The 144179-nt window shown below is 35.1% G+C and overlaps 1 pseudogene; it reads left to right on the top strand.

The window, feature by feature from the left end:
• The first annotated feature begins 44726 nt into the window (after positions 1–44726).
• LOC101093616 lies at positions 44727–124877 on the top strand (annotated as a pseudogene).
• Positions 124878–144179: the final 19302 nt, after the last annotated feature.

Raw genomic sequence — 144179 nt, 5'->3', positions numbered from 1 at the left:
TTTTTATATAAAGGAATTTATCTTTTCTTCTAGTTGTTAAGTTATTGGACTTAGAGATACACATAAAATAACTAATTCTATTTAACTTTTTGTAGCTGCATCATCAATGAATTCAGCCAAAATTATGCCCTTCTTTACTTGGTCTACCATCCGTAGGATCCATTCTTACACAACTTTAGATATTTGTCAATATAAATTGCCAATATCTTACAATTCTTTGGGGGCATTAACTTTTTACTCTAAGGTTTTCACAGAGTTGGCAGGAGTTACAGAAGTTTGGGGAGTGGTGCAGGATACTGGCTTCCCCTTGTAAAATAATTCCTTAAGGTAAGAAGTTTGGGAGTGATGTAAGATACTGGCTTCCCCCTATAAAATAACTGCTTAATGTAAGATTACTACAGAGCTCTCAAGTAAGGGTGGTTATTTGCTTCAGCTGATAAGACAGACTCATGAGGTTCAAAGGCTTAGGACTACCCCGAGTTATCTAAATCCTCTCTTATACCTCCCTCCTCTGAACTTTACATGTTAATATTTGTTGAATTGTGCCAAAACTCTCACATAACGATTTTGGGAGGCCTTAACTAAATTGATATTTCTACAATCAACAGAATCTATGTTTTGGTTTGGCTCTTGGCAAGTGCACAAAAGAAAAAAATAATTTAACACAGTCATAGAATGCCTCTACTTTTTGAACTGAGAATTGTGAAGTTTAAGTTGGTCATTTTCTTTCATAATGTTGCAAAGAATTGGGTTTTAGGCAGAAAATATTTGGACAAGTGAGAGAAATATAGAATTAGTTATTTGACCAAGTTAAATAAAGTGAAAATATTTTTTTGGAGATGAGATTAGAAGTGAAAATATTTATTTGGAGATGAGATTCTGCCAGCTCATGGCATGTAGTCATGAATGTTGGCCATGATATCAGTGGACACCAGTTATGAAGTGCCCATTGAAGAAAAGACTAGGAACCAAATGGCAAGTCATAGACTGTTTAAAATAAGAAAATTGCTAGCTCAAATTCCAAAAAGAATTGAGGGGTCCTGGACAAGCATAAACAATGTACAATTTTGTAAAGGCAAGTGCTCCACAGTGAGATCATGAATATTAGGAACAAAAATGTCAGAGATCAAGATTAATTCAGACAAGGGAGATTTCCCAATGTTGGGGAAAAGTGATGCTTAAACTTCCCGAATTCAGTTACAAGCTTGAATTGAACTAACTGAATTTTTCTTTGATTTTGGCAGATGATGTGTTTAAATCGGCTATGATTAGAAATAGAAAAGTAATGTGCTGTTCCTTATACCCAGTGTCATGGAAAAATGTATACGCTTTTTAATACTAAAATAAATTATCTTTTCTTCTAGCTATTAATTATTGGAGGCATACACCAAATAGCTCATTTTATTTTTGAGTTTTTGTTTTGTTCTCAAAATTTTCAGAAAAAAAATTCAGACTAGCAGAGTTAGCAGTAGCGTATTTGATTATAAATAAAATGTTTTAGACTGCTTTTACACATATCTTTTACTTTACCTGTCACAACTGCATCTTCTGGTCTCATAAAACACATACATAAAGAAGAAAACAATGTTTTCAGAGTTCTATATGATTAGCCAGGAAAAGACCTCCTCTGTCTACCCCAAACTGAGGGCCAGCTATAAAGGGGAATGGGAGAATTGAAGCAAGAGTACTACAAGGTAGCTTGTCAACTATGGCAAGTGTATACAGTTTAATAGTATTCATTAAACTTACATTTTAGGGAAATGGTATATTGAAACAGATATAAAATAGCATAGAAATATAACTAAGCCGTCCTAAAATGCATTTTAAAAGAAAATATGGCAAAATATTATTGGTGTTTATTTTGGATGGAATTATTGTTAAACTTTTAAATGTTCTCTGCTTTTGGGGCACCGTGGTGGCTCAGTCAATTGAGCGTCCAACTTAGGCTCAGGTCATGATCTCACGGTCTGTGAGTTCGAGCCCCGCGTCTGCTTTGTGCTGATACCTCGGAGCCTGGAGCCTGCTTCGGATTCTGTGACTCCCTCTCTCTCTGACCCTCCCTTGTTCATGCTCTGTCTCTCTGTGTCTCAAAAATAAATAAACATTTAAAAAATTTAAATGTCTTCTGCTTTTGGGGTGCCTGGGTGGCTCCATCGGTTAAGCATCTGACTTCATCTCAGATCATGATCTTGCAGTTTGTGAGTTTGAGCCTGCGACGGGCTCTTTGCTGACAGCTCAGAGCCTGGAGCCTGTTTCAGATTCTCTGTCTCCCTCTTTCTCTGCCCCTCCCCCACTCATGCTCCGTCTCTGTCTCTCAATAATAAATAATCATCAAAAAAATTCAAAAAAATATTCTCTGCTTTTTAAAACTTTTTGGAGTACTTTTCTAAATACTCTTACAACAGGATTTGTATTAAAAATATCAATCTGCAGGGGCACCTGGGTGGCTCAGTCGGTTGGGCGTCGGACTTCAGCTCGGGTCATGGTCTCGCAGTTCGAGTTTGAGCCCCGCATCGGGCTCTGTGCTGACAGCTCAGAGCCTGGAGCCTGCTTCAGATTCTGAATCTCTCTCTCTCTCCCCCTCCCCTGCTCATGCTCTGCCTCTCTCTGTCTCTCAAAAGTAAATAAATATTAAAACTAATAAAAAATATCAATCTGCAAATCAGAAAAATCCGTTATTGCCAAAAGAGGACAGAAGAAATAAATTTGGCACTCTGTTAAGTATAATGTAGGATCAGTAAACAAACAAAAACAATATAAGAACAGAGGCATATACTCCACTCCCTTCTGATAAAGGTAAATTAAACTCCAAAGAATTCCCAAACTTGGAAGCCATGTATTTCAAGTCAATTCTTAGTCAAATCACACTGTTAAAAAACAAAACAAAACAAAAACATGGCAAAGTTTTAATTCCCATTAAAATGCTTAAAAACAAAAACAGCCTATCAATATTAAAAGACAAATATAGTGAGAGAAAGCAAGTGTTGTTACAGAAAGGGGGAAAATGCCATTTCTTTGCTTAATGTTTCCTTAATTTAAAACAGGACTTTGGATATTCTTAGATGTAAGGTTCAAGTTGGTGAAATAAACTATCAGTTTGTTACCTATAATTAACTTCATAATAAAACACAGATATTTATGTGAACATTAAATGCTTTTTCAAAAGTCTAAATTGTGAAGATAATAAATCTTTCCATTAAATTAGTGGGAAAAGAGCTCAAAACCCAGCTGAATGATTCATTATTTTAATGACTTCCTGCTTTACTACATCACCCTCATCTTTATTTGGTGTTGGCAGTTTCAGTCCCTTTTAAAGATTTAGGCTTACAATGAAGCTTCTATAAATGTCCAGATCTTTGTCATGCCAGTATGTAGGCCATTCTCCTTTAGGAATGATTGAGGAGGCTGGAAAGCAGTTGTCCCAAGGGAAAGTTGCTTCCAGCCCAAGCTGTCCAAGCATAATTGTGAAATAGATTGGACTGCTGACTCAGGGTGTGACAGAGGCAGCCACTGTGCAGAAGCAAATTTATAAACAGGTCTGTCGCAGCAGGTGTCACTAAAAGGCAATCTTGTGGGCTCTATACCAATTGAGCGAGTTCTAGAGGAGAGGGAAAAGGGAGAAGAGACCTAAAGCTGCACTCAAAGGAAAGTGAACAATTTCTGTTTCCACCCCTATATTTCCAATAGCATATTGATTTGGATTTATTTTATCAAACCGCAATGGTTATAAACAGATTGTTATTTCTTTTCACACACAATATGTTGGCTTTATATTTATTCTCCTGGCCCAACAGTGTCTAAACATGTACTTACTTTAATTGATATAAATGCAGCTGGTCATCATCTGACTGCATGTCTACTGAGATAAAAACTTGGAGATAATTTATTTTTTAAATTTTTTTCAATATATGAAGTTTATTGTCAAATTGGTTTCCATACAACACCCAGTGCTCATCCCAAAAGGTGCCCTCCTCAATACCCATCACCCACCCTCCCCTCCCTCCCAACCCCCATCAACCCTCAGTTTGTTCTCAGTTTTTAACAGTCTCTGATGCTTTGGCTCTCTCCCACTCTACCCTCTTTTTTTTCCTTCCCCTCCCCCATGGGTTTCTGTTAAGTTTCTCAGGACCCACATAAGAGTGAAAACATATGGTATCTGTCTTTCTCTGTATGGCTTATTTCACTTAGCATCACACTCTCCAGTTCCATGCACGTTGCTACAAAGGGCCATATTTCATTCTTTCTCATTGCCACGTAGTACTCCATTGTGTATATAAACCACAATGTCTTTATCCATTCATCAGTTGAGGGACATTTAGGCTCTTTCCATAATTTGGCTACTGTTGAGAGTGCTGCTATAAACATTGGGGTACAAGTGCCCCTATGCATCAGTACTCCTGTATCCCTTGGGTAAATTCCTAGCAGTGCTATTGCTGGGTCATAGGGTAGGTCTATTTTTAATTTTTTGAGGAACCTCCACACTGTTTCCCAGAGTGGCTGCACCAGTTTGCATTCCCACCAACAGTGCAAGAGGGTTCCCATTTCTCCACATCCTCTCCAGCATCTGTAGTCTCCTGATTTGTTCATTTTGGCCACTCTGACTGGCGTGAGGTGATATCTGAGTGTGGTTTTGATTTGTATTTCCGTGATGAGGAGCGACGTTGAGCATCTTTTCATGTGCCTGTTGGCCATCCGGATGTCTTCTTTAGAGAAGTGGACAGACATGAATTTCGTGCCATTGTGTTTCTTGTAGAGTTGGTGTTTCTGATGATGTTTTCTAATCCTTTCTAGTCTTTGTTTCTTTTGGTCTTTTTTTCCCACTCAAAGACTCCTCTTAAGAATTTCTTGCAGGGCTGTTTTAGTGATAACAAATTTCTTTAGTTTTTGTTTGTCTGGGAAGGTCTTTATATCTCCCTCTGTTGGGAATGACAGCTTTGTGGATAAAAAATTCATGGCTGCACATACTTCCCATTCAGCACTTGAATATGTCCTATCAGTCCTTTCTGGCCTACCATGATTTTGTGGACAGCTCTGCTGTGAACCTGATCTGTCTTCCTTTATAGGTTAAGGACTTTTTTTCCCTTTTGGCTTTCTTTATTCTTTACTTGTCTGCATATTTTGTGAATTTGACTATGACATATCTTGGTGATGGTTGGTTTTTGTTGAATCTAATGGTAGTTCTCTGTGCTTCTTTGATTTTGATGTCTGTGTTCTTCTCAAGATTAGGGAGTTTTTCACCTACAATGTGCTCCCATAAACCCTCTGCCCCCTTTTCTCTCTCTTCATCTTTGGGGTGAAATGCCCAGAGTCTAAGGGACCCCCAAAAATGAACCACCAGAGTCCAGAGTCAAAGCTAAGCAGCAAGGGTCATTTATTGCAGGTTCGAACCTGGACCTCCGCGCACTCGTTGCCGGTGATGACGAGAGGTCCCGAGAGAAGTTTTTACACCCTTTTTATAGACAAGTACAAACAAGTCATGGGGAAATCAGGAATACACGAATGTGCCAAGCAACAATGATTGATCAGAAATACACGGATGTGCCAAGTCACAATGGTTGATCAAGAATATACGGTTGTGCCAGGCAACTATGGTTGATCAAGAATTCATGGGCGCGCCAAGCAATTGTACAGAAGCGGAACAAGCTGGTTAAGCTTGGTTAAGTTTCAGTTTTCCCTTAACTTAAGCTTTTAAGTTTTAATTTTCTCAGGCCTTTAAGTTTTAATTTTCTCAGGCCCCTCAGGGGCTCTTTTGATACAAATGTTGTTTCTCCTAATAAGTCATTGAGTTCTCTAAATCTTGTAGTGTGATCTTTTGCCTTTCCCCGCCTTTTCCTGTTTTATTATTTTCCACAGTTTTATCTCTTATATTGCTGATTCACTGTTCTGTTTCATTCATCCTTGCCATCACAACATCCATTTGAGACTGCATTTTGGTTATAAGCTTTTTTATTTCAGCCTGACTAGATTTTAGTTCTTTTATCTCTGCAGAAAGGAATTTTCTGGTGTCTTCTATGCTTTTTTCAACCCCAGCTAGTATTCTTATATTCATGGTTTTAAATTCTAATTCAGATATCTTACTTATATCTGAGTTGATTAAGTCCCTAGCCATCATATCTTCCTGTTCATTCTTTTGGGGTGAATTTTTCCATCTTGTCATTTTGTATGAAGAAAAAATAATAAACATATAAAAACTTAAAAGTAAAAAAAAAAATCAGAACAAAAGTGAAGGAAGCTGGACCCTAGGTATATTTTAGTCTGTTTGTTGAGAGAAACTTGATAGAAAAGAGAAAAGAGAAAGAAAAAAAGTTTAAACATTTTTTTAAATAATAAAATAAAATGAAGAAAGTAAAACAATGAAAAAATTTTGCTCTTTCTGTGTCCAAGAAAGGAAAAGAAATAAAGAAAAAAAAATAAAAAGGAAACGACAGAAGCGAAAACAAGCAAAGAAAATGAACAAAATGATGAACAAATTCATCCAGTTAGAAGTTAGATCCAGTTTCCCCTAGAACTGAAACTTTACAGTACACTATGGTCTGTAGACTAAACAGGTGGAAGGGATTTGTGTTGGCCTTCCGGGGGATGTGTCTGGAGGAGAAAGGTGGGTGGGGCTTGGTATAACAGCTCTGTTCTCTACTTGGTGGTGCTGCTTAGCTCACTGGAGTCAATCCACACACACATGCGTTGTACGTAAAAATGACTTCAGCCTGCTCTCTAGTTTCTGGTGTGAGAATTTCATGCCATCACAGATGTGCAATCAATCATCCCTCCTTTGTCTCAGTCTTCTGTTCACTCTCTGCCTTTACCCTGTCTGTGTCCAAGCTGTCTGCCAGCCAGGCTATGCCTCCCTCCAGAGTTTTATCCCAAATGGTGCCGGGTTTCAAAACCCCACACTTCAGAGTCCCCTGCAGCTTGGAACCACACTGATTCTCTGGAGGAGGGACTTATCATGCAATGGACTGGTACTGACTTGTCCCAGAAAATGTTAACATGATCCTGCAGCATAAGAGGCTCAGAGTTTATAGTCAATCTCAATACACAGCTGGTGCCAGGTTTTGTTGCCCTCAGCGAGTGTCTTTGTCTCAATATCGGTAAACATTGAAGCTCTCTGGGGTCCACTGAGACTGTTGCCTACAGGGAGGCCCATATTGCCTCTACGAATGCACTCCAACCAAGAGAATTTCTCCACATGTTGCACATGCGACCCCTCAGATTGTGCTGCTTGCTTCTGGGGTCTCACCCTGCTTCCTCACCAGAATACTGCCAGACACTGGGCTCTGAAACTCAGACTCTGTGTTCCACTGTTTATAGAAAATTGGCAGTATTGAAACCCTTTCCTTTTTCCCATCAATGGTTTTTGTGAACAGATTTCTTGTCCATTCCCCTGTGAGTGAATCTCCAGCTACTTTCAGGGGGAGTGTTTTTCTTGTGTGTTCCTGATATGCTTCTCTCCCTCCCACTCTGGTTTTCTCTCTGTCCCCCACAAAAATGGCTCCCTAGCCTCCATTGTTCCACAGCTGTTCTTTACTCCAATTCACCTTTCTGCACCATGTACCCGCTTAGTTCTCTGGCTCAAATTATGCAGATTATTGTGTTAATCCTCAGATCAATTTCCTAGGTATTAAAAATGGTTTGCTGCTGATCTAGCTGGGTTTCAGGGATGATATAATTTCAGGGTCCCCATATTACTCTGCCATCTTAACTCCTCCCTGACATACCTTTTTAAATTTTAAATTATATTTTTCAAAATCCATAAATCCATCATTTTCACTTGTCCTTTATCCTCAAAACTTATGACATCAATTCAAAGTTACCTAATTTGAATTTTCTCAATTATATTTTCAGTGTCATTATTATGGATTTTCATTTGGATATTACTTTTCAATTTATCTGCTATGTTTCCTTATATCAAAAAGATCCATTTTTATCCCAATCAGCATTTAGGTTTCTGGATTTGCATACCAACCTCAAATTTCCCCATTAACTCATGTTTTGTTTTGTTTTGTTTTGTTTTGTTTTGATACCTTTATGTGGTATGTAAGATTATTCTGAGCATGGGACAATTTAAAAATATATATATTTTTACCAAGAGAATCAGAAATGGCAGAGAAGTAGAGGGACTTGAAGTTCCCTTGTCCTTCAAACACAGCAGTATTGAGGCCAGAGGACTTGGAATTCCAAGAGTCCAGGCTGCAGAGTGACAGACACATTGCCAGGGGCCCACGGGGACAACCTGGAGGCCATAGGTTTACTTCAGCTAACAAATCAAAGCACACTTGGTGAAGGGTCTGAACCATCACAACAAGTAGGAAGATAAAACAACCAGAGTCACAATAGAGAACACATAACACAAATCCAAAAATACCTCCTGATGGGCAGCCCTGGACAGTGTATGACTCCTCTTTAATATAGTGGTGCTCTCAGGTTCAGGGCACATAACAAGATTTTAAAACACATAAGAGACAGAAAACTAGCCAAAATGATGAAATTAAAGAATTTTCCTCAAAAGAAATTCCAGGAAGAAATGACAGTTAAAAAATTTATCAAAACAGATATAAACAGTATAGTTGATCAAGAATTTAGAATAATAGTAATAAGATTAATCGCTGGGCTTGAAAAAAAGCATAGAATACAGTAGAGAATCTTTTGCTGCAGAGATCAAGGAACTAAAATATAGTCATGCTGAATAAGAAATGTTGTAAATGAGGTGCAAAATAAGCTAGATGTGGTCACAGTGAGGATTGAAGAGGCAGAGGGGAGATAAGTAAAATAGAAGATAAAATTATGAAAAAGATGAAAACACAGAGATGAAGAGAAAAAACAGAGATAAAAAAAATTCTAGACCATGAGGGGAGAATTAGAGAACAAAGTGACTCAATGAAACCTAATAATATCTGGATCATAGGAGTTCCAGAAGAAGAAGAGAGAGAAGGTGAAGAAGGTTTACTTGAACAAATCATAGCTGAGAACTTCCCCAATATGGAGAGGCAGACATTCAAATCCAGGAGGCACAGAGAACTCCCTTCAGACATAACAAGAATTGATCTTCTCCAGTACATATCATAGTGAAACTGGCAAACACAAAAAGAAAGAAAAAGTAGTTAGGGATAAATGGGCCTTAATCTACAAGGGTAGACACACAAGCGTAGTAGCAGAGCTGTCCACTGAAACTTGTCAGGCAAGAATGGAGTGGCAGGAAATATTCAATGTGCTGAATAGGAAAAATATGCAGCCAAGAATCGTTTACCCAGCAAGACTGTCATTCAGAATAGAAAGAGAGATAAAGGTTTTCCCAGACAAACAAAAATTGAAAGTTCATAACCACTAACCATCCCTGCAAGATATCCTAAGGGGGACTCTGTGAGTAGAAGGTTGTAAAGTCTTCAAAGGTCCAGAGACAATGCCAGAAGCAGGAAACCTACAGATAACACAATGACACTAAATCCATATCTATCAATAATAACTCTGAATGTAAATGGACTAAATGCTCCAGTCAAAAGACATAATATATCAGAATGGATTAAAAAAAAATAAGGTCCATATATATGCTGTCTACAAGAGACCCATTTTAACTGAGAACATCTTCAGATTGAAAGTGAGAGAATGGAGAACCATCTGTCATGCTACTGGAAGTCAAAAGAAAGCTGGAGTAGCCATACTTAGACAAACTAGATTTTAGACTAAAGGCTGTAACAAGAGGTAAAGAAGGGCATTATATCATAATTATGGGTCTATCCATCAAGAAAACCTAACGATTAATAATGTTTACGCACCTAATTTGATGACACCCAAATATATAAATCAATTAATCAGAAACATAAACTATCTTATTGGTAAGAATACAGTAATTGCAAGTTACTTTAATACTCCATTTACAACAATACACAGGTCATCTAGGAAGAAAATCAATCAAGAATAAATGGTCATGAGGGAGGAGCCAAGATAGCAGAACAGCATGGAAATTTTCTTTGTGTGTTGTGTCCATGAAATACAGCCAGATCAACACTAAACCATCCTGCACACCTAGAAAACTGATTGGAGGATTAACACAACAATGTACACAACTTGAACCATGGAACTTAGCAGGTACATGGCCCAGAGGGGTGAAGTGGGGGAGAGAAACTGCGGAGGGCAGGAAGCTGTTTTTGCTTTCAGAGAGAGGACAGAGAGGGTGTGTGTGTGTGTGTGTGTGTGGGGGGGGGGGGGATACGGGAAAAGCAACCCCCCATAAAAGCAGCTGGAGAGAACTGGGAAGGTGGAAACAGCCACAGGGACTGAACTAAAAAGGGAGAATGGAGAAATTAGAGGGTTTCAATTCCATTAAGACTCTATAAAGAAGAGTAGCTGGTGGGAATGGCAAATTCCCAGGAGCAGAGTGAAGTCTGGGGGTTTGCCAGCCACACAGGGAGAGGACATCTGGTAGAGGCTGTGTGGCATCCCCACAGGCAAAGGCCCCAGTGGACCCAGGAGAACAACCACATTCGTTAGTGCTGGAACAAGGTCATTGGGGGTGAGCCTGATGCCAGATGTGTGTTGGGATTTTCCATAATCTCTGAAACACTGCTGCTACACCAGCGTGTGAACTTTTTCTGGAGTAGGCTGGCACCCAGCCGCGGTCTCTGGGCATTGGCAGCACAATCCTGCGAATGTTCCTGGGTGCGACTGGCACTAGGCCATTGCTTGGTGAGACCCTCCTGCAGGGGGCAGAAAGGGTCAAAGCTACAGTCCCTCAGAAATAAGGGGTCGGAAAACACAGCTGCATCTGAGATAAAACTCAGGAGGAAGGTGCTTCCTGGGGCTTGGTCACAGACAGTGTAAAAGCGGGGAGTGGACAGAAGTCGAAGACAAAGGATAGGTATGCTATTACTGATGGGGGAGAACAGAGTTCCCATACTAGAGACTGGGTAGCTGGTTGATGCCATTTTTAGCCCTCCTGTGCATGTGCGTACACACTTACAAGTGCACAGCAATCCACCCCAGTAAGCTAAGCAGCACCATCTAGTGGAGAATGGAGCCATTACACTAAGCCCTGCCCAATTGGGCCCACATCGTTCTTCAAGAACACAAATCTCTCCTCCTGCTTAGTTTATGGACTATAAAGCACATTACAGTTTGACTCCTAGGGGAAAATGAAGTAATTTCAGTCATATTTCAGTCTGTTCACTATCCATCTATTCAATTTTCTTTTTTTTCTTCTTTTTTTCTTGAATACAGAAATAGAAAAATTTATTTTTATTTATAATTTTTATTAAAAATGTTTTTCTGTAATTTTTCTACTATTTTTACTTTTGTGTAATTTTTTCAAGTTCTATTTTACTTCAATCATTTCATTTTATTCTATTTCAGTGTATTAATTTTTTCAAATTTTCAAATGATTTACTTTTTTTCTTTCCCCTTTTTTTCTGTAATCTATCAAGCCCCTTTCAATACCCAGACCAAAACACACCTAGGCTCTAGCATCATTTACCTGATTTTTGTGTGTGTGTTGTTTTAAATTTTTAAATTTTAATAATTTTATTAATCTTTTTTAATTTATTTTTTTACCTAATTAATTCCTTTTCTCCCTTCTAAATGACAAAATGAAGAAATTCATCCCCAAAGAAAGAACAGGAAGAAACAACAGCCACGGACTTAACCAACACAGATACAAGAAAGTTATCTAAAGCAGAATTTAGAATCATGATAATAAGAATACTAGCTGGAGTCAAAAATAGATTAGAATCCTTTTCTGCAGAGATAAAAGAAGTAAAAGCTAATCAGGATGAAATTAAAAAAAATGCTATAACTGAGCTGTAATCTTGAATGGATGCCACATCCAAGGATGGATGAGGCAGAGCAGAGAATCAGTGATATAGAGGACAAACTTATGGAGGGTAATGAAGCAGAAAAAAAAAAAGAAAGAGATTAAGGCAAAAGAGCACGATTTAACAATTAGAGAAATCAGTGACTCATTAAAAAGGAACAACATCAGAATCATAGGGGTCACAGAGAGGAAGAGAGAGAAAAAAAGGTAGAAGGGTTATCTGAGGAAATCATAGCAGAAAACTCCTCACCTGGGGAAAGACCAGACATAAAAATCCAGGAAGCACAGAGGACTCCCATTAGATTCAACAAAAATAGACCATCAACAAGGCATATAATAGTCAAATTCACAAAATACTCAGGAAAAGAAAGAATCATGAAAGCAGCAAAGGGAAAAAGTCCTTAACTTACAAGGGAAGAGAGATCAGGTTCACAGCAGACCTATCCACAGAAACTTGGCAGGCCAGAAAACAGTGGCAGGATATATTCAATGTACTAAATCAGAAAAATATGCAGCCAAGGATTCTTTATCCAGCAAGGCTGTCATTCAAAATAGAAGGAGAGATAGTTTCCCAGACAAACAAAAATTAAAGGAGTTTGTGACACAAAACCAGCCCTGCAAGAAATTTTAAGGGGGACTCTCTAAGGGTAGAAAAGATGAAAAAAAAAAAAACCAAAAAAACGAATAAATAAATAAATACCAAAAGCAACAAAGACTAGAAAGGACCAGAGAAAACCACCTGAAACTCCAACTCTATAAGCAACATAATGGCAATAAATTAATATCTTTCAGTACTCACTCTAAATGTTAATAGACTAAATGATCCAATCAAAAGATATGGGTAACAGAATGGATAAGAAAACAAGGTCCATCTGTATGCTGTTTACAAGAGACCCACTTTAGACCTAAAGGCACCTTCAGATTGAAAATAAGGTGATGGAGAACCATCTATCATGCTAATTGTTGACAAAAGAAAGCCAGAGTAGTCATACTTATATCAGATAATCTAGACTTTAAAATAAAAACTGTAACAACACATGAAAAGGGCATTATATCATAATTAAGGGGTCTGTCCACCAAGAAGACCTAATAATTGTAAACATTTATGCTCCAAATGTGAGAGCTCCCAAATACATAAATCAATTAATCACAAACATAAAGAAACTCATTGATAATAACACCATAATAGTAGTGGACTTCAACACTCCATTTATAACAATGGACAGATCATCTAGTCAGAAAATCAACAAGGAAATAATGGCTTTCAATGACACACTGGGCCAGATGGACTTAACAGATATATTCAGAACATTTCGTATTCTAAAGCAGCAGAATATACATTCTTCTCCAGTGCACATGGAACGTTCTTCAGAATAGGCCACATACTGGGATATAAATCAGCTCTCAACAAGTACAAAGAGATTAAGATCATACTGTGCATATTTTAAGGCCACAACGCTATGAAACTCAAAATCAACCACAAGAAAAAAAATTGGAAATGTAACAAATAGTTGGAGACTAAAGAACATCCTACTAAAGAATGAATGGGCTAACCAAGAAGTTAAAGAGGAAATTAAAAAGTATATGGAAACCAATGAAAATGATAACACCACAGCCCAAAACCTCTGGGACGCAGCAAAGGAGGTCATAGGAAGAAAGTATATAGCAATCCAGGCCTTCCTAAAGAAGGGAGAAAGGTCTCAGATACCCAACCTAACCTTACACGTTAAAGAGCTGAAAAAAAACAGCAAATAAATCCCAAAACCAACAGAAGACAGGAAATAATAAATATTAGAGCAGAAATTAATGCTATTGAAACAAACTAACAACAACAACAACAACAACAACAACAAAAACCCCAGAAGAGATCAATGAAACCAGAAACTGGTTCTTTGAAAGATTAACAAAATTGATACACCACTAGCCAGTTTGATCAAAAAGAAAAAGGAAAGGACCCAGAAAAGTAAAATCAAGAATGAAAGAGGAGAGATCACAATCAACACAGAAGAAATAAAACCAATAATAAGAGAATATTATGAGCACTTACATGCCAATAAAATGAGAAGTCTAGAGAAAATGGACAAATTTCTAGAAACATATACACAACCATAATTGAAGCAGGAAGAAATATAAATTTGACAGGTCTGTAATCAGTAAAGAACTCAAATTAGTAATCAGAAAATTCCCAAAAAAGGAGTCCAAGGCCAGATGGCTATCTAGGAGAATTCTACCAAACATTTTTTTTTTCTCTACCAAACATTTAAGGAAGAATTAACACCTATTCTCTTGAGATTGTTCCAAAAAATAGAAATGGAAGGAAAACTTTCAAACTCTTTCTAGAAGCCAGCATTATCTTTATTCCAAAACCAGACAAAGACCTCACTAAGAACGAGAACTAGAGACCAATTTCCCTGATGAACATGGATGCAAAAATCCTCAATAAGATATTAGCCAACTGGATCCAACAATATATTAAAAAATTATTCACAGTGAACAAGTGGGATTTATAACTGGAATGCAGGGCTGGTTTAATATCTGCAAAACAAGAATTGTGATACATCACATCAATAAAAGAAATGACAATAACCATATCCTTCAATAGATGCAGAGAAAGCATTTGACAAAATACAGCATACTTTCTTGATAAAAACCCTCAAAAAAGTAGGGGTAGAAGGATCATACCTCAAGATCATAAAAGCAATATATGAAAGACCCAATGCTAATATCATCCTCAATGGGTAAAAACTGAGAGCTTTCCCCTTAAGGTCAGGAACAAGACCGGGATGTCCACTTTTGCCACTGTTATTTACATAATATTGGAAGTCTTAGCCTCATCAATCAGACAACACAAAGGAATAAAAGGCATAAAAATCAGCCAGAAGGATGTCAAACTTTCATTCTTTGTAGATGACATGATATATGGAAAACCCAAAAGATTCCACCAAAAAACTGCTAAAACATTCATGAACTCAACAAAGTGGCAGGTTATAAAATCCATGCAAAAAAATTGATTGCATTCCTATACACCAACAATGAAGCAACAGAGAAATCAAGGAATCAATCCCATTTACAATGACACCAAAAACCTAAAATACCTAGGAATAAATCTAACCAAAGAGGTGAAAACTCTATACACTGAAAAGTATAGAAAGCTTATGAAAGAAATTGAAAAGGACACAAAAAATGTAAAAATATTACATGTTCCTGCATAGAGAGAACAAATATTGTTAATATGTCAATACTACCCCAAGCAATCTACATATTCAATACAATACATATAAAATAAAACCAGCATTATTCACAGAGCTAGGACAAACAATCCTAAACCTTGTATGGAACCAGAAAAGACCCCAAATAGCCAAAGCAATCTTGAAAAAGACAACCAACCCTGGAGACATCATAATCCTGGTCTTCAAGCTGTATTACAATGCTGTAATCATCAAGACAGTATGGTACTGGCACAAAAACAGACACTCAGATCAATGGAACAGAATAGAGAACCCAGAAATGGACCCACAAACATATGGCCAACTTAACTTTGACAAAGCAGAAAGAATATGCAATAGAATAAAGACAGTATTTTCAGCAATTGGTGCTGGGAAAACTGGACAGTGACATGAAGAAAAATGAACCTGGACACTTTCTTACACCATACACAAAAATAAACTCAAAATGGATGAAAGGCCTAAATGTAAGACTGGAAGCCATCAAAATCCTTGAGGAGAAAGCAGGGAAAAACCTCTATGACTTTGGTCCCAGCAATTTCTTACTCAACACATCTCTGGACGCAAGGGAAACAAAAGCAAAAATGAACTAGTGGGACCCCATTAAAATAAAAAGCTCTGCACAGCGAAGGAAACAATCAACAAAACTAAAAGGCAACCGACAGAAGGGGAGAAGATATTTGCAAATGACATATCAGATAAAGGGTTAGTATCCAAAATCTATAAGGAACGTATTAATCTCAACACCCAAAAAACAAATAATCCAGTGAATAAATGGACATGAGTAGACACTTCTCCAAAGAAGACATCCAGATGGCCAACAAACACATGGAAAAATGCTCAACATCACTTATCATTAGGGAAATACAAATCAAAACCACAATGAGATACTACCTTACACCTGTCAGAATGGCTAACATTAACAACTCAGGCAACAACAGTTGTTGGTGAGGATGCAGAGAAAGAGGATCTCTTTTGCACTGCTGGTAGGAATGTAACATAGTGTAGCCACTCTGAAAACAATAAGGAGGCTCCTCAAAAAACTAAAAATAGAACTACTCTACAACCCAGCAATTAGCCAAGGGATACAGGTATGCTGTTTTGAAGGGACACATACACCCCAATATTTATAGCAGCACTATCAATAATAGCCAAAGTATGGAAAGAGCCCAAATGTCCATCAATGGATGAATAGATAAAGAAGACGTGATATATATATATATATATATATATATATATATATACACACACACACACAATGGAGTATCACTCTGCAATCAAAAAGAATGAAATCTTGTCATTTGCAACAATGCAGATGGAACTAGAGGGTATTATGCTAAGCGAAATTAGTCAGAGAAAGACTAATATCATATGATTTCACTCATATGAGGGCTTTAAGACATAAAGAGATGAACATGAGGGAAGGGAAGCAAAAATAACATAAAAACAGAGAAGGTGACAAAACTAAAGAGACTCATAAATATGGAGAAAAACAGAGGGTTACTGGTGGCGTTGTGGGAAGGGGGATGGGCTAAATGGGTAAGGGGCATTAAGGAATCTACTCTTGAAATCATTGTTGCACTATATGTAACTTGGATGTAAATTAAAAAAAATAAAATGAAATAAATCCAAATAAAAAGAAATAAAAACATAGAAATATTGATATATTTCCCTCTAATATTGGGTACAAGGATATTTTTTTTTTAATTTTTTTTTTCAACGTTTATTTATTTTTTTTGGGACAGAGAGACACATAGCATGAACGGGGGAGGGGCAGAGAGAGAGGGAGACACAGAATCGGAAACAGGCTCCAGGCTCTGAGCCATCAGCCCAGAGCCTGACGCAGGGTTAGAACTCATGGACCGCGAGATCGTGACCTGGCTGAAGTTGGACGCTTAACCGACTGCGCCACCCAGGCGCCCCGAGGATATTTTTTATCAGTGCTTTGAATCAGGAGTGTATTGGATATCTTTGGCAGTCTAATAAGGCAGAAAATGTCCTAGCAAGTCTTAAGATTGAAAAAAAAAAAACCCTTCGTTTATAAATGATATGGTTAGGCTTATAGAAACTTCAAAACATCAACAAATTTGAATATTGAATAAAGATTGTCTTTAAAATTTGTTTATTTTCTCTGGAATGCTACTTTTTGAGAGTATTTTATAAAATTTTACTGTTAATCTAATATTTATGAAATAATTTCAAGTTGGAAGGAATATATATTTTTTATTTCAAATATTTAATTACAATGACTTTTAATAGAACATTTAAAACCTGAAAGAAAGAAAGAAAGAAAGAAAGAAAATAAGAAAGAAAGGAAGGAAGGAAGAAAGGAAGAAAGAAAGAAAGAAAGAAAGGAAGGAAGGAAGGAAGAAAGAAAGAGTCAATGGTCATGAATGATAAGCTGGACCAGATGGATTGACAGATATATTCAGAAGTTTTCATCCAAAAGAAGCAGAATACACATTCTTTTTGAGTGCACATAGAACTTTCTCCAAGATAGATCAAATACTGGGTCACAAAACAGCCCTCAATAAATATAAAAGAATTGAGATCATACCATGCACATTTTCAGATCACAATGCTATGAAACTTGAAATCAACTAGAGGAAAAAGTTTGGAAAACCTCTAAATGCATGGAGGTTAAAGAACATCCTACTAAAGAATAAATGAGTCAGGCAATTAAAGAAGAAATTTAAAAATATATGGAAGCAAATGATAATGAAAACACAACAGTCCAAATCTTTGGGAATGTAACAAAGGCAGTCCTAAGAGGAAAATAGATTGCAATCCAGGCCTATCTCAAGAAACAAGAAAAATCCCAAATACAAAATCTAACTGCACACCTAAAGGAAATAGAAGCGGAACAGCAAAGAAAACCCAAGGCCAGGAGAAGAAGAGAAATGATAAAGATTAGAGAGAAATAAACAATATAATACAAAAAACCAGAAAACAGATCAATAAAACTAAGAGTTGGTTTTTTGGAAAAAAAAAAAAAAAGATAAACCTCTAGCCAGACTTCTCAAAAAGACAAGAAAGAAGACCCAAATAGATAAAATCACAAATGAAATTGGACATATTACAACCAACCCCTCAAAAATACAAACAAGTACCAGAGAATACTATGAAAAATTATACGGGAACCAACTGGCAACCTGGAAGAAATGGACAAATTCCTAGCACACCCACACTAACAAAACTCAAAACGGAAGAAATAGAAAATTTGAACCAACACAAAACTAGTGAAGAAATGGAATCAGTTATCAAAAATCTCCCAACAAACAAGAGATCTGGGCCAGATGGCTTTTAAGGGGAATGCTGCCAGACATTCAAAGCAGAGTTAATACCTATCCTTCTCAAGCTGCTCCAAAAAATAGAAATGAAAGGAAAGCTTCTGGACTCATTCTATGAAGCCAGCATTACCTTGATTCCCCAAACAGACAGAGATCCCACAAAAAAGGATAACACACACCAATATCCCTGATGAATATGAATGCAAAAATTCTCAATAAGATGCTAACAATTAAATTTAAACAGCATATAAAAAGAATTATTCACCATGATCAAGTGGGATTCATTCCTGGGCTGCAGGGCTTGTTCAGTATTTGCAAATCAATCAATGTGATACATCACATTAATAAAAGAAAAGAACCATATGATCCTATCAATAAATTCAGAAAAACATTTGACAAGACATAGCATCCTTTTTTAATAAAAACCCTCAAGAAGGTTGGGATAGAAGGAACATGCTTTAACATAAAAGCCATATATGAAAAGCCCACAATGAATATTATCTTCAATGGGGAAAAACTGAGAACTTTCCCCCTGAGATCAGGAACACGACAGGGATGTCCACTCTCACCACTGTTGTTTAACACAGTGTGGGAAGTTTTAGTATCAGAATCAGACAAGAAAATGAAATAAAAAGCATCAAAATTGGCGAAGAAGACATCAAACTTTCACTTTTCACAGATGAGATGATACTCTACATGTAAAACTCGAAAGACTCCACCAAAAAGCTGCCAGAACTGATACATGAATTCATAAAGTTGCAGGATGCAAAATCAATGTACAGAAATCAGTTTCATTTCTATACACCAATAATGAGGCAACAGAAAGACAAATAAAGAAACTGATCCCATTTACAATTGCACCAGGAACTATAAAATACCTAGGAATAAACCTAACCAAAGATGTAGATGACATGTAGGCTGAAAACTATAGAAAACTTATGAAGGAAATTGAAGAAGACACAAAGAAATGAAAAAACGTTCCATGCTCATGGATTGGAAGACTAAATGTTGTTAAAATGTCAAAACTACCAAAACCAATCTACACATTCAATGCAATCCCAATCAGAATTGCATCAGAATCCTTCTCAAAGCTAGAACAAACAATCCTAAAATTTGTATGCAACCACAAAAGACCCTCAGTAGCCAAAGTAATACTGAAAAAGAAAACCAAAGCAGAAGGCAACAATCCCAGACTTTAGCCTCTACTACAAAGCTGTAATCATCTAGACAGTATGGTACTGGCACAAAATCCAACACATAGACCAATGAAAAAAAGACCCCAAATTGGACCCACAAATGTAATGCCAACTAATCTTTGACAAAGCAGAAAAGAATATCCAATGGAAAAAAGATAGTCTCTTTAACAAATGGTGCTAGGAGAACTGGACAGCAATGTGCAGAAGTAATTAAACCAGACCACTTTCTTACACCATACACAAAAATGAACTCAAAATGGATGGAAGACCTAAATGTGAGACAGGAAACCATCAAAATTCCAGAGGAGAAAGCAGGCAACAACTTCTTTGACCTCAGCCGCAGCAATATCTTGGTCAACATGTCTCCAAAGGCAAAGGAATTATAAGCAAAAATGCACTATTGGGACCTCATCAAGATAAAAAGCTACTGCACTGCAAAGGAAACAATCAACAAAACTGAAAGGCAACTGATGGATTGGGAAAAGATATCAGCAAAGGACATATCAGATAAAGAGCTAGTATCTAAAAAATCTATAAGAACTTACCAAACTCAACACCTGAAAAACAAATAATCCAGTGAATAAATGGACAGAAGACATGAATAGACACTTTTCAAAAGAAAATATCCAGATGGCCACAGATACATGAAAAGATGTTCAACATCACTCCTCATCAGGGAAATACAAATCAAAACTACACTGAGATATCACCTCACACCAGTCAGAGTGGCTAAAATGAAAGACTCAGGAAACAACAGATGGTGGCAAGGATGTGGAGAAATGGGAACCCTCTTACACTGTTGGTGGGAATGCAATCTGGTACAGCTACTCTGGAAAACAGTGTGGAGGTTCTTCAAAAAATTTAAAAAATAGAACTACACTACAACCCAGCAATAGCACTACCAGGAATTTATCCAAAGGATGCAGGAGTGCTGATTCATAAAGGCCCATGTACCTCAATGTTTATAGCAGTGTTTTCAACAACAGCCAAATTATGGAAAGAGCGTAATGCCCATCAACTGATGAATGGATTAAGAAGATGTGGTTTACATATACAATGGAATACTACTTGGCACTGAGAAAGAATGAAATCTAGCTATTTGCAGCAACATGGATGGAACTGGAGAGTATTACGCTAAGTGAAATAAGTCAGTCAGAGAAAGATAAATATCATATGTTTTCACTCATATGTGGAACTTGAGAAGCTTATCAGAAGACATGGGGAAAGTTAAGGGAAAAAAATGGTTACAAATAGAGCAAGAGGGAGGCAAACAATAAGAAACTCTTAAATATAGAGACCAAACTGAGGGTTGATGTGGGGGAGGTGAGGGCAAAATGGGTGATGGGCATTGAGGAGCGCACTTGATAGGATGAGCACTGGGTATTGTATGTAAGCAATGAATCATGGGAATCTACCCCCAAAACCAAGAGCACACTGTATACACTGTATGTTAGCCAACTTGATAATAAATTATATTAAAAAGTAGTATTTTCATCCTTTACTCTGTATCAGTATGTCAAGAGAAATATTTCTAGTGTAGTAGTTCCTTTTTCAGCCAAAAACAAAGAACATAAACACATGAGACTTACCCTTTACTGATCATTGAGTGCTAAGGGTCCTCCCAATTCTGGTATTTGTCACACACAGATATTACACCTTGTCTGTGTACTCAGTGTTGATCCTGAACAACTCCCCCCCCCCTTTTTTTTTTAGTTATAAAACTAGATGGTGTGGATAATTTCTGTGCTCCTAGCCCTTCTTCCCATTCAGGAAGACTTCTGAGGATCTGAGGTTTTTCTACTAGACTCATTCTTTTGGATCCTGATACCTGATGAGACAGATTTTTTTTTAACGTTTATTTATTTTTGAGACAGAGAGAGACAGAGCATGAACGAGGGAGGGTCAGAGAGAGAGAGGGAGACACAGAATCGGAAACAGGCTCCAGGTTCCGAGCTGTCAGCACAGAGCCCGAGGCAGGGCTTGAACTCACGAACCGTGAGATCATGACCTGAGCCGAAGTCGGACACTTAACCGACTGAGCCACCCAGGTGCCCCGAGACAGATTTATTTTAAAAATTATAGTTACCAATAGGAAAATGCTCTACAGGATCTTCTTTTCTGCAGCTCTTTATTTAGGCCTTTATTCCATGAGCTTTCACTTTCAAGGGTACCACGTCATCTTCTATGACCTCTTGTTATGATACAAGTCAACATGGAATAGAAGTACTAATGTTAAGTGGAAGTACAATGGGACACTTACTGATATTTACTTTGGTACTGTCATTGTCTACTTTAAAGCCCAAGTTACTCTGCTCAGTGGATATTATTATATTCTTGCATCATAAGTGGCAAAACTGAGCGTAGAGAGTTTAAGTATCCAAAGACACATTACTACTAAGTGACAGCAAGGAGAAAAGTCAAGTCTTTGACTCTCTAAGCAATTTACCTATGTCTCTGGGGGATTAGTTACCCAATTTCCATTGTTATATTCTGTGTCTCACAACAAAAATGTTGGACTGAGCTTCAAGTATCTCTTTCCACTTTAGGAATAGAAGTTGGAAAATCATTCATAGTCATACTAAAAGTACATGTCAGTTCAGATCTGAAAAATGCTTCTAGCCTGTAATGATGCTTTGAAATTTGTCCTTAGTTTTCAATGTTGTTTGGTTTTTTATCTCTTTTAAGGTATCTTGCCTTACTTTAACAGAATGTTGTATTTGGGTATAGTAGGCACTTCTAAAGTAAAACATTTTAACCTGGAAATTAACTCAAGTTCAAAGCATATTTTATAAAAAAGAGAAAATATTATTATATAAGCTGCTGCAAGATAATTCTCTTTGAGACTTTATTTTGTTTAGAACCAGCTTTGATGAGACAGCTTGGTTTAGAAACCTAGCCTCTAGGTTCTGGGTATAGTAGGCTGCAGAAAGAGTGAGAAAGTTCTCTAACAGAAGAATGAGAATAGTTGTAAAATGTGCAAAAAATCCTGAATATGGGCAAATCAGACCTATAAATGCAGATAATAAACTGATGATTTCCAGAGTGAAGAGGCTCTGGAGATGAACAAACAACGGACAGTGATTAGATAAAGGCTTCCACATATGGAATGAATTAGTAAGTCATAACACCAAAAGACAGCATAGGGAATATAATCAGTGATATTGTAACAATGTTATATGGTGACAGATGGTAGCTACACTTGTGAGTATAACATAAGGTACAGAGAAGTTGAGTCACTATGGTGCACAGCTGAAACTAATGTAACATTGTGTGCTACTATGCCTAAATAAAAAAAATTTTAAACAGTTTAACATTAATAGCTAATGTTACAATGACAATTATATTGGGATATAAAAATATAACAAATAAATATGTTGTTTACCTTAAATTTACACAATGTTACATGTCAACAATATCTCAGTAAAAAATTCATTGCTAAAGGGAAAAATATTAGTAAATATGGGCGAAGTGAAATATACCAAGGAGAAAAAAGAGTCCTGGTGAGAGAAATTGACCTTTCCCCATTAACTCAGAAATCACCTGTTATTTCCAAAAATCACCAAATACTTTGAATTTTAAATAAATTCATTATTGAAAAAAGTGGTGAAGTGGCTAAGTTTTGCAATTGAGGAAAAGTATGCAAAGTAGGAAAATGAGGTGTAACAGAGACAGTTCCTTTGAGGGATACTGGATAGTAACTATCCTGGATCTGGAGACAATGACAGCCTATCTAGATTACATAAATCATTATTTATCCCTTTTTCAAAAGAAACGACATTGATTCTCCTGGAAATAGAGAAAATTGAACATTTTGGATGGCAATATTACTTTTGTTAGTTTGTAATTTTAGCATTAAGTCAAATTTCTCCCACTCTACTCAAAAGGTGGGACAGTGAACAACTCCTGCTGTGATCTCCAAGAGACCATGCACCACGAAACTAGTGGCCTATTATAACTGGAAAGGAGAGCTTGCCCTTTTCTTATAAAGTTCCTTGTGGTTCCATCCTATCCTTGACACAAACTTCTTAATCACATCCTTTATAGTTATTGTTTCTACTTACTCAGCACTCACCAAACAACAAGATACCTACTGAATTATGAAAGGCTTTGTAAATATGGAAGATAATTTTGTTCTCTTTAAAATAAACTTTTATTTTCACTTTTAAAATATGCCAAAAATACACTGTATTTCTTTTTTGTGTGTGTGGAGATTATTGCTGTACACTGGCCTTTCTTATCCCACCAAATTTGTTTTTTAAAACTGGTGAGTGAGAGAGATTATATGTGAATGTTTATGACATATAAGAGCTTTTTTCTCCTGAAATATGTGTGTGTAAAAGGAATAAGTGCACATCTTGATCAGTTATCAGAAGTGAATCACACCCATGTAATTAGCATTAAGATCAATGAATAGAACATTAACAGACTCCAAAAATTGCCTATCCAACTACTTTATTCGTCCCACTCAGGCAACTATTGTTCTGACTTCCATTAGCTTTCACTAGTTTTTTTTTTTTTTAATTTTTTTTCAACGTTTATTTTATTTTTGGCACAGAGAGAGACAGAGTATGAACGGGGGAGGAGCAGAGAGAGAGGGAGACACAGGCTCCAGGCTCTGAGCCATCACCCAGAGCCTGACGCGGGGCTCGAACTCCCGCACCGGGAAGCTTTCACTAGTTTTATCTGTATTTGAATGGTCAATAAATGGAATCAAACAGGAAACACTGCTTTCTGTCTGGCACCTTTCAATAAAAATTGCTTATGAGATAAATACCTTTTGTTGTGTATGGCAATAGTTTTTTTTTCCAATATATGAAATTTATTGTCAAATTGGTTTCCATACAACACCCAGTGCTCATCCCAAAAGGTGCCCTCCTCAATACCCATCACCCACCCTCCCCTCCCTCCCACCCCCCATCAACCCTCAGTTTGTTCTCAGTTTTTAAGAGTCTCTTATGCTTTGGCTCTCTCCCACTCTAACCTCTTTTTTTTTTTCCTTCCCCTCCCCCATGGGTTTCTGTTAAGTTTCTCAGGACCCACATAAGAGTGAAACCATATGGTATCTGGCTTTCTCTGTATGGCTTACTTCACTTAGCATCACACTCTCCAGTTCCATCCACGTTGCTACAAAGGGCCATATTTCATTCTTTCTCATTGCCATGTAGTACTCCATTGCGTATATAAACCACGATTTCTTTATCCATTCATCAGTTGATGGACATTTAGGCTCTTTCCATAATTTGGCTATTGTTGAGAGTGCTGCTATGAACATTGGGGTACAAGTGCCCCTATGCATCAGTACTCCTGTATCCCTTGGTAAATTCCTAGCAGTGCTATTGCTGGGTCATAGGGTAGGTCTATTTTTAATTTTCTGAGGAACCTCCACACTGCTTTCCAGAGTGGTTGCACCAATTTGCATTCCCAGCAACAGTGTAAGAGCGTTCCTGTTTCTCCACATCCTCGCCAGCATCTATAGTCTCCTGATTTGTTCATTTTGGCCACTCTGACTGGCGTGAGGTGATACCTGAGTGTGGTTTTGATTTGTATTTCCCTGATGAGGAGCGACGTTGAGCATCTTTTCATGTGCCTGTTGGCCATCCGGATGTCTTCTTTAGAGAAGTGTCTATTCATGTTTTCTGCCCATTTCTTCACTGGGTTATTTGTTTTTCGGGTGTGGAGTTTGGTGAGCTCTTTATAGATTTTGGATACTAGCCCTTTGTCCGATATGTCATTTGCAAATATCTTTTCCCATTCCCTTGGTTGCCTTTTAGTTTTGTTGGTTGTTTCCTTTGCTGTGCAGAAGCTTTTTATCTTCATAAGGTCCCAGTAGTTCATTTTTGCTTTTAATTCCCTTGCCTTTGGGGATGTGTCGAGTAAGAGATTGCTACGGCTGAGGTCAGAGAGGTTGTTTCCTGCTTTCTCCTCTAGGGTTTTGATGGTTTCCTGTCTCACATTTAGGTCCTTTATCCATTTTGAGTTTATTTTTGTGAATGGTGTGAGAAAGTGGTCTAGTTTCCACCTTCTGCATGTTGCTGTCCAGTTCTCCCAGCACCATTTGTTAAAGAGGCTGTCTTTTTCCCATTGGATGTTCTTTCCTGCTTTGTCAAAGATGAGTTGGCCATACGTTTGTGGGTCTAGTTCTGGGGTTTCTATTCTATTCCATTGGTCTATGTGTCTTTTTTTGTGCCAATACCATGCTGTCTTGATGATGACAGCTTTGTAGTAGAGGCTAAAGTCTGGGATTGTGATGCCTCCTGCTTTGGTCTTCTTCTTCAAAATTCCTTTGGCTATTCGGGGCCTTTTGTGGTTCCATATGAATTTTAGGATTGCTTGTTCTAGTTTCGAGAAGAATGCTGGTGCAATTTTGATTGGGATTGCATTGAATGTGTAGATAGCTTTGGGTAGTATTGACATTTTGACGATATTTATTTTTCCAATCCATGAGCAGGGAATGTCTTTCCATTTCTTTAAATCTTCTTCAATTTCCTTCATAAGCTTTCTATAGTTTTCAGCATACAGATCCTTTACATCTTTGGTTAGATTTATTCCTAGGTATTTTATGCTTCTTGGTGCAATTGTGAATGGGATCAGTTTCTTTATTTGTCTTTCTGTTGTTTCATTGTTAGTGTATAAGAATGCAACTGATTTCTGTACATTGATTTTGTATCCTGCAACTTTGCTGAATTCCTGTATCAGTTCTAGCAGACTTTTGGTGGAGTCTACCGGGTTTTCCATGTATAATATCATGTCATCTGCAAAAAGCGAAAGCTTGACTTCATCTTTGCCAATTTTGATGCCTTTGATTTCCTTTTGTTGTCTGATTGCTGATGCTAGAACTTCCAGCACTATGTTAAACGCAGCGGTGAGAGTGGGCATCCTTGTCGTGTTCCTGATCTCAGGGAAAAAGCTCTCAGTTTTTCCCCGTTGAGGATGATGTTAGCTGTGGGCTTTTCATAAATGGCTTTTATGATCTTTAAGTATGTTCCTTCCATCCCGACTTTCTCAAGGGTTTTTATTAAGAAAGGGTGCTGGATTTTGTCAAAGGCCTTTTCTGCATCGATTGACAGGATCATATGGTTCTTCTCTTTTTTTTTGTTAATGTGATGTATCACGTTGATTGATTTGCGAATGTTGAACCAGCCCTGCATCCCAGGAATGAATCCCACTTGATCATGGTGAATAATTCTTTTTATATGCCGTTGAATTCGATTTGCTAGTATCTTATTGAGAATTTTTGCATCCATATTCATCAGGGATATTGGCCTGTAGTTCTCTTTTTTCACTGGGTCTCTGTCTGGTTTAGGAATCAAAGTAATACTGGCTTCATAGAATGAGTCTGGAAGTTTTCCTTCCCTTTCTATTTCTTGGAATAGCTTGAGAAGGATAGGTATTATCTCTGCTTTAAACGTCTGGTAGAACTCCCCTGGGAAGCCATCTGGTCCTGGACTCTTATTTGTTGGGAGATTTTTGATAACCGATTCAATTTCTTTGCTGGTTATGGGTCTGTTCAAGCTTTCTATTTCCTCCTGATTGAGTTTTGGAAGCGTGTGGGTGTTCAGGAATTTGTCCATTTCTTCCAGGTTGTCCAATTTGTTGGCATATAATTTTTCATAGTATTCCCTGATAATTGTTTGTATCTCTGAGGGATTGGTTGTAATAATTCCATTTTCATTCATGATTTTATCTATTTGGGTCATCTCCCTTTTCTTTTTGAGAAGCCTGGCTAGAGGTTTGTCAATTTTGTTTATTTTTTCAAAAAACCAACTCTTGGTTTCGTTGATCTGCTCTACAGTTTTTTTAGATTCTATATTGTTTATTTCTGCTCTGATCTTTATTATTTCTCTTCTTCTGCTGGGTTTAGGCTGCCTTTGCTGTTCTGCTTCTAGTTCCTTTAGGTGTGCTGTTAGATTTTGTATTTGGGATATTTCTTGTTTCTTGAGATAGGCCTGGATTGCGATGTATTTTCCTCTCAGGACTGCCTTCGCTGCGTCCCAAAGCGTTTGGATTGTTGTATTTTCATTTTCGTTTGTTTCCATATATTTTTACATTTCTTCTCTAATTGCCTGGTTGACCCACTCATTCTTTAGTAGGGTGTTCTTTAACCTCCATGCTTTTGGAGGTTTTCCAGACTTTTTTCTGTGGTTGATTTCAAGCTTCATAGCATTGTGGTCTGAAAGTATGCATGGTATAATTTCAATTCTTGTAAACTTATGAGGGGCTGTTTTGTGACCCAGTATATGATCTATCTTGGAGAATGTTCCATGTGGCAGAGGACTTTTAAATGTGGGGTCCTATGCAACAGCACCAACAGCACAAGTTGCATCCCTTGCCCCTGGCCCTATTCACTAGACTCAGGAAAAATTTATATACAAACTAAATATATCTATTTTAACTTTCCTTCCTTTCATTCTTTTTTTAAAATTTTATTTCTTATGTTTTAAAATTTACATCCAAATTAGTTAGCATATAGTGAAACAATGATTTCAGGAGTAGATTCCTTAATGCCCCTTGCCCATTTAGCCCATCCCCCCTCCCACAACCCCTCCTGCAACCCTCAGTTTGTTCTCCATATTTATGGGTCTCTTCTTTTTTGTCCTCCTCCCTGTTTTTATATTATTTTTTTCCCTTCCCTTATGTTCATCTGTTTTGTCTCTTAAAGTCCTCATATGAGTGAAGTCATATGATTTTTGTCTTTCTCTAATTTCACTAATTTCACTTAGTCTTAATTTCATTTACCGTCCAGTCCTCTCATTATTTTTTAATTGTAATTCGTTGAAAAGGTACAAGATATATCATATATTTACAAAAGCATAACTATTTATATTTCTTTTTAATGCCACTATCTACTGCATTTCAATTTTATATTTTGTAAGCATGCAGCTGTTGATTAAAGTGAGCAAACACACATTTTTAGTATCACATTTGGAACAATTTATATCAGGTTTGTCATCTCTACCTGTTGAGGAAAAGTATTAAAGGTGTTAGCCCCAAACGAATGGAAAGAAAAATCTTCAAAATATAAGAATGTACTGCTATGAAATTATGCATATGAGAAAACATCAGGAACATCTGTGTCTCATTAAATCTTTGCCTTGCTCTGAAAGAACCTCCATAGTAATTTCTCTAACTTATGGTTATAGTTTTTTTTTCTTTTGTAGGCTGCTAATGTTAGGATTCTGACTACAGATGCCTCATGCTTTTAATAACTCTGGCAGAGGTTTTCACTGCTCAAAACACTAAATTGCACTAAGCTGTGAGAAAATAAGGTGTGCTAAATGGCACACAGCATGACATATTTGCATATTTCTTTTAAATGCATTATGTCTCTTAAAAATCTTAATAGAAAACTCATGTTACCTTATTAGGCTTTTTTTTCCATATTTGCCTTAAGTATGGGAACTGTAGCTTCCTACTATAATGATCTTCAGACCCCATTTTTTCATAAATCATGTGCCATTGAAGAAACACTATAACAAAGACCTTCATGAACTTATAAAAATAAGACTAGCTAGATATCAACTGAGGCTACTGCTATTGAAATGATTTCAACGCCACAGATTAGTAGTATCTGAAATTGAAATAAACATGAGTGAGGTTATCTTTAATGCCTAAAAATCCCTGTGTTTATTATCACAATTTAAAAATTAGTACTTAACCTATTTTAAGTTAAATAATCCATGCCTCTTATGAAAACCCTAATCAAACAGGGCTAGGAGAAAGCCATAACCACCTTATCTGTGGATCCTGGGGTAATGCTTGTTTCTTTGTAGCATTGAGGATTGTCAAGAATAGAATAGAGAATTGCCTGAATCCCCTATCTTATTCAGGCATTTGACCACCACAAAAAATCATGACACCACCTTAACCATGAACATCTTCAACTAACAAAGTCCCAATCATTTTAGCACATGGGATCTAAAACATTGTTAGAAAAAGTGTCTGTTATGTACTGGTATAGAATTAGACAAAGGTCAAGAATTTTTATTTATTTTATTAGTTTTATTCAGTATTTTAAAAATTCTTTTGTGGGAATATAGGGGTATATATAAAAGTATGTATCTCCAGACATTTTTGGATTGACATATGCAGAAATATATTTTATAAACTTAAAAGCTAAATTGTTTTTATGAAACCTATAATGTTTTCCCTATAGTGATTTTAGTTCATGATAAGAGGTACACTATGTAGAATTAATCAAATTACATTTTATTTCTATCCTTTGGGTAATACTTTCAACAACAACAAATATAAGCATAGTAGCAGCTTTTCTATCTCAAGGGAGAAATAGTTTTTCATTGTTGCCTTAAACCTATCATCAATTTTATAAAAGAAAAACAAAAAAAATTATTTCTTAGCTACCCTCCAACCCCATGTACAGATCTGGGCATTACCTGTTGACTTAATTGTAATCAGGTGGCTAAAATACCATTTAATATTCTGAGTGCTTAAATATAAAGAACAGGAAATGCTAAAGCAAAACTGAGCTATATTCAGTGTTCATAAATAAACTATAGATGGGGGACTTATTAGTGAAAGGAGGACAGTTTTAAATATTTAATTCTTTAATTGCTAATGATACAATTTTTATTTATTTATTTATTTATTTACTTATTTATAGAGAAAGAGAGAGCACACATTAGCAGGGGAGAGGGACAGGCCGGGGAGAGAGAAAGAGATTGAGAGAGAGAGAGAGAGAGAATCTTAGGCAAGAGAATCTTAGGTAAGGAGCCCAATATGGGGCTCCATCCCATGACCCTGATTGCATCACCTGAGCCAAAATCAAGAGTCAGACACTCAACCAAATGAGCACCCAGGCAGCCCATTGATGATACAATTTGAGAGTTTGATTTTTTTTTTCCTGAAGGATTTTATGATATCCTTCTATGATATCCCTATGATAGGGATTTTGCATTTAGTATCTTTTTGTGTTTTTACTTTTGGACTGCAGTTTGTTAATAGAATATTTAATTGCTAAAAGATTTTGGTGAAAACAATACTTTGGATAGTGTCCAATATTGTTGATTTGTCAATCAACTAGCATATTTTAAAGATTACATGATCAAACGCTAAAATAGTTACACATTAGTAAAAAATATCATATAAATCTGTATGGATTCAAAAGGTTAAACATTCCCTAACATTTACACATTTACTGTGACTATAATCACCTTAACTTTAATTAAAATTATGATTTGAACACATATTCTCTTAAATGCTTTCATATCTTACAGGCAGACAAGTCACAAAAATTATAAAACTGACGGGAATATTTCCCATAACATAGTTAAAAATACTATTTATAGGGGCACTTGGGTGGTTCAGTTGGTTAAACGTCTGACTTCAGCTTATTCAGGTCATAATCTCACGGCCTGTGAGTTCAAGCCCTGAATCGGGCTCTGTGCTGACAGCTGAGAGCCTGGAGTCTACTTTGGATTCTGTGTGTGTGTCTCTCTCTCTGACCCTGCCCCCTCGCTCCCCCCCTCTCAAAAATACATAAACATTTAAAAAGTTAAATTAAAATACTGTTTATAAACGTTATTTATAACTACCACTTATTTAAATTTGTATCTTCATCATCATTGTTTTTATTCCTTTCCAAATTCATCATCATCATATAGTCTTAATAACCTTAATAATTTTAAAAAAGGTGTCTTAGACAAGTCAATAACTAAGGCTCTGGGTTATTAATGATTCATTTTCAAGGCACAAGGTAAGCCCTGGTGAGTACATCAAATTATTTAAAAATGTTTTTAATGTTTATTTAATTTTGAGACAGAGAGGAAACAGTGTGAGCGGAGGAGGGGCAGAGAGAGAGAGGGAGACAGCACAGGGCTGATGTGGGGCTTGAACCTACAAATTGTGATATCATGACCTGAGCCAAAGCCAGACGCCCAACTGATGGAGCCAACCAGGTGCCCCGCACATTAAATTATTTAAATACACATCACTGATCATCGTGCTAAACTTCTAATTTATTATTAAACTTAAATTGTGCCAAATCAATAATATTTTAGATCCAAGCCTTCACATTAACTTTGGTTGTATGCAATCCATGCTTTACCCCTAAATGATGTACTTTTATCATTGCCCATTTTTCTTGTAATTATATTGATATGCTTCATTATAAACATATACTTAATTTACAGAAGAAATAAAATCCCCAACAAATGAATATCACAATTTATGTTTCTATTTTATCTACTCTTCTTTTACATTATAGCTCTTTTTGTGAACGATTTTTACTAACATTTTTCTTGGGGATTATTATGAATGCATGCTCTTTTAAAAATTCAAACTTCCTGGGGCGCCTGGGTGGCGCAGTCGGTTGAGCGTCCGACTTCAGCCAGGTCACAATCTCGCGGTCTGGGAGTTCGAGCCCCGCGTCAGGCTCTGGGCTGATGGCTCAGAACCTGGAGCCTGTTTCCGATTCTGTGTCTCCCTCTCTCTCTGCCTCTCCCCCGTTCATGCTCTGTCTCTCTCCCAAAAATAAATAAACGTTGAAAAAAAAATTTAAAAAATTCAAACTTCCTAATAAAATGTAGTTATTATTATATATATTATATTTTTATATAGTTATTATTATTATATAAAAACAAAATACTATGCCATTATCAAATAAAGCAAAATATTTTATATTGCTGTTTATCTTATTTTCAGACTGTTAAAAAATTGACTAGTAGAAGTCAGTAGGTTGAGTGTCTGACTTTGGCTTGGGTCATGATCTCACTGTTCATGGTTTCAATCCCCGTGTCGGGCTCTATGCTGACAGCTCAGAGCTTGGAGCCTGCTTCAGATTCTATGTCTCCCTCTCTCTCTCTCTCTCTCTGCCCTTCCCCCTGCTCATGCAGGGGGAAATTGACTAGTAGGATAGTTTTTATTGACACTTTTCTATAATTCCCCTAAAATTTGCAAAATTCCTTTGATGTTTTATAACAAAATGTCTTAGATTTAGGGTATCTTTTTTTTTACTCCAAAACATGGAATTAACTAGCTTCAAGGAGTCTGATTTTTTTATTAATGGAGTATAAGAATTGATATCTTGGTGTTAGTGTTGTACATAAAAAGTGGCATTGGTTATCCTGCTGCTGACAGAGATGGAAAAATACTATGTTTTTGAGTTCACATTTATTTTTCCACTTTGTTATGTATTTTTATACCCTTCCTGTTTCCAGAGTACAGATATACATTGATTGCTGTTTTACTATAATGATAACTTTGCTTTATAGTAATCAATGCTGCAGTGCAATTTAAGATATAATTAAATGATTTTTTAAATTTCTGCTTTCTTTCTATTTTCTGGCTAATAATAACCTCACTGCTATTTTTTGCACAGTTACGTAGCAAAATTAACGGGTGATTTGTTTTTTTTTTTTTTGTGAATGATAGATGTGATTTCTCAATATTAAAAATTATATAAATAGGTGCAAAGAAAAACAATGTTTGATTGGTGTAAGGTGTGGGCCCTGTACTCATTGACACAATAGCCTGTTTTGCACATGACTGATGTGCATTCACTGCCACTAGAAAGAAGGGTTCTACAGGCCCATGCAGTTATGTACATATATGTGTAGTACTCTATTCAATTTCTCTTATGGACCATCTTCCTTTGTGATCACATAACTTATGAGGACAATAGATATCAAGCAAGTTCACCCACATATCCAAACATTACTCATATAATCACTATAAAATCTGGTGGTTGGAGATTTGTTCTATGTGTTCTGGTAGCCAGAGGTCAAAAGTAATGATTCTATGTACTTGATATCTATTGTCTTCAAAAGTTATGTGATCATAAAGGAAGATGGGGGAAGCTACTCAAGTGACAGCTTGAGATCTAGATTATCACTGGATAATTACCTTTGTTTCCGAAATGCATCTATTTTTAACTCTTAATTAGACTGAGCAGTGCCTCTGTTTGATTTTTCTTGATATACATTCTGAACATAATTTGATATGTTTACATTCTTATTTAGAATTTCAAAAAATTAAAAGGAAATAAATCTTTATTTGAATTGGGATTGATTTGGTATAAAATATACCCCTTTATTTTCCTCTTGTTTGAAAAAGGATTGCTTTGAAAATTGACTGCCTGGAAGAATGTTTGAGAAACACTAGCTTTTAAAACATTTGTGGATCTGAATGGAAATATAATTTTATTAATTAAAAAAATTTTAAATATTTATTTTTGAGAGAGAAAGACAAACAGCTTGTGAGTGGAAGGGCAGAGAGATGGAGACAAAGAATTGGAAGCAGGTTCCAGGCTCTGAGCTGTCAGCACAGAGGCCAACTAGGGGCTCAAACTCACCAATCATGAGATCATGACGAAGCCAAAGTATTTAAAAATTTAATATTTGTCCTCTCATTCATTTTTTTCCTCTTTTTGATTTTTCATTTTTTCTCCAGATGTCCCATTTGTATTCCTTTCCATCTGTATGAATTCCATCAGTTACAGAAACTTAAGAGGTAGTCAAAACAAAATGTTGATTTTAGTTGTTTTAAAGATAATAAATAGAAAAAAAATAGTTACATCCCAGAACATACATTATACTGAGATAAGCAAAAGGTTCTTGGACATGTCTTATTAAAATAAAGTGTTTGATATAGCTTCTGAGACCTTATTGATATAAACAACTAAAATAATATCCTTAAAAATAAAATTTTCAGTTAAGCAATAAGGAAAAATTGCTTCCATCACCTCTACTCATTTTTTTTGCATACACATTTACATGTGTGCATGCATACAGTCACACATACACAGACATCCCTAAGACTATAATTTAGTAATCACACTACAAAAGAAAAACGATGTATGTGAAAATAAGCTCCTGGCAAATAATTGCATTTCTGTTTTAGTCATAGATATGGATGACGATAATATACCATACCATATGTGTACATATATATACATATATATACATATATATACATATATACATATATATATACATATATATACATATATATATATTCCTTTAAGTGTTTAAGTGTTTCTATTATGGATGTTATGACATAAATCCAATATGTGGACTAAAATACCTACCTACTTGGATTAAATGCTATTGTGTATGACGAGCTAATATCAAAGCTACAGAGATGCACTTGGCATATTTTAGAGGTCACAGTATAATAGAAAGGTAGACATAAGTCCAAAGAGTTTGTCTGACATAGCAATTCTCAACAAAATAAAATTCCAAAAAGAGATTGGAAAATATTCCACAAGTCTTTCAAATATAAGCTATAAGCATTTTTATCTTATATCCAACCACTTCACAGTAAAAAGTCATTTTTTATTGCATAGACAAAAATAATACATTTTGAGAGCCAAAGTCTTGATACTAGTTTAAGGCTTCTAAAAATCATTTTAAGGTATGACAATACCTTGAAGATGACAATATTTATATAAATATTCTTATTTTTGCATCTTTTCTCATAATAGTTTTGCCACTATTCATTTTATATCAATGATTTCATGTCAACATTTATCTTTCCCCAATTTTAAAATTAGTTGAAGTCTACTTTTGCTTTAAAATATGCATTTCAAATTTAATTCCATATAAAATACTAATTCTCATTCTCATTTTTTCCTTTGCAAACAAATATCTCAACCCCCTAATTCTTTGTCAACCCTTGACCTCAAAATACTGTATTTAAAAAAAAAATAGAGAACACAAACTTGTTCAAACTCTCAGAATCTTTGAGCCTGAAATTCCCATAAAGACTTTATCTAAAACCAATGAACTTTTCAGGGCTGTTGAGAAATGACCAGAGGGGCCAATTAGCTGTTGTACAATTGGAATCTTCCTGATGCTTTGTCAATAATTTATAAAATAGAGAGGGCAGAGGGGTCACTGTCATTGAAGAGGAGTCAAAATTAAAATGTTTCTTTTATATATTGTGCTGTAGAAAGCCAGAGGGTGCTTTTTTCCAGAGGAAATTCATTTTGATATAAAACATACCGTAAATTGTGCTTTACTGAAAACTATGAATTGTACAGTCACTATAAATTATTTTTGCATACCCTCTTTCTTACCTGTTTTAGATTTTAAATCCCTGGTACTTAATGCAAATATATTGATTTAATTTTTGTTCGCCATCGGTATTTATGCACATTCTTGGTATCCTAATTCCCATTGCTTCTTTTCCTGAAAGAGAAGTATAAACGATTCTTCTTTTTCTTTCTTTATTCATTAATATAAATAAGCTCAGTAGACTAAAATATTCCACATTTACCTTTGAGTATGTAGCTTAAAATTATTTAGCAGTCACAAAGGTGTATGGATCTCTTATCCCTTAAAGAGAAGGGATATCCTGAAATTGAGTTTATTTCACTAGCAGTACAACATTCAATTCAATTCCCAAACATTATGATATTATGAGAATTATATGAAGCTTCATTAATCAGTAAGTTCATTAGAAGGTATAATTACTTTTAAATGGCTATATTAAATTAAGCTGAAAGTAAATACATAATAACAAAATGCAATAGCTTTGTAAAAGTTTTGAATTTAGAAACTTTTTGTAGATAATATTTTAGAGTCATGAGAATTCTGAAAAGTCATGAGTCATGAGAGTCCTGAGTCAACTAAAAATAGACTTGAATGAAAAGGTAGAGTGAAAACAGGGATGAAACTAAAGATGATTCAGTAAAACTGATTACACTATTTAATCTTCATCAAGAACACTTCACCATTCACAATATATACATATATCAAATCATCATGGTGTACACAATAAATGTCTTACAATTTTGTTTGTCAATTATACTTTAATAAAGCTGGAAAAGAGTAACAAATAAAAACAGAAAAGTAAAAGAAAAAAATGCTCTACCACACAAAAAGTTATCAGAAAACTCAAATGAACACAAAATTCTTGAGGTGAAAATATATTTACTACATTACAATACAGAAGAATAAAAAAAATTTCCCCTAGCTTTTAAAGAGAAATAATGTCTATAATTTCTTTCTACCTCTTTCTTAAGTACATTGACCTGTATCCTTGTTCCTGAATACAATTTTGTTATTTAATATGGGCTACCATTTTTTTTTCATTTTTAAATTACCACTCTTCCCCATGGAGGAGTAGATTTTGACTGAAATATTATATATCTTACAAATTTTAATGTTATATTTTAGTTTTTCAATTAGTTCAAATTTTAAAAATTTAACCTAAGAAGTATCTGGCTGGTAAATTATTTAGAAGTGTGTTAGTTTCCAAATATTAAATTCTAATTATTCCAGGTATTATCAGCTATCTTTCTGTTACTGATTTGTAGTTTAATTTCATGTGGTCTAATAATACACCTTGTATTATTTCTATTATTTTAAATTTTCTAACGAGTATTCTATGGCTAAAAATGAATATTCCATAGGATCTGGAAAGAATATGTATTATCTGGTTGTTGGATACAGTATTGTATAACGTCAATAAGATCAAATTGACAAATATCTCTATTCATATCAAATATGTCACTATTGATTCTCAGGTTGCTTGATCTATCAATCATTGAAGGAGTTACTGAAATCTCCAACTACAGGAGTGTAATTTTTTTACTTCTACCAATTCTTTCAGTTTTTACTTATTTATGCTTTATGTATTTTGATGTTCGGTTGTTTATACATACATGATTAAGATTGCTACATCTTCTTGAAGAATTGACTCTTTTATTATGTAATACCTTTCTTTATCCCTAATAATGTCCTTCTCTAAAGATTGCTTTTCCTGAAATTGGTATGGGTACCCCAACTTTCTTTTGATGAGTGTTAGTGTATGGTGTCATTTTCAATTCCTTTAGTCTTTTTATTCAGACAGTTTGTTTTCTAACTTGTGTATTTAGACCATGCGCTTTAAAATTAGTTGGTTATGAAGTTAGATTAATATTTAACATGTGTATAACTATTCTTTTTGCTGCATTTCTATGGTTTTAATAGAATTTTTAAGAAGTTTTTATTTACATTTGTGTTAACTAACATACAGTGTAATATTAGCTCCAGGTGTACAAATTCAACACTTCCATACAACACTCAGTGCTCATCACAGGGCACTTCTTAATCCCCTTCACCTATTGAAACCATCTCCCCATAGACCTCCCCTCTGGTAACCATCAGTTTGTTCTTTACAGTAAATTCTCTATAGTTAAGAGTCTGTTTCTTGGTTTGCCTGTCTCTCTCTTTCACTTTGTTCATTTGTTGTGTTTCTCAAATTCCATGAGTGAAATAATATGGTAATTGAACTTTCTTATAGTATTCTATTTTATTTTCCTCAGAATATTAATTACAATTATTGATAAAAAACTCTTTATTGCTTGCCCCAGAGGTTACAACATACACTGAACTAATTGAAGTCTATCTTCAAATAACATTGTTGGATTTGTATGTGTAGTATAATTACCTTATAACTAAATATCTCCAATTTCCCCCTTTTGTCCTTTGTGAAATTCTTGTTATTGATTTTACTTATGCATATGTTATCATCACCCAATGTACTGTTACTATTATTGCATCAGTTATATTTTAAATCAATTAAGAAATCAGAAGTATTAGTGATTTTGTTTTAGTTTCATTTATTACTTGTCTGATGCACTTCCCTTCCTTAGGTTAGATCCAAGTTTATTTTTCTTCTACTTGAAGAATTTCTTTTAACATTTCTTGCAGAGCAGGGATGCTGGCCCTGAATCTCTGCCCTTCTTTTGCTGAGACAATCTTTATTTCACCTTTAAAAAAAAATAATACTTTTGAGAGAGAGACAGAGAATGAGTGGGGGAAGGGCAGAGAGAGAGGGAGACACAGAATCTGAAGCAGGTTCCAGGCTCTGAGATGTCAGCACAGAGCCAACGCAGGGCTTGAACTCATGAGATCATGACCTGAGCCACTCTGATGCTTAACCAACTGAGCTACCCAGGCGCCCCTCTTCTTTACTTTTTAAGGGCAACTTCACTGGATATACAATTTTTAATTTGTGGGTTTTTTCAAAACACTTGAAATATTTCACTACACTATCCTTTTGGTTGCTTCTGATGAGAAACCTATCAGTTTTATCTGTGTTCCTCTATATGTACCTGTTTTATTTGCTTTGCTTTCTTTCAAACTTTTCTTTGCAAGTGGACTATAATATGCCTATATATTCTTTCTTTCTTTCTTTCTTTCTTTCTTTCTTTCTTTCTTTCCTTCTTCTTTCTTTCTTCTTTCTTTCTTTCTCTCTTTCTTTTTCTTTCTTTCTTTCTTTCTTTCTTTCTTTCTCTTTCATGAGGGAGGGTGTGGGAGTGTAATCATTTTTTGGTGTTCTTTGGATTTCCAGGTTTGTAATCTGCTATCATTGATTTTATAAAGTTCTCGGTCATTGTCACTTCAAATATTTATTCTACTCTATTCTGTCTTTCATATCTTGATATTCCAATTATGCATATATAATACCTTTAGAAACTAACAATCCATGGTACTTATTGCTCTGCTGTTATTTTTATTCTACTTTCTGTTTGGATTTCAGTTTGGGAAGTTTCTATTGATCTTTCTTCAAGAACACTTATTGCTTTGGTTGTGTATAGCCTACTGACAAACCCATCAACATATTATTTTTAAAATTTTTGTGTATAAGTTTTCATATATTGTTTTAAAGTTTATTCATTTATTTTGATAGAGACAGAGAGAATACAAACAGGGAAGGGACAGAGAAAGAGGGAGAATCTCAAGCAGGATCCATGCAGTCAGCACAGAGCCCATGTGGGGCTCAAACTCACGGAACCCTGAGATGACCTCAGCTGAAATCAAGAGTTGACTAAACCAATTAAGCCACCCAGGCGCCCTTAATTGTTAAAATTTTTAATTTATTCTTAGAGTTTCCATCTCTATGCTTTCATTATACACACACACACACACACACACACACACACACACACGTTTTGTTTTTCCATTATAGACCTAAGACATTTTATTATTATAGTTTAAATTTGCTGTCTGATAATTCTAACATCTGTGTCATATCTGAGTTTGGAGTCTGGTTCTGATGATTAATTTATCTATTCAGAATGCGTTTTTTCTTGACTGTGGGCATGTCTTATAATTTTGTTGTTGTTGTCAACATCCAGACATTTTGTATTTGGGAATACATAGGTATTTAGCATAAAGGTATATAGGTACTTAGCGTAAAGATAAATATTAATTTGGCTGGGAGTTGGGTTGCACTTAGTTTTGCTGAGGCTGTTGATACCAGAGGCTTCAAATTCTTGTGTCCTTTTGTCTCTCCTCTTGTCCTTAAGATACCCTAAATATGCTTACTCAGAAACAGTCTGCATTTTATTGTTCTTCCAGCTATAATCCACTATGGAGCCTTGTTGTTATACTGGCAAGGTGGAGAGAGGAAGATTATTCAATAATTTTATAACAAATTAATTATAATAAACAATAATTATTATAAAGTAATGATAAATTTTCTATAATAAATGAAATAGTATTGTTGAGCCCAGGTATTAGTACTGTGACTTGCATAAGAATTTCTGTAGTGGTGTATATTTTTTCCCTTTGCTTCCTTTTACCTTACCTGGTCTCAAGTTTCCCAAACTATTTTCTTGAAACCTTGACTTTTTAAATATAATTAGTAGGTACAAATATAGTTTTAAAAATACTAAACTTGTCATTCAAAGAGTATTATATGGATATTAACAATATAATGAAAAAGATTGTTCCTGAAAGTTCTCCCCCTCATAAGAGGAACAACTAACAACTATTCAAGACAAAACAACACTGAGAAAATTGTGGATCATGGGGTTGAGGCTGAGGCACCCTCCCTCAATATAGACTGCTTTAGATGTTAACAGAAGCAACTACACATTGACCACAATGCCTCTCTCCAGGACAGTGAACCACTATATCAAGAAGTAGCCCCTGAATCTTGTTTTTACAGTGGGAAAAGAGAATAAAGAGGAGACAATTTCCCTGGTGCTCCAGCAATGGGGTCACTTTGTGGGGGTCCCTATTCTGCTCTAGCTCTAAAGTGATTGTAGGGAAACCTCACAACCCTCAGAATTTGACTGTGACAGAGAAGGGGGAGTGGAATTGAAACAACTAGGATGTGGATCTTGGTAACCTGAGTTCATACCTGCAGTGCCCAAATAGTAATCCCAACTAGTGGTTTTATTAATCTGGAGAACTAAGTCAGGGGCACATTCTGACCAGAAAACTTGGCAGAGTGCAGATCTGCCAGAGTGGATTTTTTTTAATTTTTTAATTAAAAAAAACCCTTACATCCAAATTAGTTAACACATAGTGTAATAATGGTTTCAGGAATAGAATTCAGTGATTTATCACTTACATATAACATCCAGTGCTCATCCCAACAAGTGTCCTACTTAATTCCCCTTGTCCATGTAACCCATCCCTCACCCAAACCCCTCCAGCAACCCTCAGTTTCTTCCTTGTATTTAACAGTCTCTTATGGTTTGTCTTCCTCCCTGTGTTTATATTTTCTTGCCCTCCATTATGCTCATCTGTTTTTTATTTTAAGTTCCACATATGAGTGAAGCCATATGATATTTGTCTTTCTCTGACTGACTTATTTCACTTGGCATAATACATTCTAGTTCCATCCATGTTGTTGCAAATGGCAAAATTCATTCTTTTTTTTTTAACTAATATTCCATTGTATATATATACCACATCTTCTTTATCCATTCATTAATAGATGGATATTTGGGCTGTCTACATTTTGGCTATTGTTGATAGTGCTGTTATAAACATTGGGGTGCATGTGTCCCTTTGAAACAGCACTCCCGTATCCTTTGGATAATTACCTAGTAGTACAATTGCTGGGTCATAGGGTAGTTCTATTTTTAATTTTTTGAGAGACTTCTATACTGTTTTCCAGAGTGGCTGCACCAGTTTTCATTTCCACCAGCAGGGCAAAAGTGTTCCTTTTTCTCCATATCCTTACCAACATCTGTTGTTGCCTGAGTTGTTAATTTTAGCCATTCGGACAGGGGTGAGGTGGTATCTCATTGTGGTTTTAATTTGTATTTCCCTGATAAGTGATATTGAGCATCTTTTCATGTGTCTATCAGCCATCTGGATATCTTCTTTGGAAAGATGTCTATTCTTTTGCCCATTTCTTCACTGGATTATTTGCTTTTTGGGGTGTTGAGTTTGATAAGTTCTTAATAGATTTTGGATACTAACTTTTTATTTGAGATTTCATTTGCAAATATCCCCTCCTTTCAATCAGTTGCCTTTTAGTTTTGCTGATTGTATCCTTCACTGTGAAGAAGCTTTTTATCTTGATGAGGTCCCAATAGTTCATTTTTACTTTTGTTTCCCTTGCCTCCAGAGACACATCAAGTAAGAAGTTGCCATGCCTGAAATCAAAGAGGTTGTTGCCTGTTTTCCCCTCTAGGATTTTGATGGCTTGCTATCTTACATTTACGTCTTTCATCCATTTTGAGTTTATTTTTGTGTATGGTGTAAAAAAGTGGTCCAGGTTCATTCTTCTGCATGTTGCTGTTCAGTTTTCCCAATACCATTTGTTAAGGAGAATGTTTTTTTTTTTCCATTTGGTATTCTTTATTGCTTTTTCAAACATTAGTTGGTCATATGTTTGTACGTCCACTTCTAGGTACTCTATTCTGTTCCACAGATCTATGTGTCTGTTTTTGTGCCAGTACCATAATGTCTTGATGTTTACAACTTTTTAATGAAGCTTGAAGCCCAGAATTGTGATGTTTACAGCTTTGGTTTTCTTTTTCATGATTGCTTTGGCTATTCGGGGTCTTTTCTGGTTCCATACAAATTTTAGGATTGTTCTAGCTCTGTGAAGACTGCTGGTGTTTTTTTTGATAGGGATTGCATTAAATATGTTGATTGCTTTGTGAAGTGTTGACATTTTAACAATTTGTTCTTCCAATCCATGAACATGGAATGTTTTCCATTTTTTTAACTGTCTTCTTAAATTTTTTTCATAAGCTTTCTATAGTTTTCAGTATATAGATTTTTCATCTCTTTGGTTAGGTTTATCCCTAAGTATTTTATGGTTTTGGTGCAGTTGTAAATGAGATTGATTCCTTGATTACTCCTTCTGCTGCTTCATTATTGGTATATAGAAATGTAACATTTCTGTACATTGATTTTATATCCTGTGACCCTGCTGAATTCATGGATCAGTTCTAGCAGTTTTTGGTGGTCTTTTGAGTTTTCTACATAGAGTATCATGTTGTCTGTGAAGAGTGAAAGTTTGACTCCCTTCTTGCCAATTTGGATGTCTTTTATTAGTCACAGAACTCACTTGCTATGACAGTGTCTTCTGACCTCACAGACCAAAAGAGGTGACAACAACTCCTGGAAGTTGAACAACCCAGTAACATTTCCACCAAGATGTGGTCAGGCAGAGTTAATTTCACCCAGAGGAAAGCCAGTACAGGACATAGTGGGTTCTTATACTACGTAGAGGCAGGCCATCCACCATGGTAGAATAATTCATAACCAGTGATGATGGTAGCTACTGGCTCCTCCCAAGTGGAGAATCTGTTTTGGAAATTGAGAGTTACCTAGAGGGGTTTCTTCCCCTCCAACTCTGACAAAGAAACTGAAACCTAGCCTCATCTTCTGTGAAAAGAGTCTTCCAAATTCATAACCAGAAGGCTGGTAAAAACTGCTGTAAGTTGTGTGGTCTAGCAGTGCTCAAGCCTAAAGAAGGGCAGGTGGAGCAGATAGTTTACAAAACAAAGCCAATGGTCCTGTTTGACCAGAATATTTGGAGTGTAGGTCAGCTTGAATTGAGACAGCAAAGAGCTTTGTCAGCATTAGAGTTGCTTATCTTACTGTACACAGGCAAGAAATCTAATCTGTAGGCAGGTTTTTCACTGAATACAGTTATCAGCATGTCCACTCAGAGAGACTACCTAGAGCACATAGGAAGCTGTTCAACCAATCTATATACAGTGGCACTTGAACAGAGAGAGAGAGAGAGAGAGAGAGAGGGAGAGAGAGAGAGAGAGCACAGCACATGACTTTCCTCATTTGTAGAGCAAAACCAGTAACTTCAGTTGACTAGGGAACAGAGTACATACTCTGGCCTGCTTTTCATCCACAAATAATGAACCATGTAGACCCTGGGACACATCCTACTTCCTGGCCAGGGCAAGGAAGCTGTCTCATAGCCCCATATATGTAGTACCTAATCCCAACTATCTAGTAAGCTTAATCAGAGAATCTAGACAGACATGGAGCCCATCCTGCAGCTTCACTAGTAGGAAAGCTAGTCAGCAATCCTATCCAGTTGTTTTTAGTGGTACAGCAGAGCCACTTATTATTATCTTTATTATCCTCAGAGCCCAAACAGATGCTTTACTCAAATATATATAATGAGAGCTGGGCTCAAATGTGCAAGGACATAACTAGCAGACACATCCAGAGACCCAAACTGAGCTGACAGAGCCTCTCTGTCAAAACAAACCTGTAAACTCTAGAAGATGAGTCTGATTATTCAAATGAAAAGATACCAATTCAAGGAATTAAAGATTATGAAAAATCAAGGGAATATTATACCACCAAAGGAGAATTTAAAAGTGCTAATACCTGACCATAAAAAGTGGATATATATGAAAAGTCAGACAAAGTATTCAGAATAATAATTTTTAAAAAGTCTAGTGAACTATAAGAAAACATAGACAACTAAAAAAAAACTAAGAAAATAATGCATGAACAAAATGAGAAGTTCAAAAAGGAAATAGCAAACATTAAACAAACAAACATAGAATCCCATAGTTGAAAAATACAATAGCTGAACTGAAGAATTCAGCAGAGTTTCAAAATAGACTTGACCATACAGAAGATAAAGAGCCATTGCCATTGAGGATAGAACATTGGAAATTACCCAATCAGAAGAGAAAAAAGAAGAAAGTATTAAAGAGTGAAGAAAGCCTATGGGAATTATGAGACACAATGTAAAGAAACAGTATTCACATTATAGGAATTTCAGAAGGAGAAGAGAAAGAGAAAGTAAAAGAAAATATATTTAAAGCAGTAAGAGTTGAAAACTTCTCAAATCATAGGGAGTGACATGGTCATCTAGATTGATGAGACCCAAAGGACCTCAAATAGGTGGCACTTGAGCAAGGATACCCAAAGGCACATTATAATTAAATTGTCAAAAGTTAAAAACAGGCACAGAAGTTTCTGGGAGCATAATACATGGCAGCAACTGCTAGGCCAACTCTTTAACTTGTGAGAAGTGAGAGATGAAAAGGAGAGGTGATTTGAGCCAACTCTCAAGACAATATTCAAGTAGAGACCTACTTTTTCATCCAAGGAGAAAATATAGACAAACTATTCAGGATGCCCCTGAAGAAGTGTGGAACCATGACTTCAGGAGAGAGCTGAAAAAGAGAGTGAGCTGCTGCGAGAGAGAAAAAAAAAATAGAGATTGTCCAATATGAGAACATACCACCTCCTTCTCAGTATCAAAGAAGCCTTGGTTAGACCAGATTCCTGCTGCCAACCTTGCTGCAGATGATTCTCTAACTGATGAGGAGATGAAGATGAAGATTTTGAAGGGAAGAGTGATGATGATGATTCTGCAGTACTTCTTGCAAAACTAGAAAACGTTATAGAAGAAAGAGCTGAAAAGCAGTCTACAGAGGAACAAGAACAGAAACCTGAAGAAGGAAGAATACATATGGAGAACATTTTGAATGGAAACCCTCTCCTTAATCACCTCAGGCCAACTTCAAAGGTAAAATAAGGTAGGATGAAGATGTTATTTTCAAGAACTGTGCACAAGTTGTAGATGATCAAAAAAAAAAAAAAGACAAGGTATTTGTAAATGATACACTGTGATCTGAATTTCACAAAAAGTTCTGGAAAAATATATTAAATAGTACAGTTTTATGTGTTCAATTAAAGACTGTAAATGTAAAAAAAATAAAAATTAAAAATAATTTGAAGAGCAACAAGAGAAAAAAGAGACATTACATACAAAAGAACTGTCGTAAGACTGTTGGTGGATTTCTCAACAGAATCTTTTCAGATCAAGAAAGAATGGAATGACATAATCAAAACATTGAAAGAAAATAACCCACCCAAATGTTCTACACCTGGTGAAGCTGTCTTTGAGAAACAAAAGAAGGGATAAATCTTCCCATAAAAAAAAAAAAAAACTGAAGGAGTTTATTGCCACCAGGTCTGCCTTATAATAAGTGCTAAAGAGAGTTCTTTGGAAGTAAAAGAACACTAATTAACATAAAAACATAAAGAGGTAGCACCAATCAAACTGGTAATGGTAAATATATAGACATGGTTAGATTCTACAACATTGTAATAAGGTGTGTAATTCACTTAAAATTAGTTCAAAAGTAAAAACCAAAAAAAGGAAAAAAAAATAATGAAAAGAGTCATAACTACAATGATCTATTAAGTTACACAATACAAAAAAAAACATATAAATTGTAAAAGCAATAGTCTAAAATGTGGAGAGTAAGGTGTAAAGTTTACAAATTCTATTGAAGTAAAGTTTTTATCAATAAAAAATAGGATAATTTTAAGATATTTTATGAAAGCTTCATGGTCAACAAAAGGAAAATCCTATACTAATTACAAAAAAAGAAAAAATGATAAAGGAATCAAAGCATACTAATACTAAAGACATCAAAACATACATAATAACCCAGCAGGAAAAGAAACAAGGATCAATGGATCTACAACACAACTAAGAAACAATTAACAAAATGACAATAGTAGGTCTTTATCAATAATAGCTTTAAACATAAATGGATTAACTTTGCTATGGAAAGGCAAAGAATGGCTTAATAGATTAAAAAAAAAAGATCTGACAATATGCTATCTACAAGAGATTTACTTAGCCTTAAAAACACACATAGACTGAGAATAAAGGGACTGAAAAGGATATTTCAAACAAATGGTAACAACAAAAACAAAAACACACCGAAAAAACAGGGATAGTTATACCTATGTCAGACAAAATAGACTGTAAACTAAAAATGGAAAAAAAAAGAGGAACAAAAAAGGTCATGATGTAATAATAAAAGAGACAAAATATCAAGAAAATATAGCATTTATAAATATTTTTGCAACCAACATTGGAGCAGTTAAATATATAGAGCAAAAAATAACAACTGAAAGGAGAACTCTCAGCAATGGATAGATCATTCAGTCAGATAATCAATATGAAAACAGAAATTTGGACAGCACTGTAGACAAAATGGACCTGTAGACATATGTAGAACATACTTTTTTTTTTTAATGTTTACTTATTTATTTTGAGAGAGAGAGACAAAGAGAGTGAATGGAGTAGGAGAATTGAGAGAGGGAGAGAGAGGATCTCAAGCAGGCTCCACACTGTCAACACAGACTCCAACATGGGGCTCAATCTCACAAACTGTGAGATCATGACCTGAGCCAAAATCGATAGATGCCCAAATGACTGAGCCACCCAGGTGCCTCAACATATGCAAAACATTCTGTCCAGTGAGCGTAGAATTCAGTTTTTCTCAAGCTCACATGGAACATTTTCTAGGATACATCATATGTTATACCACAAATCAAATCAGTAAATTCGGAAGATTGAAACCATACCAAATATGTTCTCTGCTCACAATCACATGAAACTAGAAATAAGAGCAAACTTAAAAAAAATTACAAGTACATGAAATTAAACAATACTTTCCTGAATAATCAATAAATCAAAGGAAAATTAAAAGAAATTTTTTTATTAAAAAAAGTAGAAACACAATATTACCAGAACTTATGAGATGAAGGAAAAAGTTTTAAGAGGAATGTTTATAGCAATAAAAGCCTACATTAAAAAGCAAAAACAGATCCCAAATCAGCAATCTTAACTCTATGCCTTAAGGACCTACAAAAAGAGAAACAAACTAATCCCCAAGTTAGAAGAAGAAAGTAAATAATAAAAGAACAGAAATAAGTGAAATAAAGAACAGAAAAACAAAGAAAAATCTTAACTAATGTAGGAGTTGATTCTATGAAAAGATAAACAAAATTGGCAAACCCTTATGGAGATCAACCAAGAAAAGACCCAAATCAACAAAACTATAAATGAAAAAGACACATTACAACTAATACCACAGAAATTTGAAGGATCATAAGAGGCTATTATGAACAAATGTACACCAACAAATTAGACAACTGAGAAGAAATGGAAAAAATCTTGGAAACCTACAAGTCACCAAGACTGAATCAGGAAGAAATAGAAAATCTGAATAGGCTGATTATTAGTAAGGAGTCTGAATCAGTTAACAAAAATATCCCAATGACGCAAAGCATGGGACTTGATGGCTTCACTGGTGGATTTAACCAAACACTTAAGGAAGAATTAATAATCTTTTTCAAACTCTTCTAAAAATTTTTGAAGGATAAGAAACCCTCCCAGTCTTAATTTACCAGGCTAGCATTATCCTGATATTCAAAGAGGATACTACTAAAGGAAAAACAAACAAACAAAACAAAAACAAACTACAGCCAATATCTCTGTTGAATATAGATGCAAAAATTCTCAAAAAAATGCTGACAAAACAAATTTGGCAGCAAAGCAAGCAGAACAGGATCATTCACTATGATCAAGTGGGATTTATCCCAAGTATTCAGGGATGGTTCAACATATGCAAATCAATGTGACATATCACATTAATAGAATGAAAGAAAAGAATCATTATTTTCTCAATAAATGTAAAAAAACACTTTTGACAGTATTCAACATCTATTCATGACAAAAACATAATAAAGGCCATGTAAGACAAACCCACAGCTAATATTACTCTCAATGGTAAAGATTGAAAGCATTTCCTCTAAGATCAGGAACAAGACAAGGATTCCCACATAGTACTAGAAGTCCTAGCTAGAGCAATTGCATAAGAAAAATAATTTAAAAATATCGGAATTGGAAAGGAAGGGGGTTTCAACTATGTTGAGGCACCTGGGTAACTCGGTTGGTTGAGTGACTGACTTGATTTTGACTCAGGTCATGATCCCAGGGTCCTGGGACTGAGCCCTGCATTGGACTTCATGCTGAGTGTGGAGTCTGCTTAAGATTCTTTCTCTCCCTCTGCCTCATCTTCTTCATTTCTAATTCTTTATTACTATTATTATTATTTTAGAGAGAGAGAGTGCACATACAAGTACTTGTACATTCAATGGAGAAAAGATAGTCTCTTTAATAAATGGTGCTGGGATAATTGGATATGTACATGTAACGAACTATAGAAATGATCTCTGAATGTATAGTTTTGGATATTTACATGCAAATAAATGAAATGAGCCTGTATCTTACTCCACTCATGAAAATTAATTCAAAGTGGATTTAAAGACTTAAATGTAAGACATTTGAAATGAAAATGTGAAACATCTGAAAGAAAACATAAGAACTAACTTTAACATGTGCCTTGGTCATGATTTTTTTTGGATGACTCCTAAAGCACAAACAACATAATACAAAACAATCAGGTGGAACTATCAAATTAAAATGCTTCCAGGGGTGCCTGCGTGGCTCAGTCAGTTAAGCATCCAATTCTTGATTTCAGCTCAGGTTCCTTAGATCGAGCCCCACATAGGGCTCTCTGCTGACAGCACAGAAACTGCTTGGGATTCTCTCTCTCCCTCTATCTGCCCCTCCCCTCCATAAAATAAATGAGCATTTTAATAAATAAAAATAAAAAAGCTTCTGTATAGCAAATGGAAAAATAAAAAAAGCGAAAAGACAACCTAAATAATTAGAAAAAATATTGCAAACCCCATATCTGATAATGGTTAATATCCAAAATATACAAAGAACTCATATAACTTATTAGCAAAAATTTTCCAAATAACCCAATTTAAAAGTGGCTGATCTAAATAGATATTTCTCCAAAGAAGATATACAAAAGGCCAATAAGTATATGATAAATGTTCAATATTACTAGCCATTAGGGAAATGAAAATTCAAACTGCAATGAGGTATGATCTCACACCATTAGAATTGCCATCACCAAAAAAATTAAGAGACAGCAAATGCTGGCTGGATGTCAAGAAAAGGAAACCTGTCTGCATTGTTGGTGGGATTGTTAATTGGTAAAACCACTATGGAAAATCAAATGGAGGACCCTCAAAAAAAATGGAAGTAACACCTATCCAGGAATTAGACTTTTGGGAATATATCCAAAGGAAAAGGAACCTCTAATTTGAGACGATATCTGCACACCCATGTTTATAGCAGCATTATTTACAATGCCCAAAATATGGAAAAACCTATTTGTCTATTAATGGGTGAATGGATAAAGAAGTTGTAGTATGTATAAAGAATGGGATCTTATCTAGCAATAAAAACTTAGGAAATCCTACCATTTGTGACTACGGATGAATTCTAGATGCGTTATAAGTGAAATAAGACAGAGAAAGAAAAATACTATTTTACCTCACTTTATATGTGGAATCTAAAAATAAACAAATATAATCAAAGAAACCCACAAACTCATACAAAAAGAGATCAGACCTGTGACTATCAGAGATGGATGGTAGAAAGAATTAAAGGAAGCTACTCAAAACATACAGACTTCAAGGTAAATAAGTAGTAGGGATGCTATGTACAACATGATAACTATAGCTGACACTGCTGTGTAACATACTGGAAAATTGTTAAGACAGTAAATCCTGGGAGCTGTCATCACAAGGAGATTTCTTTTTCTTCTTTGCTTCGTTTTTTTTTTATTGTATCTAAAGAAGATGAATACTGGGTAAATCCATCGTGGTATCATTTCATAGTATATGTAGGTCAAACCACCATACTGCATGCCTTAAACGTACACAATCATGCTTGTAAATTTTTTCTCAATACAATTGGAAAAAGTTGTGATATATTTATACAATGAAATATTATTAAGCCATAAAAATGAAATATTAAGTTATACTACTAAATAGATGAGACTTGAATACAATATGCTAAGTGACTCATATATAGTCACAAAAGACAATATATTGTATGATTACATTTACATGAAATGTTAAAAGTAAATACATAGAGACAGAGGAGATGAGGATTTGGGAGTGTTGGTTAATGGTTGAGGGGTGCAGGTTTTTTGGGTAGTAATAAAAATATTCTAACATTGATTATGGTGATAAATGCACACCTTTGTAAATATGCTGGTTTATCTTACTACTATTTCATGAGTGTTTTTGTTGTCAGTTGATGTGTTCAATAAACTTTGATTAGATCCTGTTTATTGATGGAGTTGTTGACTTTTGTTATATTCTTGATGACTTTCTGTGTAGCTATTTTAGCAATTGTTGGAAATAGGGTATTGAAACCTCCAAGTATAATTGTGAATTTGTCTATTTTTCCTTTTTGTCTATCAGTTTTTTTCTTCATATATTTCATGTATATTTTTATTTGGTGCATACATGTTTAAGATTGCTATGTCTTCCTTGCATATTGACCATTTTATCTTTATATAATCTCCTCTGTCTCTAGTAAGTTTATTTACCCTAGTAGGTTTATTAATATCTTATATGATATGAATATAACTACCTTGAATTTTTTATTAATTTTTGCATGTCTTTTTTTATTCTTTTATTTTCTATCTGCCTTTACCATTACTTTAAAAAAAATGTTTCTTTTAAGCAGTAAACAGTTCAGTCACTTTTGTTTTAGTTCACTCATACTTTTAACTACTATGACAAATTATGTATTTTAATTGCTATATTTAGACCATTTAAATTTTTTACATTTATGTAATTATGTGATTAGTGATATTTTAATGCTCAAATTTCACATTTTAATTTTTGTTTTCTGTTTGTTCTGTTTCTTGTTTCTCTGATTTTTTTTGGCATCTTCCTGTCTTTACAGGCATGCAGTAGCACAGGGCCATGCTTTCAGGACTCCACAGTTAATCTAATGAATTGTTTTTGCTGTCTTGAAATTTCTAATAATTTTTAAAAAGCAAGACTGCATTTTCATTTTGAGCTGGGCTTTTACAAATTGTGCAGCTGGTCCTAAAAAATATGAGTCAGGGAACTTGATTCCTGAGATGGTCTCCAGATGGAGGCAAACTTCAGAAAATTACAAGAAGCCCAAAACATTGAGAGTGGTAGTGCAGAGATGACCGCAGGGAGTGTCCAGGCAGAAAGGCCTGGGAGGGTGTTACTGTTCTTTATATCTAACATTGAATGGAGAGTAGCCAGATGATGATGTATAGTAAAGAGGAAGATGTTACTGAGCAGAATAGGGGTGAGAGGGAGGGAGGAGGAATATATATATATAGAGAGATCTGCTCACCTCTATAATGCCCTGGTGTTCTGTTAGTCCTTGGTATTTAGACCCATCATAGAGAACAAGGGGTATATACCATGAGTAGGCAGAAATTACCTAAAATTGATTGAAATTAAACTCCCACTATCTTACAGAATTGAGATATAAAGTAAAATCAAACTCAGTGTTATGAAGTGAATATTTGTGTCCCTCTAATATTTGTATGTTGATGTTCTAACCACCACTGCGATGATATTTGGAGATAGGGCCTTTGGGAAGTGATTAGGGTTATATGAATTATAATAGTAGGTCCCTGATATGATGTGATTGGTGTGTTTATAAAAAGACACCAAAGAATCTACACTCTCTCTCCCCTGTGTGAGAACACAGTGAGAAGGGCATGATTTACAAACTACAAAGAGAGTTTTCACCAGAGCCTCCCAGCTTCCACACTATGAAAAATAAATTTGTTGTTTAAGCCACTCAGCTTACGATATTCTCTTATGGCAGCTCAAGCTAACTAGGTCACTAAGAGAAAAATAAGTTATATTTAAGACCCATTTTAATTTAAAGCCATCAATTTATGCCCATTATAAACTATATTTGCATCCAGCAAAGACTTTGAAATTTCTGAAAAGTGATATTCTTTTCTTCACTTCTGAATCTCTGAACACAGTCTTGTCACATTAGACTAAATTCTAACTATTCATTCATGTGTACATGTATGTACATGTTTATGTTTCTTTTTATTTTACCAGGGACAAGGTCTTTGCTGGTCCCAGCCTCAGCAAAAATTTTAAACTCCATTTATTGTTGGGGTGCTTTTTCTTTAAACTCCAATTTCACATAGCGAGCCAGGTTTTAAACATACAGGATATGTGAGGTATACACAGTCATACATTCCCACAAAAACTGAGTTCCAGGCCATGTGTTCCTATTTCTAGACCTGCAGTATAGTATTTGTATCTTCAACCTCCTTTCTGCTGGGTTTTTCAATTCCGTTTCTAGTCCACAGAGATGCTTACCCAATTTTCGAATGGAACTATTTATTTATTTATTTATTTATATATTTATTAAAATGTTTTAATGTTTATTTTTTAGAGACAGAGAGACAGAGCATGAGCAGAGGAGGGGCAGAGAGAGAGGGAGACACAGAATATGAAGCAGACTCTAGTCTCTGAGCTGTCAGCACAGACCCCAGCCTGGGGCTCGAACCCATGAACCATGAGATCATTGAACTGAGCTGAAGTCGGATGCTTAACCGATTGAGCCACCCAGGTGCCCCTGGAAATATATATTTAAAATAGAGTTTTGGTGCTTCAAAATAGAGATAAAAACTAGCAACATTGAATACAATATAGAAATAGAGAATGGAAAGGATATAAGCACACTCCAATGAAAGGCAAATATCTCCATTGCAAAGAAATTAATCCAAAGCAAAAAACTGGTTAAAGCGCTGAAGTGTCTGCCTTCCTGAGTTTCGGACCAGAATCAGGCAGTGACACTATAAATATCTCTTATCCCAAAGATTGTTGTTTAATGTGTGTTATTACAGTGCTTCAGCAAACATCTTTATACATGCATCCAGGTGCATTTGTGCAAGAATTTCTGTGGGGAATATAGCTAGCAGAAAAATTGCTGGGTTGTGGGGACAAGACACATTTTTCTAGGCATTGTCACATTGGTTTTAAAATTGTAGCAATTTAAGCTCCTCCTACTACATTTATTTTATTTAATTAAAAAAAATTTTTAACGTTTATTTATTTTTGAGACAGAGAGAGACAGAGCATAAACAGGGGAGGGGCAGAGAGAGAGGGAGACACAGAATCTGAAACAGGCTCCAGGCTCTGAGCTGTCAGCACAGAGCCCGACGCGGGGCCAGAACTCACAGACCTTGAGATCATTACCTGAGCTGAAGTCGGATGCTTAACCGACCAAGCCACCCAGGCGCCCCTCCTCCTACTACATTTAGGAGAATTTTTTATTTCCCCATGTTCTCCCAATATCAGTTGTCAGATACTGCCCTCCCTGCTCCCAGCTACTACAGCTAATGGCAATAATGTGGTATTTCATTCTTTTCATTTGTGTGTCATTAATAACTGAGGATGAACCATGTTTCATTTTTAAATAGGTGTTTTGGGCTTCATTTGTAAAATTGCCTAGTTATATGTGTTGTTAATTTTTCTATTGGTTTGTTTCATGTTTTTAATTTTTTAACTTTTTAAAAATATAATTTATTGTCAAATTGGCTTACATACAATGCCCAGTGCTCATCCCAACAAGTGTCCTCCTCCATACCCATCACACACTTTCCCTTCTCCCACACCCCCCATCAGCCCTCAGTTTAAGACTCTCTTATGGTTTGCCTTTTTCCCTCTCTGTAATTTTTTCCCCTTCCCCTCCCCCATGGTCTTCTGTTAAGTTTCTCAAGACCCACATATGAGTGAAAACATATGATATCTGACTTTGACTGACTTATTTCGCTTAGCATAATAACCTCCAGTTCCATCCATGTTGCTGCAAATGGCCAGATTTCATTCTTTCTCATTGCCATGCAGTATTCCATTCTTCTTTATCCAGTCGTCAGTTGATGGACATTTAGGCTCTTTACATAATTTGGCTATTGTTGAAAGTGCTGCTATAAACATTGGGGTACATGTGCCCCTATGCATCAGCACTCCTGTATCCCTTGGGTAAATTCCTACCAGTGCTATTGCTGGGTCATAGGGTAGTTCTATTTTTAATGTTTTGAGGAACCTCCACACTGTTTTCCAGAGCAGCTGCACCAGTTTGCATTCCCACCAACAGTGCAAGAGGGTTCCCATTTCTCCACATCCTTGCCAGCATCGATAGCCTCCTGAGTTGTTCATTTTAGCCACTCTCCAGCGTGAAGTGATATCTGAGTGTGGTTTTGATTTGTATTTCCCTGATGATGAGTGACATTGAACATCTTTTCATGTGTCTGTTGGCCATCTGGATGTCTTCTTTGGAGAAGTGTCTATTCATGTGTTCTGCCCAATTCTTCACTGGATTATTTGTTTTTCAGGTGTGGAGTTTGGTGAGTTCTTTATAGGTTTTAGATACTAGCCCTTTATCTGATATGTCATTTGCAAATATCTTTTCCCATTCCATCAGTTGCCTTTTAGTTTTGTTGATTGTTTCTTTGCAGCGCAGAAGATTTTTATCTTGATGAGGTCCCAATAGTTAATTTTTACTTTTAATTCCCTTGCCTTTGGAGATGTGTCAAATAAGATATTGCTGAGGCCAAGGTCAAAGAGGTTTTTTTCCTGCTTTCTCCTCTAGGGTTTTGATGGTTTCCTGTCTCACATTCAGGTCCTTTATCCATTTTGAGTTTATTTTTGTGTATGGTGTAAGAATCTAGTTTCATTCTTCTGCATGTTGCTGTCCATTCTGCCAGCACCATTTGTTAAAGACACTGTCTTTTTTTCCATTGGATATTCTTTCCTGCTTTGTCAAAGATCAGCTGGCCATACTTTTGTTGGTCCAATTCTGGAGTCTCTATTCTATTCCATTGGTCTATGTGTCTGTTTTTGTGCCAATAACATGCTGTCTTAATGATTATAGTTTTGTAGTAGAGGCTAAATTCTGGGATTGTGATGCCTCACGCTTTGGTCTTCTTCAATATTACTTTGACTATTCGGGGTCTTTTGTGGTTCCATACAAATTTTAGGATTGCTTGTTCTAGCTTCGAGAAGAGTGCTGGTGATTGGGATTGTATTGAATGTGTAGATAGCTTTGGGTAGTTTTGACATTTTAACAATATTTATTCTCCCAGTCCATGAGCATAGAATGTGTTTCCATTTCTTTGTATCTTCTTCAATTTCCTTCATAAGTTTTCTAGCATACAAATCTTTTACATCTTTGGTTAGGTTCATTCCTAGGTGTTTTATGGTTTTTGATGCAATTTTAAATGGGATAAGTTTCTTTATTTCTCTTTCTGCTGCTTCTTTATTGGTGTATAGAAATGCAACTGATTTATGTACATTGATTTTATACCCTGTGACTTTGCTGAATTCATGTTATCAGTTCTAGCAGTCTTTGGTGGAGTCATTTGGGTTTTCTTTGTAGAGTATCATGCTGTCTGGAAAAGTGAAAGTTAAACTTCTTCTTTGCCAATTTTGATGCCTTTTATTCCATTTTGTTGTCTGATTGCTGAAGCTAGGACATTCCACACTGTGTTAAACAACGGTGGTGAGAGTGGACATCCCTGTCATGTTCCTGATCTCAGGCGGAAAGCTCTGTTTTTCCCCATTGAGGATGATATTAGTTGTGGGCTTTTCATAAATGGCTTTTATGATGTTTAAGTATATTCCTTTTATCCCGTCTTTCTGGAGGGTTTTTATTAAGAAAGGATGCTGTATTTTGTCAAATGCTTTTTCTTCATCTATTGGCAGGATCGTATAGTTCTTATCCTTTCTTTTATTAATGTGATGTATCACATTGGTTTATCTGCAAATATTGACTAAGCCCTGAAGTCCAGGAATGAATTGCAGTTGATCATGGTGAATAATTCTTTTTTTTTATGTTGTTGAATTCGATTTGCTAGTGTCTTGTTGAGAATTTTTCCATCCATGTTCACCAGGTATATTGGCCTATAGTTCTGCCCTTTTCTGGGTGTCTTTCTGGTTTGGAAATCAAAGTAATGCTGGCTTCATAGATTGAGTCCAGAGTTTTCCTTCCATTTCTATTTTTTGAAACAGCTTCAGAAAGATAAGTATTAACTCTGCTTTAAATGTCTGGTAGAATTCCTCAGGGAAGCCATCTGATCCAGGACCCTTATTTGTTGGGAGAGTTTTCATAACTGATTCAATTTCTTTACTAGTTATGGTTCTGTTAAAAATTTCTATTTCTTACCATTTGAGTTATGGTAGTGTGTGGGTGTTTAGGAATTTGTCCATTTCTTCCATGTTGTCCAGTTTGTTGGCATATAATTTTTCATAGTATTCCCTGATAATTGCTTATATTTATGAGGGTTAGTTGTGATATGTCCAATTTCATTCGTGATTTTATCTATTTGGGTCCTTTCCCTTTTCTTTTTGAGAAGCCTGGCTAGAGGTCTATCAATTAAAAAAAAACAAACAACTCTTGGTTTCAGTTATCTCCTCTACTGTTTTTTGTTTTTTTGGATTCTATATTGTTTAATTCTGCTCTGATCATTATTTCCTCTTCTTCTGGTGGGTTTGGGGTGTCTTTGCTGTTCTGCTTCTAGTTCCTTTAGGTGTGCTGTTAGATTTTATATTTGGGATTTTTCTTGTTTCTTGAGATAGACCTGGATTGCAATGTGTTTTACTCTCAGGACTGCCTTTGCTTCATCCCAAAAGTTTTTGATTGTTGTGTTTTTCATTTCCATTTGTTTCCATATATTTTTCAATTTCGTCTCTAATTGCCTGGTTGACCCATTCATTCTTTAATAGGATGTTCTTTAACCTCCATGCATTTGGAAGTTTTCCAAACTTTTTCCTGTGGTTGATTTCAAGTTTCATAGCATTGTGATCTGAAAGTGTGCATGCTATAATCTCAATTCTTTTATATTTATTGAGGGTTGTTTTGTGACTCAGTATGTGATCTATCTTGGAGAACGTTCTGTGCGCACTTATACATAAAGAAGAATGTATATTGTGTTGCTTTTGGATGAAAAGTTCTAAATATGTCTGTCAAGTCCATCTGGTCAAGTGTATCATTCAAAGCCATTGTTTATTGCTTTTCTGTCTAGATGATCTGTCCATTGCTCTATATGGACCAAAGTCCCCTGCAGTTACCACATTCTTATCAATAAGGTTGCTTATGTTTGTGATTAATTGTTTTATGTATTTGTTTGATTCTGAATTTGGTGCATAGATATTTCTAATTGTTAGCTCTTCTTGATGGATAGACCCTGTAATTATTATATTCTTCATCTCTTCTTCATCTCTTGTTACAACCTTTAGTTTAAAATCTAGTTTGTCTAAAATAAGTATGGTTACTCCAGCTTTATTTTGACTTCCAGTAGCATGACAGTTCTCCATCCCCTCACTTTAAATCTGAAGGTGTCCTGGGGCACCTGGGTGGCTCAGTCGGTTGAGCTCCAACTTCGGCTCAGGTCATGATCTCACAGTTTGTGGGTTCAAACCCCGCATCAGGCTTTGTGCTGACAGCTTGCTCAGAGCCTGCAGCCTGCTTCAGATTCTGTCTCCTTCTCTCTCTCTGCCCCTTCCCCATTCATGCTGTGTTCTGTCTCTCAAAAATAAATAAATGTTAAAAAATTTTTTTAAAATCTGAAGGTGTCCTCAGGTCCAAAATGGGTCTCTTGTAGACAGCAAATAGATGGGTCTTGTTTTTTAATCCCTTCTGATACCCTATGTCGTTTCATTACAACATTTAGTCCATTTACATTCAGTGTTATTATTGAAAGATATGGGTTTAGAGTCATTGTGTTATCTGTAGGTTTGATGCTTGCAGTGATGTCTCTTGTCTTTTGCGGTCTTTGCAACATTTCACTCACAGAATCCCCCATAGGATCTCTTGTAGGGCTGGTTTATTGGTGATGAATTCCTTCAATTTCTGTTTGTTTGGGAAAACCTTTATCTCTCCTATTCTTAATGGCAAGCTTGCTGAATAAAGGATTCTTGGCTGCATATTTTTCCTGTTCATCACATTGAAAATTTCCTGTCACTTCTTCCTGGCCTGCCAGGTTTCAGTAGATAGATCTGCTACCACCCTTCTGCGTCTACCCTTGTATGTTAAGTCCCCTTTATCCTTAGCTGCTTTCAGAATTCTGTGTATTTTGCCAGTTTCACTATGATATGTTGTGCAGAAGATCTCAGCTTCCTCTTTTTCCATAATTTTATCTTCTATTTCACTTATTTTCCCCTCTGTTCCTTCAATCCTTGCTGTGACCACATCTAGCTTATTTTGCACCTCATTTATAGCATTTTTAAATTCATCATTAATATGTGTTAGATCCTTGATCTCTGCAACAATAAATTCCCTGCTGTCTTCCACACTTTTTTCAAGCTCAGAGATTAATCTTATGACTATTATTCTAAATTCTTGTTCAGCTATATTATTTATATCTGTTTTGATCAATTCCTTAGCTTTCATTTCTTTCTAGATTTTTTTTTGAGGATTTTTTTTTCTAGATTTTAATTCTTCCGTTTAATCATTTTGGCTAGTTTTCTGTTCCTTATGTGTTTTTAAAGCTTGTTATGTGCCCTGCAGCTACGAGCACTACTTTATTAAAGAGAGGTCATACACTGTCCAGGGCCTGGCCCTTCTGGAAGTGTTTTTTGGAGAGTGTTACTTGTTCTCCATTGTTGTGACTTTGGTTACTTTATCTCCCTACTCATAATGATGGTTTGGACCCTCCACGAGGTGTGTTTTGAATGTTCCTTGACATAGCCTTGGAAAGGAAAACAAACAGACAATGGACAAAAAACAAGCAAAAACAAAAACATGCAAACACACACACACAAACCAAAACCAAAACCAAAAAACCAGGACCACCAGCTGCATGTAAACAACAGGGTGGAGGTGGTGCTGATGGAAGAGGCCTTATCACATACAAAGAGAGAAATGACAGGCATGGGGAAAAAGAAAAATAAAAATTGACCAGAGAAACTAATCCAGAGAGAGAGAAAGGAAAATAAAGAAGGCGGCAGGGGAAAAAGAAAATAAAGTTATCCATACAGAGAAACTATACAGCTTAATCCAGAGAGAAAGAATGGAGAATAAAGGAGGTGTGGAACATGTATCAAGAGAATGGATTAACTGTGTCTGCTTAAACAAACCAACAACCAGGGTAACCAGAATAGAGGAGGGAAGAGATAAGAAGGAAAAAAAGAAGGAAGAATATAACTATATAATAAGAACTATCTGAGAATTAAATAAGGCGATGCAGTAGTGCTGGTCTGGAGTCTGGTTCATCAGCATCAATCTGGTTCCTGTAGATATGCAATTACCAGGCACAGAGGGGTGTGGTTTGGTGTAGGTGGGTCCTGCCTCCACTGTAGACCCTGCTGTCCAATGCTTGGTGGTGGTAGGGAGAAAAATGGCGACCCCCCCCCCCCCACTAGTTTCTCCTTTACAGACCCAGGCTCCCAAACCACTCTGTTTAAGCCATCCTCACTATGCCTTGGGAGCAAATGAGGTGGTTCTTCTCGCTCCACTGACTCCCATGCCTAGCACTTGCCTGGGATACAGACTCTCACTCTGTGTGCCCCAGTATAGGGAAATCACCACTCCCTACCACCTGATAAGTGATCTCTGGCTGGTGAACGCAGGCAGGCTTTGTCATGTCCCACAGCACTTCATGGAGGGGATCAGTTTCTCTTACTGTGGACTGCACCCTTGACCTAGCCACCAAGCCTGGGGCTGGCTCTCTTCCTCCCCAGGTGTGCAATTCAGGCAGCCAACCCCAGTCCAGAAAACGCCCCTCAGTTACAGATTGGATCTTTCTCTGTCCTGGTCTGAGGTTTTTCTTCTGTTCAGATACAGTCCTATGCTTCCCCATCAGCTCTTTCTCTTCCCTTTGCCTGCATAAGAGGATCCCTCCTCTCCATTCGTTTTATCTTTCCCAGTTAGCAATCAGGCACCTATGGCCCATCAGGGTGTCCAGGTGGGTCCCTGGAAGAATGACTGTCTCTTTTCCTCCTGGACTCTTGGGGTTCAAAGTTTTTTGGCTTCAACACTTCTTTGTTTGAGAGACGAAGGAAGTTTGGGTCCCCCTACTTCCCTACCATGTTGGTCCCTCTTCCTCATGCTTTTATTTTTAGGAGCTAATTATACATTTTTCAACCTACCTACAATCTAAGTTCCCTTCTACGTACTATACTAAATCCGCTTGTTGAGGTCACCTTCTTATTTTCAAATCCCACATGCACTTCTTGAAGCTTATCTCACTCAATGTCTCCACTTTGCTCATGGAAATGACTAATCCCTTATCCTTGTTAATTTCTTCTCTCTTGGCTTTTGTATATATCTCATTTTCTTGGTGTTTCTTAGAGATTATTTATTTTCATTTGTTTGCATTACCAGTGCCAAGAACATTGCCCAGCACAGATAGACATTTGATAATTTTTATAAATATATAGTTTCTAGTGAATAGTTTCTAGTAAGATCAAGATATACATTCCAGCTCTGGCTCTGGCTCTCTCTTATGAGCTGGCAGAGGCACCTGTTCAGGTGTGTAGGGTTTCGTCCAGTTTTATGTTCAATTACTCTTCACAAAGTGTTGTTCCTGCCTTCCTCTAAATGTAATTCATTAGATGTTGCAATCAGTAGCCCTTTAAAATAAACCTTGATTCTGACACTTGGTAACATTTATTCTAACAAGCTTGATTGCAGAAGGCAGAAATTCAAGTGTGATGTGATAAAATAATATCTAGAAAAGGTCATTACACTCACTTTCTGTAGTGACCAATAGTATTTGAGGATAGCTAGTCAGAGGTAAATAGTTATGTTACCTACTGGGCCATCACCTATCCCTGAACTATAAAATAATAAAATAAAATAATAAGATAAAATAAAGTAAAATAAAATAAAATACAAAAATAAAATAGTTAAGACTTTTACAAAGTATAAAATATTTTTAAAAGATAAACTCATTTTTAAAAATATCAAAATATTAGAAAATATGAGAAAATATTTCCATTTGTATTAACTAAATGATTATGATTCACCAATATCAGAGATTTAAAAATTAAGTTAGAATAAGGAAATTAAAAATTCCAGATTGAGTTTTCATGACTATGAATTAATAAAAAGGTATTATTTTTTCCTAAAAAATAAATGTGTCAAATAAATCTGGTTTAAAAGAAAAAATAAATGTACATGTATATTATGATAAAAAAAGATCAATACCATTTCTTTAGAATATAACTTAATTTGTAATGACTTACTAATTATATTTTAACCAAGGAGTCAAACATAATATAGAGATAAAATAGATGGGGATATAAACACTTTCTTTCTAATCTTCCTTCTCATTTCTTCCCTCACAATTCACTCAAAAGAGTATTGAATGAAGGTTCTCCCCCACCCACCCCCCACTTCTGGTGTATTGAAAATGATTACATGTATTAGGGATTAAAATAAGTAATTTTCATGGACTCCAACGTTATATTTTGAAAATAAAAGGACACTAACATTTAATGAAACCTTGATTTTCTTTGAGGTCTATGAAAAGGTTATTGTGAAAAGTATTATGATGAAATAGGCAGAAAAGGGGCAGTGATATATAATGAGAATGGCTGGGAACTTTTAGATTTCCTAGTTTGTATCAAATAAAAAAAACACAAATTATTGGAAAGTGGTATTGATAGTGGGGAGATAAAAAACAACTCACTTTTTATGTATTATTTTTTAATCACAAATGAGATGGAGAAAAATAATGGTGAACCAGTGTAGACAAGCCCTATAATACAGAGAACACTTTGACCTTTTTCTTGTCCTACACATCTGTTAGCCTCCTCACAGTTTTCATTACTGAATGAGTTACATTCACATTACTTCTTATTTACCTCCCTCCAACATCTGCTTCAATACAATCAAAGTCATGTGAACCCAAACTCATGACCATATGTTCATACCATGTGGGGATACAAGAAGAAAAAACTTTGGATTTTAGTTGGTGAAGAGACCAGCCCCTTAAAAACATGTGTTATTCCATAGAAACAAAAGGTGTTTTGGTGAGTGAGTGAGTGGTTGACTCACTCCAGGCAAGTAGGAAGAGTAAGAGAAGGTATGTCTTACTTGCAAGTAGAAATGATATTGATAATAAGTGTAGTCTTAGTGGTTTCTGGGAAAATCTCTGGTCCATTCATATTTACATGCTTTATGTTTACAAGTGGCATGTATGTCACCTTTTGAAAAGCTGTAGGTTTTGCATCTATATCAGGGACGTCCCACTCTGAAAATGTAGGGTGATTTATAGGAATATAGAACTTGGTTTTCAACAAATGTAGTAGAATTTACACATTCAAATAAAATTTTTCTTTTTAAATTAACCATTTAGAAAGGTTTTACAATTATAGTAGTATTGCTACTACTTGAAATATTTCCTAGATTTTATTTTTGCAGTGTTCCTCAAGATAATTTTCTTACACTTAGAGATGTCTTATTGTGTAGGAAATAGCTTTATTTTTAAGACAGTCAAATCAAAGTTCAAGTAATGTCTTATAATTTTTAAGTAATATTTTTTAAATTTTATAAATAATTATGTAGTAACTATGGCTTGTAAAATGGCAATTAAAATAATTGCCACTATGAGTTGATCAAGATGCAGTATCAGTATTGAAATTAGTCAATAACATCAGGCAGTGGATACACATCTTCTGTATGTATTAAAACATTTATTTTAGTATGTGTGTAAAGTGACTATATGTAGTCAATTCATTTTAGTATCACAATTCAAAAGAAAAACAATTCAGCCATGTGATATTTCCTGAAGGTCCTGAAGGTGATGAATAAAATAGACAAAACATTGTATTTGTAATTCTCCTCATTATAAATCAAATGAATAAGCTGATGCAAAAAAAAATCTATTTGTTTAAACCCTTAGCATGTTCCATTCATTTGTCAGGTGAGGTTGTAAAAAATCATGTTAGGAACTTTTATTTTATTTTATTTTATTTTTCAATATATGAAATTTCTTGTCACATTGGTTTCCATACAACACCCAGTGCTCATCCCAAAAGGTGCCCTCCTCAATACCCATAGCCCACCCTCCCCTCCCTCCCACCCCCCATCAACTCTCAGTTTGTTCTCAGTTTTTAAGAGTCTCTTATGCTTTGGCTCTCTCCCACTCTAACCTCTTTTTTTTTTCCTTTCCCTCCCCCATGGGTTTCTGTTAAGTTTCTCAGGACCCACATAAGAGTGAAACCATATGGTATCTGTCTTTCTCTGTATGGCTTATTTCACTTAGCATCACAGTCTCCAGTTCCATCCACGTTGCTACAAAGGGCCATATTTTGTTCTTTCTCATTGCCATGTAGTACTCCATTGTGTATATAAACCACGATTTCTTTATCCATTCATCAGTTGATGGACATTTAGACTCTTTCCATAATTTGGCTACTGTTGAGAGTGCTGCTATAAACATTGGGGTACAAGTGCCCCTATGCATCAGTACTCCTGTATCCCTTGGATAAATTCCTAGCAGTGCTATTGCTGGGTCATAGGGTAGGTCTATTTTTAATTTTCTGAGGAACCTCCACACTGCTTTCCAGAGTGGCTGCACCAATTTGCATTCCCACCAACAGTGCAAGAGGGTTCCCGTTTCTCCACATCCTCTCCAGCATCTATAGTTTCGTGATTTGTTCATTTTGGCCACTCGGACTGGCGTGAGGTGATATCTGAGTGTGGTTTTGATTTGTATTTCCCTGATGAGGAGCGACGTTGAGCATCTTTTCATGTGCCTGTTGGCCATCCGGATGTCTTCTTTAGAGAAGTGTCTATTCATGTTTTCTGCCCATTTCTTCACTGGGTTATTTGTTTTTCAGGTGTGGAGTTTGGTGAGCTCTTTATAGATTTTGGATACTAGCTGTTAGGAACTTTTAAAAACACCTCCTAAGGATAACTCAGAGACTAAGATTACCATAGACTGGTCCTTTCATGCACAAAATTGATGGTGCTAACTGTCTTGTCAATAAGGTTTGGTCTTTCTGTTGTTTTTCTAGCATCAATGATGAATTTACCCCAGACCTTTGATAACCTGCCCTGTCTCTTTATGAACTACGGCACACATTTTCCAAAGAGCTGTTGAACATGTGCCTATGCATAGCAAATTGAACTACACAGTATCAGGCAACAGTTTGGTACTAAATTTCTATTAGAATATCTGTAATTCCTATTTGAGAACAAAGTCCACCACTCTTCAGTAAGATTACATGCAGCAGTTTGCCCTTGTGGGATACTACTCTGATGACCAAATAGGAGAGTGAGAGAGGAAAAATCTATCACCCTTTAATGGAGGGATATCTAGGTTAATCATGTAAATCATGAGTTCATAAATTCATATAAACCATGTAATCATGAATTAGTACTTTATTTCTTACAAAAAGATAAGAAATTCCTTGGTAGTATCCGTTCTTATACTTGCAATTTATAGAAGAAATTCAATCAATAGGAGAAATGCATTGACAAAAAGATTAATATTTATAAGCATCTTAGTTATTGTATTTACCTTATCATGTGTTGGGCATTTCCCCCCAATTTATCCTTTGGATAATCTCTATAATTGTAGGTTAAAGTATTTGAGTGTTTTTCCATAAAATTTGGAATTTAATGTAAAATGTCATTTTAATTTTTCTATAGATTTTCAAAATCCTGGTGATAAAAAACTTCATCTAAGAAATAATATTGATGACTGGGGCACCTGAGTGGCTTAGTCATTTGAGTCTGACTCTTGATTTCAGCTCAGGTCATGACCTCATTGTGAGATCAAGCCCTGTGTCAGGCTCTGCACAGTGCAGAGTCTGCTTGAGATTCTCTCTCCCTGTTTCTCTGCCCCTCCCCAGCTCTCTCTCTCAAAACAAATAAATGCACTTTAAGAAATACCCCCTTCAGAGAGAAGAAAAGCATATGTCAAATTGTCTTAACTATAGATCTTTCAGGCAAAATGCACCATTCTTTTGGCACTGTCAAGAACTTGAATAAATCAGAGACAAGTGGGTTAAAATATCAGTGCCCACAGACACAGAGAAAAAACTACTACTTTTTAACAAGTCAGTAAAATATCAACGATACTACCCCCCAGTTCTTCATGTATTAATACAGGGAGGAAAGTGATACCTTCATAATTACTGAAAGAGATTGTGAAATTGCTAGGAGACTAGAACTATTTCATAAGAGATTAAACTGAGTGATATAAATTATCTTGCTAAAAGGTTTTAAACCTCTGTTTATTTATAGAAATAATCCTTTCTCCTGTGTTTCATCAATCACTGTTTCTAAAACACTAACCATTTGAATGACAATTTAGATTACTACTGCTTTTTAAGATACATTGTTATTTTAAATCACCAAAATTCATCTTGGTGAATTTCAATAGAAAATCATTTTCTAGGCTCTGTAAGTAGACCTGTTAAAACTAGGAAACTTGCTAAACCCAGTAAGACAGCCCAAGGCTACAGACACTTGCTGGCTCATTGATCAACAGTGACAGCAAATGGTGACCTTACACCAGTGGAATGTAAACTTCCAAACTCATTGATAGCATTCCTGACTTGGGGTAAGAATTTATGTTCTCTCTCCATAAACTGTTTGACATACATGATGTATGGTGGTTAAGGTAATAGAGTAGCATAGCTCTGAGGAAAATGCACTTGGGTTTAGGTTATTTTAAGTCTGGCTTTTTTTGAAGGTCAGTATAAATGTCTTGATATACTATAAAAGAAAATTTACTAGAATTACCTTGTTTTTCTTATTTGAGGAAGGAAAATTCATTTTACCAGTCATTTAGGAAAAATATTTAGCTTCCAATTTTGCTTTTCTTTTTAATTTGACAAAATGTAGTTTTTAACCATCTAGAGTTTGCTGTATTGTGTATGTGTGTGTGTGTGTTCTTACTAATTAAAAAAAATGCAAGTTTGGCTACTATTTCTGCAAAAGCCTTAAGAAGATTAATTTTTAGAATGCTTTTACTTGTACTATTTACTTATTTATTTTGGGGGAGGATATAATGTGAAATTTTTCAAATTGGTGAGTCTTCAAAATTTGCCACGTTGCTGTTTCAAAAAAATATATTTTCTTACTTCAAAATAGTCTCTCTTTTAGTTATTCATTTTTAATTCTTCTAACATGTGAGTAATTGCATTCAATTACATAATATGCCCATAGATCCTATTATATGATATGCTATAGTAAAAATGGGTAAATCAGATGAGATTCATAAAAATATTAAAGGAGTCAATATAATTGTATGTACATAGTCACAAAATTATATACACCACTTATTGAGAAACTGTAGTAATGTGCAATGCATTTTACTTATATTATAGCATAAATAACATCTCTGCAGGAGGTTATATAGGTCCATGTTATTGAGTCCATGTTAGGCCATCTGTTTTCTTGCAGATGAGGTCAGACTTAAAAAGACACAGCATAGTAAGAGACATATCCATTCAAATAGAGGCTGTAAAAAAGTCAGAAAGTATATAATTTCTCTGCCCCAAACTTGTCATTTTTTTCCATTTCACATAAAATAAAATCCAAAGACTTTTCAATGTCTCTTAATGTCTTGAATGTTCTGCTCTCTCTCAGTCTGACCCAGACTTGCTGGCTTCCTTGTTCTTCCAAGAACACCTTTTCCTAGGCCTCAAATGCATCCCCTCCAAATATGTACAAGGCCTGCGTCCTCATACCAGTTAGGTCTCTTCTCAAATGTCACCTTGTTGAAGAGCCCTTTCCTGACCACACTATATTAATTAAATGGTACTTTTTGTAGATTATTCTCAGCAAGACTACCATATTTGGTGGTGCCAGTTGTGCCTAACAGATGGGAAGCAAGCCAGGACTAAGGCCTGCTCCTGTTCTGTTGGCCAAGCCCTATTCTCTAGCTCCATGATAAGTCACCCAGAGGAAGAACACCTTTTTAAAGTTTTTTTTTTTTTTTTTTGCTGAAAATGGGAACCTTTAAAAAACACCAAAAAAGGCCTAGCAGTAGCTACAAATCTGAAGTTAGGTAGATATAGGTAGACACATCCATACATAGACACATATATACACACAAATATGTAAACATACATATATATGAAATATATATACCTATTTCTATATAAAAATTACACATATTGTTATGTATATAATCTCTTTTCCCAACATTCCCTATCCCCAACCACCAGAAAGAAAGCTTAATTCTAATAAACTTTGTTTTGTGCTCTTCTGAGTCACCTAACTCCTGGAATAATGCCTAGCACACAGTAAGGAAAAAACAATATATGCATTATATGTGATATACATTGTATATATATCATATATAATGAATTAACAGATAAGTCAGTAAACAAATTAGTTTATGTGTGTATTGGAAAGAATGTCTGAGTATAGAAGTTCAAAAATTATTTAAGATTTCTAGATGCTGTTGTAAGATTTAAAACAAAAGACACAAGGAATGGTGACTCAGTTTAGATATTGGATTTAGAAAGAGTAAGTGTTACGTGTTTATTGAATATGGTTGAAAGAGAGACTTTAGCTATCTTTAGGCTTTAGCTGCCAATGTTAATTCAAGGTAATTGCTTTAAAAAATGTCCTGGGGCTAGGGGCAGCTTAGTCCATTAAGCAGCTGACTCTTGATTTCTGCTCAGGTCATGCTCTCTCGGTTCATGGGTTTGAGCTCCTGATATTATAGATAGCTAAATAAAAATATAAAAAGCTCAAGTGATTTGCCAAATTTACATAGGAAGTAGGGAGTGGACTGAGTCTTTTGACCACAGAATATTTTCTCTTTGATGGAACTCACAGTTTGCACAAAATATTTCACAACTCTAGAAGCACAGCCACATACTTCATCTCTTTCTTCCAACCTGTGACATTTGGAAAAATAAATAATCGTGATATACAATTAGGAAACCACTTTCCATGGCCACTCTTCCCATCCCATCTCTTTACCATCTTGATAGTGACAGTCATGAAAGTGCCAAGAAAAGCTGCTTCTCCTCACTATTGTTTATTTCTTGGCTTCAATATCTTTGAAAACAAATTTAATTGAATCTTTATTTCATGTTTTACTTCCTTGCTGTGTAATGAAAACTACCATTCTTGCATTGGTCAGCACAGATGCTTAGTTGGTCATCTCTATCAATGGTGTCATCTTTCAAAATGAAACATCACAATATATATTTGGCTGGGATTTTTCAAGAGCTGTCTTAACCTTCTCTCACCTATGACACACACATACACACACACATATACACACATCACTTAACACTCAGTGGCATTCTCACTATGGAAAAAAAAAGATTCCTTTTCTTTTGGAGAGTCTTAAGAGACTTCATTCCTTTGCCTCAAACTTTATGACTGACAGTGAAGTAAAGGACTAAAAAATTTCTTGAAAATATGGGAGAGTTTTGCATAACATAATCAATCCGTCTAAAGAACGATGTTATAGATAGCTAAACTAAAGTATGAAAAGCTCAAGTGATTTGCCAAATTTACGTAGGAAGTAGGGGGTGGACTGAGTTTGGCTGAGTCTACTATTCTTTTGACCACAGCATAATGTTTTCTCTTTGATGGAACAAATGCTACTGCTCACAGTTTGTACAAATGTGAACAGGCAGGTTAACCCTCACTAACCCAAAGCTTTATCAGAAGAGCATGATTGGCTGTAATAGTTTTTCCTGATTCGGTTTTAATTCCTCAGAAATCACATACTGGACAACCGTGAAGCTTTGCATCAGTAGCAGGAAGAAGGCTTTTTGGATTTATAATTAAGGACTATTTATACAACATATACAATTATGTGCTCCCTATTACTAATTCTTAAAGGTCTAGGTTTTCAGTAGCCCTAAATAAGTTGCATAATTTTGCTGCAATATTAGATGCAGGTGCTGAGGAAAACAAAGTTTATCATTCTATTAATTCCAGAATTAACTCTGATTACATGGCATGCTCAGTGCAGGTGCACCCCCAGAATGTGTTCAATTTGTTAATGGCTAATCTCATTATATAAACAGACATTATCATGGCTGAAGAGGATATGCCTACCATATATGCTTTGGTTAGAGAAAAGGTAGTTGCCTAATTCAATTGAGCAGAATTTTCAGTAACAAGATAAACAATAGAGGTACACCATATACAATTAATGTGATTTCCAGCTTTGCTGCGTTCATGGCAATGTACTGACCCTCACAGCTGCAACCACTTAACCACTGTACTCTAGAATGCCAAGTCAGACCCCACTCTACTCCACCCCCAAAATTTCAACCCTACACAGGAGGAACATAAGATGCCCTAGGTGAATTAGATTAGCAATATAACTGGTTCTATTCTGAACTTTTACCTCCTTTTGCCAAATCATAACATTGCTTCTTTTATGACAATATTTTTTTCTTGTTTTTAGGATTATGCTTAGTTGTGATTGGTATTATAACAACTGAGCATAGTACCTGTCTTATTCCATTTGATTTTTTTCTTGTTGTTTGTTGTTGGAGAAATAGACATATGTTGACCTGACCTAAACCATGCTATCAGAACTAAGTTTCTTAATTTGATTTCCAAATGCATAGGTAAGATTAAGTGCATCCCACAGTTTGGAATTTAAAAATTATTTTATTTTTTGTTCTTAAGAGAATTTCCCCTTAAACCCCATTTTCCTGCTATATTGGATTTGTCTCTCTTGAGACACATGAGAATGAGGCACATTCCTAATTGCACCACATTCACACCCATCACTGAAGGCAATTGAGGTTGACAGGGTGTGACAACCTGGATCTCTTAACTTGATAAGAAATGAACCCAGTGAGACTGAGAGGATATATTCCCCAGTAAGAGGAATCAGACATGGTAGTCAGTGAGTCATAGTTTGGTTTACCAATATTCCTTTCACTTCTACCAACTTTGCTGGAGTAAATTCATGAGTCAGTGCAAAGTGTTCATTCTTTATTTATCTTAGAGCTGCTGGCTTTAATCATTGAAAAACAGCCATTTTCACACTGTTGGCTTTGATAGCTGGTGGAGTTCAGTACACATGATTACAGCAAAGTGGTAAAATGAACTATGTGATTGACATCTCCCAGATCATTTCCTAAAATATGTATATGTATATGATGTATATATATATATATATATATATATATATATATAGTGGAGATGTAACAAAAAGCCTACTACATTGAGAGTCAGAATATCTAGCTCCACTACTAACAAAACTGTGGCCTTTTCCAAATCAACTTAACCCTTCTAGGCTTAAGTTTTCTCATCTGTCAAATGAAGAAATTGGATTGGATCTATTCTTAGAAGAAAAATAGATAAATAAATAGATCGATCAATCACAACCTACATGACAATATACAATCATGAACAAAACAGAAATAGACTATTTTCATAGGGGCCAAAATCTAAACAAAGCAACAGCTACATATATGGTAAGAGATGAAGACACAACAAAGTGAGCTCTCTTTCAAGAGGTAATGGCTAAACAGAAATATGAGGGGGGACAAAACAGACAGAAAGGTATAGGAGATGAGGGCTAGAGGAGTATATATATTGGTCAGTTTGAGGAAACAAAAGAGACCTTTGTGTTGGGAGAGTAGTTAGTGAGAGAGGAGAACAATGCAAAAAAAATGCTGGAGAGGAAGATAAATTCCTGAAAAGCTTATGATCCATGTGAAAATGTTTAAAAAATAAACACAATGTGATGCAATGGAAGAGTTTGAGGTAGGGAAGTATGAGAGTCCAAAGACATTAAAATTTTTTTTAATGTTTATTTATTTTGAGAGAGAGAGAGAGAGAGAGAGAGAGAGAAGGACAGAGTGAATAGGAGAGAAAGAGAATCCTAAGAAGGCTCTGCACTGTCAGCACAGAGCCTGATGTGGGGCTTGAACTCACGAACTGTGAAATCATGACCTGAACCGAAACCAAGAGTGGGACGCTTAACCAACTGAGCCACCCAAGCACCCCTAAAAACATTTTTAAATAGAAAGTCAAACAAGAAGCACAAAGACTTCACTAGATGTCAGACAGGGAGAAAAGAGAACAAAGTTAGTTAGTGAAAAGAGAATGAGTTATTATAAACATTTAACCAAAAGATCAATAAAAACTTATATAGAGACAGACAAATCAGAGAGCAGCTGTCAAAATTACAGAGTGGTATTCATTTTTCAATAGTGAGAATAAAGGCAAGCCAGTGAAATTATGGTGCTTTGAAAATTGTAAAAATACCAGCACCAGTTGCCCTGACACTGAGCCTCCCACACTTTGATAGTGATGATAGAACACAATAAAAACAAAAACAAAAAACAAAAATGAAGCAAAGCTCATGAAGGAAATACTAATTAAGAACAGATATATATATATAGGGTTTAGCTAGCTTCCCCTTGGGAAATGTGTGTGACTCAAAAATGATATAAGGGAAAGAAATGTTAGTTTGAATAAAAGAGTTATTGAATCTGCTGGGGTGCCTGGGTGGCTCAGTTGGTTAAGCATCCAACTCCTCATTTTGGCTCAGGTCATCAAGTCCCACATTGGGCTTTGCATTGATAGTGTGGAGTCTGCTTGGGTTTCTCTCTCTTTCCCTCTTTTTCTTCCCTTCCCCATCCCGCCTCTTTCTCTCTCTCTCTTAAAATAAATAAATAAACTTTAAATTGAGTCTGTTGGCTGAAAAGATTCTGGTGGTACTGTGCACCTGGTGTTTCTCAGACTGGTTTATTCTTAACCAATGTCAATAAATCTAGGGGTTGTAATTTCCTTCACCAACCACCTCAAACCCACCTCTAGCAAACTAACAAAGAAAAATTTTTAAATCACTCTACCGTATCATGCAGAGGTATCAACTGGGGATAGGAAACTACAGATTCTAGGTCCACATGTTTGAAATGAGGCCTGAGATTCTGCATTTTTACAAGCTTCTGGGTGACATTGATTTTGGTCCAGACACCACATTCTGAGTGACAGAGTTACGGAGAGTGAATGAAGAGAAAGTTAAATGGCTATTAGAATATTCAGATTGGATATCACAATGTTATTTTTGACTAAGGCAATGAACATGAAAATAAAGAAATATAAGCAGATTGGAAAATATTCTGTAGGTCAAATTAGCAAGATTGGTGATAGATTAGATGGAGAGGAACAAAATTAGGGTAAGAGCCTTAAGTTTCTAGCTTAAGTAAGTGAGTATATGTGTAGTAACTGGAATAGATCAGGTTAAATGAAGTGTAAAGTCATTGCTGACTTTACAATCTGGAATATAGGTCACTATGAGACTTAAGCACTTTCTGTGAACTCAATATCTTTGCAGATAGAATGCTACACAACTATAGAAAGATGTTATGGTGCAGTGATTATCAGCATGGTTTTGGAGTCAAGCAGATTTGGGTTTTTGCCCTAGCTCTCCCAGCCAATAACCCTCTCACTTTTCTCAACCATATAAATGAAGAATATACTATATGAACACAAGATTTCAGTGAAAATAAACTGAGAAAATATAGAAGAGTGTTTTAGTCTATTGGCCAGCACATGATAAATGTTGTCATTGTTATCATTATATTATTGTTATAATACAAGCTAATAATAGCTTTCTTTAAAAACACAAAAAATAGTTCAATTATATATTGTCTGTTAAATTGAATTAAAATATATAAAACATGAAGAAGTGACTATAATTTTAAAAAGGCAGATAAATACCTGATTATCCTGGTTTCCTTTTTTAAAATATCCTAATGTCTTCATTAAGTAAATGAATTAAAATTATTTATTGTTTTCCCTGTTACTTCATTACCATATCTAAAAATAAGTAGAATTAACAAAGATAATTTTCAGGACATCGATTTTCTCCCCTATGTGGTAGGGCAAGGCATTTTCTCTCTTCGTCTAATCTCTCTGTTTACCTTTCTCCCTTATTCCCTCCCTCTCCTGCAACAAGGCTGAAATATATTTGTGTTACCAGGGCTATTAAAACAACTGGCTCTTAGAAAGTTCTCAATTAATGCATCTAAATGAGAGAATTTACATATGGCTATTAAATGAGACAAGATGAAGGCCATTATCCTGTTCATCTAAGAAAGAGACTATTTTAAATTCTATAAGTTCAGTTTCATAGGTGATAAGGACACAAAAAACTCCAACAGACTTGGATTTCAGTGGCACCATCTTAGAAGATGCCTATGGTTATAACCAAGCAATTAACTTTAATAAATCCTAGTGTCTCAGAGATTTATGTAAGTAAACATCTTAAATACCTTGTAAGCTATTAGAACATTATCCATTAAACATAGCCAAACTAACTTGCTGAATAGAGTTTTGTTACTAAGGGATGTTATGTATGATATTTCTATTGATGCATTTGGGTAAAGAGTTTATTATTAAAGGTCAAATATACATTTGATTATACCTATGATTACAATTTCATCTTCAGAGGTGATTTGTGGTATAAAAAATCTCTAATGACAGCAATTTGTCTCAATGTGATGTACAAATTGGACTCTTAAAACTAGTAAAGGCAGCATGCTGCTAGATGAGTAAGAAAATTATTTTTACAGGTCACTACATTTTTTTCCTTTTAAGTATCTTGTTTACCCATTGCAGTAATAGGGATTCAAATGTCTCAATACTTGAGAAAATATCCACCATGCAAAATAGCCATCCACTGCCCCCATCACTTCCTGTGGAAATGTTCAGAGGTATAAGGGTTAAAGGAATTGATTATTCATGTCTGCCATTAAACTCATGTTTGCTAAGTAAAAGAATTTCTTATCAATTTACTTTTGTGATTGCCATTTTATAATCAAATTATAGTCTGACAAGTAATTTTGGATTGAGGCAGAATTTTTAAACTCAGAAGTCACTACTATAAATCTGTTGGTGAAATAATTGAGTACAAACAATATGAATGCCTTTCAGAGAGTTTTCATATCACATGAAGCATATTATATTTTTAGAATATTTATTTAACCAAAGGAAACACATGGAAAATGAGAGAAATGGATATCAATTTGTGTCTTTGCTTAATTCTCCCACAAAATCTTTTGGATTACACAGTTTAAAAGCATAACTTAAAAAATATGGTAGTGAAAAGTAGATAGGATTCACGCTGATTTTATTTGTAAGTAAAATACAATATGATTAACTTCTAGTGATATATTCTAAAAATCTATTTGAATTTTACTCTTCTGTGTATTCAGAAAGAAGAAAGAAGTTGGAACTCACTGTTTTATTTTGTTACATTTCTAATGAAGGCTAATTATCATAGAGACATGCATTTTAACAAAGACTGCAACTCATTTAATTTTAAAGACCTCATATTTCATAATAGTAAGGCATTATATAAGACTGCTCAAATTAATGGCATAAGGGATTTCTGTTAGAGAAGTCACAGTATGGTAGTACATTCATTTTTTTAAGATGGAAAAAATGATCTGGATTTCTTTTCTCATTTCTGACTTCTCAGAGCTCCATCTGAGAGCTTGCTTATTCTTCCTAGCATTGGAAAGTTACCAAAGTCAGAGTCAGAAAGCCTGGATCTGCTATGAGCTGGCTAGACCAGGCAAAGTACTTAAAGTTGTGAGAGAATAGTTTATTTTGGATAAGCCAGAAGGTTACCTCCAGTAGTGACATCTTATTCTATGATTTCCCACTTTTATTTTTTTAAAATTTTTTAATGTTTATTTATTTTTGAGAGAGACAGAGACAGAATGTGAGTGGGTTAGGGGCAGAGAGACAGGGAGACACTGATTCTGAAGTAGGCTCCAGGCTCCAAGCTGTCAGCACAGAGCCGGATGCGGGGCTGGAACTCACAAACTGTGAGATCATGATCTGAGCCGAAGTTGGTCGTTCAACCCAGGCGCCCCTCCTCCTTTTATTTATTTACTTATTTTTTTTTTTTGTCACTTCTCTCAGAGCTGGTTGGGGGCATTCTAATCCACTTTCAAAAACATGAGAAGAATCAATGAAACTTAATTGTACCGAGTTTAATTCCTTGAATTAATAATGTAAAGAAATAAACACCTAAAAGAGTTAACTGATTTTTTAAAGTGTGCCCATACTTCACATAGCTGACTTAGACTCAAACACTCTCACTGACCTTTCCAGCCTACAAGAGCGAACTTCTGGAGTGCCTGGGTAGCTCAGTTAAGCATCCGACTCTTGGTTTTAACTCGGGTCTTGTTCTCATGGTTCGTGAATTTGGGCCCCATGTCAGGCTCTGCGCTGATGATGTGGATCCTGCTTGGGATTCTCTCCCTTTCTCTTTTCTTATGCTCTCTCTCTCTCTCTCTCTCAAAATAAATAAATAAACTTAAAAAAAAATGAAGTGCTAAAAGAGAGGACCAGGTTGGATTAGACAATGATAAATGCAATGTAGGACTATGCCACTAACCCAAATAAATTTTACCTTATAATGTATTACCCCTTCTTTCTTCATTCTTCCCTACTAATATATGGGTATGCATTAAGACAATTTATGTAGTAAATATTAAAATTTCAGATAATGGGATATAGATCCATTTTAGCAAAGGTATTAAATGGAGCCTAAGAACATGCTCACCTTGTATACAAAGGTATAGAATTTTGTTATTAAAAGGAAAAACCAGTTTTAGCTACAAGAAAAGCAGTAACTGAAGAAAGCAGTAACTTTTACTTAGGGACAATTCAATTGAATGGTTTTACTTGCATCTTAGTTCTAATTAATTATCAAATCATGTTGGCTTTATTGTAAAAAATAGAGAATATTATTATTTATATCAACCTAGTACTAGCTTTCTGGTCCAATCCACCACCTTCTCCTGCGTGGATTGTGCAATTCATGTTCCAGCATCTGCCTTTGTCCCCTTGTCTGTTCTCAGCATAAAACAGAAATTATTCTGTTAAAACAAGAGATAGATCATGTTATTCCTCTATTTAAAAAAAAAGCAAAAAACAAAACAAAAAGCTTCCAGTGGGACAAATAAATAGTGATATATTCAGATAATGGAATATTATTCAATGTTAAAAAGAAATAATCTATCAAAAGACATGAAGGACACTTAAATGCATATTGCTAAGTGAAACAGGCCAGTCTGAAAATGCTGTGTACTTATGATTCTAATAGATGTTATTCCTGGAAAGACAAAACTACAAAGATCAATGGTGATCAGGGGTTATGGGGGAAAATGAGATGAATAGTTAAGCACAGAGGATTGTGAAGGAAGTGAAACTATTCTGTATGATACTATAATGGTAGACACGTTATTAAAAATTTGTCCATCCACACACTGTATAACATCAATAGTGAACCCTGACATAAACAATGAACTATGGGTGATGTTGTATCAATATAGGTTCATGAGTTATAACCAATGTACCATTCTAGAGGAGGAAGTTGTTAAAGGAGGAGGCATGTGTGGGGCAGGGGTTATGTATGATATCTATAACTATTTCTCAATTTTACCATGAACTTAAAACAGCTCTAAAAATTGCCTATTAAAAATTCTGAAACAAGATAGTGGTGATGGTTGCCAAATGTAGTAAATTTATAAAATGGCACCCAACCATACATTTTAATATTGATAAAATGGTAACTTTGGTATGTGTATTTTACCATTGTAAGAAAAATCATTTAGGGGAGAAAAGAACAAACAAACAAAAACTTCCAATTGTAATAAGTAGGGGAAAAAAACAAACCCACTACACTCCTGTGTGTTTTTCTCCTTTACTTTCATATTACTATTAGCTTTGAATGACACACAAATCCAGATGAACTAAACAAATGTATTCAGAACTTTTCATCCTAATGCAATAGAATACACACTCTTTTTGAGTGCACATGGGACATTTTCCAGAATAGATTACATACTAGGTCACAAATCAGGCCTCAAAAGTACAAAAAGAATGAGATCATACCATGCATACTTTCCAACAACAACACTATGAAGCTTGAAGTCAAGCACAAGAAAAAATTAAGTCAAACACACCACTAATACATGCATGTTAAAGAACTTTTTACTAAAGAGTAAATGGGCAACGAGGAAATTGAAGAAGACATAAAAAAAAATACATGGAAACAAATGAAAATGGAAACACCAGAACCTTTGGAATGCAGTGGATGCAGTCATAAGAGGGAAGTATATAGCAATACAGACCTACCTAAAAAAACAAGAAAATCTCAAATACACAACCTAACCTTGCACCTGAAGGAGCCAGAAAAAGAACAACAAATGAAGCCAAAGCCAGAAGAAGAAGGGAAATAATAAAGATTAAAACAGAAATAAATGATACATAAACAAACAAAAAACTCCAGTAAAATAGATCAGTGAAACCAGGAGCTGGTTCTTTGAAAAAATTAATAAAATTAGTAAACCCCTAACCAAACTTACCAAAAAGAAAGTGGAAAAGATCCAAATAAATAAAATCATGAGTGAGAGCAGAGAGATCACAGCCAACACCACTGAAATACAAACAATTATGAGAGAATATTATGAAAAATTATATGCCAACAAATTGGACAATCTGGAAGGAATGAATAAATTCCTAGAAACATATAAACTACCAAAACTGAAGAAAGAAGAAATAGAAAACTTGAACAAACTGATAACCAGAAAAAAAAAAAAAGAATCAGTAATTAAAAATCTCCCAACAAACAAAAGTCCAGGGGCAAATGACTTCCCCAGGGAATCCTACCAGACATTTAAAAAAGAGTTAATACCTACTCTTCTCAAACTGTTCCAAAAATAGAAATGGAAGGAAAACTTCTAAACTCATTCTACAAGGCCAGCAGTACCATCATTCCAAAACCAGACAAAGAGCCCAGTAAAAAAGTTTACTAGAGACCAATATGCCTGATGAACTTGGATGCAAAAGTTCCCAACAAAATACTTGCAAATCGAACCCAAAAGAACATTAAAAAATCATTCACTGTGATCAAGTGAGATTTATTTCTGCATTCTAAGGGTGGTTCAATATTTGCAAATCAATCAACATGATACATCACATTAATAAAAAAAGGATAAAAACCCTATGATCCTGTCAATAAATGCAGAAAAAGCATTTGACAAAATACAGCTTCCATTCTTGATAAAAACCTTCAACAAAGTGGGGATAGATGGAACATACCTCAGCATCATATAGGCCATATACAAAAAACCCTCAGCTAATATCACCTTCATTGGGGAAAAATTGAAAGATTTGCCCAAGATCAGGAACACAAGACAGGGATGTCCACTTTCACCACTGTTGTTCAGCATAGCACTGGAAGTCCTATCTTCAGCAACCAGACAACAAAAGAACTAAAGGCATTCAGATTTTATTTATTAATTTATTTTTAAAGATTTTATGTATTTTTGTAAGTTTATTTATTTTGAGGGAGACAGAGACAGCGTGAGCAGGGGACAGTCAGAGAGAAAGGGAGAGAGAATCCCAAGCAGGCTCCACACTGCCAGTGCAGAGCCTAATGCAGGGCTTGAACTCATGAAACCATGAGATCATGACCTGAGCCAAAACAGGGAGTTGGATGCTTAACTTACTGAGCCATCCAGGCACCCCTAAACACATTCAAATCAGTGAAGAAGAAGTCAACTTTCACTATTTGCAGATGACATGAGAGTATATACAAAAAACCGAAAAGATTCCACCAAAAAATGCCTAGAACTGATACATGAATTCAGTAAAGTTTCAGGATAGAAATTCAACCTATAGAAATCTACTGCATTCCTTACACCAATAATGAAGCAACAGAAAGAGAAATCAAAGAGTTGCTCCCATTTACAATTGCACCAAAAACCATAAGATACCTAGGAATAAACCTAACTAAACAGTTACAAGTACTCTGAAAACTATAGAACACTTATGAAAAAAAAATTGGAGAAGACACAAAGAAATGGAAAACATATTCCACGTTCAAGGATTGGAAGAAAAAATGTTGTTAGTCTATACTACCAAAAACCATCTACACATTTAATGCAGTGCTATCAAAATACCATCAGCATGTTTCACAGAGCTAGAACAATCAAACCTAAAATTTATATGGAACCACAAAAGTTGCTGAATAGCCAAAGCAATCATGAAGAATAAAAGCGAAACCGGAGGCAACATAGTTGTGGAATTCAAATTATATTACAAAGTTGTAGTGATCAAGACAGTATGGTATTAGCATAAAAATAGACACGTAGATCAATGGAACAGAATAGAGAGCCCAGAAATAGACCCACATCTATATAGTCAAGTAATTTTCAACAAAGCAGGAAGAATATCCAATGCAGAAAAGGCAGCCTCTTCCACAAATGGTGTTGGGAAAACTAGGCAGCAACATGCAAAAGAATGACAACTTTCTTACACCATACAGGAAAATAAATTCAAAATGGGTGTAAGGCCTAAATGTGAGACAGGAAACCATGAAAATCCTAGAGGAGAATACAGGCAATAAACTCTTTGACATCAGCCATAGCAACTTCTTTCTAGGTATGTCTACTGAGGCAAGGGAAACAAAAGCACTATTGGGACTTCATCCAGATAAAAAGCTTCTGCACAGTGAAGGAAATAATCAACAAAACTAAAAGGCAGTCTTCAGAATGGTAGAAGATATTTGCAAATGACGTATCTAATAAAGGGTTAGTATCTAAAATCTATACAGAAATTATCCAATGCGCAACATTTCTGACACTAGTTTTTCCCACTAAACAATTTTCTGCAACATCAACTAAGTGTCCTACAATCCAATTTAATTCTGACATTTCCATGATACTGCCTGCCATGTCAGATGCCAATCACAAATAGTAGGTCTCCAGACTACCCACAACTTCTGTCTGACTTAACTACAAATGAGAGGCTCCTACCTTGGATTCAATCATTTGTTCAAACAACTCAGAGAACTCAGGGAAACACTTAAGCATACCAGTTTATTATACTAAAAAATATGATAAAAATATAGTTAAACAGCTCGATGAAAAGAAAAAAATCTGAAAGTATCCAAAGTTAGAGGAGCTTCTGTCTCATGGTGTTGGGGTACACCACCCTCCTGGCAAATGGATATGTTCATCAACTTGGAAGCTGTCCAAATCCTGTGCTGTTGGGTATCATATGGAGGCTTCATCAAGAATGCAGAATCAATTAATAATTTTATTTCTAGCCTCTCTCCTCTCTCTGGAGAAGACAGGGGTGAGAGAAAATTATGTCTTGATCTTTCACTAACCCCCATCTAGGAGCCATTCAGGACACTACCCAGAATCACAGTCCTATCACAGTCCAAAAGACAGTCCTATCACCCTGGAAATTCCAAAGTATTTAAAAGGTCTTTGCCAGAAACCAGGGGCAATGATCAAATATTAGAACAAAAGATGCTCCTAGTGTTTTTATCAGTTCAGGAAATATAGGAAATGAGGGTTTTAGGATCCCTGTGCCAGGAAAAAAGGGAAAGTATGTATATATTTCTTGTTATTTTACAGTTGTCCTTTTACATCCTCAGTGAAAGCTCTAGTTCTTAGAAAAATCGATAGGGTCCTCCATGACATATGGTCCTCCATTACGTCTTTGATTTCATACTGCAATATTCCACATTTCATGTGACATTGGCCTGCTTGCAGTCTTGTGAGAATGCCAGGTGGTCTTATCAAAATCAAATGTCTTCTCCTGCCACTTGTTATTCCTATTTCCTGTCTTATTGTTTCTCCTGACCACTATCTAGTGTACAATGCACGTCAGTAGTCCTACACTAGAGAGTGTGAAAGCATCCACAAAAAATTGTCTTGTTTTTTCTTCATTGCTATATCCCTAATCACATCATAGGTATTCAATAAATATTTGCTGAATTAATTTATGAGTAAAAAGGAGTGCATACTTCAGACCCAAAGGAGAAAGCATCTCAAATACCTGAGGGAGAGTCTGACACAGGAAAACAGGGATTAGTTAGAGTACATATTCTTTGCCTACATTAGAGATTTTGGGTTAAGAAATATTTCTGATACATTAGAGAATGGCTTCCCTTAAGCCTTTCCTGGCTTAAAACACAAAAAGCTTTCTATTTTTTTTTTAAATAAAGGAAAGCTGCAACATTAAAAGAGAGCTGAATGGCAAATGGACAGATCCTATCACTAAACAAATGTCATCCTCTTTTTCAGATCCTAATGTAGCTGGAGAAGCAAGAGCCCTGGAGAATAGAGTAGCAGATATAATTATTTCAAGTCTTGAGCCCCTTAATACATCCATTTAGAAATTCAGTGAACCCTTGAGCAACAAGGATTTGAATGGTGCTACTCCATTTAAAACCAGATTTTTAAAATAAATACAGTACTGAGCTGCAAAAGTATTTTCTCATTATTTTCTTAATAAAATTTTCTTTCTTCTAGATTATAATAATACAAGTGTATATAACATACAAAATATGTGTTAATCAACATGTTATTGGTAAGGCTTCTGTTCAACAGTAGGCTATTAGTAGAGAAGTTTTGGGGGAGTCAAAGTTATTCATAGATTTTTTTCATTGATTTTTTTATTGTGTGGGAGGTAAGTTCTCCTAACTGCCACATTGTTAAAAGGGCCAACTGTATTTAAAATACTTAAATCTATTCAATTTCCAAGAAAATGAAAATGAAACCTTGCCTTAGGTTAAGAGCTTCACTCAACTAAAGGTCAGTGAATAGAAATAGTTCACTTGCCTAATCCTGGTAATTGCTAGAGAAAAGCTGGGGCTTCAAGAACCCAGCAGGCCATAGCTTTCCCCTTAAATTTTATTTGGAAGATTCTGGTTTCCATTCCATGAACTTCCAAATAATAATGAGATACTCTGAAATTCTGGCCATGTCATTAGGGTCCTAACAATTGTTCACCTTCCTGTAGTCTTTTCTCTAATTACGTGTCCAGAACCATTGGCTAAAGACCATCATTTAGATGAGACAGACCTCCTTGAAATTAATTTGTTTCTTAGTATCACCATACTTGTGATTCTTGATTATTAACTCTAGTTGGTAATGGATCTTTTTTACATTTCCTTTGAATTACATCTTATTAAAAGGAATGAGGAGGAAACCAGGTCTCAGCTGAATGGAACTAGTGTTGGGAATTGACTTCCGGCAAAATATTTTGCAAAATTGACTTCCTGCAAAATATTTGCAAAATCGTTGCTTACATGAAGATTCAGAGAGGTGAGCCAAGTAAAGAGATCTTAGGAAAAGATATGATGATACCTAAGTACTAAAATTAACCCTTTACTGGACTTATGCACTGAACAGCATCCCTCTAAAATTTATACATCAAAGTCTTAATTCTCTGTGTGACTGTATTTGGAGACTGGGTCTTTAAGGAGCAACTAAACTGAGGTGAATTAATTAAAGTTATTTTAAGAGTAATTAACAGATCAAAGGTATAAACTTCCAGTTGTAAAATTAAGTCATAGGAATATAATATACAGCATGATAAATATATTTAATAATATTGTATAAAATACTTGAAAACAGCTAGGAAAGTGGATCTTGAAAGTTCTCGTCACACACAAACACAAATGTAACTATGTATGATGATGGGTATTAACTGAACTTATTGTGATGATTATTTTACAATATACATGAGTATGTTGAATCATTACATTGAACATCTAATTTTAATAATGTCCATTATACCTCCATAAAAATAAAATAATAACAATAAAAAAAGATAGCCAGTCACAAAAAAAGTAATAAATGTTAAATGAGATCATAAGAGGTTTCCCCAAATAGGCATCTTTACCCAGGAAAAGTTCTACACCCAAATAAGATGGGTGATGCATGCCTTCAAGGTGGCAGAGACTCCATTGCCTGGGTTCCTAAAGAACCATGTGAAACAGAGCCTTGCTAACTTGGAACCACTTGGACTATCAACATTAGTGAGAAATAAAACTCTACTGTGCTTAAGCTATTATACATTTTGGATATATTTGCTACAATATTACACCATCTTAAATACTACAAGAATGAAAAATCTTATATTACAGGTGTAAGAAGCAGTGACAACTGGCATAACAACATGGAGAGAGAAAGACCCAGAATCTTGGTAACAATATAAATGGAGTCTCAACATTAACTAGCATGGCTGTGCTCAAAGCAGTTATTACTTTGTGATAATTTGTTACAGGGTCCCCATAACCCACAACATCCCCAGTGTACCTGATCCCACTAAGATGTACGTTGCTCCATCTGGTTCTCAGTCATGAATCCAGTCTTGTGCTGCAATATCACTCCTTGTTCAACATTCTCAGACTTTGGTTCTTTTTCTACCCCCTCCACCCCTTTCTATGCTCACTGGAGACATTTATACTCTTTCAGAATTATTTTGTAGGCTGTAAGACTGAGAGAGACTATCCAAGATGCTTAACAATTTCCATCTCCACTTTGAGGAAATTAAATATTCTACTCTTCTCACATCTTATTTGGGTGTAGAACACTGTAGCATGTGCTGTCATAAACCTGTTGATTGGAAACATTCATAAAGTTCTCTATTTTTTTTTTTTTTCAATGTTCCTGGTATCACTTCAGGTCATAGGCAAAGCCTGGAGTCTTGGTATCCAGGGAGAAATGCAGAGGTCCTCTCTCTTCCTGGATCACTGAATAAAACCTTGGTTTGCAAGCATAATTTGTTCCAGAAACATGCTTGTAATCCAAATCACTTGTATATCAAAGTGAATTTCAAGAACCATTGGCTCAGTTGTGATCATGTGATATTTGGCACCAGGTATTACTTGTATTGCAAGACATCACTCATTTATAAAATTAAAATTTACTAGAAATGTTCATCTTGTGGAACACTTGCAGAACCAGTTACTCACAATCCAAGGTTTTACTGTACTTACCTAGGTCTTTTATTATTACCTTGCACTAGTAGGTTGGGTCCTGGATAGAGGTAAGATGCAGTCCCCTTTGCAGTATCACATGACATTTTCCTTCGATCCCTAATTTGCAAAAAAAAATTTTAACATGAGTAGATATTAAATTTTTTCAAATGCTTTATTTATTGTATGATCATATGACTTTTAACAAAGTCTTTCAATATGGTGAATCACACTGATCAGTTTTCAAATGTTGAACCAGCCTTCCATTGTTCACATAAAACCCACTTGGTAATTATTCATGGTAGTTTCTATGTATTACTAGATTTGAATTGCTAATATTTTGTGGAGAACTTTTGCAATTAGGTTCATGAAGGATATCAGTCTGTAGTTTCTTTTTTCTTGTAATATGTTTGTCTGTTTTTAGTATAAAGTGCTTGCCTCATTAAATGAGTTGGAAATATTCCCTTTTCTTCTTCCTCCTAAAGAGACTGTGTATTGCTGGTATTATATATATTTTTCTTTTCTTAAATGTCTTGTAGAATTCACCAATGAAACTATCTGGCTCTGGAGATAGCTTTGTTGAAATGTTTTTACCTACAAATTCATTTACTCTACGAAATACAGGTCTATTTAACTTATCTCTTCTTGATTGAGTTTTAGTAATTTGTACTTTTCAAGGACTTCATGCTTTTTATTTAAGTTGTTGAATTTCTGGGTATAAAGTAATACATAATATCCTTTTAATTTCTTTGTGGTGTATAGTGATGCTTCCTCTTTTATTCCTTTTTAAAAAATTTTTAAAGTTTATTTATTTATGAGAGATAGAGACAGTATGAGTGGGGGAGGGATAGAGAGGGAGACACGGAATCTGAAGGAGGCTCCAGGCTCTGAGCTGTTAGCACAGAGCCCCACGTGGGCTTGAACTCACAAACCATGAGATCATGACCTGAGCCGAAGTCGGATGCTTACCCAACTGAGCCAACCACGCGCCCGTCCCTCTTTTATTTCTGATACTGGTCATTTGTGTCTTCTCTCATTTCATTTTTCACTAATTAGCTTGGCTAAATTTTTATCAATTTTGTTGATTTCTTTTTCAGAGAACCAGATTTTTATTTCATTGAATTTGTCTTTTATCTTTTGAAAATTTAATTGATTTCAGTTTATCGATTGTTGACCATACTTCTGTTCTCAGCTTGTTTTAGTTTTAATTACTTTCCCCTTTACTAGTTGCTTTAAGTGGGAAATTTCCTTACTCATTCAAGATCTTTCATATTATATAATAAAAACATATCAAACTATAAATTTCTCTCTAAATACTACTTTGCCTGAATCTCATAAAGTTTGACATATATTTTCAGTGTCATTCCAAACAAAATAGGGTTTTAGAAAAATTTTTATTAAGAGAAACTATTGGAACCACAGGTTATGTAGTAATATGTTGTTTAATTTTAAAATATTTGGTGATATTCTAGATATCTTCCCTATTTTGACTTCTAGTTTAATTCCATTATACTAAGAGAACATTCTTTATATCACATAGACATTCAATTATCTTTAGATCAACAAAAAATAAGAAAAAAATACTTTTACTAACATTTATTCTTTATTATTTTACTTATATCTAAGTTTCTGCCTGGTAAAATATATCTTCTGAACAAATTCTTGTTATATCTGTATCTATATATCTATATTTAATCTATCTCTATCATCTCTATCTCTATCTCTATTATCTCTATCTGTCTCTATCTCTATCTCTATCTAGCTATCACTATGCCTCTATCCTCTCTACCTCTATCTCTATCTCTATCATCTCTATCTCTTATCTCCATCATCCTTATTTATCTATATCTATCTACTGGCAATAAATTATCTTTTTTTGTTTGTATGAGAAAATCTATATCTCTTTATTGTTTTCTGTAATTTTTTTACTTTAAAATGCTTATTTATTTATTTTGAGAAAGAGAGAGAGAGACAGAGAGAGGGAGTTAGAGAATCCCAAGCAGGATCCACACTCAGCGTGGAGCCTGACATGGGACTTGATCTCATGAACTGTGAGATCATGACCTGAGTCAAAATGAAGAGTTGAACACTCAACTGACTGAGCCACCCAAGTGCCCTGTAATTAAAATTTAATTTTGATATAACTATAGATTCACATCCAGTTCTAAGGAATAGCACAAAATGATTATTTTATTTGGTTCTCCCAGTTGTAATGTCCACACAACTATAATGTAATATTACAATCAGAATACTGACATTCCTGCAGTCAAAATATAAATCACATCCATCCAGCCACAAGAAGTTATAATGTTGCACTCTTATAGCAATACCCACATTCTGTAGGGCCCCATGACCTCTGTAATCTCTGGAAACCACTATTTTCTTCTCCATTTCTATATTTTGTTAAATTGAGTGTAATATAAATGGAATAATACAGCATGTTGTCTTTTTGGATTGAGTGCTTTCATTCACTATAATTTACTGGGTATTCATCATGTTGTTATATTTATATTTTTCCTTAATTCCTTAATTGCTGAATAGTATTCCATAATATGGTATACTACCATAGTTGATGTAACCATTCATTTGTTGAAGGACATCTGGGTTGTTTCCAGGTTTGGGTTCCCATGAATAAAACCTGCTATAATTATTAGTTATAGGTTTCTGTGTACGCAAAAATTCTTGGCAAATGCCTAGAGAATGCAATTACTGGGGATATCGTAGTTGTATTTTTTTAAAGACTGGCAAAATTGTTTTCCCAAGTGGTTATACATTTTACATTCCACCAGAAATTTATGAGTGATCCAGGTTCTCTACTTCCTTACCAGGAATTAATGTTCTCACGATTTGTTTTGTTTTGTTTTGTTGTTTTGTTCTAGTCATCCATATAGGTATGCATCCAGATAGCTCATTGTGTGTTTAATTTGCATTCCCCTTTTGGCTGATGATGTTGAACATATTTTCATTTGTATATCTTCATCAATGGATGTTGAGTTGTTGAATGTTGAATGTTGTTGAATGTTGAAAATTCTTTTTATATTATAAATAATAGCTGTTTCTCAGATATGGGGTTGGTAAATATATTTTCTCATTCTGTAGCTTGATTATCCTTTTCACATGTTCTTTCTTAGAGCAAAATATTTTAATTTTGATGAAGTCCAGTTTATCAATTTTTCTTTTTATTGATTATGGTTTTGTGGTGTCAAGTCTCTCTATGTCTATCCATATACACTAATGTTTTTCTCTTGTTTTTTCCCAACATTTTACAATTTTACACTTATATTTTATATTAATTTTTGTATAAGACATGAAACTTATGTCAGAGTATCTTAAAAGATAATTGCCTATGTGTGTCCAAATGCTCCAGAACTATTTGTTCATAAGACTATTCTTTTTTATTATAGTCTTTAATTTTTATTTATTTGTTTTGATAGAGATGGAGAGAGGAAGAGAGAGAAAGAGAGAGAGAACATGCATGGGAGAGGGGCAGAGAGAAAGGAGAGAGAGAATCCCAAGCAGGCTCCTCACTGTCAGTGCAGAGTCCTAAGTGGGGCTCAAACCCATGAATCTTGAGGTCATGACCTGAGCTGAAGTTAGGAGGACACTCAACAGACTGAACCACACAGGTGCCCCAATTCTTTTTGATTCTAAATAACTTTTGTACCTGAACAAGGAAATATTTGGGCATACTTGTGGTTCTATTTCTGGATTCTTTTGTCTATTCATCTACATTGATCTATATGTCAATCACTCTGCCAAAACCACATTCATTATAGTAGTTACTTCATGCCTTGAAACTGAGTAGACTATGTTTTAATATCTTGTTCCTTTTTATCAGAATTTTTACAGCTATACTAGTTCTTTTACCTTTTCATGTATTTTTAGAATCATCTTGTCTATATCCAAAATAAAATATTTCTGGGGTTTTGACAGGAATTGTTTTAACTCTATATATTAATTTTGAGGGAATTGCATCTTTACTATGTTGATCTTACAATATGTAAACATAGTATATTTCTGGATTTAGACCATCATTTTGTAGCTTTTAGCACACAAGTCCTGTATATATTTTATTTGTTCTTAAGTAAACCACTTTGTGAAGTTGTAAATAATACATTTTAAATTTCAGTGTCCACTATTCTTCTATATGTAGAAATATATTTTTTTCTGTAGGTTTATCTTGTATTCTGTGACCTTGCTGAATTCATTTCTTTGGGTTTTTCTGCAGAGTTCATGGGACTTTCAATGGAGACTATCATGTCTTCTGTAAATAGAGCCAGTGTATATAAATATATTTATAGTTTTATTTCTCCCTTTCCAATACGTATGCCTCTTATGTTCTTATTTTGCCTATTGCATTGACTAGAACTTCCACCACTAATTTGAAAAAGAGTGTTAGGAGTAGAAATTCTTCTCTTTCTTCTAATCATAGTGGAAAAGCATCCAGTCTGTCATCATTAAGTGTTATGTTAGCTATAATTTTTTGTTGTTACATATTTTCTTTATAACATTGAAGAAATTCCCCTTTATTACTATGTTGGAGTTTTTATTACGAATGGATTTCAAATTTTGTCAATTTTTTTTCTGCAATAATTGGTGTGATCATGTGATCAATTTTTTAAATTGTTATTAAAGTGAAGTACATTGATTGATTTTTCAAATATTGCACAAGTCTTGCATTCCTGGAATAAGCTATCCTGGATTATGATGTATAATTATTTTTATATATTGCTATATTAAATTTTATAATTTTTGTTACGGATTTTTACATCTATATTTATGAGTGATATTATTCTAAATTTATCTTTTTCTTTTTGTGTGTTTGTGCTGACTTTGCCTGACTGAAGTATCAGGATACTAATGACTTCATAAAGTGCAGTAGGAAGAGTTTAATTCTTTTCAATTTTCAATAGGATAAATTGTGTATAATCGGGGTTAATCTTTTTTAAAACTTTTTATTCAAATTCCAGTGGATTAATATAGTGTAGTATTAATTTAGGGTGTACAATATAGTGATTCCATACTTTTTTTTTCTTTTCTCTTTCTTTTTCTTTTTTTAAGATTTATATCCAAATTAGTTAGCATATAGTGCAACAATGATTTCAGGAGTAGATTCCTTAATGCCCCTTACCCATTTAGCCCATCCCCCCCCCACACCCCCTCCAGTATTTATGAGTCTCTTATGTTTTGTCTCCCTCCCTGTTTTTATACTATTTTTGTTTCCCTTCCCTTATGCTCATCTGTTTTGTCTCTTAAAGTCCTCATATGAGTGAAGTCATATGATATTTGTCTCTCTGACTAATTTCACCTAGCATAATACCCTCCAATTCCATCCATGTAGTTGCAAATGGCAAGATTTCATTCTTTTTGATTGCCAAGACTTTTTCTCCTTTCAATGCATGCATTTAATGTTATAGGTATTGCCCTCAGCACTACTTGGGTGTATGCTACAAGTTTTAATTTATTGTATTTTCATTTTCATTTAATTTAATGCACTTATAATTTTCCTTTGAGAGTTATTTTACCAATGGATTATGTACAAATGTACTGTTTAGTTTCCTACTGTGTAGAGATTTTCTGGTATCTTACTGTTACTTAGTTCTAGTTTGCTCTTTGAATGCACTCTATGATTTCAGTTCTTTTAAAGTCGCTAAGATTGGTTTTATGGCCCAGAATATGGTCTATTTCAGTGTGTTTTTTGGTATTTGAAAACAATATGTATTCTGCTGCTGTTGGTAGGAGTTTTCTATAAATGTCTTTAGAACATGTTGTTTGATGGTATTATCAAGTTTCTTTAGTCTCTTGATGTTTTTCTGTAGTTGGTCTATCAATTATTGAGAGAGGATTATTGAAGTATCCAAGAATAATTGTGTTTTTGTTTTTTCTATTACCAATTCTATTAATTTTTGCCTTTTGTAATTTTGCATCTTGGTTGTTTAGTTCCATGTATTTATGATTGTTATGTCTTCTTTATGGATTGACATTTTTATCAGAACAAAATGTTCCTTTTTGTCTTTGTTATTTGTTGTTGTTGTTGTTGTCTACTTTATCTGATGTTAATATAGCTGCTTCTGCTTTCTTTTCTTTTTTTAAATTTTTTTAGCATTTATTCATTTTTGAGAGACAGAGGGAGACAGAATGTGAGTAGGAGAGGGGCATAGAGAGACAGAGGGAGACACAGAATCCAAAGCAGGCTTCAGTCTCTGAGCTGTCAGCACAGAACCCGATGTGGGGCTCAGACCCATGAACCGTGAGATCCTGACCTGAGTTGAAGTCAACGCTTAATTGACTGAGCCACCCAGGCACCATACTTCTGCTTTCTTTTCATTAATGAATGTTTACTTATTATGTGTGTGTGTGTGTGTGTGTGTGTGTGTATAATATATTCTTTCATTGCATTTCAATCTGCCTACCTAAATTGTTAATTTGAATTGAGTTTCCTATAGGTGGCATAGAGTTGAGCCATGATTTTTAAAATCCATTCTGCCCATTTCTTTCTGTTAATGTATCTAGACCATTTATAGCTAATGTATTTATTGTTATGTAAGAGCTTAAGTGTTCTCATTCTCATGATAATTTATTTTCTTTTCATTTATTTTTCTTTATTTTTTTTCTTTAAATTTAAGGCTGTATTGTTTTTATAGCTGTTTTAGGTTCTCAGTAAAATTGAGGAGGAAGTACATATTTCTCATTACTTCCTGATCCCAAACATGCACACTCTCTTCTATTATCAACATCCTCCACCAGAGTGGTACATTTGTTGCAATTGATGAATCTACACTGACACATCATAATCGTCCTAAGTCCATAGTTTACATCATGACTTACTGTTTTTGTTGCACATTCATGCATGAGAAAATGTGTAATGACATGTATCCACCATTATAGTATCTTACAGAATATTTTTACTGCCCTGTAAACCATCCATACTCACCTATTTATCCATCTTCCCTCCTCCCAAACTCCTGACAACCATGGATCTTTTTACTGTTTTCATAGTTTTGCCTTTTCCAGACTTTCATATAGTTGGTATTATGCAGTATGTAGTCTTTCTTGGCTGCCTTATTTTACTTAATAATAATCATTTAAGTGTCTTCAATATTTTTTCATGGCTTGATAGCTCATTTCTTCTCAGTACTGGATGCACTACAGTTTACTTATCAATTCACCAACCAAGGAAGGACATCTTGGTTGTTTCCAAGTTTTGGCATTTATAAACAAAGTTGCTATAAACATCCATGTGCAGGGTTTTGTGTGGACATAAGTTTCCAACTTCTTTGGAAAATTACCAAGGAGTGTAATTCCTGAATTGTACAGTAAGAATATGTCTATATTTGTAAAAACTCACCAACCCAATTTTTTAAAGTAGTGTACCATTTTGCATTCCTACCAGTGTTAGAAGTCTTATTGCTTCATATCCTCACCAATCAGTGTTCTGGATTTTGGTTATTCAAATAGATGTTTTCTTCTTACTTTGGTTTTAATTTGTTATTTTTTTCTAATTTCTTATGGTGGAAGCTTACATCATCGATATATTTTTAAATTCATGTATATTGACACATAATCACCATATAATATTATGTAAACTTAAAATATACACTGAGATAATTAGATACACAATATACTGAAAAATGTTTGCACAGTTATATTAGCTAACACATCCTTCACCTAATAATTATCATTTTATTCTTGTTATGATGAGAATGGTAAAGCTCTACTTCAGTAGCAACTTTCAAATATACAATACAGCATTGTTAAGTATAGTCATCATAGTGTACATTTGATCTTTGGAATTTTATCATATCATAACTTAAAGTTTTTACTGATTGAAAAATATCTCCCAATTTCTTCCACCATTCAACCTCTTACAACCTCAATTCCACTCTCTGGTTCCATCAGTTTTATATTTTTAGATTCCACATATAAATGATATCCTACATACTGTTTTCCAAAACGGCTATACAAATTACATTCCCACAACCAGTGTGGAATAAGTTTCCCTCTTCTCCACAACCTTGCCAACACTTCATTCTCTTGTGGTTTTGATAATAGCCAAACAACAGTTGTGAGATGATGTCATATTTATGGCATTGATTTGCAGTTCCCAGATAATTACTGATGTTAAATTTCCCACCCTGTGTCTGTTGGTTTTTAGTATGGTGTCTTTGGAAAATTGTCTATTCAGCTCCTCTACCTACTGTTTAATCAGATTTTGTTTGTTTGTTTCTTTTCTCTATTGAGTTGTATAAACTCCTATATATTTTATGGGGTGAGAGTGTGGCTTAGTTAAGCATCCAACTCTTGATTTTGGCTCAGGTCATGATCTCATGGTTGTGAGATCAAGCCCCAAGTCAGGCTCTGCACTGGGTATGGAGGCTGCTTGAGATTTGCTCTTTCCCTTTCCCTGTGCCCCTCCCCTGTTCATTCTCTCTCTCAAAAAAATTCCTTATTTACTTTGAATATTAACTTCTTAAACGATATATGTTTTGTAAATATTTTCTCCCATACTGTAGGTTGCTGTTTAATTTTGTTGATTGTTCCTTGTGCTGTGTGCACCTTCCTAGATTGATATAGTACCATTTACTTACTTTTGCTTTCTTACTGTGCTTTTCATGTTGTACCTCCAAAAAATTATGGCCAAGACCAATGTCCAGCTTTTCTCCTATGTTTTCTTCAAGGTGTTTTAAAATTTGAGTCCTATGTTTAAGGTTTAATTCATTTTGAGTTAATGTTTTTGAGTTGTATAATACAGGGGTCCAACTTCATTCTTTTTGCATGTGGTTATCAAATTTTCCAAACAGCATGTATTGAAGAGACTATCATTTCTCCACTGAATATTCATGTGTCCCTTGTCAAATATTAGTAGATCATATATCTGAAGGTTTATTTCTGGGCTCTCAGCTGTGTTCATTTGGTTTATGTGTGCATTTTTATGGCAGTTCAGTTTTTATTACCGTATATAGTGCAGTATAGTTTAAAATCAGGAAGTGTGATGCTCCTGCTTTGTTCTTCTTTCTCAGGATTGCTGTGGTTATTCAAGGTCTTTTTTAGTTCATAAAATTTTAGGATTGATTTTCTATTTTTGTGAAAAGTGCAATTAGAATTTTGATAGGGATTGCATTGAATCTATACTTGGCTTTCGATAGTATGAACATTTTAACAATATTAACTCTTCTGATTCATGCACATAGGATAACTCTGCATTTATTTCTTTTTTTCTCAATACTTTTAAATCAATGTCTATTTATTTATTTATTTATTTAAGCTAGCTCTATGCTCAGCGTGGAACACAATGTGGGGCCCAACCCCTGATATCAAATTTTGATCTGAGATCAAGAGTCAGACATTTATCACTGAGCCACCCAATCACCCCTCTAAAAATTTTAATATGTAGATATTTTTACCTCCTTGGTTCATTTTGTTCCTAAGTATTTTATTCTTTTTGATATTGTTGTAAATGGAGTTTTTTATTTATTCTTACTTGGTTTATTGTTAGATCACAGAATTGCAAATAAATTTTGGATGTTGGTTTTATATCCTGAAACTTTACTTCTGACAGATTTTTGAGTGATTCAGAATTTTTACACAGAAGATCATGTCATCAACAGAAACAGTTTTACTTATTCCTTTCCAATTTAGATGCCTTTTAATTATTTTTCTTTCCAAATTGTTCCAGCTGGACTTCCAGGGTATTTTGAATACAAGTGAGAATGTCTTGTGCCTGGTCTTAAAAGAAAAACTCTCGATCTTTCAGCATTGAGTGTGTCTTTTATTATGTCATGTCTTTTATTATATCAAGGTATATTCCTTTTTCACCCAATTTCTTAACTTTTTATTACAAAGGAATGCTTATTTTGTCAATGCTTTTTGTACATCTATTGAGATGGTCACATAACTTTTGTCTTTCATTCTATTACTGTGGTGTGTCACATTTATTGAGTTGCATATATTGAAATATCCTTTCATCCCAGGGATAAATCCCATTTCACCATGGTATATGATCCCTTTAATGTGCTGTTGAATTTTGTTTACTAGTATTTTGTTAAGAATTTTTGCATCTATATTCATGAAGACATTGGCCCTAGTTTTCTTTTTTCCTTCCTCCCTCCTTCTCTCCTTCCTTTTCTTTCTTTCTTCTCTTTCTTTCTTTCTTTCTTTCTTTCTTTCTTTCTTCTTTCTTTCCTCTAATTGATAAAGTTGCTTGATCTGTCTTCTATGTCATTAATTCTGTTTAACTTGGCCAAGTCTGCTGTTGATATTCTCTATTGAATTTTTCAGTTCAGTGTACTCTCCTGCTCCAAAATTTCAATTTGGTTCTTTTTAATCGTTTCTATCTTTGTGTTGAATTTTTTATTTTGGTTGTTGTGTTGTCTTCTTGTTTTATTGTTTAATTCTTCTCATAGCATATTTAGAAAATTTGGTTTGAATTCATGTTGGGCAATTCATATATTTCCATTTCTTTGAGGTCTCTAGAATTTTACTGTGTTCCTTTGGTAGTGTCATGTTTCTGTGATTGTGATCCTGGTAGCCTTGTGGAAGTTTCTGCAAATTTGAGGTAGCAATCACTTCTTTCAAACTTTATGGACTGACTTTAGTGAGAAAAGATTTGTATATGCAGTTGGAGGTAAACTGGAGCATTATGTGTTCCTAGGTATAATGGTGAAGGGCCCCAAATTCAGGGGCATGTAGCATCTCTATGTCCAAACTCGTGATTTCTTTTCTGCTCAGGTTGCTGGCATCCAGAGCATTGATAACTGCATTGTCCTTTGTCAGTTTTATGATTTGCAGAGGCTACAAGAACTTTGAAGTACTCAGCAGTCTTCCAGATTCTATGGCTATGGCTAAGGTTAGACAGCAGTGGTGACCAGAGCCAGTGGTCTACACACACTCAACTGTAAAGATGGGCAAAATTTGTCTGTGTAGTGGCAAAATTGGTTGCAGGGCAAAATTGGGCCTCCAAAAAACTGTGGTGGCCTTAGTCACAGTGTGCTCTTTTGTGGCTGAAGGATTTTGCTATGAATATATGGCAGTGGAATCCAGTGATATGGTTGGATCAAGAGCATACATATGCATAGCTCGAGGGCTACCTGCATATCAGCCCAGTGGTACAAACCAGTGACAGGAGACAGAGAAGAATCTGAGCTTACAAGAAGCTGTGGGGATCTTGGCTGTTGCCATGCACTTCTGTGGCTGTAAGATCTCACCACACTCTTGTCTATGGTATTAGAAGGTCAGGGTTAGGCTGGTAGTATGCAAGTGCACAGTTGAAGGGGTTAGTGCCAAATACATGCACAATGGTGGGGTCAGCCACAGGGCAGACAGGTGCCTTACACTTTTACAGATTCAGAGACCTGGGCTTACTGCCAGTGCAAATCTCAGAATCCTGGTGGAGTAAAGGATAGGAGGCAGGAGGGATTAAGGAGGGACTTAGGCAGCTGGCACTTTCAAAGACAAATATCTGTGGTGTGAAAATCAGTGAAATCTGTAGGGAGTTTGTGTCAACTATGCTGGCCTTTAGTTTCTTCAGTGGCAAAAATTCCTGGGGTCATCTGAAAAGCAGGTCACTGGGAACCATTGTCACTCTCTGTGGCCAATGCTGGTAGCTCTGACTCTTCTTCCTTGTTCTGAGCTATCTCTATATGTTTCAGGTTTACTCATCTCTGGCAGGGGTGAAATCAAAGTGGGTTTTTTATGAAGCATTCTAAAAGACTGGGGAAGCTGGATGCTCACATAGGTCTTCATTCCCTGGCAAGGGGACCTCTTTCTAGCTGGGAAATTCCTTCTTGGCTCAAAGAAGTACGGTTTGGGAGATGAGAGAATCCAGGCAAAATAAGGCTTTTTATTCTTCTCTTTCTTTAAAATTATTCTCAAGGTTTTTGTTTTTGTTTTTGTTTTGTTTTTATTTTGTTTTGTTTTGTTTTTCCCTACTGTGTTTCTGAAGTTTCTTAAGTGGGCTCCTGAGCTCTCCCAGGCCACCTTATTTATGAATAGCTGTCTAATTGTTGATCTCTGTGAGAGGATAGAAGATGGAATCTCCTGCTTCACTATCTTGGTGATGTCTCCACCTTTTATTGATTTTATGTCCTTCTTCTTTCCTAATACCTGTATTCACTGTTAACTTACTTTTGAGCATTGCTTCTGCACATCCCACACATTTTGATAAGTTGTATTTTTATTTTCATTTTGTTTTACATATTTTTAATTTCTCTTGAAATTTCTTCTTTGAGCCATATGTTATTTAGAAGTATATTGTTTACTCATTGAGTATTTTGTGCTTTTTCAGTTTCCTTTCTGTTATTGATGTCTCATTCAATTCTATCATGATCTGGAGGCAGGCCAACATGGCTGAGAAGTAGGGGGATCTGTACTTCCCATGTCTCTCAAACAAAGAAGTGCTGAAGCCAAAGGACTTTGAACCCCAAGAGTCTGGGAGGAAAAGAGACTGAGTCTAAAAGGGAGACACTGGGATATCCTTGACGGGTTATAGGTGGGTGATTGAGAACTGGGGGAGAGAAAACAGGCTGCATAGTCACAGAGGGGAGGGATCCCCTTTTGCAGAGAGACAAAGGGAAGAGAAATAGAAGCTGGAGAAGTGTAAGACTCCTGGACAAGTATCTGGACAAGAAATAAACCTCAGACTGGGACTGAAAGGGATCCCATCTCTAACTGTGGGGCTCATTTTGGACTGGGGCCAGCTGCCCCATTCACACCCCTGGGGAGGAGGGGAGCCAGCCCCTGGTTTGATGGTAGGTCAAGGGCAAGTTCACAGTAGGAGAACACAGTCCTTTCCTTGGAGTGCTACACGATAGAACAAAGCCTGCTTGCACCTGCCACCCCTGGGCTCACTGGCTGTGTCGAGAGCGCAGTCCTCAGTAAGGAGAAAGAGGCTTCCTCCCTGTGCTGTGGGACTGTTACAGAACCAGGCTGGAACGCTGGCGGAAAAACCAAGAGGCACTCAGAGATCTTGGTGGATTGGAGATTTATTTAACACTGGCAGGCTCAGAAGAGACCTTTCTCCAAAGGTCTGAGCCCAGAATGCAAGTGGGGAGGGTAATTTATAGTCATCAGCTTCCATATCTGTGGGAGTTTTTGCGTGCACAGCAAAGGAAGAAGAACCAGGAGGAGTGGTCTCTAAGCTAGAGACCAGAGTCCGTTTTAACTCCATCAGCCGTCTTTGGCCTACTCTATTTACTTCTCAAACAGGACAAGACAAAACTCGCCTGTGTCAGCCACCCCTGGACTCGGTGGCAAGGTCAGCTGCGCAGTCCATAGCAGGAATAGGCGGTCCTCCCTGAAGAGCTGAGACACAGACAAAGCCAGCTGGGATGCACAGAGAGGTGTTTCCCCAGTGCCAGAGCTCACAGAGCAGGACTTTGAATCCTAGCCAAGTGCTGAGTCAGGGGAGTGAGTGGAGTGGGGAGGACCGCCCCATCTGCACTCGCAGTGCAGGACAACTCAAAAGGAGTCCACTGGGTCTGTGGAAAAGAGACTGAAGGATTGCCATTCCCTGCCCCCACCACCACCACCAAGGCGGGACCTCAGAGATTGTTCCCTGGGGCCAATAATGAAGGTGGGACCAGCCTACACCAAACTGTGCCCCTCCCTGCCGGCTAACTGTATATCTGCTGGAGTGGGATAGAAACTGTGGAACCAGACGGCTCCATCATTCAGACCAGTGCTGCTGCATAGCCTGGATTAATTCCAGAACAATTCTTGTTATTTAGATATATTCTCCCTTCTTATCTCTTCCCTCCTCTAGACTGCTTACTCTGGGTTTTGGTTTGTTTAAGTAGACACATTTCATCCATTCTCTTGATACATGTTCTACACCTCCTTTTTTACTTTACTTTCTGTCTCTGGAATAATTAAAATGTACAGTTTCTCTCTCTGGGTAACTTTATCTTTGTTTCCTTTTTCCCACCTCTTTCCTTATTTTCCTTCCTCTCCCTCGGATTAAGCCATTTAGTCTGTAAACCTAGTCAATGTTTATTTTCTCTTTGTCCCCGCCCCTGTCATTTCTCTCTTTGTATGTGCTCTTCCATCAGTACCGCCTCCACTCTGCTCTTTACTTGTAGCTGGTGTTTCTGGTGTTTTGCTTTTGGAGTGTGTGTGTGTGTGTATGTGTGTGTGTGTGTGTGTGTGTGTGTTTGACTGAGTTATTTGTCTGTGTGTTTGTGTGTCTTTGTTTCCTGTTTGTTTGTCTGTTTGTTTTCCTTTCCAGGGCTACTTCAAGGAATAAATCAAAACACACCCAGTGAAGCGTCCAAAACATCACTATGAGTACACAAATAAAATAACCAAAGTCACAACAGACAGCAAGTAACACTCTCCACAAAACACCTCCTAAAGGGACAGGCCCTGGAAAGTGTATGACCTTCATTTAATATAGCAGTGTTCACAGGTGCAGAGCACATAACAAACTTTTAAAACTCATAAGGGACAGAAAACTAGCTAAAATGATGAAATGAACGAATTCCCCTCAAATGAAGTTTTAGAAAGAAATGACAGCTAAAAAATTGAACAAAACAGATATAAGCAATATAACTGAACAAGAATTTAGAATAATAGTCATAAGATTAATAGCTGGGCTTGAAAAAGGCATGGAAGACAGAAGAGAATCTATTACTGTAGAGATCAAGGAACTAAAAAGTAGTCATGATGAATTAAGAAATTATATGAATGAGGTGCAAAATAAAATGGAGGTGGCCACAGTGCAGATTGAAGAGGCAGAGGGGAGAATAGGTGAATTAGGAGATAAAATTATGGAAAAAGAGGAAGCTGAGTAAAAGAGAGATAAAAAAAAATACAGAAACAAGAGGGGAGAATTAGAGAACTAAGTGATGCAATCAAATGGAACAATATTTGTATCATAAGGGTTCCAAAAGAAGAAGAAGAGAGAGAAAGGGGCTGAAGTTGTACTTGAACAAATCATAACTGAGAACTTCCCCAATCTGAGGAAGGAAACAGATATTGAAATCCAAGAGGCACAAAGAACTCCCTCACACATAACTTGAATCGATCTTCTGCAGGACATATCATACTGAAACTGGCAAAATACAAGGATAAAGAGAGAATTCTGAAAGAAGCTAGGGATAAACGGTCTTTAACATACAACGGTAGAAGCATAAGGGTAGTAGCAGACCTATCTACTGAAACTTGGCATGCCGGAAAGGAATGGCCTCGCAGCAATGGACAGATCATCTAGACACAGAATCCATAAGGAAACGATGGCCCTAAACAATATATTGGGCCAGACTTGACAAATATATTTAGAACTCTACATCCCAAAGCAGCAGAATATACTTTCTTCTCAAGTGCACATGGAACATTCTCCAAGATAGATCATATACTTGGTCATGAAACAGCCCTCAATAAATATAAAAGAAATGAGATCTTACCATGCACACTTTTAGATCACAATGCTATGAAACTTGAAATCAACCACAGGAAAAAGTCTGGAAAACTTCCAAAAGCATGGAGGTTAAAGAACATCCTACTAAAGAATGAATGGGTCAACCAGGCAATTGAGAAGAAATTAAGAGGTATATGGAAATAAATGAAAATGAAAATACAACAATCCAAACGCTTTGGGATGCAGTGAAGGCGGTCCTAAGAGGAAAATACATGGCAATCCAGGCCTATCTCAAGAAACAAGAAAAATCCCAAATACAAAATCTAACAGCACACCTAAAGGAACTAGAAGCAGGACAGCAAAGACACCCCAAATCCACCAGAAGAAGAGAAATAATGATCAGAGCAGGAATTAAACAATATAGAATCCAAAAAAATAGTAGAGAAGATCACTGAAACCGAGTTGGTTTTTTGAAAAAGTAAACAAAATTGATAAACCTCTATCCAGGCTTCTCAAAAAGAAAAGGGAGAGGACCCAAATAGATAAAATCATGAATGAAAAAGGATTTGTTACATCCAATCTATCATAAATACAAGCAATTATCAGGGAATACTATGAAAAATTATATGCCAACAAACTGGACAACCTGGAAGAAATGGACAAATTCCTAAACACCCACATACTACCAAAACTCAAATGGGAAGAAATAGAAATTTTGAATAGATCCATAACTAGTGAAGAAATTGAATCAGTTATCAAAAATCTCCCAACAAATAAGAGTCTTGGACCAGATGGCTTCCCTGGGGAATTCTACCAGACATTTAAAGTATACTTAATAACTTTTTTTCTCTAGGTGTTCCAAAAAATAGAAATGGAAGGAAAACTTCTGGACTCATTCTATGAAGCCAGCATTACTTTGATTCACAAACCAGAGACCCAGCAAAAAAAGAACTACATATCTCTTACATATCCCATGTGTCTGATGAATATGGATGCAAAAATTCTCAGCAAGATACTAGCAAATTGAATTCAACAACATGTAAAAAGAATTATTCACCATGATCAAGTGGGATTCATTCCTTGCTGCAGGGATGGTTCAATATTGGCAAATCAATCAATGTGATACATCACATTAAATAAAAGAAAAGGTAAGAACCATATGATCCTGTCAATAAATTCAGGAAAAGCATTTGACAAAATATAGCATCCTTTCTTGATGAAAACCCTCAAGAGAGATGGATTGAAGGAACATACTTAAACATCATAAAAGCTATATATGAAAAGCCCACAGCTAATATCTTCATGGGGAAAAACTGAGAACATTCCCCCTGAGATCAGAAACATGACAGAGAAGTCCACTTTCACCACTGTTGTTTAACATAGTGTTGGAAGTCCTAGCATCAGCAGACAACAAAATGAAATCAAAGTCATCAAAATTGGCAAATATGAAGTCAAATTTTTACTTTTTGCAGGTGACATGATACTTTACATGGAATACCCAACAGACTCCACCAAAAGTCTGCCAGAACTGATGCACGAGTTCAGCAAAGTCACAGGGTACAAAACCAATGAATTGAAATTGGTTTCATTTTTATACACCAATAATGAAGCAATAGAAAGAGAAATAAACTTATCTCATTCACAATTGCACCAAGAACCATAAAATACCTAAGAATAAACCTAACCAAAGATGTAAAAGAACTGTATGCTGAAAACTATAGAAAGCTTACGAAGGAAATTGAAGAAGATACAAAGAAATGGGAAAACATTCCCTGCTCATGGATTGGAAGAATAAATATTGTTAAGATGTCAATACTACCTAAAGCTATCTACACATTCAATGCAATCCCAATCAAAATTGCACCAGCATTCTTCTCGAAGCTAGAACAAGCAATCCTAAAATTTGTATGGAACCACAAAAGACCCTGAATAGCCAAAGTAATATTGAAGAGTAAAACCAAAGCAGGATGGATCACAATCCCAGAATTTAACCTCTACTACAAAGCTGTAATTATCAAGACAGTATGGTATTGGCATGAAAACAGACACATAGACCGATGGAATAGAATACAGACCCGAGAATTGGACCCAAAAATGTATGACCAACTAATCTTTCACAAAGCAGGAAACAGTATCCACTGGAAAAAAGATAGCTTCTTTAACAAACAGTTCTGGGAGAACTGGACAACAACATGCAGAAGAATGAAACTAGACCACTTACTTACACCATACACAAATATAAACTCACAATAAATAAAGGGCCTGAATGTGAGACAAGAAATCATCAAAACCCTGGAGGAGAAAGCAGGAAAAAAACCTCTTTGACCTTGGTCCCAGCAACTTCTTACTCAACACGTCTTCAGAGGCAAGGGAATTAAAAGCAAAAATGAACTTTTGGGACCTCATCAAGATATAAATCTTCTGCACTGCAAAGAAACAATCAACAAAACTAAAGGCAACCGACGGAATGGGAAAAGATATTTGCAAATGACATATCAGATAAAGGGCTAGTATCTAAAACCTATAAAGAACTCACCAAACTCCACACCTGAAAAACAAATAATCCAGTGAAGAATTGGGCAGAAGACATGAATAGACACTTCTCCAAAGAAGACATCCAGATGGATGGACATGAAAAGATGCTCAACGTCGCTCCTCATCAGGGAAACACAAATCAAAACCACACTGAGATATCACCTCACGCTGGGCAGAGTGGCTAAAATGAACAACTCAGGAGGCTATCGATGCTGGCAAGGATGTAGAGAAACGGGAACCCTCTTGCACTGTTGGTGGGAATGCAAACTGGTGCAGCTGCTCTGGAAAACAGTGTGGAGGTTCCTCAAAACATTAAAAATAGAACTACCTTATGACCCAGCAATAGCACTGGTAGGAATTTACCCAAGGGATACAGGAGTGCTGATGCATAGGGGCACATGTACCCCAATGTTTATAGCAGCACTTTCAACAATAGCCAAATTATGGAAAGAGCCTAAATGTCCATCAACTGACGACTGGATAAAGAAGAATGGAATACTGCATGGCAATGAGAAAGAATGAAATCTGGCCATTTGCAGCAACATGGATGGAACTGGAGGTTATTATGCTAAGCGAAATAAGTCAGTCAGACAAAGTCAGATATCATGTTTTCACTCATATGTGGATCTTGAGAAACTTAACAGAAGACCATGGGGCAGGGGAAGGGGAAAAAATTACAGAGAGGGAGGAGGCAAACCATAAGAGACTCTTAAAAACTGAGAACAAACTGGGGGTTGATGTGGAATGGGGGAGAAGGGAAAGTGTGTGATGGGCATGGAGGAAGACACTTGTTGGGATGAGCACTGGGTGTTGTGTGGAAAGCAATTTGAAAATAAAGTATATTTTGGGGCGCCTGGGTGGCTTGGTCGGTTAAGCATCCGACTTCGGCTCAGGTCATGATCTCACAGTCTGTGAGTTCGAGCCCCGCGTCGGGCTCTGTGCTGACAGCTCAGAGCCTGGAGTCTGTTTCAGATTCTGTGTCTCCCTCTCTCTGTGACCCTCCCCCGTTCATGCTCTGTCTCTCTCTGTCTCAAAAATAAATAAACGTTAAAAAAAAAGAAAATAAAGTATATTTAAAAAATAATTCTATTATGATCTGAAAGCATACCTTATATATAATTTCTACTCTTTGAATGTATTAAGGTATGTTTTGTGACCAAGAATGTGATTTATTTTAGTGAATATTCCATGTTAGCCTGTCAAGAAAGTGTATCCTGTTGTTCATGAATGTAGTATGCTATAGATGCCAATTACATACAGCTGATTTACATCTGCCTATATTCCTTCTGATTTTCTGCTTGCTAGACCTATCAATTACTAATAGATGTTAAGCTCTCCAACTCTAATAGTGGACTGATGTATTTCTCTTTGCATTTCTAGCAGTTTTCGTCTTATGTATACTAAAGTTCTATTTTCAGGTACATACACACTAAAGATTGTTAGGTCTTCAAGAGTTGACCACTGTGTTATTTTTCTATGCTCCTCCTTAGCCCTGATAATTTTCCCTATTCTGAGTGTCCTTTTTCTTAAATTAATATAGCTACTTCAGCTTTCTTTTCATTATTTTTAACATGGTATTTTTTCTCCATACCTTTACGTTTAATATTTGTGTGTCTTTATGTGTCAGGTATGTTTATTGTAGACAATGAAGAGCTTGGTCTTGCTTATCTACTTTGATAGTCTGTATTTTATTTAATGTATTTAGATAATTTACATTTAAAATGATTAACACTATAACATTCCACAAATAATTGACACTATAATGCAATAAATTTTAACAAAGTATTCTCAATTCCTCCTTCCCATCCCTTATAACATTTCTGTCACTCATTTTACTTATTCACAAGCTATAATTAACAAAAAGAATTGTTGCTATAATTACTTTAAATAAGTTTTTATCTGTTAGAACAACTAAGACTAAGAAAAATAAAATATTTATTTTACATTTATTTGTTTTCTAATTCTCTTTCTTTCTTTATGTATATCCAAATTTCTAACATAATATTTTCTTTCTTTGTATTAACATTTCTTGCAAGGCAGGTCTACTGGGGACAAATTTATTCAAAAAGTTTTTGATCTGAGAAATTTTTATTACTCCCTCACTCTTGAGGTATAATTTAGCCAGGTACAGATTTCTAGGTTGGCAGATTTCCCCCCCAACATTTTTTATATTTCACTCTACTCTCTTTTTCCTTGCATGGTTTCTCAAGAGATGTCCAACATAGTTATTATCCTTGCTTCTCTATAAGTAAGATGCTTTTTTCCTTCTATTTGATTCAAGATTTCCTTTTTGATTTTCTACTGTTCAAATATGTATATGTGACTGTAGAGTTTTTAGTATAAATAATGCTGATGGTCCATGAATTTCCTGGATTTTTGGTTTGATAGACATCATTAATTTGGGGGAAATTCTGTCATTATTGTTTCAAATAATTTTTCTATTCTTTTCTCTCTTCACCTTTTGATAGTTTTATTACACGTATTTACATCTTTTGTAGTTGTCCCACATTTCTTTCATATGATGTTCCATCCTTTTCTTTTATTTCCCTTTGCATTCCAGTTTGGGAAATTTCTATTCACATTTCTTTAAGTTCATGGAGTCTTTCTTCATCCATACCCAACTCACTGATAATCCCATCAAGTCTATATTTAAGCATTTTTTTATTTTTAACATTTCTTTATTGATCCTTTCTAAGGAATTTCATCTCTCCCCTTATATTACCTGTGCTCTTTCATGCTGTCCATCTTTTCTATTAGAGCCCTTAACTTATTTTTTTTAATGTTTATTTATTATTTTTGAAGGAGAGAGAGAGAGAGAGTGTGTGAGTGGGGAAGGGGCAGAAAGAGAGGGAGACACAGAATCCAAAGCAGGCTCCAGGCTCCAAGATGTCATCACAGAGCCTGACGCAGGGCTCAAACTCACAAACCGCGAGATCATGACCTGAGCCAAAGTCGGATGCTCAACTGACTGAGCCACCCAGGTGCCCCTAGAGCCCTTAACTTATTAATCAGTTTTAAATTCCAGGTCTGATCATTTCAACATCATTGCCATCTCTGAAACTGGTCCTGATGTTAATTTTGTCTTTTCAAGTTGTGCTCTTTTAGTATGCCTTGTGATTTGTTGTTGTCAAAGACTGAATATGATGTACTGGGGAAAAGGAACTTGGGTAAATAAGCCTTTGGTGTGAAGTTTTATGCTTATCTGGCTGTTACATAGAAGCTAGATACAAGCAGTGAAAAGAACGCTCTGAGGTAGAGCCTTAAGTCCTTGAAGGGAGAATGATAGAGAGATGAGCTGGAGGCAAGCATGGTGATAAGTACATTACACATTAGAAGCCCAGAGGCACACCATACTGACTTTGTGTGTCCCAAGACCTTGGGGCTGACAGATCAAGAACCATAGGTGCAGAACATTTGCTTGCCTCTTCCACTTCTGCCCTAGGATAACCCCTAGATTCATTTTGTGGTTATAGCCCCTCCATAGAGAAAGGCTGCCATGATGATTCTAGTACAAACCTTATAGGGTCAAAAACTCCCCTTTCCAATTTGTGAGAGGAGTTCTGCAAAATAATTGAAAGCAGCCTCTGTTAGAGACCACCCCACTGAATGTCACAGCTCCTCTCAGCCCAGAAAGAATAATATCCAATTCCAAAACAACCTGTGCACTGTTTCCACCTTGCAGAACCTGTCCACCCTCTCTCACCTTAGTGTTCCTCATGCCACCCATTGCTTTAAGGGGAACAGAAAGGCTAAAGCAGGCTGGAGTTGCAAATTTCCTTCCCCCAAGTGAGTTAAGCTCTGGTAAAACCCCAGTTGGTTAGGTTCTGGTAAAACTGTGTCTTTTGAGGATAGACTTTGTTAAGAAAAACAGAATACTCTGTATATATTTCAAAATGGCTATTTTCCCTCTCTTTGCTAGATGCACAAAGGGATCATTCTCCAATCTCTACCATGAGAACCTAGTCGGATTCTTAGAAATAAAACTAAAACTGGGCCCCTCTGGAGTTTTTAACTCTCAAACTTGTATGCACTGAACCACGAGTAATTCATCAATTACACCTCAGGTTTTCTTACCATTACACTGATTCTCCTAGAGATTTCTACTCCAATAAGTTCTGATTCTCTTTATCCATCACCCTGTCTCTTTAATTTCAGAGGCAGTGGTTTGCCCTGTGGCCTCAATTCCCTGGTAAATCTAAGGAGTACTTGTTGGATTTTAGTTTGTTCAACTTTTTCCTCGTGTGGGTGAGATGATGGTTTCCAAAGTCTTTCCATGACAGATCAGAAACCAGAAGTTTCTATTGGATTTTTAAATTTTGGTTGCTGTATTTTTGAGTCCTAAAGTACTCCTTTATGTTTTTCCTTATATCTTATATTTATTTGTTGAAACTTTCTACCCTTTAATGCTTAAGCATTTTGCAATGCTTGTTGAAATATTTTTATGATGCTTCCTTAAAGTCTTTGTCAGGTAGTTCTAACATCTACAACATTTTGATGTTGGTATGTTGGTCTCTGTCTCTGTCTCTCTCTCTCTCTCTCAATTCCATGTGGGTCTTCCTCATTCTTTTTTTTAAGTTTATTTATTTTGAGAGAGACCAGCAGGGGAGGGGCAGAGAAAGAGTGGAACAGAAGATCGGAAGCAGCCTCTGTGCTGACAGCAGAGAACCCAATGCAGGACTTAAACTCATGAACTGTGAGATCATGACGTGAGCCAAAGTCAGATGCTTAACTGACTGAGCCACCCAGGCACCCCTGGATCTTCCTGGTTCTTAATGGTACAAGTTATTTTCAGTTAAAATCTTGACATTTTGGATATTAGTCAATGAGAGTTTTGGTTTTATTTACACTTTTTTTCTTTCAAAGCTGACTTCCTTTGACACTACTGTGGTAGGAAGATGGCATCACCATCACTTTACAGTAAATTGGGATAAAAATCTATGTTCCATATTCAGCCTCTGTTGACACTTGTGGTGGGGAGTTTCATGTTATTGTTAAGCAAGGGTGAGACTTATGACTCCCCAGTAGGATCTACTAATTACTCCCTGGCTGCAAGAGTTAGAAGTACCTAATTACTGTTCATCCTATAGGCTCCACTGATGTCCTGGGGAAGGGGGTTGTCTGGTAATACAGAACAATGATGAAACACTTCCTGTCCATTAAATCTCCTCTGACACTACCCAAAAGGGATTTTTAGGTTGCTTTACTACTACAGTAGGGGATTAAGTACAGTTTCCTCATAGCCTCCACTGACACTATAAAGTGAAGGAATCTTCTTATTACCTTATGAGAATGGTCTCCTTACTGAGCTTTCTTTGATACCAAATTGAAAGGGGATCAGAGAGATGAGAGGATTTGGCTGAGATGTTCCATTATACCACAGCAAGCGTGCAAATTAAGTTTCTTCACTCAGTTTTTGTTGATGTGGTTTTGGCTGGGGTCAAAATTTAATATTTTGTATTTGGTTGGAATATGGTTACTGTCTAAACGTCTTCTGGCATGATTTAACTGCCTCTTTCCTGATCTTGTGGATACACAGAGCTGGTTTTGTTGGAGTTTTCTTTGTCTGGGATCATTGATATTTCTAGAGTGCTGTATTCTTTGAACACAAGTCTGGGATATATCAAGCAAAAAGGAAATCCAAGGAACTTAACATCATGTTGTTCCTTAGACCCTGAGTTCCCTAAGTAGTTGCCATCTTCTCTCTGTTTTTTAGAGTTGTTTTATATTTTACATATAATGTCCAGGGTTTTAGTTGTATTTGATAGAAGTATAAGAAAGAGTGCATCTATGTAATATTTCCAGAAAAGAAAGTATATTTTGCCCTCAATTTTGAAAGTCATTTTCTCTGGGTGTCAAAATTTTTTTTCTTTCTCATGTCCCTTTAAAGACGTTACTCCATTGGAATATGACTTGTTTAGTTTCTGACAAGATGTCTTCTGATTTTTTTCCCTTTGTATGTATGCCTCATTGTCAAGCTTTCTTAAAGATTTATCTTTTATGTGCAGAGGTGTGTGTGTGTGTGTGTGTGTGTGTGTGTGTGTTTGTGTGTACCCCACTTCATGGTCTTTGAGATTCTTAGATGTATGATTTGATGTATATCATTAATTTTGGACAAATCATCAGTCATTATTTGTTCAAATATTTTCCAAGTTCAGTTTTCTCTGTTTTAATATCGTGGAATAACAGAATACATATTAGACTGTTTAATATTGAACATATTGAATAATCTATTTTTATTACTACTATAATTCTATTCTTTCTTTACTCATTTCTATTTATATGACTTGTGTATATAATTCATATAACTCTCTTTATTTAACAATGTATATAAGTATAATTTCTATAAGTTGTGTACCTTCACATTTACTGATTATTTTCTAGGCTCTTTTGAGTCTCCTCATGAGCTCATCAAAAGTATTCTTCATTTTTGTCACTGCATTTTAAAATCTAGTATTTCCAATAATACTTTCTATAATTTATATCTGTTTTCATAAATGACACTTCTCATCTTGCATGTTTTTCTTTTTTATTAGAATCTTTCAATATTAATCAAACGTAATTCAAATTCCTTGTCTGATCAAAGTCTGTTTTATATCTGATTCTTGTCCTATTGATTGTTTTGTCTCTTAGCAGTGTGTTCTTTTTTAATTGCTCCTTTCCATGACTTAGAATTTTAGTTAAAGCTGATTTTTTTTTGGTGAGTTAATAGATTAAGGTTAAGGGGAATGATATTTTACTTGGAACAAAGCATACAACAAGCAAAAATTAAATACAAACAAAAAATAAATGTGAAAGGCATAACTCAGTGAAATAGGCCAAAATAACAGTAATTACAGCTAGGAAATATTAGCAAGCTATGTTTTTTTTTTTTGCTCAAAAAAGTACCAAATATGACACAGTTTTCACACAATTTTTAGGAAAAAAAAAGGAAATAGACATGTACAATTTTAGAATATAAAAGGAAAGAAAATAATGAGATATCAGGAATAATAATAAAGTATATTATTAATAACTATATGTTAATAAAATAGATAGCCTTTATCAAGGGTTGGCAAGTGTTTTCTCAAAGTGACAGATAGTAAATAGTTCAGGCTCTATAAGCCACATATAGCCTCTGTTCATGTTCTTCTTTTTTCATTTTTTAACAAAACTTTAAAATATTAAATCCATTTTTTATTTGCAAACTATACAAAATGAACAGCAGGTTACAGTTTGCTGACCCCTGGCCTAAATGAATAAATAAATCCCTGGAACTGTATAAAATGATTTACTGGAACTGTATAAAGTGTGAAAAATAAGTACATAAAAAAAAACCTTAGCATATCATTATGTATTAAAAATTTTAAATATTAAATGATTACGTGCAAAACAATGTATGCTTCATAATAACATATAAGCAAAGTATACTTTGAGTATATTTATTAATTCATTCAGCAGACAATCATTGAGGCCTTACTATGTTCCAGGCACTGTTCTAAATTTTGATGAGAAAATGATCACAATAGTGAGAAATCCCAGCCATAATTTTTTCTCTTCCTACTTTATTATGCATAATTTATTTAGACATATATAATGCTTCCATATATTTTGAGTTATTAATTTTATTTTTAACTTCACCTGTTGTACAGAGCAGTTTGAATTATCATTGAATTTAATATTTGAATCATTAGGTTTTTTTGTCAATTTTTAGAGGCATTTACTCGGAATTCTACCTGTTTGAGTCCTTTGAAGACAGTGTTGTAATTCCTTGCTCTTGAAATTATTTTCATTTAATATATATATATAGAGAGAATATACATTATATAAATACATAAATAATATCATATGTATTTTACTTTTGATTAATGCCTATGGGTATGAACTCTTATCCATGGTAGTTGCTGGTATTTTTAGCATGTCTTACTTGGTTCAGATATTTCTGTGATCACTACCACTCACCTACTCATGCTAAGAGCTTGTATAATTGTACAGTGATCATAGGAGGAAAGGAATACAAAATAAGAGATTAAAGTACAGTTAAAAACTGGAAACTTGAACTATGAGAAGGCTAAAGAAACATGTTATAGCTTGTTTTAAGTCAGTTTAGAAACTGGAATCTGTAAATATAGTTAAATGAACAAAATTTAATGAGTCCATTAAAAAAAATGCTGATGGCTTGCATTGATTCTAAAACATAAACATAAGTACCAAAGCTTCACAACAATGGATTTGACATTGATTTTTGTGTTTGTTTGTTTGTTTATTTAAATGTTTATTTACTTTTGAGAGACAGAGTCATGAGCAGGGGAGGGAAAGAGAAAGGGAGGCACAGAATCTGAAGCAGGCTCCAGTCAGCACAGACCCCGACTTGGGGCTTGAACTCACAGACCATGAAATCATGACCTGAGCTGAAGTTGGAGGCTTAACTGCCTGAGCCACTCAGGCAACCCTCCCCCTTTTTTTTTGATATGACACTAAAGGCAAAGGTGAGAAAATAAAAATAGAAAATATCAACTTCATGGGGCACCTAAGTAGCTCAGTCATTTGAGCCACCGACTGGATTTCAGCTCCAGTCATGATCTCGCAATCATGGGATTGAACCCCATGTCAGGCTCAGCCTATAATGTGGAGGCTGCTTAGGTTCTCTTTCACCCTCTCTCTCTCTGCCCTTTCCCCACTTTTGCTCTCTTTTTCTTTCCAAATAAATAAATAAATAAATAAACTTTAAAAAATTGTAGTTCATGGAAATTAAAAGGAAATTATGCATTGAAAGACACTATCAACAGAAGATGAAAAGTCAACCCTCAGAATGGAAGAAATTATTTGCAAATTATGTATCCAATAAAGGATAAATACCCAGAATATACAGAGTACTCATAAAACTCAACAACAGCAACAACAAAAAACCTGATTCAAAAATGGACAAAAGACAAATAGACATTCCTAAGAAGATATACAAATGACCAAAAGTACACAAAAAGATACTCAAAATCAATCATCATTAGGAAAGCACAAAACAAAACTACAGTGAAATATTACCTGACACCCATTAGAATGACTACTATAAACAAAACCATCAAAAAAATAATGAGTGTTGGCAAGGATATGGAGAAATTGGAAACCTTGTGCACTGTTGGGGAAATGTGAAATGGTACAAGTACTGTGGAAAACAGTAAGGAGGTTCCTCAAAAAATTAAAAATAGAATTGGCACATGATCCAGCAATTGTATTTCTGGGTATACATTCAAAAAGAATCAAAAGCAAGGTCTCAAAGAGATATTTACACTTATGTTGATAGCAGCATTATTCAAAATAGCTAAAATATGGAAGCAGCTCAAGTATCCACTGACAAGTAAATGAATAAGCAAAAGGTGATATATATATATATATACAATAGAATATATTCAGCCTTAAGAAAAAAAGATTATGGCATATGCTACAATATAGAGGAATCTTAAGCACTTATGCTAAGTGAAGTGTGCCAGTCACGAAAAAATAAATACTATATAGTTTCATTTTTATTAGGTACTCCTGGAGTCAAAATCACAGAAACAGGACATAGAACGGTGTTGACAGAACCTGAGAAGAGGGAGGAATGGGAAGTTATTGTTTCATGGGTATAGAGTTCAAGTTTTGCAAGATGAAAAAGTTCTGGTGGTTGGTTGCACAACACTATGAATATAAATTTCATGTTATGTATATTTTAGCACAATAAAAATGTAATAAATCCTCTAGTTTTAAATGATAAAAATTAGATTTCTAATTTTATTATTTATTAAAAATTACTACATGAAATTCTAATCTATTCAAAAGTGATTACTATTCATTTCTTTTAAGAACACAAATCAAAACATCAAAACATCAAAAACATCAAAAAACATGGACAGCGGAATGCACATTATCTTTTCAATGTTTCTTTTGCACAATATTTTCTAGAAATAGCCTTTCAAGTGATACTTCAGGATTTATATCAAGAATCATTTGATTTGATTTTGATTTTTGGGGAGAGGAAGCCATTCAGGGCTGAAAGTGAGATTATAAATCACAAATTACTATTCCAGATATGATTTTTTCAGCTGCAAAACCCTCACAATAATGGTATAGCTCTCAAGAAATGTTCTTTGAATGTCAATTTAGTTTGATGTATTTATACTATTTAAATTCCCCAATGCAATTACGATTGTTTTGAAGTTATATTTTATACTAATAATACTTTATTTTATTTTTTGTATTTATAAATCATACAATTAAAATTAAAATTTTAACTTTAAATTTAAATTTTTTAAACTTAAAAAAGATTTAAACTTTAAACTTAAAAAAAGTTTAAACTAATCCTCCTTTGAATTGACATGCCAATAGAGCACAGAGAGGAAAACTACTATGATTTTAAAATTTTGATTCTTTATTCTCTTATTTTCATTATAGATCCTTATGGACTTCATTGCATATCCATGTCAACTTTCTTTTATGTATACTTTTATAAGAATTTCTTTTTAAAATTCCTAAAAAATATATTTTATTTTAGAGAGAGAGCATTTGAGTCGGGGAGAGGGGCAGAAAGAGAAAGAGAGAGAATTCCAAGCAAGTTCCATGCTCAAAACAGAGCCCAGTGTATGATGTGGGTCTCAATCCTATGACCCTGGGATCATGACCTGAGCCAAAATCAAGAGTCAGACACTAAACAGGCTGAGTCACACAGGTGTCCTTTTAAGTATCTCTTTTATTTGAGTTTTTATATTTTATTATACATTCAAGATTCTCATCTATCGCTTAGGAGAATGTATTTATTCTTTTAAAATGTGTGGGATGAATTTTGCCAAACCACTAAATTAAGAAAAACTCCTTTTTATAGTTTATAGAGAATTCTCTTAATATTATACAAATTAAGCACATATGTATTTGATTAAATGATATATGCACTCTTTGCACTCAGAATAATGCTAAATGCTATTACATTGAAAATATACAAGCAGTAAATAAACAAATTAAAAAAATCCTTTTAAATGAATCCAGGCTGGAATCCAGACTGGAATGTTTCAACTTAATTAAAAAGCCTTGAAAGTGAAAATACATTTTAACATCTAGAATACAGTCTCAAGGAGAAATGAGTAGCTAAGGCTAGAAGTACTCCCATCAGCCTTTTGTACCATAAAGATAAAACAGAATATAACTTATAGTACTACCAACCCTCCTTATACTGTCACACCTGATGAGCCAAAATTGTCAAAAGACCCAGTGCTCAAGTTATTTTGGTTTATTAATTTTCAAATAATTTATTTCACTATGAATTAAATTATAATTATTTAAAATTAATTTAATAATTTACTTATAGGTATGTATATATGCATGCTTTCCATTCTTGTTAGAAAAGGGCACCATTAAGCAGATATTATGGTTAATGATCTTGCCTATTATGTTACTTTCATTTATAAGTATATTCAATCTCACAGATAAGGTATGGCAATCATTTTACAGCAAAGCTTGTTTCTTCTCTTCCTTTACTTCAATTTCTGCTGTGTTATAACTCATAATATTTTTTAATGTTTATTTATTTTTGAGACAGAGAGGAAGAGAGAGGATCTGAAGTGGGCTCTGCGCTGACAGCATATAGCCCGACATGGAACTTGAACTCACAAGCCCTGAGATCATGACTTGAGCTGAAGTTGGATGCTTAACCAAATGAGCCACCCAGGCACCCCTCTTATATTATTTCAGTGCTTAAGTTTCTGGGCACGTCCATGCCGCTTCTTAAAAGTTACTCTTAGGCTAGTTCTGTGAAGTAAAAGTTAATAATGACTGTACCATTCAACAAATATTATATTGATTACATTTCACATGCCAGGCTTTGTTGTTTATACTAGGGTCATTAATCAAGGCAGCTGCAATTCCAGAAGTTGCTGTGCACAATCCTTACCATAGATCAGCTCAAAGAATACAAGTTTTAAAGAATGACTTTACTCTTGGGAACTTTTAATGTACTCAAGGGCTAAAATTCTACTTCACATGTTATTTGTGAAGGAAAAAATGACAAAACAAACAAAAAAAAACACTAAAAATTTACTAGCAATGAAAAGTATTTTAATCAAATCAATCTGCTTTGATTATTTGAGAAAAATACCACCATGACCCCCATTTTTTTCTTTTCCTGTGTTGTCATAGAGTACTTTTTTTCCATTCTAAGCCTTGACCTCTACACAGGGGAAGCGTGAATACCTAACTAATCAATACAATCTTTGGTGGCTAATTATTGAGTCTAATAGTGTGTATATCTTTTTAAAAGTATCTTTTTGAGTAAAATGTGTTACCTTATAACAGAAAATGATTGGGGTACTAAAGAGTGGGTATAATTTAAAAATATATATTTCATAAAAATCTTTGATTTGAATTGAATTCTTAAAGACAATCTTCCTTGCCCAACTACAGCTATTTTTAGTGTTGCTTGATAGAGAGGGAGTCTTTTATTAAATGCTTTGTTTTTAAAAACAAAGGAAAATAAAGTACAAATTTCCTAGAATCACAGAAACCAAAGCTGAAAATAACCAAATATTAATTTTTCCATCCCTTAATGATACATATTTTATTAAAATTTCCATGTGGTATAGAACAGTTTAAAATAGCATGTCAGAATGTAGCTTAGTATTGGGAATATTTGCTTTTACCTCCTATTTCTTATTTGTGGCTGTAAAGGTTTCCTTGATGTTAAATGTTCTGTTCCCATTTTTTGTATATAATTTCCCTTTTTTGTTTTAAATTTTTAATTTTTTTTTGAAAGAAAGAATCATCGGGGAGGGACAGAAAGGGAGGGAGAGGGAATCTGAAGAAGAATCTCCAAGAATCCCAGATGTGGGGCTTGATGTCATGACCCTGAGGTCATGACCTGAATTGAAATTGAGTCAGATGCTTAACTGACTGAGCCACTCAGTCACTCTTCCCTTTTTAAATTTATAATGATGTTTTCCTTTTCTTAAATCAGGTGATGGCATTATTTTTGAGGGTGAATGTGTTATTTTAGACTTTTTCTACAGAGTTAAACTCTATTAAGCAGCATTTTATTCAAAACGGATCTAATTTTACATACTGAAAGCACCAATATTCAAACCAAAACATTAATTTATTTATTAAGCCTACATTGTATGACTTCTGAATTTCTGCTAATGGCTAAGAAGATGAAGAGTAATAAGACATAGACCCTTTCTTAAGTTTTGGTGTAGTAGAGTGAGAGGTAATTAAAATATGTACATGTAATACTGTGTTATAAATTAAGGCAATTTTCATATTTGCATCTTTAAGCCTACACTTCTACCATGAATTTCAAATTATATGTTCAGACACATATTAAATATTTCTACCTGCAGGTTCTATAGTTACCCCTGGCCAAGCAATCATTGAAGCTAGAAACATGAGTGTCTTTCTCCCTCTTCTCTTTCCTTCCTTCCAAGCCAGCTAAATAATCATGAAGTCTTACTGATTATATCTACTGAAAAAATTTTAATATGTCCACCCCTTTACATTCTTGCAACTTTCTAAGTGGTATCACTATTACCCATCTTGTTCACTGTAGTGCAACTACCATATAACTACCATTTTAAATAGAATCTTGTTTCAGAAATGTCACTGGCTCTTATAACCTATAGAATAAAATTATAATTATTTATAAAAGGAAAAATTGTTCTCCATGATCTGTTCCTAACTTTATCTCCATCCTCATTATGGACACTGTTGATAAAATTTCAGCAGTACCAAAATGCATGTGGTTTTCTGAACACCTCACAGTTTCTTGCTTCCCTTTGGGTCTTACATGATGTGTGTTTTCTTCTTTTCTATCTGATTAATTTTTATTCAATTGAGACATTCATTTCAGCCAAGACTTCTTCTAAGAAATCTTCCTGATTAGTTGCATCCATGTTGATTTAGGAGATGCAGGCTGATCTCCATTGTACTTCTGCATTGTTTTATTAATGTACTAGGGTTGCTATAAAAAATTATTACAACATTGGTGGTTTAAAATAATTTAAATGTATTTTTTCACAGTTCTGAATGCCAGCAGTCCAAAATTAAGTGTTGGTAGGGTCATACTACCTCCAGAAGCTCCAGGCAGAATATGTCCTTTGCTTCTTCTAGTGTCTTGTGGCTGTTGTATTACTTGGCTTCTCTTGGTTTGTTACTGCATCATTCCAATCTTTATCTTCTGTTTAAGTTGTGTTCTCTGTGTGTGTCTATTTCTAATCTCCCTCTGCTTCTTTTTATAGGAATACATGGTCTATCCAGATAACCCAGGATAAGCTCCTGTCTCAAGATTCTTAATCACATATCACAATGTAAGGTAATTACTCATGGGTTCTAAGGATTAGAGAGTGAATATATCTTTGTAGGTCTATTTTTCCACCTACCACAATTGTTTTTTTAACAACCTTACATAATAGACTGTGTCTCATTCTCTTTCTGTTTTCATTGCTAATCATATACTGATCAGTTTGTGAAATATGTTTTGTGAAATAAATGAATGCCAGTATGTCTATTAGAAGTCTACTAAGAATATGGTAAGGAGAAAAAATTCTTGGGCATCTAATATCTAAGATTAATTTTGAATTCTGATTTCAATCAAGCAAGGTGGGGCACAAGATAACCAAACCTAGATAGTGTGGAAGCCATGATAAAATTGGGTGAAAATAGAAAAGGCCAAAGAGAATACAAAAAAGGCTGATAAACTGAGGAAAATTATGAGTAGTGTTTACTTTAGGCATAGAACTTCAGCAACAGGTTGAAGAAGAAGTATGAGGGATAGTCAGTATGCTATAAAATTTGTGGCAAGGGCTGGTAAGGGTTAAGCCAAGTCAGTGGAAATCTTTTATTAAGAAGATAAAATTTATATAACATGATCACAGCATTCATATTGGGTAGCTTTTCCTAAGAAAGAGAATATGAAAAAAGGAAACATATTAGAACAATAAAAATAATAAATGGTGAGTACTTACTCTGTTCAAGTATTCTAAGTTTTATATTTGAAATTACCCTTTTAACCACATGACAACTCCATGAGATAATTACTATTATCATTTAGAGTAGGGTGAATAATGACCTTGAAATAAAAACAAAATAAACTCAGTTTTATAATCATTAAAAAAAGAAGTATGAAATATTTAGGATAATGGCCTCCACAAGGGTATCATGTCTTAATCACCAGAATCTATGGATATTACCTTATTTTGAAAGTGATTCTTTGGAGATGTGATTAATTTAAGGATTTTAAATGGGGAGATTATCCTGTATTATTCTGGTGGGTCCCAAATGCCATCTAATTTATCCTTATAAAAGAGAGGCAGAGGACATTTGATACAGACAGAGGGAGCCAGTGTGACCATGGGGGCAGAGATTGGAGTGATGTGGTCACAAGTTAAGGAATGCCAGCAATCAGCAGAAACTGAAAGAAACAAACAGCAATTTTTCTCATAAAGTCTCTGGAAGGAATGAAGCCATATTGACATCTTATTTTGTTCCAATGATACTGATTTTGGACTTCTGGCCTCTAGATCTATGAGAAAATAAATTTCTGTTTATTTTAAGCTACCAAGTTTGGGGCAATCTGCTATATTAGCCACAAGAAAATATACATGATGTGTCTTCATAATAAAAAGGAAAACATTGATATAAAATGACCTGTCCAAGGTCACATATCTAGTCAGTAAAATTCTAGGACTTTAACACAAGCAGTCTTCTAGAACTCATAGCTTTATGTTGTTAGTTTTGCTGTGTTATGTCTGAGGTATTTATGAAACATCAAACTGGAGAGAGTTATGGAAATTAGAGTTATGGAAATGGTAATTAGATTTAATTAGAGTTATGGAAATAGATAAGATCACTCTGAAGAATACTTAGGTTTTTATGAAAAAGATCCAAAGATAGAATCTGAAGGCAAACACCTAGGTAGCAAAAATATGGAAAGGAAACAGCAATAGAAGCTGAAAAGAAAGGATAAGAGAGAAAGAACTATGAAGGGGGATTCCAAAATAAGAGAATTAAAAAAACAGAGAGAGAAGAAAAGAGAAATGAAGGGAAAAAAGAGAGTTAGGAAGGAAGGAAAGAAGGAAGGAGGAAGAAGGAAGGAAGAAAGAGGTAGCTTATACTGTATAAAAAAACTCATTGGGGCGCCTGGGTGGCTCAGTCGGTTGAGCGTCCGACTTCAGCTCAGGTCACGATCTCACGGTTCATGAGTTCGAGCCCCACGTCAGGCTCTGGGCTGATGGCTCAGAGCCTGGAGCCTGCTTCCGATTCTGTGTCTCCCTCTCTCTCTGCCCCTCCCCAATTCATGCTCTGTCTCTCTCTGTCTCAAAAATAAATAAACATTAAAAAAAAATTAAAAAAAACCCCACAACTCATTTAGCCTATATACCTGTGATTCATGCAATTTTCTATAGGTGTGTTATATTTTAATAAATATTTACTTTTAAAATGCTACATTAAACTTAAGGAAGATAAGAACTGAAAATAAAGCTTGGGATTATCAACTGAATGTTTCTAGTGATGCTAGACAGGCAGTTTAGAATCCTGCAGTTATAAAATCCTAAATAGGATAGGATAAAGACAGAAGTAAAGGGGAAGCAGCAGGACAAGTGTAGATAATTTTTCTAATGATATTTTTATTGACTTAAAGTCTGTAAAAAGGAAAGACTTAAAATTTATGGGCAAATGAGTATTAGTGGATCAAAATCTTTGAAAAGAACAGGAATCATTTCAATAGTAAAGGTTGAAGGACATACCTTGAACAGAAGAGTTGCAGCCTCTCCTGAGTTGCAGGAAAGAAGAGTCTGAGATACATGTATAGGCATGGACTAAGAGGTGAAGGAAGCTCTTGATACTGTTAGGCACTTTTTTTGTACTTCTTATCAGCTAAGCTCAAAAAAATATATTTTTTCTTCTATTCAACTCTATTGTTAGTACTACAATTGCCACATGAAGAATTATCTCCATGATTTTTATGCTGTTTGGATATTTTTTTAACTGGGTTTGGGAACAGCACACAGGGATTCATGCGAATTCAATCTTCTCACAATGTGTGTTAAATACCAAGTAGTATTAATAATGATTTCAGTGAAAAGCCTGTGATTCACTAAGTAGGAATCAATGATTTAGAAAATTTTTTTTCAATTTTAGTAAATTTTACCATGTCATCCATTAAACTTCTATACACTTTAAATTCTTTTTGCCTACTGAGTATTGCATCTGTACAGAAGTCACAGGCAAAGAAACTATGATATAGACTTTAAACTTTTTATGGTATATTCATTCATAGAATATGAAATAAAGCACAATAGATCAAATTTGTACATACAGATTACAAAGGGAGATGATGTGAGGGGTAGAATGTAGTGACTCAGGATGGTTCTAGCAACTCCATGAAGGAGACATTTTTGAAATGAAACAACCTGAATGTTTAGAAGAAGGAATGCCTATGCCTCATAGGTTAATGAATAGATAAAACTTACTTAAACATAATGTAGGTATCAGATGTCCTAAGTGTTTCCTGTAAATAGAATGTAAAACAAATATTTTCCTTAGCATAGGAGAAGGAATGGAAAAATAAGATAAAAACATAGAGGGAGGCAAACCATAAGAGATCTTAAATATAGAGAACAATCTGAGCTTTGCTGGAGGGAGGGAGGTAGGTGGGGTGATGAGCTAAATGGGTGATGGGCATTGAGGAGGATACTTGTTTCAATGAGCACTGGGTGTTATATGTAAGTGATGAATCACTGGGTTCTACTCCTGAAACCAATACTATGCTGTATGTTAACTAATTTGAATTTAAATAAATATTTTTTAAAAAAAGCAAAAATATATATAAAAAAATTAAAACAAACAAAACTTTCCTTCACAAAGCTATGGAGACCCAGAACATATTAAAGAAGAACAAGTTTTCCAGAGTGGTTGCACCAGTTTTCATTCCCACCAACAGTGTAAGAGGGTTCCCCTTTCTCTGTATCCTTGACAGCATCTGTTGTTTCCTATGTTGTTAATTGTAACCACTTTGAGAGGTGTGCAGTGATATCTCATTGTAGTTTTGATTTGTATTTCCCTGATGATGAGTGATGTTGAGCATCTTTTTGTGTATCTGTTAGCCATCTGTAGGTCTTCTTTGGAAAGACGTCTATCCATGTCTTCTGCCCATTTTTTAACTGGATCATTTGTTTTTGAGTGTTGAGTTTGCTAACTTATTTATAGATTTTGAAGAGCAGCCCTATATCAGATATGTCATTTGTAAATATCTTCTATCATTCTGAAAGTTGCCTTTTAGTTTTGTTAAGTGTGTCCTTTGCTGTGCAGAAGCTCATTATTTTGGTAAAGTCCCAATAGTTCATGTTTGCTTTTGTTTCCCTTGCCTCGGGAGACATATTCAGTAAGAAGTTTCTGTGACTGATGTCAAAGAGGTTGCTGCCTGTGTTATCCTCTAGGATTTTGATGGTTTTGTGTCTCACATTTAGGTCTTTCATCCCTTTTGAATTTATTTTTGTGTATGGTATAAGAAAGTAGTCCAGTTTCATTCTTCTGCATGTTACTGTACAGTTTTCCCATTAACATTTGTTGAAGAAACTTTTTTTCCATTGGATATTCTTTCCTGCTTTGTCAAAGATTAGTTGATGATATAGTGGAATATTGCTCATCCATAAACAAGAATAAAATCTTGCCAGTTGCAAAGATGTGGGTGGAGTCACTGTATATTATGCTAAGTGAAATAAGTCAGTTGGAGAGAGACAAATACCACATGATTTCACTCATATGTGGAATTTAACAAATGAAACAGAAAAACATAGGGGAAAGGAAAGAGAGAGGGAAATCAAAAAGCAGACTTTTAATTGTAGAGAACATACTGAGGGTTGTATGTTCTCTAAACTGGAAACAAAAAAACTTGAAATGAAAACAAAAAAAGAAGTTTAAGTTTTGTATTCCTAGGGAAAATGTGTTTTGTAAATATCCAAGACTGTATTTCATTTATGTGTTTATTTTTCCTATTTAATATGCCTTCTTCTTTATGTAATAGGTTATTTTTTATAAGCTAAGGTTTTTATCTCTCTGTATGCAGATAAGAATTCCATTGTTCGCAAAATGTTCAGAAATATCTTGTTAATATTTGTTCTCTTATTTCAAAAAAATATAAATGTCTGATTTGTAAGACAGTAATTTGTGAGTTCACTGTTTATTCCTATTTTAAAGCTTATTACAAGACTTTATTTTTTTTTTAGATTCTTTTGTCTCTACTAAGTCAGTTTATATTTCAAAATAGTTGTATGTGGCAAATCAGTTTTATCGCTTTGTGTATACTCAGGTTAACATTTTAAATCTTCCTTTTTGCCAGAAAATCCTCTTACAATACTATTTAATTTTCATCTTAAATATATACATTTTATTTTATGGATTTAATTCTCATAGTTACTTCATTTTGAAACAGCCATTTTTCATTATATTATCCCCAAACACTATGTTCTGTGTCTAAATAAACATTTTTATTTTAATAGTATATATTTTTCATTTCAGGAATATACTTGACTTCTGTTAGGACAGAGGAAGCAGTCTAGAGAGGCTCTCAGTTGTACAAATATTTACACAAAGGTTAAATTTTTATTTCTATGGGAAATATAAAGAAGAGACAGATTATTTAGTAAATTTAATCTATGTATATAGAAAATCCAACTATTCAAATACCTCTCACTTTCTACCTTTTTTTCCTTCCTTCCTTCCCTTCTCTTTCTTTCTTTCTTTCTTCTTTCTTTCTTTCTTTTTCTTCCTTTTTTCCTTTCTTTCTTTCTTTTTTCCCTTCCCTTCCCTTCCCTTCCCTTCCCTTCCCTTCCTTTTCTTTCTTTTCACAACATATATTTATTTTTACCAGACAATTACTGAAACTATTGTTTAAGAATCCAGCAATGATAATTGTTTCTACTCCTCCCCCCAAAAATGTTTGGAGTTACTTCATTCTATGAAGCCAGCATTACTTTGATTCCCCAAATAGACAGAGACCCAGCAAAAAAAGAGAACTACAGGCCAATATTCCTGATGAATATGGATGCAAAAATTCTCAACAAGATACTAGCAAATCGAATTCAACAGCATATAAAAAGAATTATTCACCATGATCAAGGGGGATTCATTCCTAGGCTGCAGGGCTGGTTCAACATTCGCAAATCAATCAATGTGATACATCACATTAATAAAAGAAAAGATAAGAACCATATGATCCTGTCAATCGATGCAGAAAAAGCATCTGACAACATTCAGCATCCTTTCTTAATAAAAACCCTCGAGAAAGTCAGGATAGAAAGAACATACTTAAACATCATAAAAGCCATTAATGAAAAGCCCACAGCCAATATCACCCTCAATGGGGAAAAACTGAGAGCTTTCTCCCTGAGATCAGGAACATGACAGGGATGTCCACTCTCACCTCTGCTGTTTAACATAATGTTGGAAGTTCTAGCATCAGCAATCAGACAACAAAAGGAAATCAAAGGCATCAAAAATGGCAAAGATGAAGTTAAGCTTTCACTTTTTGCAGATGACATGCTATTATACATGGAAAACCTGATAGACTCCACCAAAAGTCTGCTAGAACTGATACATGAATTCAGCAAAGTTGCAGGATACAAAATCAATGTACAGAAATCAGTTGCATTCTTATACACCATAATGAAGCAACAGAAAGACAAATAAAGAAACTGATCCCATTCACAATTGCACCAAGAAGCATAAAATACCTGGGAATAAACCTGAACAAAGATGTAAAAGATCTGTATGCTGAAAACTATAGAAAGCTTATGAAGGAAATTGAAGAAGATATAAAGAATTGGAAAAACATTCCGTGCTCATGGATTGGAAGAATAAATATTGTTAAAATGTCAATAGTACCCAAAACTATCTACACATTCAATGCACTCCAAACCGAATTGCACCAGCATGCTTCTTAAATACAGAATAAACAAACCTAAAATTTGTATGGAACCACAGAAGACTCTAAAGAGCCAAAGTAATATTGAAGAAGAAGACAAAAGAGGGAGGCATCATAATCCAAGACTTTAGCCTCTACTACAAAGCTACAATTATCAAGACAGGATGGTAATGGCACAAAAACAGACACATAGACAAATGGAATAGAATAGAGACTCCAGAATTGGACCCACAAACATATGGCCAACCAATCTTTGACAAAGCAGGAAAGAGTATCCAGTGGAAAAAAAGACAGTCTTTTTAACAAATAGTGCTGACAGAACTGGACAGCAACATGCAGAAGGATGAAACTAGAGGACTTTCTTACACCATTCACAAAAACAAACTCAAAATGGATAAAGGACCTGAATGTGAGTCATGAAACCATCAAAACCCTAGAGGAGAAAGCAGGGAAAAACCTCTCTGACCTCAGCTGCAGCAATTTCTTGCTTGACACATCCCCAAAGGCAAGGGAATTAAAAGCAAAATGAACTATTAGGACCTCATCAAGATAAAAAGCTTCTGCACAGCAAAGGAAACAATCAACAAAACTAAAAGGCAACCAACGGAATGGGAAAAAATATTTGCAAATGACATATTGGACAAAGAGCTAGTATCCAAAATCTATAAAGAACTCACCAAACTCCACACCCGAAAAACAAATAATCCAGTGAAGAAATGGGCAGAAAACACGAATAGACACTTCTCTAAAGAAGACATCCGGGTGGCCAACAGGCACATGAAAAGATGCTCAACGTCGCTCCTCATCAGGGAAATACAAATCAACACCACACTCAGATATCACCTCACACCAGTCAGAGTGACTAAAATGAACAAAACAGGAGACTATGGATGCTGGAGAGGATGTGGAGAAACGGGAACCCTCTTGCACTGTTGGTGGGAATGCAAACTGGTGCAGCTGCTCTGGGAAACAGTGTGGAGGTTCCTCAAAAAATTAAAAATAGACCTACCCTATGACCCAGGAGTAGCACTGCTAGGAATTTACCCAAGGGATACAGGAGTACTGATGAATAGGGGCACTGGTACCCCAATGTTATAGCAGCACTCTCAACAATAGCTAAATTATGGAAAGAGCTTAAATATCCATCAACTGACGAATTGATAAAGAAATTGTGGTTTGTACACAATGGAATACTACGTGGCAATGAGAAAGAATGAAATATGGCCTTTTGTAGCAACATGGATGGAACTGGAGAGTGTGATGCTAAGTGAAATAAGTCATACAGAGAAGGACTGAGATTCCATATGTTTTCACTCCTATGTGGACCCTGAGAAACTTAAAAGAAGACCATGGAGGAGGGGAAGTAAAAAAAAATGGTTAGAGAGGGAGGGAGCCAAAACATAAGAGACTCCTAAAACTGAGAACAAACTGAGGGTTTATGGGGGGTGGGAGGGAGAGGTGGGTGGGTGATGGGTATTGAGGGCACCAGTTGGGATGAACACTGGGTGTTGTATGGAAACCAATTTGACAATAAGTTTCATAATAAAAAAACAGTTATAAAATAGTAAGAAAACTAACATGTTAGTAATCTTATGATAAATATCTCTCATGTATATGTGAAGATAGGCTATCCACTTCCATTCAAGTCTTACACATGATGTTCCACACAATGAATATTTAGGAAATGATGATGACAATGATAGAAAAACAGTCTCAGTTCTTACCATATAGCTTTTAGATTTTCACAGAAACACACACACATACACAAGAGATAGGCTTTTAAACTGTATAGAATAATGATTATTTACTATTCCTTAAGTGAAAGGGGATCATCATTTTACTCATCTTCTTATTGTAGGCTGAAGAGAAGAATGAGAAGAAGTTGTTCTTGTCTCAAGGGTGGCAGAGGGAGAAGATGTAGAGGAGGTGGAAAAGGGAGGAAGAAAAGGCAGGTATTTGGTGTAACTTTGCAGAAATATATTGCAATTTCTGTCATACATTGTTTTGCTTTTTCATTTCTCTAAAAATGAAATACCATACCAATCCTTATTCTCCCATTTGCTTTAGTTTCATTGCCTGTATTATAGAAGTGTCCATGTTGTAAAAAAAAAAAAAGGCAAAAGCATTCTTGAATAATCAGAACCTTTTGCCACATTGTCTACTGTCAATTTCTTTTCTGGCAGCTTCATCTACATCTTCATCATTTTCTGGCGCTGGATCAGATGCACTTATCTCCATCAAGTCATTTGTTAATTCCTCTGGTGTGGTGTCTGTTAGCTCTTGAATTTCTCCAAGATCCATATCTTGAAACACTTCATTCCTCACCTTTTATGCCATATCCACAATTTCTTTTATTATTCCCTTAACTGGATCTTTTGTAAATCCTGTTAAGTCTATCATATGACACAAAAGACTGTAGATACTGTGCACAACATCTGCACAAAGTTTTCTCCAGCAGGAACTTATTACTTTAGGCTTGATGGCTTTCAAGGCTTTTTCTATAACAATGATAGCATTTCCAATGGTGTAATTCTTCCTGATTTTTGTGATGTTTTCTTTATCAGGGTTCTCTCCCATAGCATTGGTAATCCTTTTCATAGAACACCATGTATAATAAGCCTTAAAGGTCCTTATGGGCTTCTCCATCTAGAGGTTAAATTAGAGACACTGTATTTGGGGCAAATAGACTACTTCTATTCCTTCAGTGCTGAACTCATGGGGTTCTGGGTGGCCAGGGGCATTGTTCAATAACAAAAGAACTTTAAAAGACAGTCCCTTACTGGCAAGGAACTTCCTAACTTAGGACAAAACATGAATGGAATCAACCCTGAAAATGGGTTATTATTGTCCAGGCCTTCTTGGTGTACAACCAAAAGACTGGCAGCTGGTGTTTATTTTTTCTCTTTAAGACTCAGGGTTTACCAGCTTCATATATAAGGGAAGTCCTGGTTATAAACTTGACTGCATTTGAACAAAAGAGTACAGTTAGCCTATCCCTTCCTCTCTTAAATCCTAGTGGTCACTTTTCTTCTTTACTAACAAATGTTGTGGCACCTTTTTCAAGTAGAGGGCACTCTAATTTACATTAAAAACCTCTTCAGGCAGAGATTCTTCCCCCTCAATGACTTTCTTAATGGCATCTGGGAACTCATCTGTTGCCTCTTGGTTGACAGAAGTTGTTTCTCCAGTTATCTTGGCATTTTTTTAAGCCAAACCTCTTTCTAAAATTATCAAACCATCTTTTGCTGGCATCAAATTCTCCAGCCCTAGATCCTTCACCTTGCTTTTTGTTTAAGTTGTCATATAACTTTGATTTTTCTCAAATCACAGAAGGTATGCCTTCTTTATAGCAATCTTGTACCCACATAGAAGCTTCATTTTTAATACAAGATAAAATAGTATTTCATGAAAAGTGCAAGATTTTCACATCTGCTGGCAGAGCTGCAGTGACAGTTTCGTGAATTTCTTTTTCTTTTTTTGCAATGATCTTTATGCTGGATTCATTTATGTTCAAATGGTAGGTAACTCCAGCTGCAGAACTCAATGTACAGTACACACCAAGCAATTCAACTTTTTCTTATAATGCTTTGACTTGTCTGCTTTTTGGGAACACTTACAGCATCATAGTGACACTTTATATGGGTCTCATGTTGTCATTCACAGTTTATGGTATTGCACTAAACATGATGAAAAATACATGAGAACTGCAAGAGATCACTTTTTACTGTCATATGCATTTGTTGTAATGAGCACCTTGTGTTGTGTGTAAGTGTTGAATCACCTGAAACTAACATTACACTGTATGTTAACTAACTGGAATTTAAATAAAAAGTTAAAAACCTGTTACTATTTGTCAAAAATAACAAATGGCTTAAGGAAAGGGAAAGTCAAAGGATATTATGGCTTTACCCTTTCACCCTAGAAACTATTTCTAAAAAATATATCATTTTTTCTGTATATTTGTGGAGTTTTCATTTCTGTCCTATTGTATATCTTATTTATAAGCCCTGTCAAATTAGGTTTAATTTATTTATCAAGTTAAGTTTTTAAAAAGTTCAAGTTCTTCTAGAAAAGAACATTATGTTTAAGATAAACTAATGATATTTTCTAAAAATAATCATTTGAAGGTGTCAGGGATGGGGGATAAAATTATCTGAGTCATGTGGTAGGTAAAATTATCTAAGCAAGAACCCAGGGAGTTAAAGCCATGAGTAGTATAGAGAACACACAGTAATGGAAAGCTATTAACCTACCAACACCAAGATTTCAGTCAAATTTTATTTTTTTCTCTTAAGGAAAATCATAATAATCTATTGTTCATGACCATAACTTCCATATGGTCCTGTAATAAAGAATGAGCATATCAGGCATTACTTCATCCCATCCTGTAACTTTAAGAAAGTCTCCTATTTTTAAGACATACACATAGAAGGGGTGCCTAGGTTGCTCAGTCATTTAAAGGTCTGACTTCAGCTCAGGTCCTGATATCACAGTTAATGAATTCAAGTCCCACGTCAGGCTCTGTGCTAACCGCTCGGGCCTAGAACCTGCTTACCTAAAGTCTGTTTTTATTCTCTGTCTCCCTCTTCCTCTCTAACCCTTCCCTGCTTTCTCTCCCCTGCCACCCCCCTTCTCAAAAATAAATAAATAAACATTTAAAAATAAACAAAAAAAACACACAAAAACACACAAAAATAAAACAAAAAGACAAACACATAGGAACTAAATTTTTAAAAGTTAAAGTCAAAATACCATTATATTTTCCAATTCAATATTTGCCTGGCAAGTATTTAAAAAAAGATATGTAAATACTCTGAGAAGATTTCTTTAATTAACTCGAAAAAATTATTTTACTAAAGGTGATAGCCATGATCAGGGGAAGGAGAAAGAGAATCTGATTTTATGCTTTGCATTTTATATATCAAATATATTTTATTAATGTATTAGCTTTCTAATATTGGATATTATTTCTTTTGAAAGAATCAACAAACTTTAGATCCTGAATATTTACTTGTGAATATCTAAATACTATGAGTTTAGAATCTTTTCATACTTTGAATTTTCTTTTATAATGGCATATATTAGTAAGAAAAAAATAGGTTGTGTTACTATCTTCATTATCCACTATCACTCTGGAAGAAAGGTCAACCTCTCTTTAACCAGTGTCTTAACATCTTTTGAAGGAGGTGATGTCTCATCTCAAAATACATGATTATGAAGGAAAGCACTTTGGCCAAGGTGAAGCCAACTAGATTTGAGATACTTTTTTTTTTATATGAAATTTATTGTCAAATAAGTGTCCATACAACACCCAGTGCTCATCCTTTTAACCTTTTCTTGAGAGTAGAGAGAGACTAGCAGCAAGGTAGCAGAGGTTAATGTTTTAACCAGATGAGATGAGAGTGTCTTTCTTGAACAATAGCACCCAAGTACAGTTAGCTGAACCTAGCACTCCATCACACTTCCTATATAAGTAAAACAAAAGCAAAGACAGTCTCCTTTGCACTATACCTCCTATGGACTGTACCATGGCTATACCACTAATGGTCTTTCCCTGACACCTCTTAAACCCAGAATTCATATATGATTATATGCAGTTGATGAGAAAAAAAACTAAAATGGCTGCCATTGAACTTACTTATATCCTGCTAGGCTGAGCCCTAGAGGAATTCATATTTAATTCATAATTATATGGAAATGTGACTTTTTTCAATGCACATTGCCCTGATCAAATTATATATATGCCAAACTTATAACAGTGGATGTAGTACTACACAGACTAAAACCTAAACATCTTCATATATATATATATACATAACTTTTTTTCTAGTATTTTTTAATAGTTCTAAAGAGAACATAAAAAATCTAACAATATCAGGACAAATTTGACAAATTGGAATATATTAAATTGAGAATTTTTGTTCATCAAAGGCACTATTAGGATAATGAATATGCAAGCTAGAGAATGTGAGAAGATATTTTATTTATATATCTTGAATATCTAAAGTATTAATAAGAGATAGGCAATTAAATGGAAATACAGACAAAGGATTTGAGAAAGTCTTAATAAATAAGGTATTTAAATAACCAGTGTATATTTTAAAAATACTCAATTTTATTAGTTACTAGAAAATGTAAATTCAAATATATATCTGTATTATCATCAGAGTGTAAAATATTTTTCAAAAATCATACAATATGTTGATTTAGAGGTGGAGTAACTGAAATTCACATATACTTTTTGTAGGAGTGCAATTTTGGGTAACTACTGGAAATATCTACTAAATATGTCCTAACCCAGAAATTAGTCCCAGAGTAGTCTAAGGAATATGTCCAAAAAAAAGTGTGTATATTTTCAGCAAAAAATATACTAAAACCATAACCATGGAAAGGCTATTAGTGTCAACCTGAAATGAGAAACTCCAAATATTTATTAAGAGGACAATAGATAAACCTTAGTCACATAGGATATCATATAGACATAAAAATGAATCAAGTATTTTACAAACAGAATGTTTAGTGAAAGAAGTCAGGTATGAGAGAGTACTGCCATATGTTTCCATTTTTATGAAATTTAGATCAAGCAAAACAAACCTGTGGTATTAGAAATCAGGATATAGCTTTGGAGTGAGGCAGAGACTGAAGCTGGGTGGGAAGGAGAGGGAGCTTAATGTTATATCATAATCTGTGCTGCTTGCATAGGTGTGCCACTTTGTAAAAATTATTTGAGCTTCACACTAATAGTTTATACACTTCTTTGTATTTAGGTTTGGCTTTACCTAAAAATTTTTGTTTAAAACAATGATTATTTTTAAAAAATTGTTTATGATTTCAGGAATTAGTCGAGGTCTAATTTGCAGATCAAAAAGAGGGGATTTATTTTTACAAAACTTAATATATCTAAATTATCTATTAAAAGCTATCCTTTTATTTCCACTTTGCATACTATGAAGTGCTCTTTCCCATCAATAAATTTTTATGTAATATATTTGAGGGATATACCTTTACTTATTGCTGAAATCCAGTAAACTGTCTAGTTGATCACCCAAGAAGTATTTTCTCTCAAAGAACAAGACAGAGAGATCAAGAACGAGGGGGTGGGGGGGAGGGAGAAAGAAACACTGTTTATCAAAGCCCTTATCATGCATTCCCCTTCATAATATTCAAATCAAAGTTTGATTTGCTTTGATATAAAATTTATTAAATCAAATGGCACTGAGCAAGTTCAAAAATGAGGCAGGGTTGGAGGTAAAATATTATAAAGATACATATCCCATTTCAACCACTATAAATAATTTCAAACCTGCCACCTGTACAGACCAATTTTGCATGTTTTGTTTTTTTCAAATCATAGAAGATGAACAGATTTTAGATACGAAAGCTATAAGCAGGCAATAAAAACATTGAATCTTGAAAGGGAAAATAAAACATACTTTACAAGTTATTCCATTAAATAATTCTGACAGCTTCTTACTATGCTAAAAGAGTTCTTCCTTTGTTCCTTCCTCCCTTCGTTTCTTCCTCCCTTCCTTCCTCCCTTCCTTCCTTCCTCCCTTCCTTCCTTCCTTCCTCCCTCCCTCCCTCTTCTCTTTCTTCCTTTCTTCTTTCTTTCTTTCTTTCTTTCTTTCTTTCTTTCTTTCTTTCTTTCTTTCTTTCTTCTTTCTTTCTTTCTCTTTCTCTCCTCTACCCCCTCCCTTTCCTCTTCTCTCTTACCCTCTCCCTCCCTCTTCTCCTTCTTCTTCATGTAACAACAATGGCAATTATTTAGGAAACAGAGGCTACTTTAAACAATTTACAAATTCATACTCTTATTTAAAAAGTTGGTAAAGCCCTCCAATGTGTACCCAGAGCAAGGAAAAATAGGTAAAATATTTTTTAAAGCTGTATCCAAGTATAAAAACTCCTTAAATTTTTATCAGTCACCTGAATCCTCAAGGACTACGTTCCCCTTCTTTTTCTCAGCAGTGTGCGATCCAGTTTATGTAATCTTGGTCTTATTTATCCAAAAAGGTTTTAGAGAGCTGTGTCAATAGTCCAAGGACATCTACCTTATAGATTACATTTACCTTTATAGTAATAAAGTAAAATAACATACCTACTTTATTTTATTTATAAAATAATCTTTCATGTTTTATTTTTGCAAATTTGATATATGAAAACCCTGATATAAAGCAGAAAAGCCTGGGAATGTTGGAAAGAATGATTCTTTCTTATAAAATACTTTAGTAAGTTTCACACATTCATAGCAAATTGATTTAAGTGATTTAATATAAGAATATTTTAGCTGTAAAATGTTAGATACATCTGTGCTTTACATTTTTCATTTTAAAAATACACTTTTATCAGATCCTCTTTCTATGTAGGTATATACAAATACTTCACAGAGGTATTTGTATACAGTGGTAAAGCTAGCAATGTGAGTATAATTAAAATTTAGTTCTGCTGGGGCAGGTGGGTGGTTCAGTTGTTTAAGTGTCTGACCTTTGGTTTCAGCTCAGGTCATGATCTTGTGGTTCCTGAGATCAAGAATCAGTCCCCTAGTCAGGCTTTGCACTGACAACATGCAACCTGTTTGGGATTTTCTCTCTTTCTTTCTCTCTCTCTATGCCCCTCCCTAGCTCATGCACTCTCCTCTCTCTCAAAAAAAAAAGAAAAGAAAGAAAAGAAAAAGAAAAAGAAAAAGAAAAAAGAGAGGAAAAGAAAAAGGAAAAGGAAAGAGAAGGGAAGGGATGAAAGGGATAGGAAAACAAAAGAAAGGAAGAAAAAGAGGAGAAGAGAAAGAAAAGAGAAGAACTAAAGAAAAGAAAAGAAAAGAAAAGAAAGGAAAAGAAAAGAAAAAAAGAAAGAAAAAAGAAAATTTAGTTCTGTTTTTGGCTATCTCCACCAGACATAAAATAAGAGAAAGCAGAATATTACAATACAGTTAATCTGATGTTATGAATTTTAGTATATCTTTCCTTTTTTGACAGACAACTAGTGTTTGTTTGTTTGTTAAGACTTAAGAGGTGATGTGTATGTGACACGTTTTTTCATATCTCGATTAGTACTTTATTCTAGTTTAGAGAAATTATTCAGGAATGAGAATGATCCAAACAAAAACCATTGTTATTATAGGCAATTTTAGCAGAAACATCTTGTACTATGTGGTATTGATTTTCTTGAGGAGTTCAAGATGTTAATGTTATCAGTCAGAGATGCTTAAGTATAATAGAATAGTTCCTTTAGAAACACTGTAAGAGGAAATTGGTGGTATTGTCAGGGTACTTCACATTTCCTAAATCTAGATGAGATTGATAGGACCCAAAACCTTAAGACATTTACTATTGTTCCTTGCATCAACATTTCAACCCTTGAATTATTCTTAGTCTCAGCACTATGACAGGAAGCCTGCATTAAGGGCAAAGGCAAACAAGAAATTCAACAAGATTTTTTTTAATGGATGCTGGATGCCCAGCACTGTGGTAGACATTATAGTGTACAAAGCATGCAAAACACAGTTTTATTTATACTGAATGTACAAATGGAATTTCAGAACTTAAAAGGTCAGTGTAGACTGGAGATTTTAGGGGTAAGATTCAAGGGAAAAGTTTGGAATGTGAGCAATATCTGTAAGACCTAACAAAATTTGGAAGTTGAAAATAGTATAATTCCAAGAAAAGTGTCCAACATCTTTTTGCCTCTGATTCCTATACATTATGTTCATTATGTTCATTATGCATTTCAAAAGTATATATATATATATATAATATATATTATATATATTATATATATTCAATATAATATATAATATAAATATATATAGTATATAAATATATAATATATATTTCTTTATTTCTCACTATACCACTCCATTCCATCTCTATTTTTTTCCTTTTTTAAAAAATTTAAATCCAAGTTAGTTAACATATAGTGTAATGATGATTTCAGGAATCGAATTTAGTTATTCACTTAAATATAACACTCAGTGCTCATTCCAACAAGTGCCCTCCTTAATTTCCATTGCTCATTTAGCCCATCCTCACATCCAAACATCTCAGTTTGGTCTCTGTATTTAAGAGTCTCTTATGGTTTTTCTCCCTCTCTGATTTTATCTTATTTTTCCTTCCCTTCCCCTATGTTCATCTTTTCTGTTTCTTAAATTCCTTATATTAGTGAAATCATACGATTTTGTCTTTCTCTAAGTTATTTCACTTAGTGTGATATACTCTAGTTCCATCCACATTGTTGCAAATGGCAAGATTTCATTCTTTTTGATCACCCAGTAATATTCCATTGTGTGTGTGTGTGTGTTTGTATCACATCTTCTTTATCCATTCAAAGTCTGGGCTCTTTCCATATTTGGGCTATTGTTGATAATGCTGCTATAAAAATTGGAGTGCCCTTTCAAATAAATACTCCTGTATTGTTTGGATAAATACCTGCCTAGTAGCGTATTTGGTAAGTTGTAGGGTAGTTCTATTTTTAATTTTTTAAGGAAGATCCATACTGTTTTCCAAAGTGGTTGCACCACCAGCAGTACAAAAGGATTCTTCTTTCTCCACATCCTTGCCAACATCTGTTGTTGACTAAGTTATTAATTTTAGCCCTTCTGACAGTGTGAGGTGGTATCTCATTGTGGTTTTAATTTGTATTTCCCTGATGGTGAGTGATGTTCAGCAAATTTTCATGTGTCTGCTAGCCATCTGGGTATATTCTTTGGAAAAGTGTCTATTCATGTCTTTTGTCCACTTCTTCACTGGGTTATTTGTTTTTTGGGTGTTGAGTTTGATAAGTTCTTTATAGATTTTGGATTCTGATATGTCACTTGCAAATATCTTCTCCCATTCCATCAGCTGTCTTTTACTTTTGCTGACTGTTTCCATCACTGTGTAGAAGCTTTTTATCTTGATGAGGTCCCAATAATTCTATTTTGCTTTTGTTTCCCTTGTATCCAGAAACACGTTAAGTAAGAAGTTCCTCCGGCTGAAATCAAAGAGGTTGTTGCCTGTTTTCTTCTCTAGGATTTTGATAGGTTCCTGTCTTATATTTAGGCCTTTCATCCATTTTGAGTTTATTTTTGTGTATGGTGTAAGGAAGTGTTCCAGGTTCATTCTTCTGCATGCCACAGTCCAGTTTTCCTAATACCATTTGCTAAAGAGACTCTCCTTTTTCCTTTGGATATTCTTTCCTGCTTTGTCAAAGATTAGTTGGCCTTACATTTGTGGATCCATTACTGGGTTCTCCATTTGGTTCCATTGATCTATGTGTCTGTTTTTGTGCCAGGACCATATTGTCTTGATGATTGCAGCTTTTTGTACAGCTTAAAGTCCAGAACTGTGATGCCTCCAGCTTTGGTTGTCTTTTTCAACATTACTTTGGTTATTCAGGGTCTTTTGTGGTTTTGTAAAAATTTTAGAATGTTTGGTCTCCTCTGTGAAGAATGCTGGTGTCATTTTGATATGGATTAAAGGGACTATGTGGATTGCTTTGGGTAGTATCATCGCTTTAATAATATTTTTCTTCTAATCCATGAACATTTTTGTGTCTTATTCAATTTCTTTCATAAGCTTTCTATAGTTCTCAGTGTATAGATTTTTGACATCTTTGGTTTGGCTTATTCCTAAGTATTTTATGTTTTTTTGGTGCAATTGTAAATAGGATCGATTCCTTGATTTCCCTTTCTGCTGTCCCATTATTAGTGTATAGAATTACAACCATTTACTGTACATTGATTTTTATATCCTACGGCTTTGCTGAATTCATGTATCAGTTCTAGCAGTTTGTTTGTTTGTTTGTTTGTTTGTTTGTTTTTGAGAGAGAGATAGAGTGTGAGCTGGGGAAGAGCAGAGAGAGAGGGAGACACAGAATCTGAAGCAGTCTCCAGGCTCTGAACTGTCAACACAGAGCCCAACACGGAACTTGAACCCACAAACCATGAGATAATGGCCTGAGATGAGGTCGGATGCTTAACCAGCTGAGCCACCCAGGCACCCCAATTCTAGCAGTTTTTTTATGGAGTCTTTTGCATTTTCCATATAGAGTATCATGTTGTGTGCAAAGAATGAAAGTTTGAACTCTTCCTTGCCAATTTGGATACCTTTTATTTCTTTTTGTTGTCTGATTGCTGAGACTTGAACTTTCAACACTATGTTGAATAGCAGTGGTGAGAGTGGACATATTTGTCATGTTTTTTACCTTAGGGGGAAGGTCTCAGTTTTTCCCCATCGAGGATGATTTTAGATATTCTTTAATCTCCATGTATTCAGGGTCTTTCCAATTTTTTTTCTCTTGTGGTTGATTTTGACTTTCATAGTGTTGTTGTCTAAAAATATGCAAGGTAAGATCTCTATATTTTTGTACCTGTTGGGCGTTGATTTGTGATCCAGTATGTGATCTCTTCTGGAGAATATTCCATGTGCACTTGAGAAGAACGTATATTCTGCTGCTTTAGGATGAAATGTTCTGAATATATCTGTTAAGTCTATCTGGTCCAGTGTGTCATTTAAAGCCATTGTTTCCTTGTTGATTTTCTGCTTACATGATATATCCATCGTTGTAAGTGGGGTGTTGAAGTTCTGTACTATTTTGATATTATTATCAATGGGTTTATGTTTGTGATTAATTGATTTATATATTTGGGTGTATCACTTTGGGGGGCATAAATAATTACAATGGTTAGATCTTGGTGGATAGACCCTTAGGATATAATGCCCATCTTCATCTCTTGTTACAGTCTTTATTTTAAATTCTATTTTTTTTTTCTGATCTAAGTGTGGCTACTCCAGCTTTCTTTTGATGACGATTGCCATGATAGATGGTTCTGCATCCTCTTACTTTCAATCTGCATGTGTCTTTAGATCTAAAATAAATATCTTCTAAGCAAAATATAGGTGGATTTTTGTTTTCTTATCCATTCTGATACACTATGTCTTTTTTTAAATGTTTATTTATTTTTTTTGAGAGAAACACATAGATTATGAGCAGAGGAGGGACAGAGAAAGAGGGAGACACAGAACCTGAAGTGGGCTCCAGGCTCTGAGCTATCAGCACAGAGCCTGATGTGGGGCTCAAACCCATGGATGGTGAGATCATGACCTGAGCCAAAGTTGGATGTGTAAGTGACTGAACCACGCAGGAACCCCATGATACCTATGTCTTTTGATTTTAGCATTTAGCTATTTACATTTAGAGTGAGTACTAAAAGATATGAGTTTTGTGCCTTTATGTTGCTGTAGAGTTAGTGTTTCTGATGACGTTTTCTGGTCCTTTCTAGTCTTTGTTGCTTTTGGTCTTTTTTATTTTGTTTTGTCTTTTCTTCACACAAAGATTCCCCTTTAAAATTTTTTACAGGGCTGGTTTAGTGGTCACGAACTCCTTTTGTTTTTGTTTGGGAAACTCTTTATCTCTCCTTCTATTCTGAATGATAGCCTTTATGGATAAAGAATTATTGACTGCATATTTTTCCAATTAAGTATGTTGATTATATCCTGCCACTCCTTTTTGGTCTGCCAAGTTTGTGTGGATAGGTCTTCTGCAAACCTGATCTGTCTTCCCTTTTATGTTAAGGACTTTTTTTTTCTCTTGCTGCTTTCATAATTCTTTTTTTTTGTCTCTGTAGTTTGTGAATTTGCCTATGATACACCTTGGTGATAGTTTTTGATGAATCTAATGGAAATTCTCTGTGCTTCTTTGATTTTTATATGTGTCCTTCCCCAGGTTAGGAAAGTTTTCTGCTATAATTTTCTCACATAAACCTTCTTCCCCCTTTTCTCTTTCTTCATCTTCTGGAATTCCTATGGTTTGGATGTTATTCCTTTTTAATAAGCCACTGAGTTCTCTAAATCTTGTAGTGTAATATTTTGCCTTTGTTTCCTCTTTATTTCTGCTTCATTATTCTCCATCATTTTATCTTCTATATTGCTGATTTGCGGCTGTGCTTCACCCATCTTTGCTGTCATGGCATCCATGCAAGATTTTATCTCAGTTGCAACATTTTTAATTTTGACCTGACTAGATTTTATTTATTTTGTCTGTGCATAAAGGGACTCTCTGGGGTTTTCTATGCTTTTTTCAACTCCAGCTAGAATTCTTATTATTGTGGTTCTAAATTCTAGATCACAAATCTTACTTATATCTCTGTTGATTAGTCCCTGGCTGTCTTTCCATTGGGGTAAATTTCCTGTTCTTTCCATTGGGGTAAATTCCTTTATTTTGTCATTTTGGAGGTAGAAAAAAATTAATAAAATTAGAAATTAAAATTAAAAAATAAAAATAAAACAAAAGATCAAATAAAGGAAGCTAGATCCTAGATGTGCCTTTGTCTGCTTTTTGAAAGAAGCTTGATAGAATAGAGAAAAAGGTAAAGGAAAGAAATAACAAGGTAAGAAAATTTTAAAGATAAAAAATGTATAATAAAATAGAATAAAATAAAATGAAACAAAACAGAATAAAAATGTAAGAAAATTAAAAATAAAGTAAAAAGGAATAAATTTTTCTTTCTGTATCCACAAAAAGAAAGAAAAGTAAGAAAAAAGAATACAAAGTAAGCAAAACAGAAACAAAGAAAATGGATAAAGAATCAGTAAACAGAGTGAAATCTGAATGAAGTTACAGCCAGTTTCCCCTGGAACTGAAAATATGAAGCACTCTATAGTTGGTACAACAAGCAGATGGAGTGACTTGTGCTGGTCTTCTAGATGACGTGGTTGGGAGGGTGCAGTTGGGTGGGGCTTGGTGTAATGGCTCCGTTCTCCACTCTATGGTGCTGCTTAGCTTACTGGGGTGCATCAGTGTGCATGCATGCATGAGGTGGTAATGGCTTCACCGACTTCCCTAGTCTCTGGCACAGAAACTTTGTGCTTTCATCAACCCATGGTCAAATACCCCTCCTTTGTCTCAAGCCTCAGTCCACTCCCCACCTCTACCTCCCCACCTTTCCTCTCCATGCTGTCCACCTGCAAGATGGCACCTGCCTCCAGAGTTTTATCTCAGATGGGGTTGTTTTTCAAAACCCCACACATCAGAGATTCCTCTGGCTTGGGCCACACTGACTCTCTAGGAAATGATCTCGTTGACCAATAGCCCAGTGCTGACTTGCCCCAGGAAACATTCATCTGATCGCATAGTAGCAGAGGTTCAGAAATCATGGCAAATCACAACACACAGCCGGTGCCAGGTTCCATTGCACTCTGGAGTCATTGTCCCAATACCGGCAAACGTGGCTGCTCTCTGGGGTTCACTGGGACTTTGCATATGAGAAGGCCTTATGTCCTCTACCAAATGCACTCCAAGCAGGGGAACTGATTCTTCCCATGTGGCACATGGACCCCTCAGACCACACTGCCTGCTTCTGGGGATTTGCCCTACTTCCTCACCAGAGCACCACCAGACACTGAGTTCTGAAACGTCAGGTTCTGTGCTCCACTGTTCATTGAATTTTGGTATTGAAACCCTCTCCTTTCTTCCCATCAGTGGTTTTAGGGAACAAATTTCTGGTTCAGTCCCCTGGGAGAGTTTTCACCCTTCCTCTCTCTTTTTCTCTCACTTTCTGGGAGAGTGCTTTTCTTGCACTATCCCAATGCACCACACTCTCCCCCTTTATTTCTCTCTCTCTCTGTTTTCTCTCTGAAAAAAACCACTCCTTATCCTCCATGGGTTTTCTTTCCCCCAGTTTACCTCTCTGCATTGTGTACCTGCCGAATTCTGTGGCTCAGGTTATACAGATTGTTGCATTAATCCTCAGATCAATTACCTGTTCAAAATGGTTTGGTGCTGATCTAGCTGCATTTCAGGGACTAGACAAGTTCAGGGTCTCCATGCTGCTCCACCCTCTTAACTCCTTTCCCCCATCTCTATCTAAACTAGATTTTAGGTCCAAAGCACAATTTATCCAGGAAGACCATGTTTGGCTCCCCAGGATCATTATATAATCATAGATTTCTAAATTTTATTATACAGTATATGTTTGCTTTTTTTTGTTTGTTTGTTTATTTATCCATCTAGAGAGAGAGAGCACATGAGCAGGGGAGGGAGGGAGGAAGAGTGGGAGAGAGAGAGAGGGTGAGAGAAAGTGAGAGAGAGATAAAGAGAGAGAGAGAGACAGAGACAGAGACAGAGAGGTCTGACAAGGGGCTTGAACTCATGAACCATGACATGAGATCATGACCTGAGCCAAAATCAAGAGTCAGACAATTAACCAACTGAGCCACCCAGGTACCCCTATATTTGTATTTTTAAAAATGTTCATCTCCCTTACTTGCTTGTATGTTCTATGAGGGAAGAGACTGTTCTGTTCATTACAATATACTTAATATCTGGTGTTTATGATTAATAAACATGTAAAGAATTAACATATTACATATGCCATTACCTTTATTTAATGGAGCCAATGAAAGTTAAATGGCATACGTTGCACAGAAAGGTGTAGTAGATACAATATTATAATCATATCTGCAGATTTCTGCCCAATGTTCTTTGTACTCCAGCCTGATGCCCCACCTATATTGCTAAGAGGAAGGGATGATAAAAAGGGGAAAGTTTTCCAGAGAAGTAAATGAGTAAAACTTATCAGAGAACTGTGAGAGATTTGTGCTTTTTTAGAGCACTAGACATTTACAAGGGATCAACATAACGCACTGTGTATTTTCCAGCATGTACTTTAGTCCTCATTCTCCATGATCATCTTCAGATTGTCCACCCCACCTTCCCTTAATACCTAAATCAGATTCCATTTTACATCAAAATATAATCTTGTTGTTAAGCAGAAATCATTTCTATAGACCTTGTGTTACAATTATTCAAGAGTTCTCAAATACATATTTTTATAGCTCACTTAATGTTATTATTTTGACAGAATAAAACAATGTTTCTTGAGATAAATTGTTCTAAAAAAACGAGTTCATTTTCCCCAGTTTTATTGAACTGTAATTGACATATAACATTGTGTAAGTTTAAGGTGTACAATGTGATGATTTGATACAAATATATATTGCAGATGTTTACCTAATTAGGTTAGATACACATCTTTCACCTCACACAATTACCATTTTTTGTTGACGGTGAGAACATTAAAACTCTACTCTAATAGCAACTCTTAAGCATACGATAAAGTATTATCAAATATAGTCTCTATGCTGTATATTTGATCCCTCAGAACTTATTGATTCAAAGTTTGCACTTTTTGACCAACATGTCCCATTTTCCCCAGCCCTCTACCCTTAGCAGTCACCATTCTACTTGCTGATTTTTAGATTCCAAATATAACTGACATCGTACAGTATTTCTCTTTCAATGACATATTCAGCTTACCATAATACCTTCAAGATCCATCCATGTCACAAACGGCAGAATTTCCTTTTTTTAAATTGATGAATAATACTCAATTACATATAGATTAAATAGACAGATTGTAGATTACATATATGATAGATAGGTAGATGATAGATATCACACATTTTTTTTACCGATTCATCTGTCAATGGACACTTAGGTTGTTGCCATGTGTTGAATATTATGAACAATGTTCCAGTGAACATGCAAATGCAAATATCTTTTTCAGAAAATGATTTCATCTTCTGCAATTGTATAACAAGAAATGGTATTGCTAGATCAATAGTAGTTCTAATTTTTGTTATTTGGTTGTTTTTCTTTTGTTTGTGTTTTGTTTTGTTTTGAAAACTGCCATACTGTTTTCCAAAGTGGCTGGACCAATTTATATTACAGCCAACAGTGCACAAGGGTTTCCTTATTTCTACATTCTTGCCAGCATTTCTTATCTCTTGTCTTTCGATAATAGCCATTAGAACAAGTGTGTGATAATATATCATTATAACTTTAATATGCATACCCCTGATTGATCAGCACCTTTTCATGTGTTTTTTTTTTGGCCATTTTAATGTGTTCTTTGGAAAAAATATTTATTCAGCCCTCTGCTCAATTTTTAATAGGATTTTTTTTTTTGCTATTGAGCTGTATGTGCTCTTCATATATTTTGAATATTAACCCTTTAGAGATATTTGGTTTACAAATTTTTGTAGATTATATTTTCATTTTTTTAAATGTTACTTTGCTGTACAGAAGGTTTTTGTCTGATGTAGTCCACTTATTTATTTTTTATTTTGTTACTCTTGCTTTTGCTGTCATATCTAGGGAATCCATGCCAAAACCAATGTAAAGGATTATTTTTCCTATGTTTTCTTGTAGAATTTTTATGGTTTCATTTTAGTCCTATATTTAATATATTTTGATTAATTTTTGCGTGATATAGAATAGGGGTTCATTTTCTTTCTTTCTTTCTTTTTTTTTGTATGTTAATATCCAGTTTTCCCAACACCATTTTTTGAAGAGACACTCTTTTCCCCATTTAATATTCTTGACTCCCTTGTCAGGTATTAGTTGACTGTATATGTGGGCTTATTTCTAGCCTCTCAATTCTGTTCCATTGATCCACTTGTCTGCTTTAACCAGTACCATACTGTTTGGATATATATTTGTAGTGTAGTTTGAAATTAGAAATTGTGATATTGTTAGATTTGTTCTTCTCAACATTACTTTGAGTATATGAGTCTTTTGTTATTTCATGTGAATTTAAGAATTTTTTTCTATTTCTAGAAATAGAAATATTCTATTTCTGTGAAATAGAATTTGTCATTGGAATTTTGATAGAGAATATATTGAATCGTTTTGGGAAGTATGGACATTTTAGCAATATTAACTCTTTTGAACATGGGTTGTCTTTCCATTTATTTGTGTCTTTTTCAATTTTTTAAAAATTAATGTCATATAGTTTTGATGAATAGATCTTTCACTTTCTTGGTGTAAATTTATTACTAAGTTTTATTTTTTAATGTTATTGTAAATGGGATTATTTTTTTTTCAGATAGTTCATTGTTAGTGTATAGAAACATGTCTATTTTTGTATGTTGATTTGGTATCCTGAAACTTTACTGATTTTTAAAAATTATTTCTAACAGTTATTTGGTAGAATCTTAAGATTTTCTATATACATAATCATATCATCAGCCAACAGAAACAATTTTACTTTTCCTTTCCAATTTGAGTGTTTCATTTATCTTTCTTGCCAAATTACTCTGGCTAGTGCTTCAGGACTATGTCAAGTAGGAGTAATGATGTAATTGTTCCTTACATGTTTCTCTTTAAGAGAAAACTTTCAGCTTTTTACCATTTGAGTATGAAGTTGGATGTGGATTGGTCATCCATGGCCTTTATTATATTGAACATATTCCTTCTATACCCAATTTATTGAGCATTTTTATCATGAAAGGATGATGTATTTTGTTAAATATTTTTTCTACATCTAATGTGGTGATTTTTATCTTTCAATTTATTAATGTGGTATATCACATTTATTGATTTGCATATGTTGAACTATCCTTGCATCCTAAGGATAAATCTCACTTTTAGCGTGCTGTTGAATTTGGTTAGTATTTTGTTGACAATTTTTGGATCTATATTCACTAGAAACATTGACTTGCATACAAAAGTGAACAAAAGAGACAAAAGCTCTTGGTCTCATGGTGTTTATAGTTTGGAGAATAAAATATATACCAAAACAAGTAAATATATATTTTATGTCAGATAAAAAGTGCTAAAAATGTATACAGGAAGAGATTATGAAATATTGGTATCAAAATCTATCTATATATTGAATCAAAAAGTCTCAAATTCCTTCAGAACATATAGTACTCAGAAACTTCATTCTCCCTAAGCTACCTTGATATGCATTCTCTCATGGTTATATTTTGGAACTCTGACCTTCTCAATATGTCCTTTCCTAAAATAAGAGTAAGTAGAACCCAATGTGACTAATATCTAAGTTTGATTTTAGAAACTAGTTATGATACAGTGTTCAGGTGAACTGTTATCAGGAACTAGAATCACTCATTAACAGTGCATGATGAATGACACCACTGCAACTCATGTGTGCATGATTTGCATTAAGGAGCAGCAAGGTTTTCCAAGGCATGGCTTTTAAGAATTAGGGTACTTGAATATTCTACCAGAAAGAAAATCATATGTGAGCACACAGCAATCTTTTTACGTAGGACTTTTCATGTTTTGCTAAGATTAACATAAACCTGTTAGAAATGAGGTCAGTAGCATATGGCTGATCATTTAATCTGAGCTCCATTGCTAGTATAGAAAAAAGCAGCACTCTCTTCTATGTGTATGACCTAATGTAAAGTCCTCTAATTTAACTGTTTAAAATCTGCCAAAAGAAAATTAGTTTATAGTTGTTCTTAGCATCCTGAAAATGACTACATCAACCAGGATATTTCACCAATGAATTTCACCAATGAATTTCACTCCATCTTCTGTGTCACATATATTTATTCAAATATAAGGAAACACTCCACTTAAATACTTTCTGGAAATGATTTTTAGTATTTACTCCTTGTTAAAAAACATAAAAAAAATATTGACCTACAGTATTTTTTTTCTTGTAGTATCTTTATCTGTTTTGTATCAGGGTAATGCTATTCTCACAAAATAAGTTTGCAAATGTTATCTCCTTTTCAAGTGTATGGAAGAGTTTGAGAAGAATTGGTATTAATGTTTTAAAATCAATTCAATGTTGGGGCACCCGGGTGGCTTAGTTGGGTGAGCGTCCGACTTCGGCTCAGGTCATGATCTCACAGTTCGTGAGTTCGAGCCCCACATCAGGCTCTGTGCTGACAGCTCGGATCCTGGAGCCTGCCTCAGATTCTGTGTCTCCCTCTCTCTCTGCCTCATCCCCACTCATGCTCTGTCTCTCTCTGTCTTAAAAATAAATAAAACACTAATAAAAATTAAAAAAATAAATAAATAAAATCAACTTAATGTTTGTAGAATTAACATTTGAAGCCATGTAGTCATAGATTTTTCTTTTGCTGGGAATTTTTTTAACTGATTTAATTTCCTTTCTTGTTATGGATCTGTTCAGATTTTCTGTTTCTCTATGATTTAGACTCAGTAGGGTTTCTTTTTTCTAGGAATTTATCCCAGTTCTTCTAGGTTGCCTAAGTTGGTGGTATAAATTATTCATAGTAGTCTTTTATTATCCTTTGTACTTCTTTAGTGTCAGTTGTAATGTCTCATTTTTATTTATGACTTTATTTGAGTCCTCTTTTTTCTTGGTGAGTCTAGATAAAGATTTGTGAATTTTGTTTATCATTTATAGAAGACAACTTTTAGTTTTCTTGGTCTTTTCTTTTTTTTTTCTATTCTGTTTCAATTCTGTTCTGAT

This window comes from Felis catus, chromosome B4 (genome assembly GCF_018350175.1).
Source record: "Felis catus isolate Fca126 chromosome B4, F.catus_Fca126_mat1.0, whole genome shotgun sequence".
Classification (NCBI taxonomy): Eukaryota; Metazoa; Chordata; class Mammalia; order Carnivora; family Felidae; genus Felis; species Felis catus.
The sequence above is the reverse complement of the archived record's forward strand: the minus strand, read 5'-3'. Positions and strand labels throughout refer to the sequence as shown.